At 38.6% G+C, this 129,179-nt stretch overlaps 3 protein-coding genes across 8 annotated transcripts; 2 read left to right on the top strand and 1 right to left on the bottom strand.

Annotated features, from left to right (window-relative positions):
• Window positions 1–21,840: 21,840 nt before the first annotated feature.
• On the bottom strand, window positions 21,841–68,513 carry GALK2 (galactokinase 2). 4 transcript variants are annotated; one of them, XM_041418972.1, is made up of 12 exons: window positions 68,384–68,513; window positions 66,336–66,424; window positions 65,084–65,207; window positions 60,061–60,151; window positions 57,066–57,212; window positions 44,459–44,557; window positions 41,606–41,758; window positions 36,573–36,783; window positions 29,112–29,313; window positions 23,375–23,419; window positions 23,219–23,290; window positions 21,841–22,318 (listed from the first exon to the last, which is right to left on the bottom strand). In XM_041418972.1, exons 1-12 carry the CDS (start codon window positions 68,434–68,436, stop codon window positions 22,111–22,113), a joined length of 1,494 nt encoding a protein of 497 aa, XP_041274906.1. In that variant the 5' UTR covers window positions 68,437–68,513; the 3' UTR covers window positions 21,841–22,110. The 4 variants fall into 4 exon arrangements, with proteins under 4 accessions (XP_041274906.1, XP_041274907.1, XP_041274909.1 ...); XM_041418973.1 differs by lacking the exon at window positions 23,375–23,419; XM_041418975.1 differs by lacking the exon at window positions 41,606–41,758.
• A 1,750-nt stretch (window positions 68,514–70,263) lies between these two features.
• COPS2 (COP9 signalosome subunit 2) lies at window positions 70,264–92,055 on the top strand. Of its 2 annotated transcripts, none has more exons than XM_041418633.1 (13): window positions 70,264–70,460; window positions 79,474–79,587; window positions 80,638–80,715; window positions 81,309–81,434; window positions 82,713–82,823; window positions 82,940–83,017; window positions 83,860–84,034; window positions 85,037–85,215; window positions 85,360–85,412; window positions 87,780–87,877; window positions 89,294–89,376; window positions 90,463–90,521; window positions 91,300–92,055. In XM_041418633.1, exons 1-13 carry the CDS (start codon window positions 70,407–70,409, stop codon window positions 91,442–91,444), a joined length of 1,353 nt encoding a protein of 450 aa, XP_041274567.1. In that variant the 5' UTR covers window positions 70,264–70,406; the 3' UTR covers window positions 91,445–92,055. The 2 variants fall into 2 exon arrangements, with proteins under 2 accessions (XP_041274567.1, XP_041274568.1); XM_041418634.1 differs by having other exon boundaries at window positions 70,267–70,460; window positions 82,734–82,823.
• A 7,063-nt stretch (window positions 92,056–99,118) lies between these two features.
• SECISBP2L (SECIS binding protein 2 like) lies at window positions 99,119–127,058 on the top strand. 2 transcript variants are annotated; one of them, XM_041418409.1, is made up of 18 exons: window positions 99,119–99,285; window positions 108,445–108,623; window positions 109,184–109,508; window positions 109,625–109,760; window positions 110,151–110,380; window positions 110,467–110,491; window positions 111,245–111,360; window positions 113,001–113,132; window positions 113,652–113,735; window positions 114,548–114,715; window positions 114,865–115,006; window positions 116,602–116,771; window positions 117,854–117,986; window positions 118,933–119,095; window positions 119,783–120,003; window positions 120,649–120,803; window positions 121,292–121,511; window positions 122,494–127,058. In XM_041418409.1, the coding sequence occupies exons 1-18, from the start codon at window positions 99,268–99,270 to the stop codon at window positions 123,165–123,167; spliced, it is 3,291 nt and encodes a 1,096-aa protein (XP_041274343.1). In that variant the 5' UTR covers window positions 99,119–99,267; the 3' UTR covers window positions 123,168–127,058. The 2 variants fall into 2 exon arrangements, with proteins under 2 accessions (XP_041274343.1, XP_041274345.1); XM_041418411.1 differs by having other exon boundaries at window positions 99,125–99,285; window positions 109,628–109,760.
• The last annotated feature ends 2,121 nt before the right edge of the window (window positions 127,059–129,179 follow it).

The following is a 129,179-nucleotide window of genomic DNA, read 5'->3' as shown; positions in this document are numbered from 1 at the left end:
TCTGTATTTTAAAAAACATTCTCATTTTAGAATGTTTTATTTTGAAAGGACTTTCTTGAATCAAAAAAAAATTTTTGTTTCTGCAGAAGGAGGGGGAGTACAGAATCACTGTACTGTCCCTTTGGTACATTTAGATTTCCCTAGTAGCCCATTTCAAGCTGTGGATATGGAAACAAATTTCCAGTCTGGGTTGCTCTTCAAGTTGTAGATGGTATTCATTGTTTCTGATGTTGAAATTGTATCCTGAATACGAATCAAATTTGTCTTTCTAGATCCTTGGATTAATTTCTTGTGGTCTCCTGTGTGTCCTTCCTCTAGTATGTTTCTCATATGTATCACAATTTAAGTTCTATATAAATGCTTTCAGGATACTTGAGAATAGCTGTAAATAATGAAAGGGAAATAAAGCTTCCTATATCTAGATATATGATTTCTGATATTTAGTGGTTTTCTTCAGAAAAAGAGTTTCCTGCATACCAAGAGGCATATGCAAGCAGCAGGCATTCTGAAGAGATGACAGAGAAGGTCCTTGTAACTTGGTATCATAGCTGGGGAAAGTGAGGTACAGGGAGGAGATGTACATTTTCCATGGCTATGAAGTGACGTAGCCATAGATCTTGGACTTAAGTGCAGGTGGCCTCACTGCAGGAGGTTTTAGAATGAGATCAACTGCTTGGGCTGTATCTCAAGTGTGCACTTTGCTTTCTGGTTTTCCCCTCTTGTCATCATATTTTTCCTTTTCTTGATACTATTTACAGAAGAATGTATCTGTTCAATTTTCTATGTACATGTACTTAGGAACAGCATATGAATTGTTAAATAAAACACTTTTCTAGAATGGGATAAAGGCTCAGAAACTTATGAAGTTGTGGAACTTTGCAACTTTTAAGAACTACTTTTATGTCCCACCTTACCCCCAATATATTGCTCCGCTGGTTGCAGCTCAAGCATGTAATTTTTCATAATTATGTTCTTGACTTCATTGTCAGAGCAGATGTTCTTTTTGCCAGATTTTTTCAGAATACTTCCCCTCCTTTTCTCCCCCATGAAAATAATTAGCTCCACCTATTTTGAAAGATGCTACTGTCTTGTTTATGGAAGCCAGTTCAATTTTTCCTTTGGCTCAAGAGGTGTTTGGTTTCTTAAAATTGTTCTTTCTGTGTGCATGGTGCCAATTTGGAGTTTTGCTGAATAAATGAGTGAATAAGTTGTGTGGTAAGTAGAAGACACTAAAAGAAGTATTTGGTGTATACTCATTTTTTCCAAGTAGATACCATGAAATCTGAATTTAGGGTTAGTTTATAAAGCAAAATTTTGCATTTTCTTAATGGGCAATCTATTCATAAATCAGTGGCATAATACAGCCTTTTCTGTTTTGCTGATTTTCTTTCACTTTCTCACTATAAGTAAGAAGACAGTGGATCACATAATTCCTCTCTTCTGAAACAGAAAACCCACCGGACTTCAGTGATTTTCCTTAAAAACTGATGATGTGATAAAGTCACTCTATTTAACATCTAATATTATAAGATAAGAATATTAAGAGCAGCTTTATTGTACAAAATGAAAGCAGATAAATTATCTCTGCTTTATCAAAGCTTTACACGTTCTAGAAACAGATGCCTTTTTAAACCAATACAAAATTCCTAGATATTAACTTTTCAAACAATAACAGCTGTTAGAAATCAATCCCTTTTGATTAACTACTCTTGGAATAGGCCAGATATGTTTTAAAATTAAACACTATCACAGAAAGACTTTCTAAAATCACAGTGTTGTTTTCATACTCAGTCCAAGGAAATTCATGGTAATTCAGAATTCATTGTATATTTAGCCCATAGTTCATAATAAGGGAAATCTTTTGTAACCTAAGTTAAAATGTTACTTTTGCATTTTCTCATCATTTAAAGGCTGTGTAATGCAGATTTCCTATTTAATTTTTTATGGCTGTTTTATTCTATTCACAAGAGTGACAAGGGAATTAGGGCTGGTATGGATCCAGTCAGTTGTATTCCTTGATAATATAAAGTTTTCTGTCATCTTCTTGAAGAAATAATCAGTTTAGACGTTTAACTTGGACTTTCTTTTTAATTATTCTTTTTGATTACAAACAGATAAATGTGTAAATTAAATATTTGGAAATAAAGTTTCAAGTTGTAGGAGAGTGTCTGGTGTCCCAGAGCTGGACTCTGGCCTTATTCTCTGCCACATGCCAGTGTACACATGCAATTCCCTGGCCCTCTGCACCTGTTCCAGCTTTCTGCTATTCTGAGAATACATTTGTGTGTGTGGCAAGGAAGCTGCTCTTTAAATGGAGATGGATTTCTGGTGCCTCTGGGCAAGAGTAACCAGTGTATTCAGAGACTGGGACAGCATCATGCTTTCCCAGTCATAATTCATTTTAAAGGAAAAAAGTTAATGATTCTTTCTTTCTTCCCTTCTCTGATGTTACTGCAATTTTAGACTAAAAGGTTTGGGGAATTTGGATGTTCTAATCTATAAATTAATGGTACAGTTTAGTGACCCATTTAGAGATAAGGAGCAAAGCTGAAATTATATTCTATTCATAACCCTTGTGCAAGACAGTGATTTCTATTAACCAAAACCAGCTTCCTGCATTTCAGGTGATCAAAAGCAAGGTCCAGATTTACATAGAAAAGAGGAGGATCTGTGCTTTATTATCCATCTTGGGGAGTAAAGTTCTAACTTTCCCCTCCACTTAGAAGCAGCAATAGCTGCATGACAGCACTAATGAAGTTGATAATTGTCACTGCCAGAGATACTATCATTTGCAGGGATGTAAATCTTTGCTGATTATCTTTATTGCAATGCTTTTCTTTTACTTGGACACTGAAGACAAGTACAATCCATATTTTATTTGATACCTCATACTAGATTCAAGAATGGGAGCCAGTACCTACAGAAGTACATGCTGTCTTTGCTCAGATGTTCAGTCTGTAACCAGAAAATAATTCTGTGTGAACAAAAGTGTCAGACCCTCAAAATAATATAGTCAAGTATGATTAAATTTGTATTCAACTTGGATGCTTCCTAAGAGAGCATATCTGTAGTAAACTTCTAAAAAAGACTCAGATTGTGGCAATAATTGTTAATGAAGGATTAAGAGCTATAAATTATCTGCTGGCATTCAAGCAGACAGGGAGAAAAAAAGCAGACTTCCCATTACTGTGCAAGAAATACAGAAGTGTGGAAAATCTGGTATTATATGTTGGCAATTTCAGGAAAGAAGCATTAAATAGTTTTAGGTACTCGCTCTAAGAAAAATAGATCTCAGTAAGATTTGAGTTCCAGCTACTGCACCAGTTCTTTACTGATTCCATCTTCAAAAATCAGGGAATGTATTAAAGTGTTACCAGGTTCTCATCACCTGATAGTTGTTCATTCAAAATTACTGTAATAATTAGAAACAGAATTTTAGCTCCTTCCTTTTTCTAAGTCTTAAATAGCCTCAGAGAATAGAAAGGTCTTGGAGTGTTTTAATGAAAAAATGGAAGCAAGATGAATTCCTAAAGCCTCTTGGAAGTTGCTCTTTCACTCAAAAGTCTCTTGAAATCTGAGTGGCAGTAATTGGGAGCAGAATTTCTGTACCTGTTTTTGAGGTGTGGTTTTTTTGATGTATGCATATTTGAATGACCAAGGTATCACTCCCCACTTTCCAGGACTCCCATATAAAAACTTCTGTCACCATGTTAAAAATTCATCAGCTTTCTCTTACCAGTACTGTTCCTGATGTTAGTCAGAGGATTACATGCAGTATTACATGAGGATTACATGAGTATTACAGAGGATTACATGCAGTATTTAATCAGAAAGAAATAAACAATACACATATATTCTACTTCTTTTATTCTTCTATCATGCAAAAATATGCAAAGTACTTTATGTTACTTTATGGCCAGTAAGAGAGCAAATTTATTTTCTAAATTTTTTATTTGGACTTAGCCCATTTCTGTACCCTAAAATTGCTGCTCTAGATGGTTGGAATATTTTGTTAGTACCTCCCAGGCTGAAAACAAAGAGAGATTTTTTTTTTCCTGCCAGCATGCAAGTGCTGCTTGGAAAGGTTCTGGAAGCATTCATCCACCGTGTAATCTCTGACAGTGCACACAGTGCTGGTGGAATTTCCTAGATAGGCATGCAACCCTCGTTTGCCTCATCTCATCAAAGGAGCAGGGGAACTTGACCCATCAAAATTGTCATACTTTTTTGACTAGGTAATTATAAATAAACCCTCACTTTCAGTTGTTAATTATTCCTCATTTCTTACTTTCATTTGTGGTTATTTCATGGCATGCTGCAATAACTAACGACAGCCTAGGTACTCTGGTTTTTAAATCAAAAACATTTTTAAGAGTTAAATGTTTTCATTTAAGTTGGAAAAATCCCAGCAGAGTAAAAGCTTTTATAGGACAATTTGTGCATGATACTAGAGTAGACTCAGAGTTCATTTTAAGTTTCTGCATGCTAAGCATCTACTGAAATCAATGACAGCTGCATATGAAGAGATATTGCAGAACCTATCCACAGCCTAATGATAAATAAATAGTAAGTATGAGATAATCTGACTCAACTTCATTTTAATTAGAAAATTTTGGTTTCGAATTTAGGGTGAAATTGTACCTAGACTTCCATATGACTTTCTAAGGTATGAATTTACTTCTGAATATGTCCTGTACAGCAGGTACTCATCTCGAGCAGTTTGCTCATGTGGCTTTTCCTCTGCACCTTCAGTTTATAAGTCTGTTTTTGAAATCAGCTCTTTGTACATATGAGATATTTTCAACAAATTCCTCTGAAAATTTATTACAGCAAAAGTGATATTGTTTCCAGCTGTTTCTATCCAGAACTGATATTAAATACTGGAAGATAACACAACCAGACCACTTTCTGTATCAGACTTTGACACTAGGTCATGGAAATTAATAATGTTCAAAATGTATCTCAGATTGAAGCTGGAAAGGCCAGTCAGAGATATCAACCAGCAGCAGATGTTAAAGCCACACTCTGATCCAATTACTACCTTGCACTGCAAAGGAGGCAAAATCTTCTGGAGGGCAGTCACAAGGTCTGGTCTGTCTGGGTGGCCTGCATGTCTTCTCTGCAGCTGATCTAGTCCTAACATCACTCAAGACGCTTTCAGGTCATTCAGACAGGAGCACACAATTTCATTCCTTCCCACCACACATTGGGATATTGGTGAGATAAGATGTGGGTAAGATGTCAACAAAGACACTGTCTGAGTTAATAGCGTCAGATTTGTTTCAAGTTGTTACTCTTACTGCCATATTTTGTTAGGCCGCCACATAGCTGTAGGTCAAGTTTCCATACTGTTTCCCAGTTGTGTGTGGGAGATAACCCTAAGGGTGAAATATAAGTAACAGTGTTGAAAGAACAAGAGCTCCCAATTGGTTGTTCACTGAAAGTAGCCAATTCAAAGTTATTAATATTAAGCTGATAACCTCTAGTTATTGCTGATACTTCTGGTGGGATGAAAATACCAACAGCCACTAATATGTGTCTGCTTAGACATTTGATCATGAAATAAGGAGTAGGTTTTGCTCATATGCAACAGATAATTTGCAGTGCTCTGTGAAGGCTTCAAACTTCAAGAACCCTGTTCCTAAAACCACTCTGGAATTAAGGGCAGTGCAGTAGCTGTGCCATTGAATGAAGCATACCTAAAGCAGCCTGGTCTGAAAGATTCCCCATACTTGCTGGGAGGCAGAATTTCTTTTTTCAAGGATCAAGGTGATCACTGAATCCAGGTGTTTTTTTTAACTTATTATATGCTGTACAGTAAAATTTGGCTTCTAAGAAACAAAGCAACTGAGGGGAGAATGAATCCTTCTGTTGATAGCAGCAATATTTGGTCTGTAGAGGCAGAAGTCTAGGCAGCAGTGGTAGCAGCAGGAAGATATTAAACTGCTGGCTTGCACAGAACACTCTAATGGTATTGGATTACTTTTGGATTGAATATACCTGAATGCCAGGTAACACATTGACCTGTCTAGAATAGGTGACTTTTGTCTGGCTAAAAGATGTAAAATCATCTCTCAGAAAAGTATAATCTAACACCAAATATTTGATAAAAGTGCTAATAAAAGTTTTGTTTATACTATAAGAACTCAGAAATATTGACTCCAGAAAATGGAAATTCTTCTGTATTAGTTTGGGAGTATAAAATGAGCAGAATCAGGAAAAGGAACGGGTACTGAGAGATCAGCAAGCTTTTGTTTGCAAGACATCTTAATATACAAAAGTCTTCAGCTGTCTATAGCAAGATTTTATTTGTTACAAGAAGTCCTCTGATTATTCCCTAGTTTTCAAACAAGCAAGACTACCCAGAATATCAGATTAAACTAAAGTAAAAGAAAAATGGGTCTTTATACAATGTTATTAAGCACCAAAGGACACTGTAGATATTAAATTTTTAAAAGTTCCACGGATTACTGAAGTAGTTTGAAGAAACTTGTACAGAGCTGTCAAATAGAGTCACTACCTCTGGTTCCTGAGCCACAAAATGCTTGTGGCCATGAGAGATTTCTGTGGAAATATCACTGTGTGCTTGCCATGTTCTTTGTCTTCCTTAGGCATCCGATGTTGGTCAGAGCTGGAAACTGGATCTTGCGCTCTGTGTACCTTTGGTTTGACCGAGTACAGCTATTCTTGTATTCTGTTGTAACAGGAAACAACCCAGATATGTTTTATTTTTTGTTCTGCTAAGGGAAGTCAGATTTTCAAGTAGAGTAAAGCAGATGCAGCATTAAGATATCTGGTGACACTTAGTCATACAAACTCTCAATTTGTTAATTTTGATTTTTAATGTCTTCTCATCTGCTGATAAGCAGACTTACTAATAAATAGACTCTACATTTTAATATGAAGGAACTGATAGCAAATTTTATTGATTTTTAAATTATCTAGTTCTACTCTTACTCAGAACCTGCATGATTTGGCTCTGTAGGCTTGTTTAGAAAGCCATCTTTCTCTCTCTCTCTTTTTTTTCCTTAAGGGTTTGAGAAGATTCAGAGTGGTATCCAATGGTTGACCAAGTTCTTCTTTTGCATTAGAACTGTGTTAGAATGGTGTGTTAGTTATGTTGCAAAATATCCCTCTATCACTGATCTCTTCTTGCACATCAAATTTTGAATGTTCAGCCCATTTGATGCTTTGTAGTTTACCTATCTTGCACTTATTCTTCAGTACTGAACATCTTTCCTTTTAATATTCCTGGGCTCACTAGTTCTTACTTCTTTTAACAAATCATTGTTTCTCTAAGACTCATAAAAGCTGCAGTGCAAATAATTTCAAGTAGGAGAAGCAGGTGATACAATACAGTGTGTTACAGCATATATCACAGTTGAGATGGTCAGGATACACAGAGTATCACCATACAATTTCAGAAGACTTGAACCCATACAGAGCAACACCTTACCACTCCAGAAGGCTTCAAGCCTCAGCCCTTCTTGTTCTTTAGCCCAGCCTTTTACCCCCTCACGTTGATGCACTGCCCCTGTGTGCCCTCTGCTCCCTTTGTGGTTGGTCAGTGCCCCTGGGCACTCCATGGCTCATTGCTGTCAGTGCTGCTCACCTGCTGCTCACAGCTGTGCCCACGGGGGATGAGGCTGGGCCAGCCCCACTGCCAATCACCAAAACTGTGTGCCTGCAGCACAGCCCCACTGCCAGTCACCAAAACTGTGTGCCTGCAGCACAGCCCCACTGCCAGTCACCAAAACTGTGTGTCTACAGCAATGTTTGCATTATATAGAATTTTGTGTCCCTTACACAGTGAGGAAAGGTAAGGTACCCTTACATAGTGAGAATAAGCTCTTCAGCGTTTTTTGATGACAAAATAAAAGATTGTGCATCTTAACGTAGTAAAGCAGGCTCTCATCTATAGAACCTTTAACACTTGTTTAATTCTATTTATGTAAATTATTTAATTAGCCCATCAATAATGAGCCCATCAATACTACTGTTTTCAAATTAATTATTTTTCTGTGGGAAAGTAAGGAGTTAAAAAAGGTGTATCTCCAAGCCTAGCCTGACGGTAGACTATGGCGAGTTGTGATGCAGAAAACCAGATTACAATTTCATTTACAAGACTGTCATGCAAAAGAAGCCATTTGGTTTGTGATGCCAAAAGGGTGTTGATACTTCCTGTGAAAGAGTGGTTTAAAACTTCCAAAGCTGCTTTTAAAACCGCTTTTTAAAAATTTTTTTTTTTTTTTTTTTTTTGATTTGTAAGAAAAGATCTTGTGAGAAGTTGTGGCTGCCTTTGGTTCTTTTGAGTCTGTTCCATAATGGGCTGCGTGAATGAGGTGTCTGTATGAGCAGTTGTTGCAGCTCACTTTAAAGCTGACCTTTAAAGTAAAGTTTTTTACTTTCTTTTCAGAATGAATTTTGTCATCCTAAAGAGGACTTTGTAACCTTTTCACTAAGCAAACCAAATTTTTCTTCTCCTTTCATTCCACTTCTTTTCCCTTGTTAGGAACTGAGTCCCATTGAAAAGAAGGCAGTAATTCCTTACCAGTAAGGGAGAAATCGGATAAAATGAAAGCCTGTGAGGCTTTTCTCTGTAGGATGACAAGTTGTAAAAATACAACTGTATGCTGAAAAGTGACTGTAGAGATGGCATCTTGGGAGTGAGTGGGGGAAGGTTATGTTTATTATCTGTTAATGACTTCCAGATCAAGTTTGCTCAGTTTGTGAGTATTAAAAAAACTCACCCTTTTTTAACGGCCTTTTCTGCAGCCTCAATTTGGGATTTAAAAATCATGCTGTGCTAATTTTAATCCAAGTATTACTGTCAGTAATAAAAAGGTTCTTCAGGGTATATTGTGCCTTTAGTTAAACTGTCCATCACTGTACTGTAAGTGAATGTTAATGCTGTTGATGAGGAGCTTATCAAAATCAGGATTTGTCTTGTCCTGATTAAGTCTTCCTTAATTAAGTCTTATTAACCTTTTTAAACACTTGTCTGTTCTATTGGTTTCTGAGCTTGTCTACTGTGGAGGAATGTAAAAATAACACCAATAAACCTCAGAGCTATTTTGCCTTGCACGTAAAGATTGTTGGGTGAGGTCACAGGCATTATAAGTCCCACTGACATGCTGGCCATCTTGTTAAGTTTAAATTTCTCAAGGATTTGAGTATCTAGTGCTTGTATATAGCACAAATGAGAAATTCGTGGGAAGAGTCAGTATTTAAATAAATCAAGTGATGTAATTTGAAAAATGTCAGCTTTCAGACATGTAGGTCCTTCTTTAAATCCAATTGGAATAATAATAATCATAATTGGAATCATGTTATCAGGTAAAGAGCCAGCAATCTGGAAAATGTTGGGGTGCATTTAAGTGTGGCTTTGAGGGTGCTTTGATGGCAGCACCACTGAGCTTGATGGTTACAGTAAAGGAAAAAAAGGATACCAGTGGTGATCTTGAACTCCTTCCTCTCTCTGACAGATATTCAGGGATCCAAATTGTACCCAAATCTTGTCAACAAAGACCTTGTAACTGACTTGTGAGGCTGCAGGGCTCAGCCATGCTCTGAGATGTGACTTTTCCAGTGCTCTGCTCGCTAGAGTGGCAAACTGGGCTGGATTCTGCCTCTGTCTGTCTCTCTTAGCCTGGGATTCTTTCAGGATCAAGGGAGGAGGAGAAAGTGTTCATCTTCTTTGTCATGCTTTTCTCGATTTGCTTCTGTCAGATCATCTTGCACTCCGTGATGGCAGTGGCTTTTCTTTAGCCTCCTGTTGGTACTGATCCTGTTCTAGTCTGTCCACTTTTTTCTTTCCAGGGAAAACACTGCTGCACAGCAGCAGAGCACTGCAAGGATTTGAGATCACTCCTGGCTTTAAGAGGCAGTAAAACTTCTGTCCTCAGCACTCTGTCAAAGGGGTCCTCAATGGTTCTGGTAGGAGGGTGTTTCTCCTGAGCTGAACCCTGCACCTGTAACTTCTCCATTTGTTCCTCCTGTTGATCAGCCTTTCAGGCCCTTGTCTGCCTGCTTGCTGCTGCACCTTTCCATGCAATTGTGTATTTTGTGCATGTCACTTCTGCACGCAGTGGGAGATTTTCGTGGAGCACACAGATTCCAGATAGTGTGTCTCCAAACCCAAATTGTAAGGTTAGATTATAATTCAGTTTAAATCAGGACATTACTTTATCCCTTTTCTTTCCCAAGCTCTCATTTTGGAGCTAAAGAGTTTCTATGCTTATGGGTTTCAAAAAGTCCTGGGCTAGATCTGGAAACTCAGGCCTTTTCTAAGATCTTTTTAAGAATTCAAATTAACTGATTTGGAAGTGCTTGGTACCTCCTTCCCCCTCTTGCTAATTTTCAGCAATCTGGAACATTGTTCTCACACGTATTCTTCTTGTGAATATATAAATTGTTTTGAAGCCCTATGGGATAATTGTCATTGCTGGAAAACTTTTATTGAATGGTGTTTGTCTGCCAGCATCAGAACTTGAGGAGGTTATTTCATCTTGGCTTTCATTTCAGTTCTATTTTAGCAGTTCTTTGTCTTCAACTCCATCATCTTCTCTGTGCACTGAGCTGCTGTGTTCAAAGACATTTTTTGAAATAAAATTCTTCATTTTGTGGTTCTTTTTCAATGATGTTATTTCTCATTTTAGGAGCTTTTGTATTTCTTTAAGGCAAATGAGACATGTTAGTGGTTATTTGTAATTCTTTTTTGTTCAGTGGATTTCCTGTTATGCAAAAATGTAAAGCTTTTCTCACTGTTCTTCCAAACTTTTGTTTTCTTGTCTTGATAGTTTTGTACATCTGTATCTGCTTTATAACCTGTGGCTAAGATGTATTTGCCCATTTAAGATCTGGCTTTGTCCTCATGGATGTCTGACAACTTACTGTAAAACTGCAAGTTAGAACTCCTGCTTGCTTGTTTCAAGGTCTTCAAGAAGTGAACAACTCTGCTTTTCTTTAACAGCTTTTCTGAATGGATATGAGGGCACTGAAGATCTACATAAAATGATCAGCATGTTGTGCTTGCATACCATAGTTCCAGTAATAATTTTATTCCTTTGTTACTGTAAAAAGAATCCCAGGGGAAGCTTTAAAGCAAAGTGCCACGTTTGTTTGTGGAGCACAGGACAAATCACAGTCACTGAATGGTTTGGGTGGGAAGCAACCTGAAAGGTCATCCCTTGGGCAGGGACACCTCCCACCTGCTCAAAGCCCCATCCAGCCTGGCCTTGAACACTTCTGGGGTGGGGCATCCACAACCTCTCTGGGCAGCCCGTTCCAGTGCCTCACCACCCTCACAGGAAAGAATTTATGCCTGTCATCTAATCTAAACCTGCCCTCTCTCAGTTTTAAGCCATTGCCTCTTGTCCTGTCACTTTGTTTCTTTCTAAAAGGTTCATCCCCCGCTCTCCTGGAGCCCCTTTGCTCACACCTCTGCTTTACAGTTATTTTTCCCTTCATGGGCAGGTGGGGTGGGGACAGACAGACAGACAGACAGAAAGACATGCACCTTGTGAGACTGGATAAATACTCCCCTTTACCACCACAGAAATCCAGGATTATTAATGCCAGTCTGTCCAGACACAGTCTTTAAAAAACATCTGAGACAGATCTAAGTATTTGTATTTTATTGCTAGTGTATTAGTGGATCAAATAACCTTCTTAGCACCATTTTTCATTAACCAATTCATTATGTGTAGAGAAATCTCTTTGCATAGCATTTTGTCTGGGAAGAAAAAAGTGTGGAAAATGTACTAAGGAGAAATTTAGTCTATTAACAGTTCACTGGAAGGTTGATGTGCATCCTAAAGTACCAAGAAAATGCTATGTATGATTTTTATATTTTTGTTAGAAGAGGATTCAATTTGCAAAAATCTGCCTAAAGATAGGAAATATATGGTAGATGAAGAAATAAGTGAATATTGTGAACATATAAATATTGTGCCAAAGGAATCCAAAGCCATAACAGAGGTTTCCTTTACATACTTCTGATTTTAAAAGGATCGTGCCATGGGTAACATGCTAACAAAAGCCATGATTCTGTCAATATTTATAAACTTTAAGTTATATAATTATATTCTGTCAAGTTATAAAATGCTTGACAGAATACAGAGGATTATGGGGGGAAAACAATAATGCATGTATCTGAAGAAAAACTCAGCGATGAAGTGTTTCTTTTCTCTACTCATCTGGCAGTTTCAGTAATATTAGGTGTGATATATTAAAAAAACTAGGTAGAAAAGCCAGAGGTGAACATCATAGTAAAGTTTGTTGTGTAGGTTAAACCATCAGAGGCTTTGAACAGCGCTGCATGTGTGTTGGACTTTTCCTTTTATAACTGGTATTTGTACTGTTTTGGGTTTTTTTAACATGTTTTTTCCCCCAGTCCTCCTTTCTAACATATTTTAATGCTTTCAATGTTCACAAAAGGAAAATCCTTTTGCCAGAGATAAGAATCAATTAGATTAAGGTAAGGGCATGATTGTAGGAAACGACAGCTTAAAATGTGATACACTAGTTTAATTCTTGATAAAACTTTATCACACACCTTGATTCTTCTTAAATAGAACACAAGTCAGCATTAATTTTTAAAATAACTCAGGCTTGCAGGTGTTCATGTTCCATGCCTATTGTCATCTGCAGTTTTTCTGCTTGAAATGGAGAATGGTCTCCTGTAGCATACCAGATCAGTGCCATCAATCTTTACCAGAAATTCTGACCCCTTCATATACTGGTACCACCATTAAATAGTACCGTACTTCATTTTGGTGAAAAAAAAAAATCTTACTTAAAAAAAAAAAATCTCAATAGAAATATTTTGTAATATGAGTGTAGAATTTCTTAGTCCCTTCTGCTAGTCTTCTCAGTTTGATAGTATCCTTTATTGAGATTTCTCCTATTTTTACAGCCCTCTTGTATCGGCTCAGAGTTGAATGCACCTCTGTGCTCCTCAGAATTCAGTGGCCAAAGTCCTTTATTTCCTCCTTTCTTCATGCCCACAATATTGATAATGCTGTGTCATACCCCTGGACTTGAAGAGTCATTGTCCTCTAGTTTACAAACAGCGATATCCTTTTGGACTCCCCAACCAACCTGTATTGTGTTTAAAAACCTTTCTTCAGAAGTTCTTGCCAAGGTGGTTTAAACCAGCTGGGGCAGGGAGGAGAAGAATGCATTACTCAAGTCTCACCCATTTATTTTGTTTCCTTTTTCTGCTATGATCCACAATAGCTGGGACAGTTTTCTCTTTTCTAGACTGAGACAGACCACAGTAATGCAGACAATCTCAGCAAGTGGTTTGCCTAAAAGACAGAAACTTAAAAATACAGAAAAAAGGTTTGATTCGTTCCTCATCTTGTTATCCTTTAACCTAACATATGATTTTAAATGTCTGAAGTGAGACTGCACTTCAGCTTACTTACTTTATTTCTGTTAGATTTTGGGGAATAAGGCTGAATGAGAAACATAAATCAAACCTCCCAGATTGTAATGAAGCTCTTCTCATATCTGGATTCTAGCTTTATATATGGACTTGGTTCTATTAAGGCCCTGAATTGTACCCTTTGGATCCAAATATCTATAAATCTTGAGGAGGCTTAGAGTATTTTCTGAATTTGGACATATTTCTATCTGGCACGTATCCTTCTGAATAAAGAAAGGACATATCTCTTGTGTTATATAGATATTCAGAACCCTTTGTTCTTTTTATCTTAAAACAAAGAGGTTTCACAAGCAAAGATTTACTAATTAATTAAATTCTGTCCCTGACACACATAGAACTTCTTTAATTACAATGTTTTTGGAGGATTTAATGAAGACTTACTTGAGTTTCTCTGAAACCTTTTCTCAGGGGATTCTTAGCATTTCAGTTTTCTGTATATTGAAGAATTTGCACTCAACACATTAAAGGAAAACCAGTTTGCCACGGCTTTTCAGCATATTCAGCATAGGGACGCCTCAGCTTGCTTGTAAAACCTCAGCAGCTTCTGTTACAGCAGGCCAGCCCTTATTCAGTGAATTCAGAGGTCAGTTTGTGTTATGGTACTTTAACTGCACTGACTTCAACAAATTTCGCAACATCATATAGAAGAGTGGAAAACTTTTTTTTTCTCAACTTTCAGTGTGGCATTTTTATATTTGTCATTGTTTTTATGAACTTCACAAGGACAAATTGTAAAACTTGTTATTAGGCTGACTAATGGGATAAAAAGAAAATTTTAGACTTCTTGTGAAACTGATTATGTTTTTCTCAGCAGATTTTAGGTGACTATTCACATTATGAGCACAATTCTGTCTAAAAATAAGTTCTATCCACTTTTTTATGGGTTTATTGAGAACAGAAATTTCCACACCATTCTCCCTTTAATGTGACCACAATGGGCAGTCATAATTTGTCCATTTATAAAAAAGAATAAAGTAGCAAATTGGCCACCATAAACTGTTAGTATATCCACTTTTGCTGACATGTTTATTGTAGTTTGCAATATGCATGATGTTGATTTTCAAAAATGTTCCATTTTCTTTTTTGAGAGTATTAATTATAAATTCATGAATCACAAAAATCAAGACTGCTCAGGAGTTGGAAACACTACATAGCACTCATCTAGGTCATCCTCAAAAAAATGGCAATGTTGAAATTTTTCATAGTTTGAATAAAAGCCTAAAACCTTCTATTCATCATACAGCTGAAGCTGAGCAGGTCAGATAGTTTTTTATGCATTTATGTAATGAGCAAAAGGCAGCTAATGAACACATCAGAAAATGTTTAGAGAAAACCTAGAAAGGGACAAATATGTGAATTTCAGTGCCCCGCCTGAAACCTTATATAGCATAGAATCTCATAAAATAAACATAAAACTTTGCCTAAAGTCTGAAAATATTTTTAACGTTTTTTGTCATGGTATGTTTCAAAGGAAATGAACTTGATTCCAAAAAACACATCTAGGAATTAAAGATGGCCCCTAATGAACAGACAAAGGAATGAAAAAAGCAGAAGACTTTGCAGCCTTAAAAGTAGAGTTCAAAATATCATCCCTCTTACAAAATATTTCCTGAAAATAGGCTTGTGGAGCACAAAAGTCAATTCTGGAAACGCGAGAACTATGAAAGCAAGTCCAGTAGTCGGCACTTTCAAAAATAAATAAAACCATCAGGCAACAACTGTATGTTAATTGCATTTAAGAAATAAAAGACCACCTACATAGAAATAGAATAAATCTCATTAGTGGAGCAAAAACAGATAGTTGAGATTCAAACTCTGCTAACCAAAACCTTTAGGCTCACCAGAAGGAGCTTGTGAAGTCCCTACCATTTTTCTTGGGATGGGGAGAGCCCTGCAAGCCCCTGTGTGCCCCTCTGTCAGCTCTGGAGGCTGGTGTGCATTTCACAGCTGTGTCCTCGCTTCCAGGCTGCTTGTTCTTGCTGGATGAACACAGCTAAGGCAGGGAGAAAGGGCATCCAGGGCAGTCATGGGCCAGGGGCTGATAGCTGAGGGTGGTACTAAGAAATCCCACAAATCTTGACAGTGTTGTTCTGCCCAAAAAATTTTATTTATTTAACCATTTAATTTGTTTTAGGAAAAATCAGCTTAGGAAGGCATACCACTGCAATCATATAATCAAGAAAGTTAAACATTTTATGACTTTTAGGCAGCACAATAAATTTTGAAGGTTTTCAGTAACAATTGCAAGAGGCCTGTAGGTCCAGCTCCTGAAGCAGCTCCCAGAAACCATCCTATTCCCTCTAGAGGAAGTATTGAAAATCATTTGCAGCCAGTGACCCCTCTCTCCCCGCTGGCCATCATCGGGTTATAGATCTTTAGAAACAAAAGCTACCCAGGCCTTCACTCACTCTCTCAAATGGTCTTCTGAAAATAAATGAAAAAAAACAAAATAATTTTTAAAATCAAGGCTATTCAGAGCTCCTCATCTATTTTGCTGCTGACATAGTTAGATTGGCTGTGGAAAGATTGCAGAGGAATTTGACAGGATATATTTGTAGAGCCAAGGCCTGACCATAACCAACTTGGAAAAAAGCCCAATAGGTATTTTTTCCTTGACCTTTAACCCTTTGTTCCCAAATTTTTTCATTCATAGATACTATTTGGCTCTGACTAAGTTTATGATTCAGCTGTGGAGCTTCAACTTAATCTGACAGAAGTTCTGTAAATCCTTGCTAGATGTTTTTGGTTCTGGTTTTAGCTTCTGGTTTCAGTTAGACTTTTTAATTCAGCTATGAAAGTTAGAGCTTTATGTTCCTAAATAAAATTAGGTTCAGCCCTTCATAAAAAACTTCTTACTCTTGGAGCTGCTATAGATGTTTAAAAGTGGTGCTCTGATTTTTAAATTTTTTCCCCTCATATACAGGGTCTTGTCTGAATTCTTTTCTAGATAGAAGGCTGAAAAGGAAAAAGAAAGAATGTTCCCAGGGAGAAAGTCAGTAGAAAGTGCCTCACCATTTAATCAGAACAATTTAATTCTGTTGATAATTGATCAGTAGAACACAATTAAAAAATCCTGCTCAATGTCAAAACAGCTCAGCCAAAAAAAACCCAAAAAGCATGTATTTGTCACATGAGGGACAGATAAGAAACCAGAAAACGTAGAACAGCATGAATAAAACCTTCCACCACATGGAATTTGGCAAAAAAATAAGGTATTTAATAATATTCCTGAGGAATTGCTGTAAGAGCTTCATACAAACCTGCTTCAGTATCCCTTGAAAAATTAATTTGTATTTTAAAAAAAGAACCCCACACATCTGGCTTGATCATTGACTGATAAAATATATTTTTATTCCCACCTCAAATCACACACAGCTTGGCTGAAAAGAAGACAGCTGCTTGGGCACTAGTTGTGTTTCAGTCTGAAGTACATCTAATCTTTACTGATTTATTTGATTCTCATGTGCCAAGTGCAGAAAGTTGTGCTTCAGTGGGAAGAGAATTTTTTTTGTTTTAATATTAATGTGTAATTTTGGCCAACAAAGAAAATGTTTAGAAGATGATAGCAGTTCTCAAAATGTATTAGACTTAAAATCCAATAAGTATAGCCAGTGCTTTTGTATGAATCTTCCTCAGTTTGTTGCTTGTAGAGGAAGCATTGCTATTGGAAATCAATCTCAAGCATTTTAATGATCAATTAATTCTGAAAGCTCCTTAATTTCTTCTCATCTGAAGCTTAAACATTTTCTACTTGTCTACAGTTTTTCCATTGTTAGGTCTGATGCCTATGATGAATTTGGTCTGAGTGCCTTAAATTACTCGTGAGATTTGGGCACGTTAGCTCTATGTGCAAACTCTCCCTGTTACTGTATTGCTTGAACTGTTTGCAGGGAGTATGGGATGGGTAAATCCACCTTATGCTGAAATCAGTGACCAAACCTGCAGAGGCCTCAGGAGCTCCAGAAAACATTCACCCACAGGTTTCACTGGTCAAACAGTCATAGGTGACCAGAGGAAAAACACGTGCTGAAGGAGCAGTGGCTGCAGTGTAGCAGCTCCAGCCGTGCAAGGCAGGGCAGCACTGCAGCCCAGGGCACTGCCCACCCTGGGCACAGTGACAGCTGTCTCTGTGAACCCAGAGCTGTCACAAGAGGCTGTGGTCTGTCGTGTGTAAGAGAATCTCAGTTACTTGTGACACAAGTCCAAAAACACAGGGCAGAGTATGAGAGATAAGATCAGTACCAGAATTAATCTCTTGTCTCTGTTTTATGAGATATTGAATCTCAGAAGAGCATTTGATGAAAGAACTGGCTGAACTGCAGAGCTGAGAGAGGACAGATGGGTCGGCAGCATTGCTTGCCATTGCTTCCTCTGCCAGTTCTCTGTGCACTGGGAAAATCTGTCAAACAGGGCTGTATCACAGCGAGCAATTTGCAGTTAGTTTTACATTCCCCACTGTAGTCCTTTCTGCATTGTAAACTAGTCTCTTATCAATACCTAGCCTTCAATCTCAATTCAGTGTGCTGCATGATTCACAGCACAGGTTTCATGACATTGTCTTACCAGTCCAGTTTTCATGCTACTGGTACTTTTTAGTATAAGTTCTTTTAGAGAGGTCATTTTATGTTGATGAACCTTATAATGACAAGAATCGGGGAGCACTATGTCAGTCCTGCCCAGAACAGCTATAATTTGCAAGGTATCTTTTTTTAGAACAGGATACTCTTGTGAATGTTGTGTATCTTTAACTAGATCTAGTTGGGATTTAGCACACAAATAAGCTTCGTAGTTAGCTGAAAATACAAATCTTTCATTTGACTGAAGCTGTAGTGAAGCAGTTGCTCCAACACATCAAGATGTTATTAAAGAGACACATGGACTCAGAGAGGAATTTCAGAAGGATTATACTAAATAAGTACTCAGCAGTTGCTAAAATAAAAGTTGGCATTCAGATCATATTAACTAGAAACCAATATTCCCGAAAATGTTATGTAAGTAATTATTATATATTAGGTTGCCATATGTCCGTGTGTGTGCTGTGTCCAAGACAGCAAACATCAAATGCACTGTTGTGATCCCCTCCCATCGAGTGAATGGTAAAATTGCTCTCGTGCTATTTCAGAGGATGAGCGTGTTCCTGTGTAAGAGACACAGTCAGCAAATGCAGTGATGAAGACATACATGTCAGTGGGATTACCCTAATACAGGGTATTAATATGGCACCAGGCAATGATGCTGCACCCGGATGTCTAACAGTGTCTCCATTCCAGATCCTTTTTGGAAATGTTTAGAGCCCATTTACTGCATGCTAAGATTAAACTCCTGATTGAATGAATTACAGTCAGGCCTTAAGATAAAATTACACTCCCTGGATAATCATAGCTTGTGCTAACCTTTATTGGGTGCAGGGACATAGACACAAAGGATGAGGAAATGCCAGAGGCACTTAAAGACTGAGGCAGAGAAGGCATTAATAGTAAGAGCAGTTGTTCTCTGGGTACCAAACCCCCTGAGCTGGAGGAGAGGGCCAGGGATCAGAATGAAACACCTGTAATCCAGGGGGAGATTGTCAGTGATTTCACTGCCACTTGACTTCAACACTCACAAGTGTCTGGGGCCGGATGGATCCACTCAAGAGAACCAAGAGACCTGGCGGAAGTGCTCACTGAGCCATTGCTCACTGAGCCATTCCATCATTGATCAGCAGTTTCACCAGAGGGGGTTTAGATTGGATATTCGGAAAAAGTTCCTCATGGCAAGGATTGTCAAGCACTGGAACAGCCTGCCCAGGGCAGTGATGGTGATCCCTGGAGGGATTTAAAAGATGTGTAGATGTGGCACTTGGGGACAGGGTTTGTGGTGCACTTGTCAGTGCTGGCTCAGTGGTTGGACTTGATGGTCTTAGAGGTCATTTCCAACCTAAACAATTCTGTGATCTGATTTACCAATCAGTGTTACTCTAGCTATAGAAGAGATTTTTAAAAGGTAGTCAGGAAAAGCTACTAAAAATACAGACCTGGAAAGTCTTGCTTAGGCAATATGCTCGTGGGCTTCTGCTCTAGACTTAGACATTTTCATCAAAATTTTCTTCCTTTATTGTTAGAGATACTTCTAATATCTTTGCCCCTTATCATTCTCATGATCTGATCATTGGGGAGTTTTACTATTATGTAGAAACATGTCTTTAAAGGTTTAAAAAACAAGCAAAAAAACCACCCCAAAACATATTTTTTTTTCTGTTTAAAAAGAAATATTTACTTCCTATATATAGTCAGAAAATAAAAATGCCCGAGTGCCCTTTTTATGTAAATAGTTTGAATTCTGTAGGTTTTTCCATGGAAGTTAGGTCTAAATTTTACTGGGCAAGAGATTAATCAGAAGTTTAGAACTTTTGGGTTTATTCTTTTGTGCTGTTTTCTTTTATATTTGGTTTCCTTTTCTTTGTTTATGAGAATATAATTTATAAGATTCATTGTCAGAAGATTTTTGAAATGTACTGCAGCCTGCGTGTTGTGGGGAAGATTCTATGACCTTGTGTGTCATGCTCGACTTAAAAAAGAAGAAGGAAAAAACCCCATACTATATTTTTATTCTGCTCATATGCTGATTACTGTTTCCATTAATCCAGCTGAACTAAAGTTATATGCAAATATCTTAATGAAAGGCCTAGTATTTACTGTATTCTACTCCATTTTTATGACAGGCTAATAAATTGGAATTCACTGGAGTAAGCTCCAGATTGTATTTCATTAGGAAGTTGGTAACAAAGCAATAGAAATATTTTCTTAAAAATATCTGTGGTTATCTTACACATTATTGAAGATACTTACCTGATTTTTTTTACTTTTTGGGGTCCTATAATTACAGGTTTATTTGAATGCACAGTATATCTACTACATTAGAAATGGGTTACAAGATATTAAGTTTCAAAGATGGCAATAGGGAATGTTGTAAGATTAGCCCATTCTGTAATTCTGCAAATTGTTCAGAACTCTTTCCCCTCGCCCTTGCTGTCCTCTTCTCACATGCATCCTTATAACTGTCCTCCCTCCAAAATGTCTTTTCATCTCCCCCTGTGCCTAGAGCCCATCCTTTTCCTCTTCAGTGTTTGATTTACTTGACCCAAGTACTCTGTTCCACTTTTCCTGGTTGTCAGAAGTAAGAGATCTTCTCTACTGATATTACTGCTACGACATTCCCCTCTGAGGTTCCTGAAAAGATCTGGTAGTTTGCATTGGCTGTTGTTCATCTGCTGTGCTCAGGTTTGGCAGAGCCTTCTCACAGAATTAGGAGCTTCTGAGAATTTGGGTTTGGCCTGGTTTAGCAGGAGTAATGTACAGAAAATCTGAGAGATCTCTAATTTGATGCAGACTTCTGGACATTAACTTGTGCTTAGCATCACAAAAACGTGCCCAGGGCCAACTCTTGCTGTGTCTTTTATGGCTGCAAGGGCTGTGACACAACCAAATCTTCTCTTTGGTTTTCTTTGGAGAGAGCAGAGAAGTGGAAGTTTGTGCAAGAGAGAGGCCACAGGAGCCTGACTTTCCCTTTGGGAGCAGGGTTAGGACATCTTTGGGGGATCCTGATGTACAGTCCCCTTTCTGCAATCACAACTATTTCTCCTGCTGAGGAGGCAGGTTATGAACTGTAGGTCGGTACTGCCAGAGCAGTTAAAGGAGATGGCAGGAGCAGACATGGTAGCAAGGTCAGAATTTGTCAGTAATGTCAATGACATTTTCCCTTGGTCCTACTTAGAACTTACTCTTGCTTAGTACAACTCAGTAAATTCTCTCATTAATTATTTCTTCTACATTTTAATTGTTCTTTTACATGGTCAGCAGATCATATTTAGTCCTTTATAACAGTTTTGCATAAAATGAAAATGTTCTGTGACGTAGATGCACAGCTGGGACTCAAGTATGAGAGTATGGTGTCTGGATAACTCAAAATCCATTTACTTCATTATTTGCTCATTCACTTAAGCTGTCACATCATACAGCTCATGAACAGCATTCATTTTTGTTGAAACTTTCATACCTCCACAAAGATACCTAAGAAATATCATTAGGAGAAAAGTTGTCCTACTTAACATAATGTATTCCTAATGCTTTACTTGGCCTGCAGGTGCTCCTCCGATATTATAATTAATTACAACAGTAATTAACCTACTTGTGGAGAATAGGAAACTTCAAATGTCTAGCAAGTTTTTGAATGCTTCAGTTTAATCTTCCTTTTTCACAGAACACTCCAAACAAAACAATGTCCAGGATGCGAAGAGGAAAAGCACTGAACAGCCCTGCAAACACCTCAAGGTGCCCTCCCTCTGCTGAGGCAGCTCACTGCACACCTCATCTTTCTTTTAATACAGTAAAGGGAAGAGAAAGACACTGTAACAAATCATCATCTTTATTTCAATTGCAGTTTTCCCTGTCAGTAGGTTTTAGTAAATCAGTATTTATACTGAAAGATATATTAAATATGGGGAAAAAAAGACTTTTATAATCAAAGTGCTTTCTTTTAATTGCTTCTTCAGAAATACATTTTGATAATAGCAACTGCTCATTACAATACAAACCAGAAAAAGCGTTCATGTACTGTGGCACGGGAAGTACTGCCAGTTCTACATGCCCTGCATAGTTTCTTTAAAATTTTTACGTTCTTTAGGCCTCAGCAAAAACCAAAGCTCCTCTTCCAGGTTTGGTAGCAAACAGACTGTTATTATCCACTGCTAACCTTTGGCCATCCGTTTGGTAATAAGCTTTTTTTACATTTTTTAGGAAAGTGTTCAGCTTGTCAGTAGGCACCATTGACACAGTGCAGCCACCCCATCCAGCTCCAGTCAGACGTGACCCAATGGCCCCAAATTGCCTAAAAGAAAATAACAGGGGAAAAAATAATGTAAAATAAACCAAAAAGAGATACTCTGTCATATATAAAATTTTTATAGAAAACTCAGATGTGTTTTGAGTATTCCCACGTCATCAAGCTTTTCTGATGTTCACTTGCTTGTATGTAACACTACAGGAATTTGCAGTTACCCTTTTGGACCAAAGAAAAGTGCTGATGCCTTAAACTGCAATATAGTAATTTCTGTCAATTCCAAAAGTCCCCCTGTTTTCTAAAGCTTCAGTATCAGCTGTTTTTAGGATCACAGCACAGCTGAGATGAAGAAAGCAGGAGAAGAAAGGAATTGTGTTAGCAAGATTCATAAGACATCAGAAGTGAAAACAGAAATACATGACAAAAATAACAAAAGAGGGTTCATAAACTAATTGCACAGGATGTAGGCATGCAAGCCATTTTCTAATGTGGCAAAGACAAATAGCTCTATTCTTCCAGGACAGATCTAAACCATGCTGAAGATTCACAGGCTTCTGCAGGACTGCTGAGCGTGCCAGTCAAGAAAAGGAGAGTTCAGAGACTCTCAAAAAGTCATAGAGTCACTGCACTCTGTATAAATAAACTCACATAACTTCTGTTTATATTGAATGGACATAGTTGGGTATCTCTCTTTAGAGGAACCTCATGAACTTAAGACTGACAGTAGAGGTAAAGTATGAATGTAGTCCCAAAAGAAAAAAATGCTTTTAATAAGGAGTGTGAACAGAAAGAACAATGACAAATAAATGACATGCAAAATATAAACCATTCCCAGCCTCAAGATACTGGCCTGCTAGAAATGTCCTAGAGCAAATCCCATGCTGTTACACAGCAAGACTCAGATGCCATCTCATTAGAATTTAGAATTGTTTTCAATAGTTTGCTTACCTGTGTTCCTGATCTCTACTTGGAAAAAGTAGGAAAAGACCATGTAATAAGTTACTCTGGGGCTTTTCTAACCTAGTGAGAACAGAACGAGTCAGATTTAGAAAACTCATCTGAAATATTATTCTTGTGGGAGATCTAATCTGACTTACAACTTACTTTTGATGTGTTTCCACTAGCCATGCACAGAGAAATTCACCAGCCCTAGAATATGTTAGAGGGAGAGACAAGATCATGTGAATAGCACTGGAAAATGACAGCTCATTTGGAGTGGGCTGTTGTAATTCTTCATGTGTGCATTTTATGTTAAACGAATCTGGTGTAGTGCTGGGTTAGTAGAGGTTTAGGTCATATTTCAAGCAAGTACTTGCATATGTGTTTGATTCTAAACACACATCTCTTCTTGAACAGAAACACTTTCTTCAGTGTGTCTGTGTGGTGCCACCCTTCATATTGACTCGATTTTATGTTCATTCTGCATTTCCTGTTGATGTTTTTTTTTACTTATTGTTATTCCTGTAAGCCACTCACTCTCTGATGCAATTTTGGTAGTTTCTAGTCCATGGAGCAACCTCCTAAAATGAGCAGGATCCAATCCAGTATCAGTTGCAATCAATAAGGATATTCCCATTGACTTTATAAGGCCCAATCCACTTTTCAGACTCTGTTAAATGAACTGTCTGTACTCATTTTGTCTGTTACCTCAGACAGAACTTCGTATTTCAGATGGTGTCTGGCTTTTATTTTGGTAGGCAACCGAAATCCCTTCAGAATTGTTCTGAACCTTTCATTGATTTCATAATTCTCTGTGGTCATGCTCATGCCTCATTTTTACTGAGTCATTTTCGAATACTTAGTTGAAATAAAGCATAAAGTAGACAGAAAATATGCCTGTTGCAGAGCTGAAGTCACTGTGTTTCAAAATACTGTGGCTTAACAGTGTCAAATGTGGTGGCAGCAGCCACCTGGGGCTGCTGAGGAACTGATGGGCACTGATGCACCATCTGAAAAAGGTACCTGGTACTACATGGATCCAGGAAGGAGCACCTAATTCTGTGTCTGCAGGAGATGTGGTGCCTGGGAGGTTCCTAGGTCAAACACAAGGAAGTTGTCTTTGGAACAGGTCTGAAACAGCCTCATTAAAGTTTTAATCAGTTCAGTACTAAGCTGGACCCCTCTGGTAAAGTGGGATTCCTGGCCAGACACTCCTCTTGTGCACTGGGATCTTTTTGGAGAGGAGTCTGAGCAGACAATCTTGTGGATGGGGAGCTGACCCCACGCCGTGGGAGGTGTGGATTTCATGTGTGGGAAGGCCCCGCGTGCTGCTGGGCTGTGCTGCAGCGCGGGGCAGGGAAGGCAGGGAGCAGGATCATGTGTCTGGAGTCCAGGGCTGGGGCACTCAGCTCCCAGCCCCAGGTTCTGGCCTTTGCTTCTGCCCATGTTTATGTTGTTCCAGCCTTCACTGGACACTAAGAGAATTAGCTTATGGGGGTGTAAATGAGTAAAAATATGAACAGTGCAGCAAAGGAAAGAAGAATAAAAGAATAAAAAGAGGGAGTAAAAATGGAAATCTCATAGTTTGGTATATGAAAACAGTAGGCAAGACATGGTAGTAGTCCATTTTAAAAATAACTGTGCTTTTAAGATGTAAAAAAACCCCAGAGCAATATTGTTAATTTGAAATACTTAAAATTATGAAGTCGCTTTTCAGAAAGCATGGAGTTAACATGGTAATATTTAAATCTATAAATGGGGAGGATTGTGCTTATTCTGCTTTGTAATTTAGTTTGCATTGAATAGCATCTTTAACTGTTTCTGGCTTTGTTGAAATTTCAAATTATGCCATGATTGCAGGCTCTGCAGCTTTAAGAAAATAATCAGTGGAAATGGTAAGAGTCTTGATAAAATGCAGAATAGTGCTGGCTACCGTAATGAGCTGGATGCAAGGTACAATCTGTATCTTTTTAAAGTGGTCAGAGAGGATTCATCTGTCTGTCATGTAAGAGGCATGGCTGGGAACACAAAAATTACCAGGATTTATAGCACCAAAAGATGGAGAATAAGAAAATGAAAGTAAATTATGTGCAACACTAAGGACTGAGATATTTTCAACAGTACCTAACTTACTCAGGAGCTCACATCCTATTCTCTTCCTCTTAATTGTTTAGTAAATCTGCTGTGTTACCTGCTTTAGAAGACTAACAGGTAAACCAGTTACTAAGAGCATGAGGAGGGTTAGAGAAAGCACAAGTCTTCAATCTTTGCAAAATGAAAAAAACAACTGACCAACTCGTGGTTACTGTTTTCAGCACTACAAACCACAGCAAGTATGGATCCCTTTCTTTCTTGGCAGTGGTTATACAGTAAAGCATAAAGATCTAGGCAAAAGAGAAAACATCTGGATATGCAGATTATTCTTCACAGTTTAAACCTTGTAAGGAGAGAGCAGCAGTAGACTCAGGCAATTCTGTGGAATGTATTTTTGGAAAAGCTTTTGAAAGTTACAGGGCGGCTGTATATTATCGTGAGTAAAGAATGTAATTTATGTAGTTCCTGACCATTTCTATAATCACATCAGCCAAGTCTTCCTGGAGTGACTAGTGATTTTATGTTCTTTAGGTTTTTTAATGTACAACTTAAGAAAAGTTAACACTTTTTTTCCAAAAATTAGATGCTGGCTTAAGCTGCATTCGTCTAGAGGAGCTATACACTTTTAGACATCTAATTACTGAATTAGAAAAAGATTTAATATTAAACTTCTAGAGAAGAAAGATGCATTTCTTAGGAAATATTCTTGATGGGACAAGACTGTAAAGAATAATGAAAAAACAATTTACTTTTTTCTGTGCAAACAATATGATAAAAAAAAAACAGATGAAATAATTTTAATACATAAATTTGAAATCATTCCATGTGAATGACACTCCACTGTGGTACTTAGCTCTGCCCATCATATACTGTGGGCTCTTCTGCTGGTAGATCAGAAATCTGATGTAACATGGGCACACACATCACTTTTTTCCTTTATATTTTATATTTTGCTCCCTGGAACTGAAATGCTCCGATGAATTTTAATTTAATTTAGAAAAAATCCTAACTGCTGCTTTCCTTTTGGTGCTGTGGCTGTGCTCCTGCCTGCCAGCCAGTGTCCCCCTGCCTGAGCTGGCTGGAGCTGTGTCACCATGGAAGCACAGAGCTCAGCACAAATGGGGAACACAATTTCCATTCCCCTGCTGAGCTTCCTGCTGCCAGAGGCTGTCATTGCCATGCTTGCTGCTTTACTGGAACATGGCACAGGTAACTCTGTGTTAACTGGAATGTGGCACAGGTAACTGTGTTCACTGGAACATGGCACAGGTAACTCTGTGTTAACTGGAATGTGGCACAGGTAACTCCACACTGCAGAGCACATCTGGCTAGGCTTGTATTCCTAAGCATACACCTGCTTGTATTCCCCTGTCCAGGGCAGGACAGTTTCCTCCCAGCTTTTCTGAGAACGGGCCCTGTCAGAATGAGTTCCTCAGGTCTGCCAAGTGCATTCATTGGATGGCACTGACCAGCTCTGGGCAGTACAAAGCAATGCAGATGTCAATTTAAAGCTCCTGCCCTGCCAGTGCAGAACAAGCAGTGCCAATGCCTTGCACGGGATCAAGACTTCATTGCCCAAGATCTTTGATAAATCAGTAGAGCTCAGTCTCTGTCTTCAGCTGACCCTGGAGATGGTTCTCCCCTCTCACACTCAGATCAGCAGTTCCCTTTGAGCAGCTGGGATAACTCTGGTGGAACTGCCCTGCTGAGTGACTGTCACAGCTTATTGTATGATGTGGTCACTATGTGATACAATAAACTGAACACAACCTCAGAGTTACACCCTGGACTGGGTCCCAAGAGAAGAATCAAAACTTGTTCTGCTCAGTTGCTGTCAGTCTGTCCAGTGGCTATCAGGCTGCTTTGTGTTTTAGCAAAAAAGTGCACGTGTATCCCACATGCAAAAGAATCTGTCAATGTCCAGAAATCTTCTGTTCAGTTTTTAGCTTTGTAGCTTTTTGCCTCAGAGGCCATTCCATCTTGTCTGCAAAAGAAATCAGACCCACCTAAATAATCACGTTTTGTACTCTACTGATTTACAAACCTGATAAATGGGTACTGCAACTTAAAAAATCCATGAGTGCAAAAGAAAGTGCACATGGTAAATTGCATGCTTGGAAAATTCGTATTTGCATTCTAAGACGGACTAATTTCTGTCTGAGTTAATTTAAAAAAAAAAAAAAAAGCTGGTAAAGGTGGTAAGGTATTAATTATTTAATTTTTTAAACTTCAAATTGAAATTTCAAGACTGAAAAGACGTAGGGAGAGTATGGGATATCTGCTTCTAAAAGAGAGTGAAACAACATTTCTTGACCCAGGCCTGCAAACCCTTGTGTCACCCCACATTTCCCTTCTAGCAGGCCAGTAATGCTCTGGCTTAGGGGAGTTTCCCAAACTAAGCACATCCTTCTCCAAGTAGAAGAAGGAACAATTAGGGGCACAAGTTAGGAGGGTGGCATCACCAGGGAGCCATTGTGGGAGTAGAGGTAGGACAGCCCAGCTGGGCAAGTGTTTATTTCCCCCAGCCATTGTTAAAATGGTCACCAACCACTAAATTCCTTCTATAGGCACTGGATTTAGATGAAAAGTAGCATCAGGTGTCTGTTCTGTGATTAAATATACCAGAAAAAGAGAAATAAGGAAGGACTGAAATATGTCCATTGTTTGATGGTGACCCTGTGGGAGGGATGAAGTGCTGTGTAGGATGTGAGTACTGAGTGCTTGTTTTCACTTTGTGGATTAACACTCGATTGTACCAGGTCCCATTGTCCCCTGCAGCTGAGCCATGGAAACAACAGCCTGATACCACAACAACCTGTATGTGAGACAAGAGAAGGGACAAAATGGCACTCAGAGAATGTGCTTTGAATTGAAACTTCCTCATGACCAAACTGAGTTGGGAAGGGATCACAGCTGAAAGATTAATGCTGGGGCAGAGATGAGGACTTAATTAGATGTGGAAAGCTCAGACAGCACAGAGAGAAGCAGAGTGTCAACCCCTGTAACAGCACACTTATTTCTTAAACAGTGAAATGCTGTCCAACCTAACACTCTGGACAACTTATTTCTTAATTGAAAAAATGCAAATGGCATTTCATTACATTTCATTATACTTTCAAGACAACCTAAGATTGCAGAACAGCTTGTTTATGCCCTGGAACTCCTGTGGCAGCAGTACTGAAATGGTCAAGAAACATGAAAAAGGTAGATTTAGATTAGATATTGGAAAGAAATTCTTTCATATGAGAGTTGTGAGGCACTGGAATAGGTTGCCCAGAGAAACTATGGATGCCCCATCCCTGGAAGTGTTCAAGGCCAGTCTGGATGGCTCTGAGCAGCCTGGTTTGGTGCAAGGTGTCCCTGCCCATGGCAGGGGAGCTGGAACACAATGATCTTTAATGTCCCTGCCAACCCAAATCGTTCTATGGCACTATAATTCTAAGAAACAAAGAAAAAGTAACAGTTCAGATAGAACAAGTAAGATGATGTTTTAAGAAAACCACTTATGACTTCTTCTGCAACTTAAAAAAAAGTAGCCAACAGTCTAACGTAACACTTGTGACGATGAGTCAGTCCAAAAGCAAAATCTGTAATAAAGCCATAAACCGTAGCTTTCATCTGAAAGTATTACACAGATGTCAGCAGGGAAACAATTGACCGTGTAATGTCCCTGCAGGAGATTAATTTTGTAAGAAGAGACAAGAATACTTTCATTTTAAGATTGCAATAGCCAAGGATGTCATGTTTTCTCCTCAATTCGAACCGTATTCTCCACAGACGATTACTCTTCCTTGTGGTCAGAACTTACAGGCAGATGTCGACCAGGCGGTCCAGTTCAGGACAGCTGCACTCATACATCTCCCTGCAGCTGATATGGCTCTGCTTCATTAATTCTCCCAGCAGCTGGAGTGCGTTGGCAGGTGCTTCACAGCAAATCTTCTGAAATTCCAGCACTCTGGCAGCCTCACTGTACACGTGCTTTGCACGCTGGTATAACTTAAAGGTGGAAACTACACAAAAAGAAAACTGCATCATTATTTACTATAAAAGCAAAATACAAAAATACAACAGAATTGTGGTTTTTTAGCAATTTATCCTTTATATGAGAACTCTCTAGGCTGAAAGTCTTCTGCAAAAGTTCACCTACATCTTCTTTAAAAGCCCTAATAAAACATAATGTTTAGAGGTTATCAAAATGCAATGTACACATCTTTTTTCATTTTGACAGCTTCATACACATGCTCTGGTTACTTCCTGTACTACTGAACAGGCTCAGTCTCTCTTAGTTTGCAGAGGCAAGGCAGAAGCTTAAGGGTTGGCAGTGACAGCATTAGGGCATTAATCTAAAGCTTTCAGGTTTTCAAATAGCAGCAGAACAGAGGCAGAACAGCAGCAGAACACCTGGAGGGTCCCCAGTGCCCTGCAGGCAGCTGTCAGCCAGCACCTGCTGGCCCAGGGCCTTGTGTGTGGCTGCTCCAGGCCAAATCTGCAGCAATTATGGAACTGTGCAGATGGACCTTTCCTTGAAAAAAAAACCCACCAAACCACAAAAAACACCACCCAATTTTTTTTTTCTTTTCTCAACAATGCAGGCTCACTGTGACTATAGTTAATACTGGATTAAAGGTACAGTGAAGAGAACAGGCGCTTTCACTTTGGTTTTCAGGGTTTCTTTTTGGTACAGGTTACTTGTCAAAGTGTTAGTGCTGCCTGTGTGGATGTACAGAGATGCCAAGCCCAGACAGGTTAGTAGTGACCTACTAAGATCAAGGACTAGTGCAAGGATTTTGGCTAAATTTTTTCTATTGTGCCATAAAAAAGCAGTTCTGCTGGGAATGGTCAGGGGTGTGTCCAAACCTGTGTGGCCATCAGTGTAGAGACCTCCATCAAGCCTGAATAATGGGGCATAAAAAGGAAGGAGATGGCTGTGGTTAAAGACACCACAAGCCACCCATACTCACAGGAAGGTTTGGTTTGCAACTAATATCTGAGAATTGATCTGCTGTTCCCAAGCTTGTGCTGTAGTTCATTGTTTTCCTCTCCCAATATAGTTCTGTTTGCTTTAATACCATGGCTACTATTTAGGAAGTATTGTTCACCAGAAGCATGCATGACATAATTTAATTTATGACTAAATTGGTTTGTGTGAGCTGTTTGGGTGGTAAATATTAATGGACTTTAACCTCCATATGGAGCACCTACTGCACTGTTTCCTTATTTTAGCACAGCAAAGCCTTGCTAGAGCACTTCAGAACATCCTTCATCTTCTTTTTTTTCTACATGTAAATTCTTCTTTAGATGAAGTTTCTCTCTCAATTCAACTCCCGGTCTCTCTTGCTTTCTAAAATGGCTGATAAAACACTCAAATAGAGGTAAAAGGAGAAGCAAGACCAGCTCTGTATTTAAAATAGAACTTGCTGTCTGACCCAGTCCCACAGAGTTTCTACTTGGCTGTTCTGTGGAGACTGCCAACTTCTGGAACCACTTCTGACACTTTCAGTAATCTAGATTTGCAAATACATGTAGAAATCTTCCTTGAAAGACTGGAAATAAAATTAGGTCCAGTATGAAGTCTCTCGTGTTGTACACTCCAGGCAGCAACCCTCACAGACTAAAACTCATCAGCACCTCTATAATGCCTTTTTTTTTTTCCTCCAGAGTATTTCACAACTGTAAATGCTGAAAATAGTGCTGAGACACAACTAGTCTAAAATGAGACAGAAACATTTAACATAGCAGTGTTCTGCTACTGCTGATATTGCTTCTGCTCCTATTTATTTTGTAATTCAATACAGCCTGCTACTGAGAAACCCTGTGCTGTTTGTCTTGTGAACAGGCCTTCTGAAAGCGTTTCAAACTAGGACAGAAATGAGAAAATTGAGTGCCCCCCAGAACCATGAACTTGAGAGTATCACACAGGAAGAGCATATTTTAGTTTCTGATTTTGTTGCTGCTGGAGTTAGTTGCACTGTGTTTTGCAAAGTGGTGCCTCTATTTCTGAATGCTGAAGAAAGGCAGCTTGGCCTATTTTTAAGGATGGTTTCTCTTTAAATATTCTTTTCTTATGAGGCATTGTTTTAGAGCAAGGAGATTTCTAAATGTGCATTCGTTTAGGGAATATCTAAAGTTGCGTGAGAGATTGCCATAGCTCACACTCTCTTGTAAATCACCATCGAACAGTAGTAACCCAAAGAATGAACTGAAAACATGTCTGGTTTCAATTGTCAGGCCACAGACTTGCCAAAGGCTGTGATTGATTCGGAGACCACCCTTTGGTAGAGCAATGCTCTACTGGCCAGATTACCTTAAAATCTCTGGGGCTGTGTTGTGCTCGTCATGTCAGGAATTGGCAACCACGATGGGCGCTGGGCTCTGGCTGCCAGCCAGGGGACCTGAGCTGTGTCCTGGGCAGTGCTGGCTCTGAGAGAGCCTCTCAGTGGAGGGGGAATTTGCTACCTTGACACAGCTTCCTCTGGCTGGGAACACGCTCCTTCCAGGCAGCAGAGAGTGGCTGTGTGTTATTTGCAGAGTCCTTTGCAGACGTTTACCACATGAGTACCGGTTAAAGGCTGGGATCCTGGCATCAGCTGTTGCTCTGTTACACGCAGCATTTTATTTCAGAAAAGATATGTTTGTGTTTAAAAATTTTTGTTATAGCTTGCTTTTCTTCTCAGGCAGTTTTCTTTTCAAGCAAAATTATCTTCAGGACAGCAAACAGCTCGATACTCTCTAAGCCTTATTCCAAAATAATGAAATGATTCACGTATTTTCAGCTTTCAACACCAAATGCCTCTGATAATACAGAAACCTTCTTCTATCTCTTCTGTTTGGATGGGTAGTCCAAACAAACCCTCTCTACCTAACAGAGGATAGAGTACAGATGATATTTCTAAAAGTCACATTTATACTGGAATCTGTTTGCTACATCACAGCTTGTATATTGGCTCCACTGATTTCCTGAGCCATACTCACTCATTTCCTAAGCCAGTCACAGTTAAAAGAAACAAAACCAGAGGGCCCACACCTGATTGGTTTATATCTGAGCCAAGGCTGGAGTGATTTGAAAGAGGAACAACTGAAGCCCTCAAAGAAACCCTTGCAGGACTGCACAGAACTGGGTTATATGGTCTCACTTTCTGTGGTGCTCAAAGGAGAGCATAAAAAGCAGAGTTAGGGAACTAATGCCAGATTCTTAAAAGCATATGGATCCTTTAGGCTACTATGATGGAATTAGGTACTTAATTAGACCAAAAATGTAAATATACTTTTGTAATCCACTCAACTAATAATAAAGGCCTGGTTTCTTCCACTTCAGGTTCTGAGTTCTCTAAGATTTGCTCCTGCACAGGATTTCTGTCAGGTCACCCATGAGCAGGTAAATTCAGTTCACTTACAAACCACCAAATGCCCTTGAAAGAATGGTGCCATTTTCCAGGGCACTAACAGATAACACTGCATCAAGAACCTTCCAAGTTGCTGTGACCCAGCAGACTAATGTTAATGAAACCTTGTCCAAAATCCATATAAAATCCCTTAACAGACAAAAATCTGGGCTATTAGACCCAAATAATTGTGGGTTAACTAAATATAACAGAAATGTTTACTGTGGATTTTCAACTGTATGGTCATATTTATAATTTTAGCTTCACAAAAATTGTGCAAACCTGTCCAGTTCATTTAAAGGAATTTTTTTTATTGTATAAGTAAATGTTGTGGCTTCTCGGCAACTCATATTATTTGTTACAACTTCAACTTCAGCAGATTCCTTTCTTTAGAGGCTTCCTGTACAATTCTATCTGACCTTTAGCTAAAGACCAACCTCTCCAGGCTATATGTTTTTTTCTAGTTGCTTTGGCAGCTTCTAAAGATACATTTCACTGGAGATTAATGAGCTACACATGGCTGATGGGACTGTCAGAGATTTACAACCGGAAAAACTCACGGACACGCAGTTGTGCAGGGGACAGTTTCTAGCACCATTACTCACGTGGAATTGTACCCTTCTCTGTTAGGCATCCTGCTGATTGAACATGATGAGGGTGAAGGTTTCTGGCTCATAATGTATATAAGAAAATGCTGCCAGATGGCTTTAATTTGAGCCAGATTGTGAACCCCCTACTTGAAGTGGGGAACAGTTACTCTCCTGGGACTGCTCAAGTAACTGTTTGCAATCCAGCTTTCTGAAAATAAACCAGGGGCGAGTCATCGCTGGATTCGGTGACACATTTAGCAGACACCTGTTTTGAGATTATGATAACTACTGGTTTAAAGTGATTTTTCCTCCAGAGGAATGATGGCTTTACAAGGCTTTTGCAACTAACCTGGACTATTCAGTTCCTGTGCCTAACCTGTGGCACACCCCAAAAGCCCCGTCCTCTAGGTACGGGATCTGCCTGGAGCAGCCACATCTCTGTTTCGGTAGTATGTCCCAAAATTTCTCCATGACATTTGTCAGGGTGAGGCTGAACTAGGCACTTGGACCCTTAAACTGGAAAGTGCTCTGAAGTCTGTCAGTTTGGAGGTGTAACTTCTGGTCATGCAGGACATCTGATGCACAGAGAGAACTTTTTGTGCCCCGAGCTGCCTGAGAGAACACTCGAGACCCCCTCACCTACACCCGTCAGTGCAGGGAGTGTGAAACTGTTCCTGCACGCAGGTCACCATCAATGCCCAGGAATGGCTGTTCAAGCACCAGTGGAATTTACAGCACAGATTTAGAATTGTCTTTCCAGGGGACAAATAAGAGTTAAACAATCAAATCCGCACAGCAAATGGATGCCTCCTCCTCCCATGGTGTTTTCATTCTCTGGTTTAAATGTCAGAATTAGATTAATTTTTTTTTTTAATATGAAAAGGAAAAATGGGTTTAAAAAATACCTCATTTAAGAAGAAAAAACATTTCATGGTTAAAGGAATACAGTGTTTTACAGGAGAATATCCTTTTGTGGCCAAGCTTATAAATACTTAATGTCCCACAATCACCACACACTATGTGTTCTGTGAAGCAGTCGAGTCCAAGCCAAAATTATGGCACAGTGCACCTTAGAAAGTAATAAATATTATTTTTCTAGAGATGTTCAGAAGCCACAAGTGCAATCCATGTGTAAACATTTGCAAGGGAGCTTTAAACTCAGGATTTTGAGTTGACCAAAGAACAACTGCAAGAAGTTTAGAGAGGCTTTATACACCATCTGTACTTCTCCAAACGTGGGCAACGAATGGGCTGTACAGTGGGGAACTGTAGAAATCCTTGAATACTTGCTGTAAAAGGGATGCAGAGTTGCTGTGGGCTTCCAGACCTGGCCTGGGACTTGACCAAAGGCTGTCCATAGAATGTTCCTTTGAGACATGGAGTTTTTATCTGGTCACCCTTACATAGTGATAAAACTTTATGTAAGTATACAGTACTATCACTGGAGGAGTACAGGAGGGGAAGCTGGACTTAAGGCTAAGTTAGTATGTACAGAGCACTTTTAGATCCTTAAACATGAGACATAATGCCAATACAAAACAGTACTTGTAACAAGCCCTGGGCATGAAAAGATATAAACCTAAATATTATGGTTTGTTCTTCATGTTGAAAAAAGAAATTCAATGACACTCTGAAATCCTCTGAAGAGGTTACTTATTTGACAGTATGTTTTCTCTCTCACATGAAGAAGCCAGGCATTGTCATTAAAATAGAGTGGGAAAGTGGACAGGAAGTAAGAAAAATGTTTTCTTCAAACAGCCTCTGGTGTTCCAAAGCCAACATAATGTGTAATCTGTACAGTGTGTAACAAACACAGCAGATTCTTTCTAGGTCTGTCTTGTTTCTTCTGCATGTTTTACAGAAATCTGTTATTTAATTTTATATTGTGCATGCAAAAACGCTTTCAGCATAATCCTTTTTAATTGGTCTTATCAAATGAAATCATGGTCATGCAAGTTTAAGAGATTCTGTTCAGCAAACATCTGCAAATGGTATTCAGAGCTACAGTATAAAATTTCCTTTGAGTTTCTTCTATGGCTTTTATGTCTAAATTTTTCATCTAGACTATGTTTTTTGAAAAAAAAAATCAAGATAACTTGTATAAGCAACTCAATTTTGTAGAACTGTAGAATTTTGTTTTATAAACCAGGTATAAGGAGTATAAACATCTGTAAGTGAATAGTCTTGCATTGCTTCATAAAGGGGAGAGTGCAAGGACAGTGTAAGATTTACAACCTTGCAGTTTCCCAGGCAAATGCTGCAGAGTGCAGGTACATGGTTCATATATTCCTCATGAACAGACAGCACAAAGTTATCCAAACTCTTTCTATGGAGATAAAGAGCTGGCTTAAGATATCTTATTCCATCCTGGTGTCTTCTGGCAGTGTAATTAGACAATAAGACAGTTTCATGCTGTCTGATACCACTGGGGTGCCAAAAGGTTGAAGATTCAGGACCTGGTCCTCGGTTAATATATAAAATTTACAATCACTCCAGATGAATGGATTATTTAAGTAAGTGTCAGTATAGATAGGTATGTTACAGATCTATATACATCCAATGTACATATTCCTGAAAGCAGTCTTGGGAAGGACTGATAAGTGATGATGATTTTTGGAGTCATTTGACTCCAAAAGAATACAGGTATTAATGCTACAGAATGGAAACAAGGAAGAAGGATTCTGTATAGTTCTTACAGAAAGATTATGATCTCAATTGGAAACCTGTTATGAAAATCAACAAATATTTCATAAATTCTCTATTATTTGGTATTATTAGCAACCCTACTGTATGAATCCAGGATACATTTAATGTATGACAATGCTCATGACTGCGTGGTATAATCCTAAACAATAACACATGGGAAACACTTTAGATAGTAAATTGTTCATCTCCACCAACATCTTCCTGGAAGAAAAAGAAATAGTAATAGTGACAGAAACTTTCTCAGGAAAGATTGAGACTTGCTGCCCAGTGACTGTTTTAGGAAGTGATCATGTATTTATCAGTTAAGAACAGAAGCACAAGCCCATCCATGCTGGCCTTGAACACCAGTTAAATGATCTGCTATTTTCATCACTTTGTGAACAGTTCAATCAAAATCAAAGTTTGCTCTATTTTAAGTTAGAAGTTAGAATGAAAATATCAGTTGATGATGGTATCAATTCTTTCACTTCCCAACCAAGATTCCAGCCAAGTATTCTGGCAAGACTTCCACTTGAACTACTTATTAATGCATAAAACTTTTATATAATACAAACATTGTGCAGTAAACCCCACCATTTCATATATGCTTACCATCTTGCATGTTTTGACTAAGGATCTGAGAGTGGAGCTCCTCCAGGCTAATTCCCAGGCATTTACAAATTTCCTCTGCGCTGTAAGGCTCAGGATGTAATACCTCCTCCACAATGGTCAGCATTTCCTCTAGGCTAACTCCTAGCTTGGTTTGCACATCATGGAGTCTCAACATTTTTCTCCACTCCAAGCCTTTTGACTTTGAGAGAAGCTAAAATTAAAAAAAAAAAAAACAAAACAAAGAAAAGAGAAAAACATTGTGCTTTCCTGTTTAAAACTTTTATTGTCCATAAATATCTTTAAGGCCCATTTTCTGTTTTCACTTCTTAATTGAGAACCATCAGAACCTACTTACTATCAGTACAGAGTAGTCAATACATATATTTATTATTAAAGGTCTGTGAATGACAGGTATTCTTCCCACAAATCAGATACTGTCTGTAAAGCCCTACTGGCATTATTTGTGTGACATCACATCAGTGATTTATCCTCTTCCATGGACTTTGTTACTTCAAGCACTTACTAACCTTTTACAATCCCATCTGGACAACTGTTTATACAAATGCTATGATGTTATATCACTAGAAGTCCTTAAAAAGTTTATTTCCATACTATTAGTATTTGCTCTAACATTTTAGTTTGACATTTCCAATACGCTCCTGGAATTTTCTGATGAACTTTTGAGATTGTCATTACAACCTTTTCTCATAATAGCCTTAAAAATATGAAAGTGGTCGTAAGATTTGTGGGGAGAATAACCATAACCTTTCTCGATCTCTGGAGTTTTAAGTAAAATTTAAGTACCTTCTTAAACATCTAATTTAAAGGAATTTTTGAGCCGTTACAGGAATGGTACAATGTAGGACTGAATATGTTCCATTCCTACATGGTTGCTGTGATATTCATTAATTATAGTTGGATCTGCTTTCCCCACTCCTGGCAATGATGCCATGCTTTGTGTATCTTTGTGATGTTTATGAAGTTGACAGTCGTTACTACAACACACCAGAATCCTGAAAGACAGAATGTCCAACAGGCTTTTCTCTGGAAGGCTGAAATATGTGTCGATGCTCCCATGTGTCTAATAAAAATGGTAAAGCAGCTTGCCTCATAAGGTGAAATATTTTGATGATATGAATTATAGAAGAATAGTCAGTGGTCATTGACATAGCACCTGCAATTTCAACAGATTACAAAGTAAAACAAAGATTAGCAGGTACACAGCATTGTTATTTTACTGTGTTCATAGGCACATGGCGTATGTCCAGTGCTGCACCATTTAAATTGAGTTTAAAACTTCTAGATCAAGCTGTATGTCAGGAAAGAGTTTAAACCAGTACAGAAAAGCCAGGGAATGAAATCCTTTTTCTATACAAATCAGCATTCAAACCTTTTATCAACAAGGCCAGGATTTCACCCAGCGTGTTTTATTCTTTTCAATAAGCACGGGTTTGGACTGAGATTGGTTTGAAATCATTTGTCTTGATTCAGCTAAGCCATTTAATTTTCTGGGTTAAAAAAGTCGTAGGATTTACATAAATATCTGAAAAATATTTGATTTACTTTCTGCAAAGTTACAACATGACATTTAAGCAGATCTGCTGCCCAGCTATCCGGTGTAGATTCTTACTGTCCCCCAACAGTGCTTTTTTTGCAGGGGCTCTTCCAGTTTTGCTTTATTACAGTATCTAAAAATTAACTACTTTTGGTGCCATCTAGTGACTTGCTGAGATTTATGTGAGGCTCAGCAGAGCAAAACAAACAAAATCCTAATCATATAACTTTGTTTCCATTAAAACACAATTTTACAAGTTCAGTGGTAGAGAAAGAAACAGAACTGTTTAGTGCCTAACGCAGAAATCAGCATGAGACAATTTTTTCTGTAATAGACTGGTTAAGTCACTTCTGGCCTCCTTTTTAAAGGCTCTGAATACCTACAACTCTACAGTCTTTATGTAATTTTTATTTTAGCTTACTTACTGTTAAGTTAGAATAAAAATTACTGCTTCATTTTACTTAAATATATGTTGGTGCATATGCATCTTCTTCAAAGTGCTAAATGAATGGAAATTATTTTCCTGATGCTTTAATCCCAATATTCAGAATCCCCTGGACTTTATTACAAGGAGTTAAACAGAATTTACAAACAATAGTATTCTATAAGGCAATAAAATTTTTTGTACTTCCTTTTTTAATAAATAATCCCCTGCAGAAATATGCCACATGCATTGTCACATCTGTTCCCATTTCTTCAAGGGAGATGCTGTATTTCAGGCAAGCCAGCTACAGTGGGGTTTTACAGGTCAAATGTTCCAAAAGGAAACTGACCCCGGTGGGCCAGCGGGCACAGCTTTGCTGGAAAAGTCTGTCCTGCTTATAGCAAAGTTTTGACTCTAACAGCACTGGGAAAAGTATTATGGGCAAACAGAAATGGTTTTTGAAAACAGTCTAGCTGCAGCAGCATGAATTTTAATGGACATGGAACAGAAATGGGAAAAAAAACCCATCTCTTTAATGTACAAAAACTAATCCAAATATTTCTCCCACAGCTGGATATTTTCTTGATGATCTCTGACTGGACTGATTAAAGATATGGACATCAAGCAGCTCTTAACTGCCTGGATGTAGAATCTTTGGGCTTTGTTTTTCTTTATTGTTCAACATAGGCACACTGGAGAACTCTAAGTAACTGAGAGGAAAACATACTTGGTAAATGATGGGACAAATATAAATACAAGAAAGTCTGACTAGGGGTAATTCCAGGAATACTTTTACAGCAGCATCACTTCCTTAGACATAACATTTCTATAACACCACCTGAGCACTGTGCCCAGGAGCTGAGGGTGGCTGTGCAGACACTGCTGGCCCCACACCACGCGGAGGGCGAAGCAGGGGGAGCGCGGCGTCCCAGCCCTGCTCTCGCCAGCCGGGGAGGGACAGGAAACTCACTGTGACAGAGTGCAGGACAGCACTCAGGGCCTGCTACAAAAACTGAGAAAGGGGAAGAGAAAGGCAAAAGAACGATCCTCTGGATGAAAAGGAAAGAAACAGAATCTAAGAAAGATAATTTGCCAGAATGATCAAGAACTTGCTGTAGAACAGACTGATAGCAAAGTGTTCCACACTAATGCTAGGAGGGATATGTCCTGTTGGCATCTTTACCTATGCAGTAAAGCAGGATGAAATTCTAGAATGACCTAAAGCAGAAAAGGGGGGAAAAAGCCTATCCTAAGGCACTTAGAATGAGAATTTCTTTTAAAGCATGATTGCAAGGCCCAGCACGTTAGTTCATAGTTCCATTAGCTTAATGGTGCTTAAAAGACTTCGCTGTTTCCACTTACATACCTGCCCTCCTTCACCCCACTGTGACCTCTTCCCTAAAGACAGTCTTTTCCTGGCTCAATGTATTTTTATAGTGTGTGCAGCTTTCCATCTGGGTAGCATATGTTTAAAAACAGACAGGTGTATGTTGTTAGTCTCCTTACAATTGAGCATCTGCTAAAAGTACATTTTTAGAGATTGCATCATAGCTAACAGGAATGTAAAAGAAAAGATGTTTCCTTACTACCTCTTCAGTATACTGTACAGGACTAGTAATTTAAAGCCATTTAGAAAACTGTGATTCAATTCACAAAATCTAGTATATGGAACAATAACTTCAAAAGCTCACACAACTTAATGCACTCGTTGTACAGTGCCTTTTAGAATAGATAATCTGTGAAGGCTCTCTATTGCTTATGCAAAAAAAAAAAAAAGAATCTACAAAAGAAATAAGCTCCTCTTAAAAACGTATATTTTGTCCATTAGCAATCCCAAATTAGAGATTTATCTGTTATAACAGAACTTAAAAATAGACAGGTCCTTATCTTCATTTTCTTAATGGCTTAAAAACCTTATTAACTTCAGTGACAACATCTTTAACTATGGTCATTGGTGCTATTTCTTTTACCATGTCTTAGATACAACTGAAATGCAACTATTCCTTTGATACTTGAGTTTAAAGCCCATTTAAAAAGTCATCTGAAGTCTAGCTTCCCTCCTCAGAAAATATCTCAGCACATTATTTTATAATACATTTTGTCAACGTCTGATCAGATCTTCAACTATTTTTTTAGCACTAACTAAAACTTGTAAAAAATTATTCTTTAATGGAATCACGATGACAACAGATGTTCAAAGTACTTTTGAATAATGATCAGATATTGGTCTAATGTTCTGTGGCAAGGAGTTCCACACTGCATTTTTCAAAGCTTTCTTCTAGACTTTGTGACCCACATTCTGTTCCTTCCCACCCTGTATTGGGTACACTGCAGTGAATCTTCATGCTTACTCCTCATTTACTCTTATCAAAGAAAAATGTACTGTCTTCCCATAAAGAACTCAAATCAAACCCTGTATCTACATACTCCTAAACATACAAAATCCAGAATTAAAGCAGATTTCCCCTGTTCAATTTCCACACATTTTAGAGATCATTTCAAGCTGTAAACTGGCAGTACATCCTAAATGTTGGGGTTTCATTCAAGCCTGTTTTTAAACTTTACACTGAGATACATGCTGCTATTCAGCATTTCTAATATTACTTCCAGGCCTTCAACTATTAGCTTGGATGCTCTCTAAATCCTAGAAAATACACATCTATTGCCATATATACATATAAACATATAAACGCATGACCATACTGGTTGCTTTCCATTATTTGTCATTAATCACCTTTAATTAGAACCAGTCTATCTTATTAACTGGGAATATTTTTTATTCTGAAATAGACTTATTTCCTCCACTGAAATATAATAAAAATGAATTTAATACAACTAAATCACATAATTTTCTATATAAGGACACAGTCCTTGCACTTCCATTAAGCTCAGCAGGAGTTCTGCTCCTGCATATGGAAGTGTCTGGTTCTGGAAAGAAAAATTATACTAAGAGTAGCACCTAGCCAGGTGTGAAAGACACAACTGGTCAGAATTGGAAAAAAGCACATATTTAGATGAAGGTTTCATTAGAGTTTGACATAAGCCATGTGTTACCTTTGTAGCCAGCCGACACTCCATTACCCTAATATTGTAATGAGAAGTTGCTGCTTTATTCATTTCAACACAACTGTTAGCAATAACAAACGTTGCTCCACTTGGAAGTCTAACATCAGTTGCCCTCAGTGGACTGAACTCTATCAACTTGGCCTATTGAAAGAAAAATGAATGGTTAGTTTTCATTTACTACTGGCTAACAGTGCACTTAGTTCTATAAATCAAATGCAAATTTGCATGTTTTTTCTCTTGAAAATCCAGGCACAGTTGAGGAAAGAAAACTGACATGAAACAGCCAGAAAAGAGATTTAACCTCATTGGTCAAGTTACACATACATTTCAAACCCTTCCCTGTAGCTGGATTTTAAAATGTTTCCATTAAGTCTTTGGGTTTTTTCAGCATTTTACAGAACCCCACCCAACCTATTTTTCTTGCCTGTTTTAAGACAACAGTTTCACTTTGATCTGCAGAGAAGTACCAGGCCTGGCTGAAGCTAATGTGCATGCCACTAGAAACAAGGGTCTTTGCATTCCCTACCCCTTCATCAATGTCCATCTCCCCCTCAGTCTTCTCATTTTGCACCACAGTGACAGAGGTACAATGTGGTACCAATTTTAGGACTGATTTGAGGCAGTGATCATGGTACATACAGACAATCAAACCAAGCAACTAAATAAAACTATGTGTAAGAATGTAGTTACTGTTTCTTCCTTTCTGACATAAGAGACTGTCTTGCCTCACACATGCTTACACAAGCTGTGTAAGATGTTCCCAACATTTGTGACCTTTTCATGGAATAAGTTAGGCATCCATTAATTAAATAATTCAGGATGTAATGTAATCAAGAGATTAAATTCACATCTGGTTTTTCACTGGGTTAAGTTGTAAATCATGTGCCCTGTTTTGGCTTCTTAGAATAGACTGTAACTGTGCAAGCAGGGACATCTTACTGGTTTTGGCATTGTTCACTCCCAGAGAGTCCCTTGAGCAGCTAGAGTGCTAAATAAACAATGACAAATCTGCTTGTACATTATGTACAGCATATGTGTTACTCCCTGCCATTGAGATTCTGGACCCCATCACAGAATTACTATCAAGACAGACAGACTTGCTTACATTTAAATATACCCTTTAGGATCTGCTACATTAGACCAGAATGTACCACTAAGCTGGTCTAGTGTCCTGATTCTGACAGTAGCCATAAATGGCTATTTAGGGGGAATATAAAAATAGAACATATACAAAGCAATCTTTTCTAGGGAAATGTTTTTCCAGATTCCCATAAGCAAAGATTACAATGGTTATACTTACACTGGAAGAAATATCTGACTATTATGTTAAATAGCTGCATATAGTTTAATACTCTCTTAGTGTATCCACAAAGGTCTTTTTTGAATCCTTTTAAAACTTCTGCCTTCCACAATGTATGGTATTTCTCAATTTAACATGAATGTTTTGGGAAAAAAACCCAAACTTCCTTGTTTGTTTCTTACAAGCTGCTTGCTAATGTCACTGTGTTTCTATTAGTTCTTCAGTGATGAAAAACATTGAATCCTCCATTTACCTTCTCTTTACTTGTTTAGGGAATTTACAAAGTATCACCCTCAAAGCTTCTTCTTTTCCAAGCTGAAAAGTTCTTAATTGCTCAGTCAATGCTCATATTTAAAAAAACAACTTTGATAATCCTCAGTGTCCTTTTCTTGGTTTTTTAAGATGGGAGGCTAAAGCTGCATTCAGCTGCAAGTACACTGAAGCAAGAATATTTTTCTGGTTTGTTCACAATTCTTTTCTCATCCGTTCTAACGTTTTCTTTGTCTTTTTGGTCGCCACTGCTATATATCAGAAAAGCTTCCACTTACATAATCATCTCTGTGTATGGCAGGATAATATGCTGCTTCCTTCTTTCATTATTCATGCCCTGTGTTTTTAGCACTAACAGTAAAAACATGAAGGAAAGGTGTAGAGTAGGTACAGGTGATGTGAAATTGAAAATACATGTGTCTCATGATGGCATTAAATGTTTGGTGTAATTCTAGGAAATAGGTTTTTTTCTGTGTAAGCCCATCCAAGACATGTCATTAAGGAACAAAAGCTGCAGAGATATAATGCCACAATCATAAGGAAAGTAAAGGTTGTTATGAAACACTACATTAATTCCAATAAAAGTATTCTGACAGGTCTGAGGTTTGAACAGTTGCAGTCCTGTGCACCTTCTGGGACAGCAGATGAACCTCACTGTAAATTCCACTGCAAGCACTCATGCATAACTTGGCAGGTCCTGTTTACCACAGCTAGTTCACCTTCTGTCACCACGTTTAAGACTGCTGAATGCCTTCTGCATCAAAATCCAGCCACAGAATTGTCTGGAATTAGCAAAACTGGTGAAAAAAAAGTCTCCATTGTCTTTGTAACTGAACCTGGCAAAACTTCCTAGAACTGTTTGGTTATAAGAAGTTTCAAGAAAGCATTTTTGTAATAATTATCCCATTTGCACTGAATACAAGGCATGCCGACCATTCAGATTTCATTATATGGGAAACATTCTAAGTTCAGTATGAATTAGCCAAATAGTGGAACCTGGTGCCCTTCTAGAGTAGATCTTTCCCCACTTCTTTTCCTTCCTCCTTACCATTTCTGATTTTCCTCATCATATTAATTCAAACTTGTCGTACTTGACTGTACCCAAGTTTGTAAGTTTAATTCCTGATTCATCGTATACCAATGGTGCTTATACTGTTTATTAGGGTATTCCAGTTTCTAGTCTTGTCTTTCTTCCTGACACTAATGCAGGTTTATTTTGCTTACATAAATTAATATTACATTGTTAGTTTAGATTACAAAGGTAGACATACAGTTCCTTCTTCTGCCAGAAAAGAGATTGACTGGTCCATCCCTCCACCTTCTGTGCCAATGTAACGTTCACTCTTTGTGCAAATTTCTGCAAGTTCCACCTGAAAAAATATTAACATATGAACCTTCAGCCACAGTTAAGGATGATACTTTTATTCTGTTTACGTATTAATTAGTGAGAAAACAAAGGAACAATGTCAGAGTTCTGAAACTATTATCTCTTACAAGTCAAATAACATAAGCTGCTATCAACCAGGATGCCACATGGCCCCTTTTCCCTTTTTATTCTGAAGCAAAAAAGAAGCAACTACTCAGCCTCCAGAAGACCACCATAGCCAAATGCTTTTCAGAGTATCCTTGTTTAGACACTTAGCTCTTGTAGGTGTCCTCCTCCCACCTTCCTTGTGCACTTCAAATCCTTCCATCCCAATAGCCAATGTTTTGTTGATTTAATTAGATTAATCCATCTACATGTGAATCTCAGCTTAGCAAAAAATTGCAAGTTATTACTTCATATTGTTTTAATGTACTGACTCCATAATCAGAAATTACTCCAAAACTGTTTCTCACTGCAGATATTCAAGTCAGTGATGCTTGTTGTGTCTCCTTGAAATACTGTACTCTGCTTATCTGAACTAATTCACATATATGTGATGTGCATTCCTTTCCTTTGTGACATTTTAGGCATATCTTTGTGCATTCTAATACCTGCTGGTCAGAGGATACTATGGGAGGGTGGAATATCAATGTCGTAACTGTCAAAAATAATAATTAACAGTAAAGCTTTCAGACATCAGGCTAAGTCACATCGAAACACAAGAGAAACCTTGGGAAATGGTCAAAGAACACAGAGTAGTCAAAAATAAGTGGGTTAAAAGAAAAGGATTTGTGTCCACCTATTATGACCCCTACCAGTTTGTTTTCTAAGCACAAGGAAGATGGAAAAAGAACTTTAGAAAAGCCACAGGCCGTTTTCCAGTGGCAAAGTCAGATTCAGATTCCACAGTAAGGATGTAGCATTACAGGACTGAAAAAAGCTAAGCAGCAAGACAGGGACACTAGCCAGCACACAGCTGTAAAAGGCAGCAGATAGAGGCAGTAAATCACGATGCTGAGAGAGGTATGTGCAGGGTGCCTGCCCGCTTGCTTGCTCGAGTCCTCTAATGGCCCCACTGACACAGCTGTAAAATTGGTGCTTAGATGAATGTAATCAGGCTGAACTGTTTGCAAATGCACTAACAACCAATTTACTCAGCTCACAATGCAGTTATGGCCAATAAGCCTTAGGCTGATAAGCAGAAGTTATCAAAAAAACATTAATGAAGTTATTCTAAAACTATGCAGAGTCGATCTCTTTGAATCCAACACGGTAAACGACCTCTTACGAGAAAAAGACCATTAACAAGAGAACACTGAAAGTACAATCAGTAAAAATACTCTCCTTTTTGGCACTGCCTTTCCTTTGTGTATTTTAAAGATGAGCTGAAACAATGTTTCTTTTATTTTTCTTGAGAAACTATAGAAATTTAGTGCATTGTGGTGCTCTTTCTTTTTAACGAAAACCATTTCCCAGGTTCATGAAAATTCATTTTTCCTCCCTGTTCCATGTTCACTCAAGTCCCATTTCCAGTTTGAACCTCAGGTCTCTTCATCCCATCAATGAAAGTTTAACATCTAGTTACCATATCTCCCTGCTCCACTATGAGCTGAAAATAATTCTGAATGAAATGCTAATGAAGGCAATGATGCTTTTAATGCTAAAATACTGAGCAACAGCTGCACAGAAAATAACAAACCTACACACACAGCATCTCTAGATGCTCCCTCCTTTCTACATATGACGGTGTACTTATTTACAAACAACTGTTGCTGTGACTTAGGAATACCTGCATGTTTCAGTCAGTTTCTGCTGAACCTGCCTTTTGTCTCCCTGAGACCACAGCAATACCACATCCCTAATTTTTGTTGCCACTGGCAGGAGCTTTCAGGCTGGAGCTTATGAGTATTACTCACTGTGTGAGAAGAACCACGCTGGCAGACGAGCCATGCGCACTCAAGTAGGAGCTGTGGCTTGCAAACCTGGCCTGAAGTACAGCTCCTGAGGTACTCCCAGCATAAATTCTGTTCTTGGGCACAGCTGCCTGAGCTATTACTTCATCTGCAACTGCCAGATAAAGCTTGGCAAAGTCAGAAATTAGGCATTTCACTCTTCGCTTAGTCTGGCTGCATCTCTATCTCCACATACACATCAGCTACCACTTGATTGCCTAAATTGTTTAGACTTCATGAGCCCAGGCTTATTAAATGAGTATCAGGAGAAGTCTTGCAGAGGAGGAATGTTAACAATTAGGACAGTGCCACTCCCCTGTCCCTTTACAAGGTCTGGTGAACTGTGCCTGGTTGAGCACCAGGCCTCGCTGGGTCCCGGCTCTCCAGCTGTCCAGCTGCGTATGCCGGGCAAGCAGCGCTGCTCCAGCTTGAGCAACTTCTGTTTTGAAACTTAGCAAGGATTGGCAGGACCACCAAGTAGTAACTGGCAAGGGTTGCAAAGAACCCTCTCCACAAGACAGCCCAAGGCATCCCTGAAATATTATTTGGTTTCTAATTTAAACGGGCCGTTGCTGACACAGGCTGGCTTTAATACGAGGATGAGAAGCATGTGAATGGAGAGGAAATTGTCATCTGTATAGAGAGCAGTTTCTACTTACTATTGAGACAAATGGGCAAATGTTTGCCTTTTTGCTGAAATGAGTGAAAGGGCAAAGTTTCATTGGAAACTAATGTGAAGACTAAACTGGAGAGCCTTGTGTACATATTTGATACTTGGAAAAGGATGGTCATATGACTGAAACAGTGAACTGAATTTCAGGAGGTCTGGGCTCAATTTCTAGCTCCACATTAAGTTTCTTGTGAGTCAGGGAAAGTCCCTTTAATTCATCACGGCTCCATTTCCTCAGTAAAATGAGGAGTATCTTCCCCCTCTTTCTAATTAGTAATGGTTACTTGGGCTTCTTACATGATAATGCTATAAATATGTGTGACTTCATTACTAGAAAGTGAAAAAATCCCCATTTTACTACACAAGTTCTTAGAGTTTAGGCTTCCACGGAAAATATCTCTAAGGAAATAAGTCTGTGAGAGCCATGTAATAAAAGGAAATAGCTTTTGCCTATCTTACAGCAATGCCTTATTTCCATTCAACTTGCAACACCCAGAAGCTCTTTAGGGCAGGAACTGTTTGGATCAGCTGCTATTTATATCTTTTCAGTGTATGTCTGATCTGTAAAAATACAGAGCTTTTCAGATCCCAGATTTCACTGCATAACTTGGCAATATCTCAAATGAATACCTGGGCACGGAACTTCCCTCTTGGATGCGCTGCAGTTTCTACAGAGAAGTAACTCAGAGCATTCTCACAGTCACATTTAGGGGAACTACAACCCAGGCTGCACCACAGCATCACCTGTCAGGCTGGTAGGTTAGAGGGGGCTTGGCACGTCCAGATACAATTGTTATGTGTATAAAATAAACAATGTTAGCATATGGAGTTCTGCAGAAGTCCTAGAACAGGCTTTCTCACTGAACTAGATGAAGGCAGATATTTGTTCCTCATGAGCACCACGAGAAATACAGAGAACGAATAAACCCCATCTGCACATAGACTCCACTTGCATCCCACACATTCTGATTCATATGACAGACCACTTTGAGCCAGCCATAAAACATAACTTGTTCTATGCACTCAAGGTTCATTAGCATGCTTTTCCATCCCTAAAACAGTATTTCAAAAATACTAGTAAATCACAATTTAAATCTTCATAGAATTTTACATAGTTTACTTTAAAAGCATTCCCATAAGGCTGCTGTTATCTTCAACTTAGAGACAGCACAGATACTTACATGATTTGTTCAAAGTCATGTGAATCAGTCACAAAGCTGAAATGAGAATTCAGAAACCTCCCTATTTCCAGCATTGTGGCTTATTCTGTAAAGAATACTGTCTCATGGAAACAGTTGCAGGGTAGATTTAAAATCTTATTCATATGATGGTAATGAGAAGTGGAACAGAGAGATACTAAAATCGTAGTTAAAATGGGTCTGAATAGTAACATTATGACTCTGCAAAAAAACTACTTAGATAAATTAAAAATTTCCTTAGCTCACCTATTGTGAGGTCTACATATGTTACTGCCCTCTGAATTTCTGTAGTATTGTTTCAGGAAGTTGTTCCAACAGGACTAACTAGACCATGTAAACTACATCATGCAGACAGTAAGTCCTAAGCTGTCATCTAACAAGCAACGTGATATATTTGATATAGTAATTGAAAAAGCTCAAACATCAGGAGATGTTTCCTTTGATCTCACCCCTCTGCAAAAGCCCCCGAAGAGCCCAACAACCTAGCCGAGAAGGGAAGTGCGTATAAGCACAGAATATCCTGATGCGGAAGGAACTTCCCAAGGATCTTCAAGTCCCTCTCCTGGCCCTGCCCAGGACAAGCCCCAGAATCCCATCATGTGCCTGAGCATGTGCCTGTAAGTAAGTAAGGTCTTGTCAGCTGGATAAAATCCAATAAAAGACTTGAGCCAGAATAAAAATATAGACTATATGAAGATAAAAGCAGCCTCTGCAGATCAAACCAATACCACTTCTAGTCCTGTATCTTGTACCTGAAAGTGGGTTCTTAGTATGAACCAAAGGCCAAGTAAAGATCTTATTTCCCCAGGACTTGATATTTTGATCAGGAGTTCCCTAGGCTGAATGCCAGTTCTGCACCCTTAGTTACCAACAGATTTTTATACGTGAACTTATCCAGACTCCCTTTTAACTCATACATAACTTTAACATGTAGATCATCCAGGAACAAGGACTTCTACACCTTGTCAGGTGAAGAACTGTCTCCTTTTGTTAATTATTAATGTGTACCTGATTAGCTTTATTTCACACCTGCTGGCTCTAAACCCTTGAAGGAGCAACAAACAATGACTCCCATCCATTCCATGAATTATATTCATCACTTGATGAATCTCTGACCTTTCTTCCTTTAAGTGACTTTTTCCAGAGTCCTAACATGCTTTTAATGGTGGTCATTCTGTACCTTTAATTGTTCCATGTGACTTTTTCCTAAATCTTTTTCAGTTTAACTATCTTGGTTGGTAAGAAAGGAGAAAGGCAGACTTACAGCTCTTCCTAGACACCTTAGGGAAAATGTCACTGTATCATTTGCAATTTTAGTGTGACAAATGAGCCACATAAAATGTGTGTTAATTGTGTTAACATAAGCACATTGTAATGCAACCTCAAGCAGTTCAGCATTACTATTCCACCCCTTTCCCTGAGGTTGGAGTACCAGAGTCATCAGGAGGATTGTGTGACCACATCTCCCCCTCCCGTGCAAAGTCCCTTTGTTTAAACCTGGCAGTGACATAGCTGAAGCAAACTGTTCCCTTCTGCTGACTGTAGGGAGGTCGGTGAGTGGGGTAGCTGGGATGGAGACTGAAAATACCCGCAGTTATTCTAGCAGTACCCCGAGCTGTGTCACACACTGGCTGGGTCCAGCCTCTGAACACCGGGAAGGGATGCGCGTAATGTGGCAGCAGCAGTAGCTGGCAGGTGAGTAAAACCTTGAAGTCTCCCTGGTGATCTGTCAAGAAGCACTAAATATTGCAGCTTTTGAATGCCAGACCAAATATCGTCCACGCAAACACTACTTTTATAGCTGTTGGCAAGTACACGTGCCAGGTTGGCTGTGCTTCCATGGGAGACGTTTAGAATCAATGGGTTTCACGATACATTAACATCGGGCGTTTTGCTGTTTATCCAACAAAAAAAAGATACAGCACAATAAATTTGAATATCCATAATTAAAACAATATAAAGCCACATCACTAGGAGAAGAATCTCAGTACATACAATTCACTAACAAACACTTAAGCATTAAGAAATTGATGTAAATTAATTACTTAAGGAAGCTGCTCTCAGGTTTTAGACAATGTTAGCTGGAGCACTAGGAAATATCTAAAACTAACAGTCTTCAAAATGTATTTCTTAGTCTGTTTGTTTGAGAAGCTTGATTCTGTCCAGAATGTATTCTACTGCAGAAAGTAACACCCATTTGTCTAGCAGGCAACTGCCCCCACTGTGCAGACCTAGGCTAGCTTTTGATCTAAGACTCTACTAACTACCCCTGCTTTTTGTTTGAAACAATTTAAGGTTCTCCCTGATAAGGAGCAAGTCAGTCTTGGGTTACGAAGGAAGAAATTACTACCACTTAAATCCGTTTTATCTTTGAGTCACGAGATTTCCTATCCAGCATGCAGCAAGTTTCATCTGGGAAATCATATCAGTGGAGATTTAATTTAGTCTGACTAAGAAAGGTTGTGATTTTTTATTATTATTTGCCTTATGTGTAGTTACTCTAGATGGAGAGATTTCTTCTAATAAGAATTCATCAGTAGCTCTGCATCATGTTACCTTGTTTTGGATTTTTAATGGAAAAAGTGAGTTTTCAGTAAAATGACACTTTTCACTAATATGTGCTTTTCTCTACTTATATTTCAATATGAAACACCTCAAATTCAGGTTTAGATTTACAACTGAGTCTTTTTGGTCTTTCAAATCAAAGAACTGATAAATTGTAACCCACCCCATACAGCTCACTTAATTCTCTGTTGCCCTATCATTTAATTCACTTTCTATCAGTTTGATGTTAGTGATAATGAGCTTGAAGACCTAAATGGAATAATGAAAGTGAACAGATGATCACTTCATTATAAAAAAATTCCTAAAAATAGAAACCTAAAGAATTATCAGAATGAGGACAGATAAGGGAGTTTCACCTTTAGTAGTCCTCTTGCTCACAAAGAGGCCAAAGGCCAACTGCTCTGATTCTGACTCATGCAATAATGGGTCTGGACAGTGTGTAAACTGTGACAGAATTTGTCCCTATATAACTGTCACTGTTAATATGTTCCAAATCAGTGATCAATCCCTTTCAATCTCCCACAGCCCTTCAAAGAAGTAAACTTGTGTAAGAGTAAACCCCTTAAAAGAGTAAGACAATTAGTGAGTAGGAGACAGGCAAATATTTGTTAGTAAAACAGAATTAGTGTTGCTTAGTATTTTTTTGGAACAGCTCACCCTACATTACACAGAAACTTGATATACACAAATCCAGAACGACAGCAGCCAAAATAAAGCAATCTTCTCCATAAAATGATAGTATTAAATTACATCTGCCTCAGTGGTTTAATGTAGTTCATTTTGGCCCAAGTTAAGTGTGCTAGATGTTGTATGTTCTACAGTGCAACAGTAATGGTAACTAATCTTTAAAATTAAAAAAAAAAAATCCATTTTTCTTCTTGTTTTAAATTTTATTGTTTGTGAATGGAAACTCCATGAAGAAAATGAATTTGTTAATATAAGTTATTTTTAGCACTGTCATTTTCAGTGCTCCAGAATTCTCTTCATCATGCAAATTTAAGTAACTGGAGTATTTAAATATCAATTCAGTCAAAAGTGCTGTGCGTATGTTTACTTCTTCTATGGAAATAGAGTAATGGTCCCCCAAAGAACATTCCTTAACATTTCAGCAAGTTCATCTGAAAAGTCAGACTCAGCCTGCTGCTTTCCTTTACAACAAATTATTTTGGTAATTTAATGGCAAATTTAGTGTAGATTTTCTATTAAATTCTACAGAGTTTGGTTCACAATACTGAAAATGAAGAAGAGACATTTATAGGTAAAGATAAGTGTTTCACAGTAAGAAGAATACATTCTCCATTATATAATATATTTCAGCTCTAGTTAGACTGTCATTTTTTTCCAATCTGTGCACATTTTATATATATATGCATATTGGTATAAAAATAATTTCTGAAATATAAAATACTATGTTTCATTTAGTAAGGTATAAAATGATGCTCAAATTTTTGAGGTTATTTTTACCACCAGGAATGCCTTTATTTTTAATAGCTCATTTTGACTAGGAATAGGTTGCTGAAAGTTACCATCTGCTTCCAGTTTGCACATAAAATTCCAATTAGCTGAACTTCATATATGTTTTGCAAGGTAATTATGCTTACTTTTTTTCCAGAATGGGAATATATTTGTCAGATAGTATCTGGATGTCCTCATAAGCACAGCAATCTTAGCTTGACTTTGTCTGCCCCCTAACATGCTCAAATAGAAGGTTATCAATTAGGTTGATGAGAGATTATGGCCTTTGATTACCACTGCTCTAAAGTACTCTGTTTCCCCTTGATTACAAACATACAGTCAAGCTTAACAAGAACCCTGTTTTTCAATTCCACAGAGAGAAAGGAACTTTAGCATTTCTCTGTATTAACAGTACTTTAAAATGCAGTATCTATGTGACATTTTTTGTGTAAACAATTTGGTTCCTCATATTATTAACCTGAACATGCATCTATCAAAGATTTTTGATAGATCAATAAAATAAATTATAAAAAGAAATCTTCTAAAAATAAAATCAATTATAATCCAATCCTAAAGAGTATTATCAGCACAAGTTACTTATCTCGAAGTCACACACTATCAGTGTGGATACTCACAGGTTTTCTTGCCAGACAGCTATGGATTAGGAATGGTAAAGGGCTCAACTCAAGCACTTTCATTATTATACAGAGCCTTCAGAAACCAAGTAGAAAGGATTCCAGATGGCCTATCTATTCTCCCACTGAAACCAGTGACAGCAGCAAGTATAGTAACTGCTGAAATACAGTTTAAAAATGGTTAACACCCACACTTAAATTTAGCTGAGCCATAGTTTGGGAAAAGTGAAACCAATGGACACTGTGCCGTTACAGGTTAGGTTTAGGTCCTTTATTTACTCTGTCTGACTTAGCTTTTTCTCAGTCCAGATAAAGCCAAATATGATTCCCCTTCCTATGCTCAACATTTCAAATTAGATAAACCCTATTCAGTTTTCATCTCTTCTGCCCAAAAAGTATGTGCACAGATACCCAGCCTTGATGTAACAGAATAAATGTTGAGGTGGCTGAACAGACCTTACTTTCACAAGCCCTAACATTTGGACAACAACATTATCATCACATCTTTGAAGTAAATCTAGTTACTCAGTTCTAAGTGATTTTCTGTACTCATTAATTCCTACCACAGAACACAAAGCTGGGACAGTTTAGAGCATTATTACGTTTCCTTTACAAAAAGTATCATCTCCTGATGAAAAGTTATACAAAAGATTGATTTTGTAACAGTGAAATAAAAATCACTTTAAAATCAAGAACTACTACTACTGAGCATTGCTGCTGTTTGAGTGATGCCAACACAGCCTTCAACTGGTATCCTGTTTGGAGGAGAAAAATGGATTCTTTTTAAAGATTGCATTCTGCATTTTCCATCTTGTTATTTGAATGCTATTGCACTGCTGCAACTGGTTAGCACTGCACATCTGGCTGAATTGTCTGAACTGGTATTTTCCTAACTATTGTGTATGTGTATGATGGTTTTTTAAAAAAATATTGTATGCACGCTGAAACAATGCCCTGTTTCAGACTGCTACACACAATTAGTGAGAGCATGTTTTTTTCTGATTTTGTTTTCAATGTCAAAAAACTGCTATTTTTAAAGTTAGCCACCATGAAATTCTAGCCATGCTTTTACAATGTTTTATAATTTGTGGGGTTTTGGCTCTTAATCTCCCAGGCCTGAACCTTACACTGGAAGTGTTATCTCATAAAAGCTCTGGATTTCAACAACTTCTACTCTACAGCAACTATTTTAAACTTACATTTATCAGGAAAAAGAGCATATAACTAAAATATTCTCATAAAAATAGTTTCACAGAAACAAAACAGATAAATGTTCCATTCAGTAAAAGGTCATTTTTTCATAACTTTGGCTACAGAAGCCCTACGATTAAGCCAAATTTGATTCCAAAGCCAAAATTTTCCTGTCTTCCTGCTACAAACCATCATACTAAGAATTTGCAAAGTCCATCAGACTAGTATGGGGCAAAAAGTCAATCTTTTCTCATAAAATTACCATAATAACCAAATATTTTACTTACAAATACTACAATTTACATGTTTCACAACTATAAAGCATTTGGGAAAAAAGGATGGATGGGAGGGGTAAAGTGATATTTCTTATTTAAAATAAACACATAAATATCCAGAGCCTTAAAAATGCACAGTCCTGGTTAGCTTTCTAGTAGAAAGGATCTGGAAAGCCCCTACTCGTGCTCAGCTAAGAATTTCCCTGCCACGGGGGAGCTCCCTGCTGACACAGAGCCAGCAGGACTGGATCCTGCACAGATCCCATTTGACACCAGCACAGGATGCATTAGGAGCTGGCAAGAAGTGGCCAGAGCACGTTTTATACTGCTGAGGACTCCCATGCCTAAATTGCTCTAATTTATACTCAGACTAGCCCTGCCTTTTACAAGGCAGTTCTGCAAGGCTAAGCATAAATCCAGTGCAACAGAGGCTCTGGATTTAGCTACATATAAGAAGTCTCTAATGGTAAATCATAAATTAACAAAAAACACTGAATGAGTTTTTACTGTCCTGTAAGATTTGGAGAAACTTGAAGCCTGGACAAAAGCAATCAGGCTTCAGAGCTGTCACCCTCTCTCCTAACCATGACAACCAGGTGCCTTGGTTTATGCAAGCATACAAAACCTTGGATATGTTCTTAACTGCTCCTATGGTGGCTATTGAGAAGCCTCATCTGTACATTAATTGCTCATTTTTCATCATAAGTGCAAAATATCTGGCTGCAAACAGCAGGGTTTCCTGACAAAAATGTGCAATTGTGTCTCTTGTGTTTGTCCAACTGTATTTCAGACACAAGCTTAACTTTCAGCACATTTTTCTACTATCAAGAAGAGGATTGAACAGGACACATGAGGAGAAGAAAAGACACTCAGTGGAGTCTCTGTCTTCCTTCTGTTCTTCCATAATTTTCTATGAAAATGACAGGAGTTTTGCACCTTTCTTTACAACAAGTCTGGCAGAATGCCGGCTGGTACTCCCAAGCCACGTGTAAATTCAGCTCAAGATACACACTGTATAATTTATTCTCTGAAGAACACTGTGCAGAATTGGAATAATGAAAACCTGGCTCCTGGTTTTCCAGATACAGATTTTTACTACCTAGTAAAATGTGGGCTTTCTGACCTCTGTCCATTTTATGCTTGTGAAGATACCCAATTTCTGAACACATGCCCTCCAGTGATTTTGATCAGCTGTTCCCAAACTTTGCTCTTGAGGTGACCACCATTAGAGACAGTCCTGACCTGTGGTAGGACCATCTCTGCAAAACCAGAAGCTTCTTGTCAGGCCAGGTACACATTCAGTCACCTCCAACCCTTTAGTTGCAGTCTCACTCATCCAAGAAGGATCCCCAATTCCATATTTTCATCTACCGCTGCTCTACGTGTCTCACCTCCCAAACCAGAGCCTCTCTTATGGTGTCCAATCCCTTACTGACCTTTGATCAGACACCAACACCAGTCAGGGTGACATTAGCCACATCCTCCTACACAAAAAGCTTCCCTGCCTCTCCAACCCTGCTCCCTTCTGCCTGAGCCCTGCCTGACGCCCCTGAAGCCAGCTGGGCAATGGAGCTGGGCAATGTCAGATTGTGGCCTCACTGCTGAGAGCACTCCTGCAACTGCAGCCTCATAGAGAAGAAAATCTCAACAGATCAGCAAAGACCTTCTGTGTGGATCTGTTCACCTCATGGCTCACAGAAATGCTTGTTACAAGCAGAGTTAACAGCTGCCATCATCATGTGCCACTTTCAGTTGGCTTTGTACCACGATTTGGGAATGTCTGTCTTAGACAATAGGCACAAATATGTGTAACAGTCACATTTAGATCTGTTCTTTTCTCTTCCTGACAATGTTCTAATTTAAGATCCTAGTTTCACTTAACCAGACATTTTTAATGGAGAGAATTTCATTCCCATATGGCACCTTCAAGGACCATGACTCCTCCAGAAATCTGTATTACACAAGCCAAACAGTGCTAACAGTTGTACTGCTAACAGGTCACATACTTGGGGTTTGTTTTTAGACTAATGTTTGTTTAAAAGTGAGGAATACATTTTGGATTGTAAATATGTGTTCCAAAAAAACTGTGAAGAGAATAAGGAGAGTCAGATGGAAGAATTTTACCTCTACTTTGTGCTGATTACATAATTTATCAAGAAATTGTTCCACAGGCCTCCAACAGATGCTCTGTTGTTAAAGCCATGAAAAGTCATTCAGGGAGAGAGTAAAGGCCTCGGGGGTGTGGTCCACATGCTTCAGCACATATATCCTCAGCCCTGGCCTGCAGATAGCACATCTGGTCCAGGCATGGACCTGATGGTTGGCCAAAATACAGGCTTACAATAATGCTCCTTTTTTCAGCTTTAATGTAAGCCTGTTTTCTTGCCAAATTCAAACCCTGCCAAAATTTGGCCGAAGATGTTTGCTCGATTGTGCAATATCTTAAGTTTATATCCAACAACTCTTTGCAAAAACAATTGTATCATGTTTTTAATGTTTACAGGCATTAACAATATTTAATTTTAAGTAGAATTTTACTGCTGACACTCTCGTGTTTTACAGTAAATTACCTTAGAGAGGGTTTTTCCATTAGCTCTGAGTGTCACGAGTCCTGCACAGCACACCAAAGCACTGGAGCTAGAGAGACCAGAACTTGGAGGGATGGTTCCATCTAGCAGACAATTCATTCCAGTTGGGTTATTGAGACCAAAATGTTCCTAACAATGAAAAAATAAACAATCTCAGTTTCAAGTACAGACAGGCTCAGGCTTGCAATTATCTGATACTTAGAAAGAGAATCCTTCTGCTGAGTTGCTGGAAGCAAGGACCTGCTTCTGGTATCTCCAAAATAAAGCAAAAGCAAAATTTTCATTCTATTCCTTAAGAACAAAGCCAATGGTGGGGCTTCAGCCAAAGGTATGTCTGCAATGGCTGTACACAAACACATAACTACCCCAAGCAGAACTCAGGATGGGCTGCACGCCCAAGAATTTACCAAGCTTCGTGGGTGGGTTTTGCAGCAACTGGCTCTGCTTTGAGCTGCTGTGGGGACAGTGCGAAGTTACCAATCCTTTTGTATCCTACTTTTGTCCTTTTCTTGACAGCTCTTCATTTAGGCACGCCAAAGAGCTCAAGGTCCACTTTATGCTTCACTTCCAAGGCTGGCACGTGGTATTTGGGAGCCACATGGCACTGAGGGGGAAGCAGTAGCCATGCAGCTGTTTTCAAAGCAGATCCTCGTGTCCTGAAGCACCCACAGGACTGACACTGGGAAAACCACAATGGTACTTAAGGGTCACAAAGACACACCTACCAGTGGGGACGGTCTCTGGCATGCTATTTTTTGAATGAAGTTTAAAATATTCTAACACACATGACAGATACCACAGATAATACATTTAATCAAGAAGTCATAAATCCTCATGTGCGTACTCTTTTAAATAGAGTTGTTTTGTCTTTTTATTTATAATCACTTTTATAAAATTTCTCTCTGCTATTAGTTTGAAACAAACATGCAGTACTTATTAAAAAATCATTGACTATATATGAGGGGTATATGAATAGCTAACTTCTGATGCAATTTACACGTCAATAAACTGTTACAGTGCCAATAATCAGAAAAAATAACAGTATTCTCATCAAGAAATGTCCACCTTGAAAAGATTTCTACTACTTCTCCTGAAACAGCTTCAAACATAAATACCAATGGTAGAAATCAGCAAACACAAAGAGCCTCCTTTAAAGTCTTCTACCATCACTTCAAATTATATTTTGAATTTCCTGTTTCACAAATAAAGGAAATTCATATCTAGAATACTGTTGCTGCCCATGCCCCTTCCTGAAGAACACTAGACAGGCTTGTTCATAAACAGAAAATGCCTGAGTAACCAGAAACTGATCCACAGTTTCTGGATCGTCTTGAATGTGAATCAGGCTTGCAGACTTATCACGCAATGTTTAAATAGAAAACGTACTTCAGTTTCAAAAATGAAAATGGACTTTGCCAAGTTCTGCAACAGTTCTGTCCCAAAAGGATAGCATGTTCAACCTAATATAAACAGATTATCCCGCTGGACCCCCTGAGTACTTGTATTTCAGAGTTTCTTAAGTCTGTAGCATTTATGCTTATTTTTTGCCAGTACTAGAGTCTGCAAACCTGCTTTGCAAATTAACCTTCAAATACAAAAGCTTATCCTTAGGAAACAGATCTCAGTAGCAGACTGCAAAATAAATAAAGGCAATTGGTCATGCAAGCTTTAATGTAAGAAAGGATATATTGTAAAGAAACCTATATCTCTACAGTCAGTGCAATTTAAATGCCTGTATTGCTAAGCAATGCAAAATTGAAAATACTCATGTTACTGCACACATAAGTAATTTATTTGGGTCTATGCATAGGAGCAGGGGGCGGTTTAGGACCTGTGAATTGTAATAAAGTGATTTGTGGCACTGATTGTTCTGAATATTGTTATTTTGAAGCCTCCAGTGGCAGGTCTGAGGTAGGCTTTTCAGCAGTCTGCAGTCCTCATCTATTGGATCATCCTGTGGGGTGACCTAGATGGCCTCTCCTGAGGCAAACTTCATGTGCTTTAAAAAGCGCATTTACCCATAATTTGGGCTGGCTGTGGTGACCTGTTCCTGACTTGCCATCACTGTTTATCCCATCTGCCGTTCCAGAAATATCATTAGATTAACATTGAGCAGAGAAGACACCTTTACTTCTCCCCTCAAAGGGCCGTGAATTCTGTGAATTCTGTGCCTCACCTGCAAACAGCAGGTGAGATTTGCAGGATCCTCGATGGTGAGTTGAGGCTGCCTCCCACGCAGCACTGATGACCAGCACTTGTTTTCACAAGAGCTGGGTCTTCAGGCCAGGCTGGAGAGGGGAGCTCAACCTCGAGTGGGCAGACAGGAAAAGGTCTGGGAGGCTGAGCTCCCGCCTTTTCCGTCAGTGTGCCCCCTCCTGCACAGCTGCACTTTGAACTCAGGACATTCTGAAAATCCCATTCAAATTCCAAACCCCGAAAACCGGGATGAGTAATGGTTCTTAATGGATTGTTTCTTCTGTATGCTGTTTACTTGGCTTTTGCATTTTCTTTTGCCTACTGCATGAGTCAGCTTCACTCAGCTGCTGTGCACAAATTACAGGTTTTCAACTTTAATGAAGGTCCGTGTTTTTTAAATGCTTCCATAGAAAGAAAAGGGTTAAGATATGATCTTTGTGTCCTGAAAAAAACAAACCTCCAAACCTTTTTCAAAGCAGATTTTAATTAAATAATTCCATTGGAAAACATTCCTTTTGACTTCAAAATACAGAAATGTCATCCTGATGATGTTTGATCACGACTTTCTGAAGCAATTATTTGCTATTGTATTTTGTTTTACAGAGATGAAAATAGTGCTCTGCCAGTATTTTAAAGAAAACCCACTCATATCTCCTCTTCAAGTTTTAACATAAAAATATTTGTTAAAAAAAAAGCTATATAATGCAGGGCAACATTTAGAGAGTAAATAGGTGTTCTTATATTTTACATTAATTTCATAAATTAAATGGATTTGGCTTACCTGAATACCCTTCAGTCCACACAGGAAGTAGTTATGCCACTGAGGTTTGGTTTTGTTAATCTGAATGTTATTAACACTAGTACTGAAATCCCTGCAAAAACAGAAAAACCTTAAGGCTTTGATTTGTATTAAATTTAGTTTGAAAAAACATGGCTTGTTACTGCCACCTGCTGATGGACAAAACTGGTGATGGTTTTCAGTGCAATGTTCTCTGGCTTGGTTTCTTGTTTGATCTTTTTACATATCTTCTTTATTAATCATTTCTATATGGTTATTTTAGATGAAAGCATAAGAACTCTTGAGTAAGTATAAAGAATATATTAAATAAATACAGAAATTAAGCTGCCTTTGACATCCTTAATTAAGGCAGGATGCCTTCCATCATGTATGTGTATGCTATCATGATTTCTTAGAAATGGAAATTCAAATAATCATATCTGTCAAACCATGACTAGAGGCAGACAAACTTCAGGCACTCTGGTAATTCCTGCTCAGGATTTCATCTTTATTACCTTTGCTTTGAATGGCACTTCACTAAAACAAGCCTAATGCTCCAGAATTATATTATGTATGTTACAAGACAAAAATATTTAGTTTAAATATTTTATCTGTTCCCTCCTGGATAATTCCTACTCCATCTTTCTTTCAAGTTAATAAAAATACTGAGCTTGGATGTTCCTAAAGAACAGCCAGGTGCTGTCAAAATGGGCATGGGTGACACACAGAGGCCTCAGAGAGGTGCAAGTTGTTTGGCAGTCTGTAGCCTTGAACACCCAGGAACTTCATCTGCTTGATGTTGTGACAGCAGGTGCCCAACACAGAAACAGCAAAGGCACTGAGAACAGCAAGAAATCAAATTTAAAATATTCAAAAGTTCCAAATTAAGGTGTGCTCTACAAGGCAAGGTCTGATAAAAAATATGAACAGAGGCAGCTGAATTCCTGGAAATATTTAACAGGAATAAAACCAGTTTCAAGAAATAATACTTCAGGGGACAGTCTGCAACTCCTAAAAGGATGGAATTTTTCCTTCTTACACTGGTGCTAGTAAACTACATAGATTATTGATTTCCTGGGTTTATTTTTGTCCAAAAGGACATCACTAATTAATACTTGTAATGGATATGAGTGAAAAGATGTTTTTATCCGTAAATTATCCTGTTACCTATGGATAAAAAGTTATACAACTATATATAACTGTATTCAAGCAATGTCTGAAAAGCTCACTTTATTCTGGTGCACTTAGAGGCTGCAATTGTTGTGTCATGCAGCCCCCAAAGCAACAAGCAGTGTTGCAGTGGCACCAGAATTCATCTGGTCTGTTGCTTGCCCGTCTGTAGAGAGATCTCCACTTGCACTCCCAGCCTGCAGCCCATTCCCAGCTCCATGGCACATGACACATCTGGCACTTGGACTATCAACTTAGAATTCTCATTTTGCCAGTTATACATTCAAGTTCAACCTTAATTACAGAGCAAACCCATCAGGCTGGTGTACAGTTTAATGTGTAAGCTGCTATTTTAGTGCCACAAACAGCATTTTATCAGCAGTGCAGCAGCAAAGAATTGCACAAAGCTACAGTAAGAAATTAATAGGTTTTGCTGAGGAACACAGAAGATATGAAAGGGAGTAGTGAGATTGGAGTACTAGGAAAGTTTGAGAATGGCTGTAAATTCTCCCAATTTGAGATTCATGTGTATTTAGAATGATCTCCAAGAAAATAAAACATCAACTTGCTTATGGTTTTTTAATAAAATAAACCCCCTATGAGGTATTTGTAAAATAGAAAAAACTTGTCATAAGTAATGAAGATTTTAAAATTCTGTGTTTATTTATGCTTGCTTCCTAAAATAATCCTAAATTACTGTTGTAAAAAACAAGGCTGGTGGAAAGCAATGTGTGAAAGTGATTAAGAGAAAAGGAATCTTAAGTCTTCTTTGCCTCAAAGAATTCTAAAATATTTTATCTTCATAATTCATTTTACCCTCTCAGAGAAAAATTTCAATGAACAAGAAGACACATATTATGACTATATATTTGCTGGTTCTCAAGATAAATTAAAATAATGACTTCTTAAAATGCATTTTGCTATTTTTTGCAATCTTCTTACATAGAAAATGGGAGAAAAAAATGGCTTTGATTTTGGCAGGTTTTATAAGGACATAATTCACACAAACACAGAATGTGGGACTGTCAAAATTCCCAGAATACTTAAGTCTTTTTTTTGTTATCACATTCAGTTTTTTGTTAAAAACAGTTCCTAAATATCCAAGCTTTATCTTAAATCAGTAAATCATCAGCTTGCTTTTGAACCTCCTACTGAAAATTAGGCATTTTAATATAAGAACTTTATAACAAAATAAAATAAACTATTGGGAAAAACATACCCATGAAATAAAAATACTCTGATGTTGTCTGTTCCAGCCTTTCTGTTTGGGGAAAAAATGCCAGTTCTCCATAACTAGACATAAAAATTTCAATTTCTCTGTATAATTAGAAGAGATAGGATTTTTAAGTAGTGTGACTGAGGTGGTTTTTACTGCTTGAAAAGTAAATAATCCTTATTTTTGGGAGATCAATTTGGCTCTTTCTTACAGAACCTTATTGTCTTTGTCAATCTGTTAGTTTATCCGTTTGAGTCTTCTGTACAAATACCCTGATTTAAAAATAAACAAACAAAACTTTCAGGTTTTGTTGTGAGATGGAAACTGATTGGTAATTACCATCCTCTGGTACTTCTGAAGGCACTTTGAGAAGTATAATGTCAGTTATTCTCTCTACACATACTTCTCCATTACAAAGATGCTTTGTGAAAGGGAGGTATTAAGAACTTCAAAAGAATGTAAGTTTTGAATACCTTTTTAGTCCCAATAACATAAAAGGCATCAGATCAGCTGAGATAATTTATGATAAAAAACAAACAGGTGTTTTTTCTATCAACCTGTTCTCTGTTCTATTTCTACTGAAAGTTAACGTGAACTATCAGGGTGGAAGAGTGCTACAGAACTGTTCCACAGTTTACCAGTTCACAAAATAAGAATGAAATAGGAAATAGTAATTCTACAGAGGATTCTGGTTAGTCCTTGTTCACCAAAGGCCTATAGATACACATTCACCACAGACATAAATCTACCAGTGCAACAGGCAGGGAAAAAAAGACATACTGTCATCAGTTTTGTTATGTGGTGTAACATTCAAAGTGTTGAAAAAGATTTCTTTGTTATGAAATTATGGACATGTTTTAGCTTTGTTTTTAAGCAACAGTGTCTCAACAAAACCAAGATGCTTAATGCTGTGTTCTGAGATCTTTTCTTGGTTTATGGTTTAAAGCATAAGATTTTAAACTGAAACCAGGGCAGATGTAAAAATATAGTGTCAGTGTGTGTGTGTGTGCAATTTAAATTCAAAGGCTGTATTTCTACATTTTGTGGAACTGTCCTGAGAAAGCCATTTCAATTGCAAGATAATGCAGCAAAGCTTGAAGACCAAGTGAAAATGTTTACCTTTTTATTACTGCTTTATTTAGTGTTCATTATAACAGCTTTTCCTAATCAAAACTATTGTAATTCTGAAGCTATTGTCTCTTGCAGAATGGTTCTGCAACACAGCTTAAGCCCTGGTGGGAGGTTGCTGTTGAAGAAAGGAAAGGTCCCACACACCTTCCATTTCCCTTCCCTGTTCACCACCACTGCTTGTTCCCACTGTTAACCCCAACTCAGCTTTAGTGCTGAGTGCAAGGCAGTTCACTAAAATGACAGAAAATTATCCAAGCAAAAAATGGGGGAATAGTGCACTTCAGCTTAAGATCAAACAAGTACTCTACACCTGCTAAAAGGCAGAGGCTGAGCTGATTTAGAAGCAGGTACAGGGAGACTAGGGGTAAAATAAGCCAAGCCATTGCCTTTTGGCAATGGCAAACATCTTAATTCAGCCCAGCTGTAATGTGAAAACATACTCCACAAAGTGAAAAATCTCTGGGTATTTATACTTAGCATGGAAGTACAAATTCTTTTCAACTGTCTTAGTCACAGGCAGCAGTTCAGAATGTGTTTATAACAAACTGAGCTTTAAGCAGGAATATGTGCTCAAGTATTTCCCACTTTTGTCAGTATGTTCCTGTCCCTGTGCTGCCACACACTGTGCTTTCAGGAACTAATTTACCAATTAAACCAATGGCTCAATAAAAATGGCTTAAACTAAGCTTTTGCTGATTCTGATTTTTGCAAAATGTCCGCAAAAGCTCATGTGGGTGAGTGACCTGATCTGAACTGCCATGCAACTACACAAATATCAGTCTGTTACAAAGAGGCAGAAAAACGTGCCTGAAGTTTAAAAGAGTGGCAGGATTATTTCCCTATGTTCAGCACTTGTGAGACCATAGTGGAATATTGCATCCAGTTTTGGGGTTTCCCAATACATGAAAGCCATTGGCAGGGAGTTCAGCAAAAGGCCAACAAGATTATTTACAAGGGATCTTTAAAGGTCCTTTCCAACCTAAATTGCCCTTTAATTCTGTGAACAACAGCTGTGGAAGAAGTGGAAGCAAGGGAATACAGATTTTTTTTGAGCCAGGATTGTTGCTAAAGCTGTTGTGCTGTGAAAACACAGGCCCAGGTTCTCCAGAGCAGGGGAGTGTTACCTTACTTTGGCAGTAATTGATTACAAAACATTCCACTCCCTTCTCCAGGGCACACGGAGCTGCTGCCAATTATGGGGATCATATCGAGAAAGATGAGATAAAAGAAGGAAGGACAGAATTGCAGAATTTTAGGATTGAAAAATCAGAGGCCTTACAGAGTAATATGAACAAACAGGTGGGGGACAGCAGCTGCAAAGCTATTGCTCTGAACTAACAGACATGGCATGGAGTCAGCCTGTGGGATTCCATCTGCTGATATAAATTGTTTTACACAATCAGACTCTCTATTGCAATGGAAGTCTGTCAGATCTCTGAAAAGGTAAACTGTATTGCAATGCATGAAGAGGTTCATAAAAAATAATGAATTAAAAAAGTCATTACGTACAAGTATGAAGAATTGGTATTTGCCAGTTGCACAACTTGAGTTTGTACAGGTTCTACTGCAATCAGGATATCTTGTTCTATAGCCATTGGGAGCACAGCATAACCACAGTAATCTATGTGTTCTCCTAGCAAAGAAACAAAGAAAATACTTTGCAATAATTCTTTCTAGAATAGCAATAACATGATTTCTACAGGGCTTCAGTGTTGTTTACTGGATGAGACAATCTCTTACTGTAGTTTCAACTCTTATTACCTAAACTTTGGGGTACGTTTCCTCCATTTCTTATTACTTCACAAAAAGTTTTTCTTTCTTTAGTGATTTTTATCTATTGCCGGTTTATAAATGGTCATATTTTAACACTGACTTACAAAAATTCTAAAAAACCTCCACCATGCTGATTACTGCCCAAGGATGAGAACTGTCATGTGCATACAATTTCTGGACCTTTTTCCAAGAAGATAACTACTATATTTAAATAATCATTAATACAGTTGCATACAACACATAAAGTAAAAACCAAATAGAAAATGTATGTAGTAAACATCCTCTCCCTGGATGGAATAATTCCCAGTTACCATATGCTATTTAGTCTATATGAGATGTTCACATAACACTGATATAAAAATTAACATTAACTGCATAATAAACTAATTGACCTTTACAGCTCTGTTTCTCAAGATCCTTTTACTACGTCTTCAAATGTGTAGGATTATTTTATGAACATATGCAAGAAACTCAGCTCCAGGGAGAACACAATCCTAACACAGACAGAGAAATCTAAAAAATAAGGCTGATACAGAAATAAAAGTAAGTCCTAAACACAAAACAATTGTGACTCTCCAGTCTGCCAGTGAATCACACCCACTATTTTAAGTTCTGTGGACACATCTCTATGGAAGAGTAAACAAAAGATGGTAGAATCATTTAATGCTTTATCATTTATATTGTTGTGGGGCTGGTTATATTTGAAAACTTTAATTAATTTTTAAAAAATAGTTGGCAAGTTACTCCAATTTTCAAAACCATCACTACTGTCTATAAATGTTTTTCTCCAAAACTGATATCCATGCAGAGTTGTTTATAACAAGATACTGTAAAATCTACCAAATTATATATGATTTTCCATTTATCACAAGAAACTTCTTTGAAAATATAAAATTAAGACCAGCATTTTCATTCTTTGTTTTAAACTACTAGATTTCCATTATGACAGATGAAGTAAAACAACAGAAGGTTAATTCTTCTCTTTTACCTATTAAGTTGACTCGTCCTGGTGCACGAGCATAAAACTTAGGAGCTGATCCAAACTTGGATATAAACATCTCCTTCAGTTTCTGCAATCTGAAAGACAGGTTAGAAACATTTAGAAGGACTATATTTGCATTAAAGACAGGAAGCTTCAATGCTTGTTGAAGAAAATTCAATTCAGCTTCCTGAAGTATGTGGCATTTTCTCTCTTACATCAGGACTAACATTAAACTGGTTATTTCTGCCCTTCATATACCATTGAAGACTATACTTACATTTTGATTTTTATCAATTTTCATATTTGGCATTACCCCATCTTTGTATAAATATATACACAGAGAACTAAAATTCCAAAAGTCAGATTATCCCCATGACTTATGACAGTACTTACTCCACAGGATTCCAGCAAAAGCACTTCAGGTTTTCCATTTAGAGGTGCCTGATGTGCTACTGAAAGTTCAAAGCAAATAAACTTTGTCATATTGCTTTACTTCCTGCAACTGTAAAGGTACCAACCTTCTGCTTGATGTTTGCAAAGTTGGAATACTTTAGTGTGTCATGCAGAACAGCAGGAAAACAAGGGCTGAGAACAGATGAAGCCATTTATTTTAGTGAAGCATAGGAAACTTGATAGTGATTCATTTTGAAACTACCTTAAAGCAAAATTTTAGTCTACTGACAAAAATCTAGTAACAGGAACCCTCATAAGGTTTCTACATTTAATCTAAATCTAGAACTGGAAGCCTACTTAATGCAAAGTGGAAGTAAGAAGACTGCAACGAGAAACAGATGTTAGAAAATTCCACAATTACTTAGTTTTTACATCTTTGTAAAGGCTGTGTTACTGTTCAGCTACATGCATGCAAATGTTTCTTAAGGTTTTTATAAATGCAAAGCTACAAAATGCATTTTGTTGTGATATTTTTAACAGATCTTTCAGTACCTTTCTATCTTTGTGCCCAGTTACAAAGCTGTATTAGGTCTATGATTTCTCCTTCTTATAATCTCCCCTAGTATTGACTGGTATATCGTTCATCCACCAATTAGCAAAAGCAATTTCTGCCATTTCATTGTTCAATCCCTTCTCTAGATCGCATTAATAATATTATAGTCCACGGGGGATTCTGTTGGCAGAATTCTAGGTGTTAACTTTATTCCATTTTGTGTCAGTTTTTAGAATGCTGCTTTGTTTCACAGATATTTTTATAGTAGTGTTGGTACCAAGAGACAACAAACAAAGCAGTCGTGAGGGCATGTTTATCTAAGTGCTGATTGATCTCTTTTTTTAATGTGGGTTTTACAAGCAGGCGTGATGAAAGGCTATTTACAGGCTTTGGCCTTGATGTTGCAAGACGCGCACTGCATTTCAAGCACCTACATCAAGAAGAAAATTGTCAGGAGCCTTAAAGCAAAGGCACTCCTCACAACTTCACACTTCCAAGTCTGGAAATGCCGGACTCGTCGTTTCCGTGGGATTTGCGGTGCAATCGCACGCAGTAACCGGCGTTTTAAGAAGTGCCCCTTGTGCAGCGCTGACGCGAGCAGGAAGGCTGGTCTGTGTGCGTGTTAACTGCACACACCGAGCGCAACTCCATGGGCGAGGAGCAGGCACAGGACGGGCCAGGCCAGCGCTGCTCCAGGGCCTTTTACAGTAAAAAGGACGAGAGAATCATCAGCATTCCCCAAAAAACTCTGGGGAAAAATGATGCAGGCGAAATGATGAATGAATAAATGAATGAATGAATGAACGATTCCGCCTGCTGCCCCAGCGCCACCCTGCGAGGGGCGCCGGGGCGGGCCGGGATGCTGTGAGTGGGAGACGGGGCCGGAGCCCCGGGCGCTGCCGGGCAGCGGGCGCTTCCCCAGCAGTCTTTGCTCGTGTCAGGGAAAAACCTACGGAGTGTAGACGCTACGTGTCCACACCTCCTCGCACCTCAGCCCGGAGCATGAGGACGGGCTTTCCCACCCATCATCCCACCTCTCCCGGCCGCCCACAGGCCGCCCACCCGCCCCGGGATAAGCGGCGGCGGGGTCGGGGAACAACCCACCCACCTGGGCTGCTCCACCAGCTGCACCGGGAGGGCGCTGGGGCTGTCCCCCGCCATGGCGGCTGCACCGCGGGCCCGGGTGAGGCGGCTCCGGCGGGGCCGCGGTCACGGGGCAGGCGAACGCCGCGTCCTTCCGGGCGGCAGCGCCGGCGGCCCGGCCCCGTCCCGCCCCGCCGGCGGTGCTCGGCCCTGGGCACCCGCGGCCCGCTCGGCCGCGGAGCCGCTCTGCCCTCGGCCCCGTGCCCGCCACAGCCCAGGTGGGACGGGAAAGCTGCTGCGACGTGGGAAAGAAATGTTTGGGGTTTTCCGGTATTCCTGCCGATGCTCCTGCAAAAGGCACGTGCAATGAAAATAACAAATTGACAGTCGCATCCCTCATGGCGTGGAGGGGTGGGTGTCTCTGTCCCCGTGTTTTTTGTGGTGTATGGTTCCTCCAGCTCCCCTCCCAACAGGCAGCCTCGTGGCTCCTGTTACCCTCGGATTAATGGGTACAGACACTTGCAAGGAGCTGAGCATTTCAAAAGTGATCATAGGCTGTTCACTCAGTGTTTTGGTGTATATCTTTGTCCATTTCGGTATCTGTCTTACTGTTCCTCATCCCATTCAGGGAGCTTTAAGTGCTCAGTCTGAAGGAAGCACAGTAACAAATCTCATTGTGGATTTTCTGAGATAAAATATTTAGTTCCCCCTTAGTACAGTTGCAGAATACAAACACAGCTTTTAAAAGACTTGTCAGTAGCTGCAGGGGAAAAAAAAACCAAACCAAAACCCCACTGTCAGAAACCATAACAGTATAAAATGACCAGTAACAGGAAAATCTGGAGACCTAGTAAATACTGCAGATGCATCTGGGCATCTGTGAGAGGCCCAGGCCTTGTGGAGATGGGAAGGCAGAGCTGGACTGTTGGGGGGTTTGCCTCACTCAGTTGAGGGCAGAAGCAGAAATTAGCATGTAAAAATCGTTATAAAATCATTGCTAACACTTAACAAGGCCTGTGACTTTAAAGGCCTTTAAAACTGCTGCTCTGGTAGTATTTATTTATGGGGAACGCAGCCCAGGTTCAGCGGCACTGAGTAAAGCAACATGGAGCTGAACACTGATGCTGGTCACAGAAACAGGCCGAGCTTTCACAGAATGGGTCGGGGTGGAAGGGACCACCGTGGGTCCTCCTCAGGCAGGGTCATCCCAGAGCACATGGACCAGGATTGTGTTCAGATGGTTCTGGAACATCTGCAGTCAGGGAGCCTCCACAACCTCTCTGGGCAATCTGTTCCAGTACATGGTCACTTGCACAGTAAAGTTCTTCCTCATGCTCAAGTTGGCCTTTCTGGGCATCAGTTTCCACCCATTCTTCCTTGTTCTATTGGATGGCACCACAAAGAACAGCCCAGTTGCATCCTCTTGACACCCACATTTTACAAAGGAGCCTCTCTCAGCTGCCTCTTCTTGAGGCTCAACAGGCCTAGCTCCCTTAGCCTTTCCTCATGACAGGTATGTCCAGACTCTTGGCCAACTTACTAGCTCTCTGCTGGACCTACTCTATGAGTTCCATATCTCTTTTCTACTGTAAAAGTCATAACTGCACACAGTACTCCAAATGCGGCCTCATCGGGGCTGAGCAGAGGGGAAGGATCACTTCCCTCGACCTTCCCAGAGAAGTGCCAGTCACCAGACTCGCAGCCTCCGTGGGGAATCCGGGCTGGCAGCGCCCACGCCGGACCCACGGCAGCGGCCCCGGCGCCAGCACGGCGCACTCCGGGCCGCGGCAGCGCCCGGCCCCGGAGGTTCCGGCGCGCAGTGGCCAGGCCCCGCCCGGCCGCCGTTGCCAAGGGCCGGTCGCTACCAGAGGGAGGGAGCCGGCGACGAGGCGACGCGGATTGGGCTCCGAGCGCCCCGGGCCGGGGGCGGGAGAGGCGCGGGCGGCAGCGGGTTCCGGGCGGAGCGGAGCCACATTGGGCAGCGCCGCGCGGGCTTGTGGGAGAAGGGGCCGTCCCCGCCGCCGCCCCCCGCCCGTCCTCCGGCCAAGATGTCTGACATGGAGGATGATTTCATGTGCGATGATGAGGAGGACTACGATCTGGTAGGGCGCGGGGCGGCGCGGGGGCTCAGCGGTACAGCCGGGGGTGCCGCCGGCGCTGCGGGCCGCTGCTGGTGCGGCGCACCCGCCGCAGCGGCCGCCCCGCCGGGTGCTGCCCCGGCAGGGAGCGCGGACATCCAGGATGAGTTTCCCTCCCGGGGAGGAGGATGCGGGCCAGGGGCTGCGAGGGGCGGGTGCTGCTGTCGGAGCGGCCGCTCGGCCGCCTCTCCGCGGAGGAGCAGGCCAGCTCCGGGCGGGCAGGTGGATAGGCCCGGGCTGTGCCCCGGCGCCGGGCTGGCCCCTGTGTGCCCCGCAGGGCTCACGCTGAGGGAGGGCTCCGGCGCGCTGCCTCCCCCCCCGCTCCTGCCCCGGCGCAAGTGTCGGGCACGAAGTGAAGTGATAAAGTTGCCCGCCTTTCTCCGCACCCGCGACTGCGAGAGGCCCTTGGGGGCAGATACCGTTCGTGTGCTTGTGTGAGCAACAAACTGAGGCAAAAGTAGGGGGAAGAGAAAGGGGAGTGAGGAGAAATGGCCTCACGGCCGGTTTCTGATCCAACGCGCCGAAGGGTGCACTTATTTCTAACTTTTTGTCTTTATAGTCTTTGTAACCTTTCTACCGCTTCCTTTTTGTTTTTATTTGCAAGGTTTGGGGGCTTTCATGTTACATTTAGTTAAAAGTTAACATCAAGTTTTGTTCAAAGCTTTTAAAGTTAAAAAATTGCTGCTTGTCTGATTAATTGTAATTATATTGCCCATACATTATTGGAGCTTGAGGTTTGCTTGGTTGGGTTTTTTGTTTGTTTGTTTGTTTTCTGAACTTTGATTGGATTTTTAGAACTAGACACTTTTTTTTTTTTTTAAAAAAAAAAAGCTATGTATGGTAGAAGCTTGAGAGTCTGTTTAATTCATTTCAGCTAAACCTGTGTTAGCAGTATTGCAGTTTCACTGAAGAACTCCAGACACTTGCTTCTGGAAGACTTGCTTTCTGTCACATTATTTGGTAGTCAGTGCCACTTAGGAATTCACTTAAAATGTTTACCTAATTTTATTTGGAATAGTTTCTGGGCAGTTTTTGTTTGGAACTGCTTAGAATGGTTGGATGACATTAGATATAGAATAAAAGCATCTGCTTTTGGTTTTGAGGGTTTTTTCCATTCATTAAGGAGTGCTTGTTTGACAGGCATCGTCATCAAAACCTTATGAGTTGCTTGTGTCACTATTCCAAAAACTGTTTGTGTTCCCCTTTCAGTCTGTGAATGAATTCACATACTGTAGAGACAGGGGGTTACTGAAGGAAATACACAGAAATCATTAAAAACATTTTGTTCCAAAGTTGATTTCCATTCATTTTTATTAACACTGAAATTTGTGTCCTGGTTTAAAATTCTTTGTTTTTTTTTTTTTTTCCATGTGATACAATCAGGAATATTAAAGACAGCAGAATTCATGTTCCATACCATTCCATAACATGAGAACTGGGCATGTAGAGAAACCACTGGAATTGCATTTTTCAAGATATACAGATATGAATAAAAGTGCAGTTCAAACTTGCACTGCTTTATGTCAGTTTTCTCCAAGAATAATTGGTCTAGTGCTTTTTCCTGTGTTTGTTTCTTCTGAAGTACTTTATTTCTCATTGGAAAAACCTTCCTGAAACACCTTGCTTGTGGCAGATTTCCACTTCTGACTGGAGTTACTTTTACTGGAACATTTTCATTCTCATTAATTACCCCTAGCTCAGACCTTTCAAAAAATTTTAAAATACTGCTTGTAATAATTAGGAGCACATTAGTTTTTTTCTTTTCAGTGTGTAACACCCATGTAAAGCATCAGTGAGTACCCAAGCTTCAGATTTTTAAAATTTAATTTCAGCTCATAATTGATGGGGAAAAAACCCAAAAATTGAAGTGTAAAAATATTCCAGCTAGATTAGTTTCAGCACTCTGGGACTAACAAACCATGATTGGCTGTTGTTTTCAAAAATGCTTGAGACTGTAATTGTAGTGTTCCACAGAACTGTTTCAGGAAAAAAAATTGAAGGGCCCTGAAGACAGGGCCTGATTTCTTCCTTTCATGTTGATAGCTCGTTAAATTAAGAGAAGACTGTGAGGGGATGCGTGATTCTCAAGCTGAACGTCAGTCACGGCTGCTGCAAGAGGCTTTGCAACAAAAGAATGAGTGCAAGACATAATACTCATATCAGTGCAGAATTGAAAGTAAAAGAGCACATGTGAGTGCTGTGAATACTCTTTTAAAGAACCAGAGGAAAGGCAGTGATTACAGAAACAGTCAATGAAAGAAGCAGCTATTTTGTCAAAATATGGTGAAACTAGGTTCAGGTCTCCCAGGATAGCTGCAATCATAACAATAGCAGTAAAGACTCCCCAAAAAATTAATTTTGTCAGCTTTTATTAGACTTGATTATGGCTGTTCCTCTTTAATGTGCACTTGACCTGCTGATTATGTAGAGCCAGTCAGTTAAATTTCCTTAACTATGCAAATGTTTCACACTTGAACTGAAATGTGAACAGATATTCCAAAGTCTCAGCTCTTTCCCAGCTTCATCACGGAATTTTATATAATTAGAGTAATTACTACATGTTAAACAATTGAAGACTACCCAGGTTGTAGTGGATTGTTTCTGTTTAGTTTTTCAGTAGGTAAAAAGTCAAAGTTTTACATGTAAATGACCTCAACCACTCCTACAGAAATGGAGTTTATTCACTGGCGTCTTGGTATAAGGAAGAAATTCCATTTATATTTGTGGGTAGATGAACCTAGATTCACAATTTGCTAGTAATGTGCTGTGACAGCTTTGATTATAACGTGAATTATTCCACTTTATGCTTCAATGAACAGAATAATGTTTACTGGTCATTATGAAAGCCACTCAGTTTTAATTTCTAGTTTGGTGCTCCTAGGTGCCTTACATGATATCAGTACAAGTTATTTTTACTAGATCCAGCTTGAGGGTGGAGAAGGACGAAGAGGGAAGGACCATTGTAAATTCCACTTTTGTTTTCAGTCTGGGACAAAGGACTATATTTAGAATTGACTTGGAGGCTAAACTCAGTCTTCCTCCAGAAATTGATTCTTCCAGGCACAATGACAACACATTGACAGTTGTTGTAGTACATCTACTGGTTTACTTGTTTTGTTTTAAATAAATAAGGGATCTACGGTGTTCTTAGTGAGTCATCTTACTGTGTTCTGAAATTCAACTTGAAAATTAATCTGAGGAAAGGTGGGACAAATATATTTGCCAAGCACCTTGTCTTTCTACCTTCCGAAGTTGTATTGTTCCAGTGACTTGTGGAAGATCTTTAACAATTCCAATGAACAGGCATCAGTTTGCACCCTGGTGAGTGGCTGCGGGTTCATGAGGACTGGCGTGACTCAAATACGGGGAGCATCCCTTCAGATTTCTGAGGATTTCCCGTTTCAGGATGTGGTGATATCAGGACATGGCCAGCCTTACTGCTCATTTCAAACTACATGAGTTGGCTCTGTCTTTCTTTCCAGCCGAGTGAAATACAGTCCATTGCAAAAGGAATTTTTGTTTGCTACCAAACTTGATAAGCAATCTCATCAGTAGACAGAGACATTATTCTGTCTTTTATTGCTGGATTTTAGTAGACACAGTTGAAATTTCATGTGGATGTTGTCCCCTCTTCCCAGTTGCTCATATTTCATATTATCATCATTCTATGGAATACATATATATGTTGCAAACAAGAACGTGGTAATGCTGCAAGAACAAGTACTCAGATCTAGGGAAGTACCAAATCAAGCATATCCACTTGGCCCTCTTCTGTTTCTTAGTGAAGTTTAATTACAGTATTATGTGATTTTAAAAAAAAGTGTACTTCACAGAGGACATAGGATGTACAGTTCTCTAAATTAGTTATTGTTTCATATTTTATATGGATTCAGCATGTGTTGTGATATTTTTTATGCATACTCTTCAGACTCGTCTTCAAACACAGAATTAATACATTTGAGGCTTATTTTGCTCATTGCCATAATGTCTCAGAAGGAAGTATTTAGGCAAAAAGCCTGAGAATAATTAGTCAGTAAATTCTTTCTATCTAAACATTGACAAGTGTTGCTAAGTTCTGGTTTTTATTGGCTTCTTTTGACAGTTATTTAGGGCTGTGTTTAGAACGGTGCTCTCCAGGATCTGATATGCAGTTGGGTGTTAAACAGACATAAATTAGATCTAAGTTATGCTGAAAACTGGACTTTCAGAAAAGGATGCACATAACTACAGGAGGGCTGCACAACAGAGGTAGAAAGAAAAGGCACTTTTTTTCTGTACTCTTTACATGTTGTAATACCAGGTTTTCCTTTCTGCAGTCTCCTGTCTCATTTCTGTGCATCTTCCAACTGAAAAAAAAATAAAACAAAGGCAGAGCGCTGTCTTTCATGGAACTCTTGTGACGCCATTGCAAATCGCTGGTTTCACAGATTTCTATTCCTGGTGTCAGCCCTGGTGTGAGCCAGCAGGCACTGGATGACTTGCAGAGTTAGGGAGTAGCAGCAGAAGAGAGACCTGGAATGTGAAGTAAAAGAAACCAGGACTCCCAGTGCATGGCTGAGCGGCTGCTGGCTTCTTACAAAAGTCGCGCTCTGGTTTTTACTCTCAGGGTTTGCCTCTGGTTTTTTCCTCTTTGCTCTTTTGCATTCCAGTCTGATTGCTTTCTTTATATTCATGTGCCTGGATAGCAACTGGCAAATGCCCATAGAACCTGGTAGTTGCTGCTTTTCCTGGTGCCTGCAGGTGAGGAAGAGCAAATGCAAAGAAAGTTGTGCTCAGTAGACCTCCTAATGCCATGGTTATGAAACAGAGTTAGCTGAAGCAAAATCAAATTTGTACCAGACTTCTTCTCAGAAACAATTGCACTTCATAAAAAGATTAATTGTTTGAGTCAGCCAAGTGGAAGGAATTTGGTAAAATCACCAGCAATTGACAATTGACAGTAATAAGTATTTCAGCAGTGTCCTTGAAAGATAATTTTTTTACAGAAATAGAACTCTTTATATTGTCTTTTTTTCTGGAAAGTTGCCCCTATATAGCTGCTTTCCCCGTACTCCTTTTTTTAAAAAAAGGTTTGCAAAGTAGGAATTCAGTTCCTGTTGTGGTGGTGAATGATAAACAGAGGAGCACAAGTTTAGGTAGTCACTCCAGTTTTGGTGTAGAAATTAGGGAAGTCCTTTAGGCAAGAGAGGAGACCAGAAAATTGGTAACAACAGTAGTTTTCACAAAGTACTTGTATCTTTGTTTTTGTTCATGTAGAAGTTTACCAGGTCTGTGTACTGCTCTAATAGATAGAGTGCCACACATCTACATTGAAATGTCACTGATACACTGTTACTCCGTGTCCCGTCCCTTACTCTGGCCCTGAGCACGGGGCCGTGCTTCAGGACCTGTAATCTCTGGAGGCCACATTGACAAGGCTCCTGCCACAGCTCTCAGAAACCAGCAAGGAGCCAGACAGCCCAAGCCCCTGGCCTGCTGCAGGGATGGGAAAGGGCAGGCTGGGAGCAGCCGGGGGGCTGGATGCTCTGACCGTGCTGGACAGACTGCAGATGGATCCGTGTGCTAAAAAGGATGGCTAAAGCTGACTCGGGTGAACTGACTTCTCTGTGTGCTCATTTTAGAAACTGAGGCTCAATGTTTTAAAGCTGTTTACTAGATAAAATTCTATGAAAACTTAATATGTAGCATAATAAAGACTTCTTAAATAAATTGGTTTCTTGATGCTAATTTAACTTTTATTAAAACTATTTGAAAGAACAATGTTCCAGGAAGAGTAAACGCCATCAGAGGTTTTATCTCTATTGCAATTGAGCTATGTAGTAATTTCTCTTCCTCCAAAAAGCAGTGGGATGGCTTAGGATTGAATATAGCTGATTACATTTAGAACATTCAGATTTTCAACATATCAGTGCTTAAATAATATCCTAACTTATGTAACTGCATTTTTTCAAGCTTTTACCAGGGCTTTCTAATTTCTTGAGTGATGATAAAATCCCCAATTGTTTGTTTTGATGATCCTCAGAGGAAGGAAGAATTCAGTGGGTTTCAAAGAGCAGTTCTGTGTACTCAGACTGCTCTTTTTTTTCATTTGTACTTATAATGTTGGTGTCCATTTGAAAAATATCAACAGAACCTTAGTTTTAAAAATTCCTAGGCCTTTACTTTTTTACATCAGCTAGAGATAAATTATATCATCCAGCTGCTTTTATATCTCAAAGTTCTAATTAAGGATGTTCATCACTATGTAAATTGTTAGGTCTGGATGCTGTAGTGGAAATTTTTAGAGTTATGTAGAAATCCCATTTGTAAACCATATATTTCTACCTAATTTGCAGCAAACTTCTTACCTAGAAGGTTTGAGCTGGGGAAGTTGTTCAGGCAGGAACCAGGGGTGCTGAAAATGAGGGTGAGGAAAGGCTAGGCTCTTGCAATGTGATTTTATTGTTAAAAGACTTTTCTGTTTTCAGAACTGAGAAGGAAATTAATCTTTTTCTTAATTGGAACTTTGAGGACACAGCTTTATACTTTCCTCCTTTTTTGCTTTTGGCAGAAGCTTAATGTTCTTGCATTTGTATCCTGCTGCACTAAGCCATCTCTGCATCAAAAGAAGACAGAGTGCTTGTCCTTCTGAATATCAGCACTGGCATAATTAGCATCAGTGCTTGAAATAAGATTCAGTATCTACATGGCTGATTTTTGGGGTTTTTTAACATTGTCTAAAGATTAATGGCATCAGCCGTACTTAGTTTGAGGTTTTAAAGTTTCCACAGCCATTAAGTGTAAATATGTCTTTTTTAAAATAAACCACCTTAACATTTTCTGGAAGTAGGAAAGCCTTATCTCCATTACAGCTTTGAGTCCATCCTAAGTCTGATGTGAGACAAATAGGCATTAAGTGAAGAAAAAATATAGCCATAAAAGCATAAACCAGTACCTTTGGTGCATTTCAATGCATTTCCATTGGGGGAAGAAATATCAATAGACTTAACACTTCTTTATTATGTATTAATATTATGAAATGATCTTTATGGGATATTTAAGTAGCATTGAGAAAAATTATCTGAAAAAAAGCTTCCTACATGAATCCACATCCAGAATCATTGCCAGAGCTAAGATGAAAGTTCAGATGTTTCTGGCTTGAGGCTACCGGAGCACGTTGTCTCCTAAAAGGAATTAATTTAGTTTGCTTTCCTTTTATCTTTGCAAATAGGCACTTCTGCCAAAAATATTCCCCATTGTCCAAGTTAAGCATAAACAAGACATCAGCTGATTACACATATCTTAAATGCTGTGTTGTTTATTTTTTGGCAGTCTGTATATATAAGGTGCCTGATACAGCTGTTGACATCGGGTGTGTGTACCCATAGCTGCTCATTGGAGTTGGATCAATAGGATAAGGAGTTTACAAAAACAAGCCAACCGAAATGAGAGCCTGCCCAATGAAATAAGACACTTGCTTCCTGTTTTCTTTGCTGTTTTCAGTATCACATTTTTATAGTTCTGTGGGAATTCAGAAAACAGGTTTGTGGAATTCGCAAGACTTTTCAGTCCATTCATTCTCACTAATGATAGTACTTTGTTGGGTGAAAATAAATACATACTTGGGCAGCTTGCCTACATGTTACAAATAGAAACATTAAAAGGTAGAAGGACAAATGTCTGAAGTACCGTGTTTATTGAAACTTGGTTTGACTGTGGGCTCCCATAATTAATTTTTGCTTTAGAACTTCAGCAAACTTAAACTTTGAGAGACTGCTTGCAGTGCAGGGAGGAGAGGCTAACTTAAAACCTTTCTTTTGTCTCATCTTTTTTTTTTTTGCTCCTTCCTATGGTTTTGGAGGAGTCCATTAATAGTAGGAATATACAAAAGAATAAATGTGCCTGATGAAATGCAGCAAGAGTAAAATCCACCCTAAAGGAGGGGACCCCATTATGCGTTCCTCATGCTGGTGCAAGGGAAAGTTACTCTGACAGCAGTAACTTTGAGATTTAAACAGATTGTTAGAACAGTTCATCTCCTTATAATAGCCAAAATCCTGTTCAGAGAAGTTAGCTTGAAAATACAGAGGTGTGAAGTCGTTTTGAATCATGTAGACATCAAATGAAATTATTATTTGAGCTTTATTAGTGTTTTGTAATTTGGACATGCAGCATTGTCCTTTAGCAAAAGAAGATAAAATATGCAGGGATTTTTCATCAGAAATAGTCTCACAGTACTTCTTAAAAAAATTAAGAATTAAGTAGCAATTGTTAGAAGTAAATACTCCAGTTTCTTTAGCTCTAGTGTACATGATGGATAATTATTTGATTAAATTATTGTGCTTATGCTGCACCCCAACATCTTTGGCAGCATTTTTAGCATTTTCATAATCATCTCCTGCTTCCCAGGGCAGAAGCAGCTGGTGTTATTGTCATTATTCTTTTTTTAAATTTCCTTAGACAAGGATGAATCGCTATGGCATAGAAAGGCAGATCATAGAGGGATTCATGGAAGCATTTGATACCCTCAGTAGCTGAATCATTACTTGTGTGGCAGCTCAGCCAGAGCCTTTTCTGCGGCTAGCAAAGGCTGGATCATCGAGTGCCTTCAGGACCAGTGGGCAGCATGTTCTCTCCCCTCCCAGAAATGACATGTGCTCTTGGGCCTCTGTGCTTAAACTCCAGCTTTGGCAGAATTTCAGTAATACAATCTGTACTTGTCATAAAGGTGAAGTTGGTGGAGCTATGAGTTCATTAACCTGCTGGCAAACCTGCTGGCAGGCAAATGTTGGTGGATGGTGAGTCTGGCCTAGGAGTGGGAGAGGGGGGAGGTCGTTGTATGGGCCCATACTGTTATGTGCTCTGAAACCAAACGCTGCCTCTTGATGCACCAGCAGTCCCTGCCAGTTGGACTGATACGTCTCACCATTTTTCAGCAGATTATTAGATGTTCTGAACTTTTTTTTTCTCTTATTGTTATTTTTTTCTTAAAATGTAGGAATATTCTGAGGACAGCAATTCTGAACCAAATGTGGATCTGGAAAATCAATACTACAATTCCAAAGCTTTGAAGGAAGATGACCCCAAAGCAGCATTAAGCAGTTTTCAGAAGGTTGTCTGTCTTTGTATTCTATCTCTTCTTTTTTATATTAATTCACATTTTAGAATATTTGGTACCATTTGAGTTATTTTCTGAAATCTTAAGAGTAGGATTTATCTTTTAAATTACTAATGTGCTGAGTTTATTATTGAGTATCTTAAACTCCTGGCTGACTGCCTTTCAGGATCATTCTTAGGGATAATAAATAGGACATGGTATAGTCTTATCACAGATCTGACTTTTTAATCTTCAGGATTTACTAAGTTAATTAAACAGTTCTAAATGTGTTTTCATGCATCAACAATAGAAACCAGATCCATCTGGGTTTTTTTAATGAAATGGTGTTTCCCCCAGTCTCGTATGTAACATTATATTTGCTTTGCTATCTGACTCCAAAGCTTTAAATGTATAAATACTAACTAACAGTTTATTTTCTTCATCTCAGTTTTAAATTTTAATGTTTGCATACTGTTTCGAGAAAACAGTATGTTAGATACAACGTTTTAAAGAAAAAATAATTTTTGCATCTCTTTGCTCATTTATAGTGTATAACAAAAGTATATACATGACTTTAAAAAAAAACTTTCTAAAGTTTTTACTTACAAAACATTTCCTTAACTATGTTGCATTAAAACCTAGAAGCATTTCTCCTGTGTGGAGGAACCGTAGTAGTTCAGGAGAGCTTTTTAACATAATTTGTTCAAAATTTAGTTGGCTCAGTTTTGCAGGAGGTGTTACAACTATTTTTGTGTACGTGTTCATGGAGTGGTGTTAAAATTTAGTGTTTGGCATTAAAGTGCTTGCTGTTAGACAACAACAACAGCAGCAACAATCATGTTCACCCTCCCTATGTCAGCTAAGTTGTGAAAACTGAGGAGATACATTCTCATTTTTTCAATAATACCAGGAAAGAATAAAATTGAAGAACAGGGCAGAGTCAAACATTACTTTGTAAGGAGCAGAGACAGGGGGAAAGGCCATGTGTGGGATATGTGTATTTTAAACAATTCCAGTTTGAATGAAGCTTTTATAAATATTGTTTTAAAAATTCTTCTTTTTCAGGTTTTGGAGCTCGAAGGCGAAAAGGGAGAATGGGGATTCAAAGCTCTGAAACAGATGATTAAAATAAACTTTAAATTGGTAGGAATTACAGCTATCACTTGGGAGTAAATAGCATAAATGTGTATTTGATCCAGAGACCTTAAGTTAGTATTCTAATTTATGGCTATGACAACTAAATCTAGCAGAACTTGCCTTTTGCAGCCTTTAATGGCTACTACAGATATGGCAGAGAAATTATGTGGTGTTTGCAAGTCAAAGGCAAAATGGATGCAAAAATAACTACTGTAGTTAGGTAGTACTCCATGGAAGTGTGAGGCTCAGTCCTTGCTGTGCTGAGGTGTCACACCACTGAAAGTGGTCATGTTTCTCTGGGTGTACTGCACCAGGACAAAACAGTGAAAAATTTATATGCCATGTATGCAGCCATTCCAAAGAATTGTCTGGCCAGCTCTGTTTTCTTTATTGAGATGAATGTTTTAAATGTGTGTTCTGTGCAGTCCTGAAGCTATTTCTGATTCTGCAGGTTATGAATAAAGTGGTGATATGAAAGTTTTAATAGTAACCACTACTGCATTGTCTTTATGCTTTTTTTTCCTGCATGTAAACTTGCAAGGTATCTCAGTTTTAATAATTAAAACAAAAATGATAATGTGATTTTGTTTTTCTTTTAGACTAACTTCCCTGAAATGATGAATAGGTATAAACAGCTATTGACCTACATACGGAGTGCAGTTACAAGGAATTACTCTGAAAAATCCATCAATTCTATTCTTGATTATATCTCTACTTCCAAGCAGGTTGGATCATCAGTTCTTTCATCTTCATAGTTTTCAGTTTTGCATTTTTAACTGTGGACATTTTTTATGTTTGGTTTGGGCTTTTTTGATCTTAATAGAGGAATTTTAAGTATTCATTAGCTGCCATATGTAAAAATATATTTCCCACATGTAGTTGATTCTATTAACACAGAAAAATCTTCATAAACTTGTCCTTTTTGGCAACATTTACCTGGAATTTCTATGTTAATAAATAGGAACTTTTTTTCAGCATAGCTACACAATATAAGTGCCCTCTCAAATATAATTTTTAATGAAATAATGTGGGTTTTTTTTTTATTTTGAGGGGAGAGGGGAATCTTTGCAGTGAAGTGTTGGTGTGCAACGCTGCCTGTCCAGTGCACTGTGCTAGTGAGGTGCATGTCCATAGGTACACAGCCCAGCTCCTTTTGTGTTGTTGTAGAAGCTTTACAAAGAGTAGGAAGCTCCCCTCACTGACTGCCTGAAAGTAGCACCTTCATATGGGGGATCATTGGTCTTTAGTGCTGAGTCCTTGGTCATTAGCACATCCTGCCACTCTTAGAAGTGGAAGTTGAATGCTGGGTTACTCCTAAGCTCTAAAGGATTGTCTTAGACTGTCCCTTCTTGGCACAGGTCATTGTCTCTGGTTTGTAGTTCAGCCAGACCTGGAGGGACAGTCTGGAAATCTTAACTTGATATCTAGTCACAGATTTGTTACCCCCAAAGCAACAGTGGCCATGAACAATACTAACACATTCTTTGTAACACTCAGCACTTTAATTTCCATTTCAGATGGGTTTTTTTTTGGTTTTATGCAAAGAAATAGTTTGATGCACTCAAGAGCTTTCTTCCACTCAGCATTGGTACTCCAGAAAGAAGAAGGCATCTTTCCTTTGACCATATTCCTCTTTTTTGTAAAGCATAATTTCTTTTTGATATGTAAATTATTTGTATTCTTTCAAGTGGGAACAATATTGCCTGTGTTTGTTACAAAACATCAGAGTTCTGTCCTTGGTTATATAAAATGGGTTTTATAAGGTGGCTTTCATTTTTCACAGATGGGTACAAATCTTAAAATGTGAATACTTTTTAATTATATCTGTTTCATATAAGAAAAGGTAATGTAGTTAGTTTGGTTATTTTAGAAGCTGTTTGCAGTTTAAATGCAAACATTAAGTAGATGCAGATACCTTTCTTATTTTGAAGATCAAGCATGCACTTTTAGTTTGTTCACATTGACTTTATTAACAGGTACAAATTTGCTGTTTACAATTATAGAATTCTGATTTTTTATGTCAGATGGATTTGCTTCAGGAATTCTATGAAACAACACTTGAAGCTCTGAAAGATGCTAAGAATGATAGATTGTGGTTTAAGACAAACACAAAGGTAAAATATATAACTTCCTATTTTTTGCTTTTCTTTGACACCTTCAGCTAATTCTTATAAATTATAATTGTGAAATTTTAATAGACCTCAGCACTTTAACTTTCGTTTTATTACAGCTTGGCAAATTATATTTAGAACGAGAAGAATATGGAAAGTTACAAAAGATTTTGCGTCAGCTGCATCAGTCATGCCAGGTACCTTTATATTCTAAATCACTGTGGCTTAGTAAACAACATTGAAGCTTTTTTTTTTTTTTAATGTATCTATTCTTGGCCTTTGAGGCAGTTTGCTGAGCTTTAGTACAGAGGGAAGAAATACTATGCCTGATTTTATTAGTTATCTGTTTGATAACATGAACAAAATATGCGAAGTGCTTTAATTCCTTCCTTAAAGATGATTTTTAAAAAATTAGAGGAATTTTAAGTATTCATTATTTGTGACTGCTGATTGGGTTTCTCTTCAGGTGCAAGGATGAGAAGCACATATCAATAATCTATAATGCATAGACATTCATTTTAAAATATAGCAAAGATTCTAAGTGAGCTTTATTCAAAACTGAAAGTGCAGTTGTTATTTTCCCATCTGGAAGGGGAAAAAATAAATTAGCCATGCAGTCTGCTGTGCTTGTTTCTGACACTTTTCCTCCTTCAGTATGGAAATAGGTTACAAATATCTAGGAAATGGTTGTGTTAGAGGCAGCAGAAGAGTCATATGTGTTACCTATATATATATATATATATGCGTTTGTGTCAGTCATTGTATTTATATACTAAGAGTGTGGCTTAAGGAAAGCGGAAAAGAATTAAAGCTTTGAGAAAAACATTTAATGGAAAATACTGATGTTTTAAATAAAGGGCTTCAAAATGTAGCCTGTAAGTAAGTTCTTTGAGTACATCAGAATTTCAGAGTTTCAGGAATATTCTTGTTTTTGACAGGAAATTACTGAGAGTATTTGGTTATCAGTGTTTTACTAGTGTAAAACTGAAATTGCTGTTCTCTTAAAATTTCACAGTATTTATTACTTAATCTGTCCTAGACTGATGATGGGGAAGATGATCTAAAAAAAGGTACTCAACTATTGGAAATCTATGCTTTGGAAATTCAAATGTATACAGCACAGAAAAATAACAAAAAACTTAAAGCACTATATGAACAGTCATTGCACATCAAGTCAGCCATTCCTCATCCACTGATCATGGGAGTTATCAGAGGCAAGTTCATCTTGAATTTTTCATTTGTCTTCTGTTGCGGAGATTTGTTCCATGAAAATCTGATAACCAGTGTTTTTTTCCAGTTCCACCTACAAAGACAGAGGCTTCTGTAGATTCAGTCTCATCATTTTCTTCTTGCAGGACTTCAGCTCTGCAGTTTTGGTGCCCAAGTACCAGAGGCACTGGTCAGAAGGGCAGGAGAGTTGGCTAAATAACTGTTAGGAGAGAAGCAACAGAAAGAGAAGAGGAAGACTTGCTGTTTGACACCATGGCAGGCAGCAAAAGATGAATGCAAAGGCATCTGCAGGGCATAAAAACAAAGGCTTGACAGGACTGCTGGCAGAAGGGACTGCTGTTCTGCAATCCTCTTTTATAAATTTGTATCTCACCTTGCTAAAACTCAGCAGGAGCCAAAGGGCTTTAAAATGTGTTTGAAAATATTATTTATTATCTGAAATAATGAACTGTAGTGGAAACAAGCCGTGTGTCTTGAAAAAAAACCATCTTCCCTCAGAACACTGTTGTGCCTTCCTCTTTTCCCTGGTGTAGATACTGCACAGACAATCAGGCAGCAGTGGGTACTTCAGAAATGAAAGGGTATAGAAAGTATTTCTCATTTTTTCTGTTTGGTTTTGCTCAACAGATAGGGAAAATTCCATAAATATACAAAGTCTGTTGCCACTGAAATGGAGATAAATTCTATCTCAGTTTTTGCAGTATTTTAACATAATGGTGATGTAATTATTGGCTATGAGGATTGGTGTTCTTCAAGTTCTATGGTGTAGGTTGGGTTTTGTTTTTTCTTCTTTGGAATGGGTTTATTCAAATGGCAGTGCTGTATGTTAAGGCCCTAATGCTTTTTTTTCCTAGTGATTTCAGAGAGCCAAATGACTTCTGAAAATGTTTCAGTAATCGATTTAGAAATAGCATGGAACTTGAGTACAGTTATTGTAGTCAGCAACAAGCACACAGTGTTCCTTTTCATGTGTGTTTTCTTTTCAGAATGTGGAGGCAAAATGCACTTAAGAGAAGGAGAGTTTGAAAAGGCACATACTGATTTTTTTGAAGCATTCAAGAATTATGATGAATCAGGGAGCCCCAGAAGAACCACTTGCTTAAAATATTTGGTCTTAGCAAACATGCTCATGAAGTCTGGAATAAATCCATTTGATTCTCAGGAGGTATTTTTTTTCTTTTTCGTTCACACACACACCCACCACCCCATCCCCTCACCCTTTTCTGAATATATAGAGAAATTACCCAAACGATGGAAATGGGAAAAAAAAAAATCTGAATTTGCATATTATGCTTTCTGTTCTGTGTAGGCTAAACCATACAAAAATGATCCAGAGATTCTAGCAATGACGAATTTAGTAAGGTAAGATTTTCATTTTTCTAGAGAAGGGAACAAAATGATAAAAAGAAAAAAGCTATGTTGTCCAAACTTGAAATGAAAGGGAACATTTTTAGAAATGGCTTTTCTCTGCACTGTTAACACAGTTATTCATAAATACGGGGCAAATATTCAAGGATTGTTTTTCTTTAGAAACTTACTGTGAGAGACCATAGTATAGATGCCACACTATGTAGGGGTATAGAAGCTGTGTACTTTTGCCACTTTATGGTGTGACAAAACCCTCATTTCTCCCTGTAAATAAAGTTGTCCCATCTTGTACTGCCACTGGTCTCTTTAGGCTGTGGCTGATTACATAAAATTACAGAAATTGACTTGAGTGACATCTCATACAAAGCCAGTAGAATAACTTGCTGCATGGATATGTCATGATTTCCTAAGTTGGGAAAATGAAACTTAACTCTCAGTGATCTCCCGTATCCTTCATACATGTGAAAATCAAAAGAAAGCCTCATTACCTCTTAGGCATCTCATTACCTCTACCTCACAGGCACCTCTGAGAATTTCTAGTGTATGAAGGTCATTAGGTCAGTGAACTGAGGCAGGTTTTGTACACTGCGTTTCAGAGCTCACCTGCTGTATCCTCTCTGGCCTGCTATGCTCCTTTTCCCATCTACATAAGAAGTAATGTCTGCTCACATTTTGAAACAGTTGATCCTGTGTTGTGCTGCTGTTGTGCTTTACCATTGTATACATACAAATTGTTTCTGAAAGTGAGGATACTCATTATTGACATGATGATTGAATAAATTACTTGGCAGTTTATTAAGGGACTATTTCCAGTAACTCATTCCACTTCAGAAGTGTTTTTTCTAATTCACTGTCATAGTTTCATGTGAATTTGAGGCAGAAGGAACTCCAGATGGCCTTACCCAATCTGATTTTATTCATATTTCTAATTTAGATCTTTTATCTTGACATTTGAGTATAACTCCTTCTTTAAAATTAATAACGTAGTTAAAGCAGTATTGATAAGAAATATGCAAAGATAAAATTAATTTCAAATACTGTAATTATGTTTTTAATCCTTCCTATACTCTACAGTGGGAACTTGCATGCTTTACATATAATAAAAAGACTTGTGAAATAATTTTAATTCAGTATATTTTATTGTTTTCTTTTATTATAAAGTACAATTTACTGGTTTCATATGATACAGTCCATGCTACTCACATAGCTATTTATAAGCTGCTCAAGTTCTGCCTTAAACTTAACAGGTCTTTTTCTTGGCCATTTTAATAACAGATTAATCTTTTTTGACCAGTTTCAAAACAATTTTAGAATGCAGAGAATATGAAGGACAAATAGATGTTGTTATTAAAATGTTTGATGTTAGTATTAAACAGAAATTGAAAGTTTTGTTTTGAAAGAATGTTTTTCAAGAAAAAGGCCTTTATTCAGAGGTTGTAGCTCTTGACCTTTAAATGATGCTGTGGTGGCACCTTCTTTTTGCAATATTTTCTCAGATGACAGGATTGACTCATGAAAGAATATATACACAAATAAGCTATAAACAAAAATCTAAAAAGTAATATTATTCCCAAATTACTGATCCTGAATAATCCTGGAAGTCTGCATTTCTTTCAATAAGCTATAAACAAAAATCTAAAAAGTAATATTATTCCCAAATTACTGATGAACAATCCTGGAAGTCTACATTTCTTTCTTTCAGTATTTTTAGCATTCAGCTTTAGCTGGACATTGTAGAGACAGCAACAGCCTTGTAGACTCTTTTTAGCTCTTATTTGTTCCATAAAGTATGACTTCATGAAGCCAAAATTCATGCAATGATACTTTTCAAAACAGGGTATTTAAGAATAGCTTCTTAAAGTACAAAAGTTTTGAAACTAGAGTGCACCTGTGGAACAACTAAATGTTCATACCAAACGTCAGTAAATGTTGCTAAAATTGAAACAGGAGAAAGGTAATTTCTGTTGCATTTCATCTAGAAATCAAGTTTTTTGCATATGAAGGTTCTGAATATAAATATTTTCCACCAGTGCTTAATACACCTTTTTTTTAGAAATTGTGGAACATAATCTTATGAGTCTGTTTTACTTTTAATAATTCAGTCCCTTGTACTAGAGTGCACCTGTGGAACAACTAAATGTTCATACCAAACGTCAGTAAATGTTGCTAAAATTGAAACAGGAGAAAGGTAATTTCTGTTGCATTTCATCTAGAAATCAAGTTTTTGCATATGAAGGTTCTGAATATAAATATTTTCCACCAGTGCTTAATACACGTTTTTTTAGAAATTGTGGAACATAATCTTATGAGTCTGTTTTACTTTTAAAATAAATAATTCAGTCCCTTGGTTTTTTTCTGAAGTGCCTATCAGAATAATGACATCACTGAATTTGAGAAGATTCTGAAAACAAATCACAGCAACATCATGGACGATCCCTTCATAAGGGAGCACATTGAAGGTATTTTAAAGGCTATTATAATCATTTTTGTTTTCACTACTTAGTAAGCTCCTTTTTTTTCCTTCCCCACCTTGGTTTATTTTTCTTTTTGGCACTAAGAGTTCCTTGTAATTACTTGTGGATTATTCCTTTGCAAGTTATTTAGAAGTTGGTCAGGGCTAACTTGCGTCCAGGCATGTGGCATGACTGCAAAGATATGCAAAACTGATGGAGAAAGTTCTAGAGGAGTGGATATTGTAAGATATCTATGGCGGTGTTAAGAAACTTGAATATTTTGAGTATTGTTTTTGGAATAGTGAAATGAGACCAACCCTCACCTGTAAAGATGGTTTGTATCAGTCTCATCCAGTTTCATGTTTGCTAGTTTATAAAGTTAATTTACTGCTTCAGATTACACAAAATACATAGACAATGTAGTGAAGGTTGCACTAATAAATATGTAGTAACATGTGAAAAGATACATGCTCTTCATTTATAACTTGTAGACAATAGTTGGAGTTATAGTACCTCTACTTAATAGAATGGGAGCACATTAACACATGCCTTTCTGCTCCATTCATGTGACAAAATAAAGTTACCTCATCCACTTTTCATGCATCTGAGAATTGAAGGGTCTCTTCACTTGAACACAGTGCTCAGTTCTTCAACTAACTACTGTTTTCAAGAGTGGGTCTGACTGTGGCAGTGCAAGATCATTTAGCTGGATAATTACATGAAACAAAAGAGTTAAATCCAGAGACCTGGTTTTCTTATGCTTGTTTGTAAAAGAGAACAGGGCAAACAGCAGGGGAAACTAAATATAACCCACTGCTGCTGTTCCATGTGGACTGCTGGTGAGCTGCAGTCTTGGAGGGAGACTTGGTAAGATTGGAGCTGGATGCTCATGGAGGGAGGTGTGACAGAACTGGAGAGCGAGAGCAGGAAGATGCATCAAGGCATTGAAGGGAATTGAGTGGCACTTCTTATATGCTACTGATGGCTCACCATGTTCACTCTCTAGTGATACACAGCATGTTCATGGTTATGTTTACATGCCTTGCCTCGTTTTAATCTCCACAGTTTATTGAGACACATAATCTGGTGCTCAGTGGTATATTATTATATGAACAGTTCTTGTTTAAACAGGTAAAAATGGACCAAGGGTTTTTTCCTCTGTTAATTTATAATTATTATTTATGCTTTCATTTTATCCAACTGTCTTTAATAATGCAAAAATTTATAAAACAATGACTGCACTATTTTATCTAAGCAAAATGAGCCTCTCCACGCAGACCATTTCATAAGACTTCAGTTCCTTATTGTAGTTACACCATTAGGCCCTGATCTTTGAAGGTAGCATCTTTCTGTATGGAGTGGTATTGCAGCTTTATTTCAATACTGTTGTTTTTACAGTGTTTATATTTTCTTCTCTTACAGAGCTTTTGCGAAACATCAGAACACAAGTGCTTATAAAATTAATTAAGCCTTACACAAGAATACATATTCCTTTTATTTCTAAGGTATGTGTCAGTAGCCTTGCATTTGTTTAAGTAAATGTGAATAAAAGCTTTTAAATAAATGTAGTGCTTCCAGAAATAGAACATCTAAAATACACTTAAACCATAAAGTACTAATGATGCACTGCTGGCAGCTTTGCAGTGCAAAAATGTAAATTTCAAGTGTCATCCAACTGCTTATTATAATATGTACTATGATATACTTCTAAAATACTCAACTACCATATTCTACTTGGTGTAGAAAAATCACATTTCTTAGGAAAAGTATAAAAAGTGAAATTTGTATAATAAAAAATGTTATTATGAACATGCATTTAATGGATGTAAAAATTAAAATTTTAACCCCTTTTGCTCATAAGCTGTCTTCACATGTTTGTGTTGTATGAGTTACAGAACTGTGGCAGTAGAACAAACCAAGTATTGCCATAGAATCCCTGACTTCACTGCCTAATCTGCAAAGAATGAAATAAAAACTCAGTACTTTTTATTATAAAAATATAACTACTATTTCCATCTCCTGTGGGTCTGTGATTTTGCCTGCAAAAATTCACAGCATTATAAAATACATCATGACATATTAGGGATGCCTGGTTTTTATGCTTAAATTCTCTTTAGAACTTGGTATGCCTTTTTTTTTAAGCTAGACTTAACACTTGCAGAACTTGCTTGAGCCAGAAGATGCAATTATGTCTCTAAGTGGTTTTGGGTGCAGATCCATTCTTTTCTGATAATTGTTGTTTTATTTTATTTCCTGGGTTTTTGTGGTTATGGTTTATTTTGTTGTTATTTGGTTTGGGATATTTTTTATCTGTTTCTTTTTTCAGTAAGTCAGCAAAGGAACTCATATCTGGAGCTTCTAAAATTTTGCTTTCGCCTCTTCAGCTTTTTCTGAGAGGTGACTGGTCTCTTGATTCTTGGCCATGTGTCCTTTGGATGGAGGTCTTTTGCTTAACAGATCATTACTGAATTGATACTTTTGAACAGTAAGAAGCAGAGGTTAAACCGAATTCTGTATATGAAAATAAAGATTGAAGGGTTTTAATGTTGCAGAACATAGTAGCTTCATAATGAGTTTTCTTTTTGTTTCAGGAGTTAAACATAGATGTAGCTGATGTGGAAAGCTTGCTTGTGCAGTGCATATTGGATAAGTATGTACCTGATTCTTGATTATTGATCGTTGATTACTTTAAAATAATCAAACTGTAGAAGAAGCAACAAAACAGTATTTTGGGGCATTGTGATAATAGTGGTTGATTGTAGAAGTGAACGGTAATGGTGTTTACTTTGGATTTGCTTGGTTTCTGAGCAGCAAAGTATGTTTGAAGGATGGGAGCCAAGAAAATTATACAGGGAGATTGAGTAGCATCATCTTATTTTAATTCTTAATTACATAATAAATTCCCTGAATTATTATGAAATTATGAAAGTTGTTATTATTATTAGTAATTGCTGCTTACACCCGTGTATATTTTTGAATGCATTTTCAAGTTGACACATTGGTAGTCTGCTCTCTTATCTAGAAAAAATTTAACTACAATTTGTAAAACCTATTTTCCTGGAGAGTAACTTGTTATAACTACTACAAATATATAATCTATACATGGGCTTGTATTGTTTGACTTCTCTTCATATAAATCTCCATTTTTCATGATTCTTTGACTTTCAAGAACTGTTTATGTCATATTGCTTCAGACTTTGTGTGGGGTCATACCCAAGCAGATAAAACATGCATTGCCCAATGAATTAGTTCATTTGATGGCAGCTTAACAGGCAGTACTGCCCAGGACAGTAATTATAAAAGTGCTGAATTCTGAAATGGACTTTGTGCCTCTCTTGTATAAGACCTCTTATTTTACCTCTGATTCATTGTTAGCTCCTATTTCCATGTCCATTAGCAATTTATAGTTTTTATTTATTTACTCCTAGCACTATACATGGCCGAATTGATCAAGTCAACCAGCTCCTAGAACTGGACCATCAGAAGAGAGGTGGTGCACGTTATACTGCGTTAGATAAATGGACCAACCAACTAAATTCTCTCAACCAGGCTGTAGTCAGCAAGCTGGCCTAACAGAAACCAAGCTTCTACAAACCTACTTAAGGCAACAGTGCAGTGATGTAAACCTTAAAAGAACTGGGAATGGCAAAACTACTGTCGGTTGGTGTGCCCTGAAATTATTGGAGTTATGGCAGAAGTGCTTTTTTGATCAGCTGGTTTGTGTTTTGCTGCTGCATTTATCCCAAGAAAAAAACAGCTTTAATCTCCAGAAGAAAACCAAAATGCCACGGGATTTATGCTGTATTGACATCTTGCCCTAAACATACAACATCCTAGTAATTTGTCAAGGGGCAATTAATGACCAGAGAGAAGATTTTTGTCATGATTTTAAGTACACTGACACGTTACTGTTGGTTAAATTTAAACATGTTTTACCTGCAGAAATTCTCTCACAGAAATAACCTGCAATAACTTGAAATGCATACCCTTTTGAACACTTCCTTTTCTCATGTATAAATTGAAATGTTTGCTGCATTTTGCAAAATGTCAGTTCTCCAGAAATGTGTCCATATATTTCTGTACCTGCAGTGTAGTAAAGGTTTAGAAGAAACCCCATAATTATAGTGGCATACTGTCACTTAGGTTTCAAGCAGCAAAATAAACAGTGCAGTTCAGAAATTGTACAGTTTGTTTCTTGATGTGCTTTCATTATACTTGAATTTTACTTGTGGTATTTTTAAAAGAAAATAGGTATTACTTGATCTCATCACAGTGAAGATTCTAAGTCTAAGATACGGAGATTCTAAGTGTGACCCCCTTGGTATGTGTGCTGTTGATTTATCTTTTTTTTTTTTTCCCTTGAAATAGTGAACCATAAATACTAAAGAGCTGACATTTAGCAGTCTTGTTAACTGACTTTTAGCTTCAAGATGCCAAACTGTCATCAGTCCTGTCTTGTTATGTTGGTGGGTATTTGGCATTTCTCAGGGATATGTTTGGTTTTTATTTTGCTACTTCAAGAATAGAGATTTGCCACGCAGCTCGGTGGGAATAGAGATGCAGACCCTGATTGTTCTCTCTCTTTGCCTAATCTGTGGTATTTTTGAGCAGATTCAGTGTACACAAAATGACACTGTGTGTATGGAGTGGGGACCAAGTGCAGTGACCTTGCTGGTAATGGAGTCTGTTCTGTCCCAGACGTTTGAATGCAATCCCTTCAGAGCTGCTGTTTCCTGCCGTAGTACAGCCAATGCCTTTTGTGGCCTAAGATTTTGGGGTCATCAGATCATTTTAAAATAAAGGCAGTGTTGACCATAGCAGATTTTATTCCTGTAGCAGATCAGAGCTGACAGAAAAATTCTCTTGTAGGTCTCAGAAATGTAGTAAAAGGGGTTACATTTTCCATAAATGCAAGTATTCCAGTTTAAAGCAGAGAGTAGTGGGTGATGGTACACAAGCAGTGCCACACAAACACATTGTAACAGAAGGAAAAATCTCTATGTAGAGTAATTAACAACACCTCAAAAATAATGAAAAAGTCTAATAAATCACAAATGTTCATCACATACATACAAGGCAGCGTGGTAAACTCAATGTTCTAGGGCAGGACTTAAATTGGTAACAGGGTATAATTAAATAGGATAAAATTAACTTCAATCTGAGGAATAGTTATGTCCCTTAGAAAATTATTTTGCTCTGCAGTTGTCAAAGCAAGTGATTTTTTTTTTCCTAGTGTTTACACCATAAAACTTAATGTGTACTATGAGTAGCATGATGTTGAATCTTGGGTGAGAATTTCTTCTTCACTCATGTATTTTTTTACCAATAGGTGTTTTTAGTTTATCCACTTACTTAAAATAATAGTAAAATTTAAATTTTTAAGCAAAGTTTTTTTTCTTTTGTAAAATCTGTATATAACATTTGACTAAAGCACTTTGTATTTTGTTTCCTTATAATGCTGTGATGTGTAATGTAGTTTTTACTTTAAAAAATCCAGTAATAGCTGGTGATGTGAATTTGAACTTAACAACAGTGCACAGTCATTGGGACCCTTACCTACAGATCCAGAAACTTTATATTGGATAGCAAATCTTGCAGGGTTCTTCCTCCCTTGGAGACAAGGATTGTCACAGCTCTGTCAAGGTTTTCCTTCCCATGGGGACAGGGGACAGTGTTTGAATATTTGTTTGAGTAGGTTTCCTTTCTGTGCCACTTCCCACCACCCTTGCTGTGGGAAGGAACAACTCTCTTCTAAAGGAGGGGGGAAAACAGAACTGTCCATAAACTTAAAATCACTGAAAATAAAAGTCTTCTTGACTTTGTCTGTTGTATCTCATGTAACCTTTTCCATCCCAGCTGTGTCTGCTGGGGAGGCACTTTGGCATTCTTGGATTTTTTTCAAGAAGGAAATGGGAATGCTGCAGTACATCTTGTCATGTCCATCTAGTTCCTTTGTTTTATCTTTTTCTTTGCGGGGCTAATTGTTGTAGGACTAGTCCAAGTAGTGAGGGACTGTCAGTCTGAACAGTGAGGGCTAGCAATGTTTTTAGACAGAAAAAGGGTCAGTCTACCTCTAAGAAATGGTTGTGTGTTTTGGCATACTTCAGGTCTTACTCGTGTGTACAGTGCCTCAGCATCTGTGCTCTAGGCACATAAGGAAGATTTATATAATCCCTAAGGGATTCTACCCCTTTTCTGAGTTCTCACAATTCTTGACCTGGAAGATGAAGATATTCTCTGGGGAAATACTGAGGAGCTCTGTTGCCATACAACAGCAGCAGAAATCACCAGTAGTTGCTGTAGCCCACCTACAGTCCCTGGTAGTTCTGGTTCTGGTGTCGTTTCTGTTTCCTCAGGAAAAGTGAACAAGCACTTGAAGGAAGAGAGTGAATGATTTTTTTTTTTTCCCAAGAAACACCATTGCACTGCAGGTTGTTTGAGATGTGGCAAGCAGCCTCACTGCATTCTCAGTCTCAGGTCCAGTCATTAAATGTCTGCAATTATTAATTGTCAGACCCACACTTGTCACAACTTCTTGGGTGATTTTATACCTCTCTTGTTGCTGCTGGTACAAGACAAACTGGCATTTTAGTTACCATAACACTGTTTGCAAAAGAACATTTTAATGGCTGTTGTAATCTTATGTAAGATTACAACAGTGATTAAGCTGTGTATATATAAACCCTTTTGAGTCGCTGGCAGCTTATGCATTAAAACTGAACAACAGGCAAATCTGGGAGGATGTGGGTGCTATGTCTGCATTTTAGATTTTTACTATTATTTTTAGTCAAACACACTTTGAAGGAATTCTTTGTGCATCTCAAAGTCCTATTCTAATGGATTGGATCTGAAACCAATTTCTTTTCATTTTCCTTTTAAACAGGCCTGTTGTTAAATGTAAAAAATACATTTAACAACAACAACAAATGCCAGAAAAATGGCAAGGCAGCTGAAATGCACCCAGCAGAATAATACAAGTTATTTGAATTTTAGTCTGTAAATAAACTCCTATTTTGTAATTACTCAGGAGTTGTCAGCTGTAAAACATTATGACTGTCATTGAAGATTGTATTTTCATATTTTTTTCTTTGAGAGGTAGTGAATGAATTTGAGTAGGAACTGTGTATGTATGGAGTAAAATTACATCACTTGGGACAGTACCCCTTGCTTTCTCAAAAATACAGCCTAAATACAGAACTAAATTTCTTTATATAGATGGTAATATGGAATTTAAATTTTAAAATGTAGCTGTTACTTTTATTATTTTCAAAGTGCCAAAAATATATTTTAGAACCAGGTTAGTGAACTAGGTAAACTACATTACAAGCTAATCAACTGTTTAAATGTTAATTAAGATATTAAGAAAGGATTATCACCATCTTAAATGCCTCTGTGTGGTAAGGTAGATTGCAAACTATCTGTGATAGAATAATTGCATATGTAGTGCTAAATTTGAGATGTAATAGGTGTTAGCATTACAGCAAGAGTGAAGGCTAATCCTCTCCTGGCCGTGTTAGGAGGAGTTGCATGGCAGCTCTGTCCTGGCTCTGCTGCCTGTCTGCAGCTGCTCTCGGTGGGAGAGCTGGGCTCCCTCTGCCTGCTGCCAGGCAGTAATCGCTGTTGGAATCGTGATTCTCAGTTCTGGAGCAGTTCCCAGCTCACCTTCCCTCTTTGGTTCCAGTTCTGTTCCCTGCTGTGGCTGCCGTGCAGGACACCACATGGCCCATCACCAGATACAGTTTTATTTGCCAAGATACACTTCATTTTGTGGACTTGTCTTTTTTAGTAATTATGCTGATGATTTTAGTCCCAGGCCAGTAAAACTGTTATTTGGGTGTCTGCTTTGTTCCTGCTGCCTTTTCCACTTGCTCACCCTGGCAGCCTCCAGCCCCACAGTGCTGCTGCAGTCCCTGTTCAGGTGGTGCTGCTGCCGTGGAGCTCAGTCTGAGCCTGCCGGGACGTCATGGGGAGGGTGTTACTGAGCAACCCTTCCTTCATGCTTCCATGCCAGTGCCACTAATCCCATACAAATGTTCAAGCTTTCCATATAAGAAGCTGCCTTGACTTCAGTGAGATGTGTGTAATCAGATCCTTGTGTTTCGAAGGACTTTGTACCCACTAGATGTAAACAGAGCCCATATAAGTAAGGGTGTGAGTAGCCACACATGTGCTGTTAGATTTGCTTGTAATCCTGATTTGAATTCTGAATACAGTCATTACCAAGTGCCTTTCCATATCTTGCTGAGATATGTTGGTTTAGTCTCCCATTTTTTATTTTTGTGTCGACCTAGATTTTCTTAATTTGATTTGTTTCCTCCATGGTGTTCAGGAAGGATATCTCCACTACCCTGCAGATGCAGCAATAAAGTCAAAAACTTAGTAGCAAAATTACAGTCAGCACCTGCTGAGTTCAACCATTTTTGCTTATGAACTATTCACTTACTCCATGTTGCAGCAAAGAAGTAGCAAAAATTGTTTACAAACTGCCAGATTTGAGAACTGGACCCTTATGATTGAGTATGAAAAATCAGCTGCCAAGGATGTTCAGATTTAATCATGTGCAGCTACCAAGTGTTTTAAAATTCAGCAGGGTTTGTAGAATTTTTTGATGGCTTCCTTAAGAATTTTGACACTGTCGAGTTCTCTTACACAACACTCGATCAAGATGATGTTGTAACCAGATACCCTGGCATATTTGTGATAGCTGTGGATAGAGGATCTAACATAACTGGTTCTGAGTGCTTTGGTTTGTTTTTCTTTTTGGTGATAACACAGTTACGTTTTATGGGAGACTTGAGTTTTTTTCTCACCTGAGTGGCCACTCAGGTCACCCAACATGATTTTCTGTATTCTGTATATTGTATAGATATTTATGTAGATCTCATGTCTATTTAATCACTGCCCAATTTAGATCTTAGACATTCCTGTTATTTGAGAGTGCATAACAGCCCTTTCAAGTGTGACCTTTCTGTTGGTATGTATCTTGGGAACAAAAGAAGAATTTCATAACGGACAGCTTGCCATAATGAGTCATTATTTTTAAAAAACACAGCAACTATCTTAAGCAAATGTCATAATATATATTCCATGGTCAGCATCAATTTGAACAAATTAAGCTGCATTCCACACTGAAACACTGGTGTGATAATACAAGAAGATGATTGTTCTAGTTGTTTCAGTGGGATTTTTTCACTGTTTTCTGTCCAGTCAGGCAAGTTCTCCCACATTACTTGGAGATGAGAAGTGATTAAGTTTGAAGTAAATCTACCAAATTTCACACAAATAAGCAAAACACATTCAACTACTGGGAATTAAATACAATTTCTCAGTAGAGATTTGTTGTTTAAGAGAGATGAAGTTTAGGTAGCTTATGTTTCATAATTATTTATCTGTAGATTTCCATCTCATATTTAAGTTCATCAATTACTGATGAAATGCTGTTCCATTGCATCAGCTGAAAGCTCTGTGTACAACCAGCTTAATACCCAGTTTTACTTTCATGACTTCTTGTGTTGAAATAACAAATCTCGTTGTGTAAAAGCCCCTGGGAACACAACCTCATAACCTCAAATTAGTTTGTCTTACCACCTTGAAATGGCTTCCCAGCATTATAAACACTTATGTGAGTTCTGCTGACCATTTAATCTTGTCAAGAAAAGTGCAGGGTTACAGAAGTGCATATAAAGCACACAACTGCTGCAGCTTCTCCCGCTCAGATGAGGTTTCTGTATCAGGACGCTGCAGCAGCTCTCCTCTCCACTGGTAGTAAAACACTGAAGTTAGTAGAAACCTGAAAGTTCAATTTAATTAGGATTACAACCTGGCCCACTCCCTTTCCCATATGCTCAATGGGACCTATGAATTTGTGTACTGTGACCTCATGAAAACTTAAATCACAGAACATACGTAATGTTGCAGACATCTAGGCAAAAGTTACACTTGGACGGTGATCCTGCTGATGTGGATGGAATAGCACAGAAGGCAGTGACAGTCTGCACAATTCTCTGTTCATCTCATCTGTTCACAAGATGAGATCTTGCTGTGCCATGCAATAGCCCTCTTCATAATCCCATATGTTACATATGAAGTTATAATGGTGAAGAGCAACTCCAAAAAAAAGTACAAAGAGATTATGTTGGTTTACCCAATAAATAGCATTTTTATAACACAGGAAAAATTGTTATGTGGTATCATAAATCTGGAAAGATTAATTATAAAATAAAGGTTCAATCTAGGAAGCTATAGCAAGATTAGTCTGTTAAGACATTCTTGACAGCTTCTACTGCTGTCAAATTCAGATACCGGCTTTTTTACTTGTTTCTTTAAAAAGCAAGCCATTTATTCCTCAAAAGAACCTCCTCAAGCATGAACCTGAGTCATGTATTAACATGTAATACTTTTACAATGTATTTCACCTGGAAGCGCTCCACAGTCTGATCTGGGATATCCTTTGTATGTTTCTTTCACAAAGGTACTTAGTCTAGTTCTTTTTTTTTTCCCTTGCCATGAATCAACCAAGTTGTAAATAAATCATGCCTCATTTCCATTAAACCCAAGGCAGCAGACCTATTAGCTAATGAAACGCGGGGACTTCCCCTGCAGAACACACGTACGGGATGTGTTGTTGTTATGCCGCACAGGCTCCTACGTGCGTTTCCCATGCTCCTGGCTCGGGCTGAACACGGTCCCACGGATTTCACTCGTAATTCACCACATGTTAAATGAAGCAGGGCAGCAAAATAAAGGAACGTCACACAAGCTGTGCCAAACCTCGCGTCTCAGCATCTCCCCGCTCTGCTGCCGCCCCAGTCCCTGCACACAGGGGACCCGCTCCGCAGCCCAGCCCTGCACTCCAGGCGCCGCTGCGACATTTTTAGATTTCTGCCTCTAAATAAATCACAGGGTTTCTTGGTTTTTTTCTTCCCTCGGTGTTCCAGATAATTTCAAGGACACCGTCGGCCTGAGCCTCCCCCGGCGCCGCCCGCGAGCATTCGGGCCCGCAGCGCACCTGCCGCCCTCGCTCGCCGCAGGCGAAACGGCCCCGGGCGGGGGCAACAACGCTCCCCGCGCTCATTCCCGCGGGTTTCCGCAACGCCCGTGTCACGGCCTCGCTTGTTTTCGGGCGGCCGCAACGCGGGAGGGGAACGCCCGCCGCGGCGGGGAGCGAAGGCGTTCCCAGCCTGAGCCCGCCCGGCTTCCGTCTCAGCTGGTCCCTCCCCGCCGCCCGTCCCGCCCCGGCCGTGGCGTAGCCGGTCCCGGTTCCCGTGATAACCGCGAGCGGGGCCGGCGCCGCTCCGGGCGTGTGCGGAGCGCGGCGGGGGAAGCAGCGCCATGGGGGAGGCGGCCCGGGCCCTCCGCCGCCCTCATTAGAGCCGCCGCCCGGCGCAGCTGGAGCCATGGACAAAGCGGACAAGGTACGAAGGGACCGCGAGCAGCCGCGGCGGGAGGGGGTCTAGTTCGGGCGGGGAGCGGAGCGGAGCGGAGCGGGCCCGGCCGTGTCAGCCCCGGCAGGGCCGTCAGCAGCGGCGAGCAGCGCACGGCAGGGCGGGGCGCGGCTCGCGGCCTGCGGGGGGGGGGGCGCTGGGGACCCCCGGGAGGGGCACCGGGACCGGCCCTGAGGAGCCGCCGCCCCGCCCCGGCGGAGAGCGGCCCTCGGGAGGTGCAGAAAGGGCGTTCTCCGGGCTGGAAGCGGGAGCTCGGTGTGTGTCTGCCGCCGCCGTCCCCTCCCTGGGCGGGAGGCGTCAGGCCGCGCCCGGCCCGGCTGTCCGGGGGAGCCGGGATCCCGGGAGCGGCTCCCCTGGGAATTCCGAGGGAATTCAAAACTCGGGTCTGTTCTTCGCCCCCCTGTTCCTTCAGGCTTTGTTTCAAGCTTAGGGAAGTATTGCAGTTAGTGACATTTAGTTTAAGCCTGCCTGGTCGGTGGTAGAGGCTCGGTTTCTTGAGGAAGAAACAGGTTTCTTTGAGAACTTAGCAACACAATCGAGGTGTCACTCTTGTTGATTTCTGTAAATGTCCCCGTCGGGTTGAAGCTTTCAGTGGTAGGGCACAGCTGATGGTCTCGTAGCTGAGTGGGTGTAGCTCACTACTTCTACAGGTCGCTATATTTTTTTCTTCCGTATTAAACTTGGCTTTGTGAGGTAAACAGTTTGCATTATTCTTAAGAGCTTTTATAAGTGGGTATGAAGAAACAGAAGCAGGGACTTAAGAATTTGTATGATTTGTTACATATGTGCAATAAAACATTTCATCATCAGGAGGTAGTTCTAAAACATGTATCTGAAATGAATGATGTCATCTGTTAGAGCCTGATATTACGTCTAAGCTTCTGTTTCAGCAGAATGTGGTGAAAATTGGTGATTTACAGTTCTTTGTTTCCTAGTTTTCAGCTTTGGTGTCTCCAGGGGTTCTAATCGTAGGGTTAAGGAATAAAATAACACAGGTTCCTGTAGCAAAGTAGATAATGACTAATAATGTACTCTGTAAAGATAACACTGCTTTTCATTCTGTACATGTACCTAAGGAAGTTTGTGAACAGTGTGTCTTATTACAGTCTGGCTCCCACTGTGGCTTTCTAGTGTGGTAATGATTTTTTTTTTTTTTAATACTTTTTATTTGCCTTCATGTAGAAAACCTGATCTTATTCTGTAAAATTTACATTTGTCCAATTCGTAGTACTTTTTGCTTTAAAATTTTGGATTTTGGTGTGGTGTTTTTTCCCCCCCTTTGTTTAATCTGCGATTAGTACTGCAGTGCACTTGTGAAATATTTATTCCTTATTGCTTGAGCTCTTCTGTACTGGAGGTTCACACGTGTCCTTATCAAACCACTCTCTTTTCATCTGTCAAATAGTTCATGAAAACGGAGAGATATGTTATTTACAGGATAAAATGTTGACTCTGAGTGTTAACTAAGTGCAGTATTTCAAGTTGAAGGTGTAGGTAAGCTCTGAAGCAGGAATCATCTTGTTTATTATGTTTGCAGCACATCAGGTCCTGTTGGTTCCTTATCCCCTAGTAAGGCTTCTAGGCAGACAAATAATTAATACCTGATGAGTTTCTAAAATGATTCAACAATCTTGTTGCTTTTGTCTGCTCATTATACAGTAGCATCTTGATTAGGAGACTCCTAGATGCTTTGGGTTTGACCCTTTTGTGCTGTAAGAATTGAATGTGATCATTTGTTACCAGTGTAAGTGTTTGGTAAGGTTGCATCAGTTTTGGGAGCCATTTCATTTTTTCTTTATTTGGGCTCCTTTCTGTGCCTTTACTGCATGACATCTGATAAATGAGTATTAAAGCCTACAAATGTGTTAGCAGTACTCATTCTCTCCTTCTTTTCCCTCAGAATGCTCTCTCAGGCATAGTATGGTAACTGTATGTGCTTATAGGAGTAACTACTGTGGAATTGGAGTATGAGCAGCTAGGACTATTGTGTTAGCATGGTAATTCAAGAGTAAAGGAAGATCACAAATGCTTTTGATGGGTAAACAGAGTTTTGTGGTGTTGGCTTAGTGATTCAGTATGAAATTTTTTGTTGCAAGATCATTTGGAGACCTAATTGATAAAAAATATGTTGCCTTTAAGGTTTCTGTTACTTTTTTGTTACCTAATTTCTGATATGACTTCTTATGATATGCTCAGTGATATTTTGGCAGCTGACATAGATAAAAATGGAGTAAAGCTGCTTAAACTCAATTATTTTATGATAGGAGTAGTTGTAATTTTTGTAGTGGGTGTGTAAGTTTACTTCTGTCTACACCAGAAAAAAAATTTTCCCATTAAAAAATGTATGGGTTTCAGCAGTTAAGTACAGGTTATTTTCCTACAAGAGAGAAAATTCAGCAGGTGATGCTCTTTCTGTTTAAGCAGAATATGACAGAAATCTGAAGAGAAACAACTTCCCCTTTCAAAGGTACTGCTGTGCTTTGATTTTTCTGTCTTATACTTTTGTCTTGCTCTGTGATTAAGACAGTTGGTTCCTTTGGTACAGTTGAGAAATCAGGTGAAGTTGCAAAATCAGTGACCTGTGTTTTGTTTTAGTATTGCTTAAAGACAGCCTGTTCTGCTTACCTCTGCTATTCGTGACCACTCCACAGGTGGCTTGATAATATGATTGTCAAAGGAGTAGATCTAGATCAATGCTTTGTGCTCTTTTATCCTGTCCAGTTTCCTTCAGTGTTTCTTACCTGACATGGCAGATTTTTCAACTGAGGAAAACTGGAAAATGCCTGGTTTCCTGTACATTGCTTTCTTTTGAATCTTGAAAGTGCAGAACAGTTTTGGATTTTGTGAGTTTAGTGTTGTCTTACTTTAGAATATGTTCTTTGGTGAATTTAAATGTTATTGATGTGATTCCATGAATATCTTAACTGTTTGAGAACAAAGTTATTTATCATTGACTAGTTTGTGGAGATCAGGAGACTGATTTGCATAAGTAGGTTGGATTAATCCTTTTAGTACACTGTCTACAAAGCACTCAAATATTACTACTTCATTTGGGTAGCATGAGTTTGGAAGTCTGTACTATTAAATGCTCTAAAGTAGGTAAGTGAAGAGGATCCTTTTGGTAGCTTTGTTATGTCTTTGAACAAGCTCTGTGTGAGTATTAAAATTTAGTTCCCCCCCTTTTTTCTTAGAATACCCTGGCTTTGAGTTTAACCATGCCACCTTGTTGTATTGTGCCACTTGCGTGTTTTCTATATATAGGTTAAAATGTTAAATATTTAGCTTTGTTATGTTCTGAACATGACACTTAATCCTGTGAAAGGGAAGAGAATTATGCACGATTCCCTTTTTATGAGCTGAGGGAGAAGGGAAAGACTCACTTAATAGTGTATTTGCTTTAAGTGCTGTGTCGAAATGACTATGTTAAATGTAAATAGGGAAGATTAAATTTTGTGCTTTGTTAAATGGCTTGCTGCTGGTGTTTCCAGTTGGACTGCATATTTACCATTCCCGACGTATCTGCCACTTAGAAGCAACTAATTATAGAAACAATGACTTCCATATTTGTAAAGTTTATCTTAAAATAGATGAACTGTGACTTGCCTTACTACTAACACAGCGTTTAAATGATGAAATCCAGAATTCAGAAGCAGGATTGTTTTTAAAAAAAAAACAAAACAAAAGTTTGAGCTATGTTTTTATTTTACTTTGGGATGGGACTTCTTGTTTCCAGACTTTGAGACAGTAAAACAGCTGATTTTATTATAGCCCTCTGAGATGTGGCATCTGTGTCTATTTTCTCACCCTGTAAATAGTGAGATTGATATCTAAGCGTTCTCCTCTGAGAGCAGGATGACAGAGGTCCTATTTAATGGAAAATGCTGAATGATATTAGGCTACAATGAACAAAAACTTTTCTGAGATGAAATGTACAGTGCTATAACTATAGAACAAAGTTTACCAGTCTGTTCCTGCTTGTGTCATCTTCTGTCTTTGCAGCTGTTGATGACTACAGTAGCTTTTATATAGGAAACAAAGGAGCTCTTCAGTATATGTGCTGTCTTGAAAGACTTGTAATTGTTGGACTGAAATATGTAATGAGCTACTGCAAAACGTTTTGTAAATTGAAACTAGGGATATCTACAAAAGAGGCTTCTGTCTAAATCTTGGTTTCTTTTGAAGGGGTGTGTTTCCATTAATAGGCGGCTGATTGAAAATCTGATGTTTCAGCATGACTTAAGTTTATACTTAGAATTGAGTTTGGTTATCAAAGGTTGATTTCAATAAAGCTTTGTTTGGTTTTGTGATGTGAAAGGTTGAACAAACATGAAGAAGTTGCGGTCAAAAATAAGTTTGGTGTTGCAGTATTTTCAGTGTTTGCTTTTAGATGGTGTGATCAAGCCACGTAGTATTTTGTACTATGGTCTGATCTTGCATTTACTGGTGGCAGTGGCAAAGCACTGATTTGTTTTAGAGGATGCAGACTAGAATAAATCTCAATACTGTGAGAGCAATTAAAGCATAAGCTTGTATCACAAGTGCTCTGTTGTAAGGATTAGGGAAGGTGTATCAGCCTTCTCCCAGATCTTTTTGTGTTTGACAAATCTTTCTTGTCTGTGGTTACAAACCAGTGGCATGATCAGTCCTGTTTGTGCTGTTCGTGTGCACTTGGCACTCCATTTGTACTGTGTGGGTGACATCTCTGAGGAATTGTGTTCACACATATTTGCATGCACTTTGTTTTGTGCATTTTCTTGTTTGCTTCTGAAACAAAAAGGAGCTTGTCTTGTGTTCTGGAGTTTACTTCATTTGTTATTGCTTGCATTTTCCCCCTGAGTCTTAAGCATGTCAGTATTTAAAAAACCAAACCCACCATCAAACTGCTTCTTTGCCATTTTTGTTTCTGTAGCTCACCAAAGGAGCCTTTCCTGTTAGAAGAAATTATAAGTTTCAGTAAGAGACACCTTCTGTTTGTCCAGTGCAATGAGAAATTAGCAGCACCTTTACTTGAGACTAAATTGCTTGATGGTTCTTCTTTTTGTTTCAATTTTTCTGCTTACACTATGAAGGAAGGAGGCCAATTATCAAAAAGAGGAGGTACTTTGCTGTCTGTCTTCACCGACATTTCCTCCTGGCTGAGAAATCTGTGGTCCTAAAAAGATCTGCCAAGATAGCTTTGGACAAATTACCTAGCGTTGCTTTTTTGTTTCCCTCACTTGTCCAGTGAAACCACTGGCCATCTGTGAAATGTGCTGAGATGTGGGGAGAATCGCCCTGCAGAGTTGATTCTGTTGATGGTTTGGTTTGGTTAGCAGTCTGACCTGACTTAGTACATTTGTTTCCCCTTTTTGCTTTAATTTTGGTAAGTTTACTGCCCTCATCTGAACACACAGGCTGTGTAACACAGAACTCTTGAAGTATTTTTGAAAGACTGGTAAAATGCTCTAAGGAAGCAATATGTTGAAGTTAATTTAGTTTAGTTGGTGATACACCTGAGCTGCCTTTGGTTTTTACCCCAAAGTGAAAATGGGGCCTTGTTGTTTAATGAAATGTATAAGTTATGTGAGAATTGGACGTATTATGCTTGCAGAATGATTTTGAAACACCTGTACTGAGGTTTCTGAGTTTTCAATTGCTGTTTTGATGAGTTGGCATATATATGTGTGTGCATTACAGAACAAAATGCAAAATTTGAAAACAGGAGTTTGCCCTAAATCCTTTGCCAAAACAAGTTTATTGAAAGGATTAAAAAAACCCAGCTGCCATAAACCAACCAAACCTGTAGGTGCAGACTAAACTGCGCAAGAGAAGTGTTTAAGGTATAATGCATGTGAGAGGTATGTGAAATACAGTTTTGATTCCTTTAAATAACAGACACTCCCCGAGTTCTGTAAGCAAAAAAAGGATTTAACTTTCAAATGCACCCATATGTGTTTATGATTACAAGATCTGCTGTATCTTTATTTTACCACTGCAGGTAAGCTAAACTTGTTTTGAGCTGCACAGAAAATGATAATTAAATATATCAGGTAATTGCTCTGTCATAGCAAACGTAATCATAACCTGTATAAGGGACTGGACAACAGGAAAGGAAGAATTAAAGTTGTCTTTCTAGTCTGGGCATCTCTGAATTGTTTGAACCTGATAAAACCAAGCAGAATAATGTGAATTATTTTCCTAAAATAATGAAATTACATGATAAAAGTGTTGAGTCTTGTGGAGGTTTTAAAATAAATTTAAAACAAACAAAAACCCCAACATACCCTCTTTTTGCTGGACAGATTTAAATAGGTCAAATTTTATCCAATCCACCTTGGATGTAAAAGTGAGGTAGGGATTCTCTTTGAGAATTGACAAGACATATTTTGCTGTGGCAGCCTTGCAGGTGGGAATCACTCGCTTCCTGCTTGGATCAGTTACAGCTCCGTTTCTAATATCTGATGTGAAAGACTGTTCTCTCACAATCCTAATAATGAGTGATGATATAGCACAATATCACATAAATCATTGTCATGTCATCATTCTGCAAGAGATTTGTCAATAAAGAATGAATTTTGTATTTTCACGTAAATCTCCCAAATAAGGGAAAGAGCAGACAGCCACATAAGAGAGATCCTTAAAATGGGAAATCTGGTCCCAATATGAATGACAAATAGAATGTTTTGACTATTTTCTGAGCCAGTACCAGCTTATTTTTAGTATCTTGGCTAAAGTTCACTTGGCATGTTGTGGTAGGGTAGTGACCAGCAGGTTAGGAATAGTTGTTTGACAGTTTCCAGTGTTTCCTTAGGAATACCACATTTATAAAACCCTCATCCTAGTTTTACTGCTGTGTGTTCTGTGGTGAAGCACCCTTGGTGTGTTCCTTTAACGTTTTGATTGCTCTCTCGGTTAGAGCAGGGTGCTAATGACGCTGAGATCGTGAGTTCAATCCCCCTATGGGCCACTCATTAAAGAGCTGGGCTCGGTGACCCTTGTGGGTCTCTTCCAATTCAGAATAATCTCTGATGTAGTTTTGTAGGCCAGCCCATAGGTGAATTTATTCTTAAGCAACTATTTTTGCCTCACAGCCTTGAAATAGCATAGAAAAAACCCTCTTAGCTTTCAGGGAGGGATTTCAGTGTTGGTATTTCTGGTACTTATTATGTGTTCACTGTACATAAACACTTTTTAAAAAAAATTATGAGAAGTTTTTCTCTTGTGCTGAGGAGAATGCCTTGGAGCTTTGCAGAGGGGTAGGCGAGTCACAAGGCAGCTGAGGGATGTGCCCGAGGCCAGAGGAAGCTCTGGGTAGAGCTGGGCTTGATTTGTGTTGCACAAGTTGGGTGCTGCAGCTGCCCCACAGCTTTTCCTCTGAATGGAGCTTCAGGAATTGGATGAGTTACTGTAGAGGAAAGGAGTGTTCACCCTCTACTAATGATAAAGAAATGCATTTAATTGATTTGAAGGTAATTGTTCTGCTGTAGCGCAGATCTTGTACAGCAGGAATGATACTTCTGTGTCTGTGCTTATAGAATCAGACTGCCCTGCAATGGAATGGACCTTAAAAATTGTTTGGTGCTAAACCCCTGCCATGGGCAGGGACACCTTCCATTACACCAGGTTGCTCAACTCCCATCCAAGCTGGCCTTAATGCTTCTAGGGATGGGACATCCCTTCATATATTATAATCCATCTATCTATCTATCTATCTATATATGTATATAAAAGTCCATAGTATGGCCATACGCTTTTTCAGAACAGTTATTAAAAAATACTTTCCTGCCAAGAACAGTGTATCTTGTCAGTTTGAAACACATTTTTCATCGGGACAACTGTATTTTCAAAAAAACTTTTGAACTTGCCCTTCCCACCTCTTCCACTCCGATGCTGCTAAACCAATATGGGATCTTATTTAAGTAGAAGTTTTGGGGGCTTGGAGATTCAGATATTGGGTGGGAAGGCTGTCTGAGGCTGTATTGTGGATGTGACACAGAGCATAGGCATGGAGTGAGAAGTGTGTGGTAGGTGTTGGGCTATTGCTATGATACTTCCAGAGCTCCCATTTAGCTGTTTCAGCTCCTGTGGATGTTCTGGAAGTGGTGGCAAGGATATAAGACTGTCCTCAGCAAACCTTTAGGATTTCATTTTTCTACTATGAGAGCATGTATTCATACAGGTTATGTGTCACCTTTGAGATTATTTTGTAGGCATATGAAAGGAAAAATGTCTGGAGTCCTTGTCTGCTTTAGAAAAAAAATCTTCTTAGGATTTGATACTCCATGAGGTACTAATCTGAAACACATATAATTAAGCTGAAATCTTTGTACAAAAAAAAAGATTATGTTCATCTGAATGTAAGTTATAGTGGAATACAGAACTTCAGGGTTCTTTGGTTCTGCAGTTGTCTTATTGAATACAGCATTTTTTGTTGTTGGCGTATAAGATGCAACTATGTTGTATAAAACCAAAAATGTGAGCAAAACCATCTTAAACTAAGGATACCTTCAGGATTGAGAGAGACCTTTTCTTTGAAGGCACAGTTTAAAACTTATGTCTAAGCCTTCTTCATGATGACCTTGAATCATAATGTTTTAAAGTACATTCAAGTTGAGCGGATAGAATGTGTGGGGAGGGTTCTTCTGTGGTGCATCATCTCTTAGCACTTAAAGTGCAGCTTAATTCTGAAAAGTCTTTTATAATTGCCCAGAAACATGGTCAGTTTTGTAGAGCAGGCCAGTTTTGTAGAGCATTACTACATATTCCATATGTTGGTTTTACTTCTGAAAGCCTACACAACTGTGCTCCACATACAGTGCTAATTTGGTTTCGTTCTGTGCTCCGACTCATATCCTCTGCAAGATCTGGGCTTCAGTCCCTTTTAAATTAATTAGTGTTTGCATTGTGGTTGTAAAGGTTAAAACAAATGCTAAATGTTAGTGATCTGTATTACACTCTGCATTGATTGGAAGGATGCAATAAGCACTTGCCAACTGTTTTTCAACTCTCTTGGTGTACTGCAGAAATCCTGTAGCCTTGTCATCCATTTGCCTGCTGTTCATGGTTCTTTGTGTACAACTTTATGAATCTAAATTTTCACAAGCAATTTATGATTGTAATTAATGAAGACGTTCTTTCTTTTCTCTTAAGAATGTCAAGCTGTCAGCTGAAGTAGAACCATTTATTCCTCAGAAGAAGGGTCCAGAAACACTAATGATCCCAATGGCGCTTCCTAACGATAGTGGAGGAATTAATGGCATGGAACCAACTCCAATCCCTAGCTACCTGATCACTTGCTATCCATTTGTACAGGAAAATCAATCCAACAGGTAATAAGTGATCTTCATGGAAGATGATCTGGTTTTAAATGTGTTTGAACTTGTAGGCTTGAGAGGAGTCAGTGATTGTGAGCTGTATATTAAGGTTTTTGTTCATCATATTTAACCCTTCATGTAGGAGGAGGAAATTTTTTTGCATTCAGTCTTTTATCTATATTCTTCCCTTTGCTTTTTTCCTGTCATATTCTTTGTTGCCTTTTTTTTTTTTCCTGGCTACAAAGGTCTGGTACAAATTCCTCCCAAAGTCACCTGCTGTGCTCTTGGATCATCTAGGGCAGTCAGGAGGGTTTTTTGTCTGAATCTCTGAATGAAGCAAAGCTTTGGTGTCCAGCTTGGGTCCTGCCATGGTGAAACAGGGCATGGTGCCATGTAGCTGATTCAGTATTGTGTGTAACTGTATCCAGTTTTCTTCACATAACTAGTGAAGAATATGTTGAGTTTAGGAACTTATTGTAATAGAACTGTTATTTTTGAAGGGGGGATCAAGGCTTAAATTTTCTTTGAGTGGGGGAAGACTTACTGAGCAGTTTTCTTTCCTTTTTTTTTAATAGGCAGTTTCCATTATATAACAATGACATCAGATGGCAACAGCCCAGCCCAAATCCTGCAGGACCATACCTTGCTTATCCTATAATATCTGCACAGCCACCTGTTTCTACAGAATATACTTACTATCAGCTGATGCCAGCACCATGTGCTCAGGTCATGGGTTTCTATCATCCTTTCCCTACGCCCTATCCTGCACCCTTTCAAACAGCAAATGCTGTAAGTACAGTTACTACAGAATGCACTGAGCGTCCCAGCCCGTCAGGCCAGGTCTTTCCATTGTCCACTCAGCGGAGCAGAAGCAGTAACAGGGGACCAGTCATGCAAAAAGTAAGTCTGCTTTTGAATAAGATAAGTAGAACTGTTTAAAGAAAATGTCTTTGCAGAGGAAGCACATATCTCATTTTTTAACAACTTTATTTTTTGTGTATGGCAATGTTTGAAAGCAGCAGCAGCTACAGATGCACATAAAAAGTAAACGTCCTCCAGTGAAAAATGTTGCCACTCAGAAGGAGACCAGTTCATCAGGTCCTGAGAACAGATCAAAGATTGTTTTGTTGGTTGATGCATCACAGCAAACAGGTAATTTTATTTTTAAGTTCTGGGTGTATGAAATAACTAGAACTACGTGTCAGTTGTCATCTTTTCTAAAAGAGGGTGGACCTGATTCAGATGCAGGTTTTAAGAGAAGTCTTTGCAGCTCAAAAGGATAATGAAGAAAAGGTGCTGATGGTTGCAGATACCTTCTCAGTATGTCACCTTATAATGTTGCAGTGACATGGTACTCCTGCAGAGACTTGCCAACTCTTGAAGGAGTTTGCTATCAATAACAGTTGGACCTAGACATAATTCAAATTCAGTGCTGGTTTAATGCAATGACTGGCTTTTTGTATTTGTTTTTATGATGCGTAGCTTTTTCGTGTCTCTTACCAATTCCTGCACAAGTAATTTTATTTTTGTTGTTTCTTGAAGACTTTCCTTCAGATATAGCCAACAAGTCACTTTCTGAGAGTGCCTCCACGATGCTTTGGAAGTCCAAAGGCAGGCGCAGGAGAACCTCTCACCCTGCTGCAGAGTCCTCCAGTGAACAGGGTGCAAGTGAGGCAGACATTGACAGTGACAGTGGCTATTGTAGTCCTAAGCATGGCAATAACCAGGCTGCAGCTATGGCTTCAAGAAATACAGATACATGTGCAATGAATGTATGTAAACATAACTGAGTAACTTAACTATATTTGTTGCCTACAGACGAATTAAGTTTACTAAATTGGCTTTTTTTCCTTTTCAGGTTGTAGAACCATCAATAAATACAAGTAAGCATTGCCTTGACTGGTGAGCTGTTTAAAATTTGGCTGGGTCACATTTGTATTTTTGTTTTACATACCTCTTGATCTGCTTCAGCATGCTGCTCTAACTGATCAGATACTTCTGGGGATGCATCTTTACAGATTTTGGTGATTTCCAACCACCTCCACTAAGACACCTGTTACTTGCTGAATGAACAAGTATATAGCTATCACTAATAATTTATTAACAGCTGCCTTTCTTTAATGGGTTAAAAAAAAGCTAGAGACTCCATTGGAAGCATTCAGACAAAGCTGTGCTCCTGTTTAGTTCGTCCTCAGGCTTCCTTACCCTTTTGGGCTGCAGTTCATACCTGGTTAGTAACAGAGCCAAGGAGTTCTCATTCTCTATTTCAGAAGCACTATCAGTGCTTTTTTAGAAGCTTTACATATACCATGGACAAATAGTTGGATTAGTCTGGTGGTAGTAGGTGATGCCAGGGACTGCTGTTTATGCCTGGACGGAAACTGGTGTGGACGTGAACCTGAGATTTCCTTTCTCAGTGCTTTGTGGTGATCAGTTCTTGGCAGCTGGAATGTTCCATAAAGGTAACTGCCAGCATCTGAGAATAGCTACGGAAGTCAGTGTTGTTGCAGGAGAATTAGACTTTCTCCAAGAACTTTATTTGTATCAGGATTGTGTTTCTGGCTCTGGTGGCATATGAATCATTGATATGTTCTGGATACTAATTCAGTTTTTCATATCTGGCACTTCTCTTTCAGCTGGTATAGGTTGGACTAATGTAAATTCCCAAGCAACTCAAAAAAAACCTTGGATAGAAAAAACTCCAGCCTTTTCTAGAGGTGGAAGACAAGCTGAGCAAAGAAATAATCCACAGGTATGCTGCCAGTGGTTCTCAATTCAAGTATTCGGGGCTTTTTATAATATGGGAAAATAAGGAATTTGGAGGGAATTATAAAATTAGCATACAAAAACAATTTAATGAAAACAGTATAGAAACTTAACTTTCAAGTCTAGTTGCTCGTTTGCACATTTCTAACTGGTGTGTTAAGTTAGCTCTATATCATATATATATAATTTAATGTCCTTGACAGTTCTGCCTGTAGCCTGTGCTTTATCAGTATCTACCTAGGAAGAACATGGCATATATAAAGCAACCTGTGAAATGACGATAGTGTGGGTGTAAAAAAGTTCAGTTTTTGACCCACCTATTCACACTTCAGAAGAAAAAAAATTCTCAAACTTTCTAAAAGATTCTGATGTGTTGGTGAACTAGAATCCTGTGTTCTCACTCCTGTTGTCTTCAAAACTTCTTAAAATTTACATTAGCATACCATTTTTTAAACATTTTTTATTATTTCTTAATGGCTTAGAATTATTTTATGCTGAAGCTTGAATATCTTTCTGTGAGATTTCCTTCTGTTAGGACAGGGTTTCTGTTATTAGTATGTGAGGAGAAAGGAGAAGATGGCCTTCCTAATTTTGAGAGGTTTTATTGGGGCAGGTGATCCAGAGGGGTACAAAGAAAGCTGAGATATGTATCTTTGTTTAAAAGTAGGTTTTGCTTGAACGCTGTTATTGCAGACAAGAAATCTAAGTTCCAAGTGGGATCTTTGTATAAACATGCCTGTTTGTGCAAACATATGTGAGCCAGCTTGGTCTGTTTAGGTTTTTAGATGGAATTGTTAAATTGTCTCAAATCCTCCTGTTTGGTAACTGTGGGTTTATTATAGAAAGTTTGTGGATGCTTGTATCTGGCAGTGTAGCAGTTCTGAATCTTTTTATAACCTGCTGTCAAATCAGAGGCTTTGGAACCACTATTGTTAGCTTATGGCATTGGGAGAGCAGGAAGAACCAGACTTTCTTTCATCCAGTCACAGTTTAGACTCTAAATCTGGCAGTTTTTTAGATATTTAAAAACAAAGCTGGCACTGAAAGTTTTAAATGAGGTTGCCTCAGCCAAATTCACTGTACCTCAAGGCAGAATTGCCCTAGAAACTATTTTCTGTTGAAACTAAATTGGTATGAGGTCTGTAGGAAATTTTCTTGACAAATAGGTAAGTATAAATATGATATTCAAGTCATCCACTGGTTTTTGCCAACTACTCACACATGGGTTTGCACCAACCTGTCACATAATAAACAGAAGAATGCTTATACTATTATGCTGCTGTGTCTGGCCTTTAGAGAATTGTGTGCATGGGCATTGTCATAAAAAATGTGTTGAAAATTTGGCCAAAAGAAACCTTCTATTTAAATTACAAATTTAAAGATGAACTGTCTTGAGGGGAAGGAATAATCTGGTACTGTCTATAGAATTTTTGTGCAGGTTTTAAAGAAAAAGACAACCAAAAACCACACCAGAAAGCACACCCTCCCCCCCCCCAAAAAAAAAAAACAAAAACAAAACAAAGTACAATTTATCCTGTAAAAATTGTACCTAGTTGCTAATTAGCAGGGATGAGAAGGCTTGAAATATTGAAATTTCGAAGTGCCAATCACATGTGTGTTTTTCAGCCTGGTTTCAGATGCAGAGACCACAGCACATCTTCAGAAAGAATGCAGGGTTTGCAGAAACGACACGAAAAACCTTTAGCTACAAGCCAGACGAGCAGAGCAGAGCAAAGTCCTGAACCTCTGTATTTTGAGGTACTGTTGTATGAAAACTCTTTCCACATAGTAGCAGTGCCCGTTGTAGGTGGAATAAGTGATGTTCTCAATGGGAAGTTACAAAACATCTGGCTCCAAGAGGTGTACAGTCACAGTCACTAATTTATTAGATGATCCCTGCATCGTGTACAGAAAGAGACTTGTATTTGGGTGTTGTGGTAAGTGTAGTAATTTAGCACACTGTGGTTGACAATTAAATTAAATAAGCAGCCTTCAAGTAACTTTTTCTGTTCACTTGTGTTTGCTGGCTTATCCCTTCTAATTGTAATAGGATTTTTTATTTTGGTGTAAAAAAAGAAAATTTTTCTTAAAAAAATACTATTTGGATGCAGAAATGCTTTCCTAATTCTTTATTTTCTGTTAGTGTCACATAATCCCTTCTAGTTTATGTGGGACTTAGAGATTCAATTTTGTTTTTCTACCTTAAGCAATTTCAGTTGATGTTTCTCAGGTGACTTGGGTTCCATCCTTTTTATTCTTAATTTCTGTATTGTTTAGGATGAAGATGAGTTTCCAGAGCTAAATAGTGACAATGGCAGCAGCAAAAGTAGTAGCATCCAGCAAAAGATTTCACCCAAAGTAGTAAGTAATTATTTTCTTTTGCAAAGCATTGTCTTTTGAGACTATTCAGTTTGTGTAATTTTTTAATGAATCCCTGCTACAAGACCTACATTGCGGTAATTGTGATGATCTTGGGGTGTTTGTGTTACCAGCCTTGGATGCTAAAAAAATGCCAATTAAAATAAGTGGTGAAGGGAACCCATCTTAAAAAAAAAAATTAAAAACTTGAGGATTTTTCTCTTTTAAGGAGATTGTAAGATACATGTCACAGACACTCAGTGTCACAGACTGTCCCAGGCTGGACTGCTGCATCATGATGCTTTCATGCAGGCATCTCATAAAACTGTTAAATCTGCAGATGTCAGTTTTTCAAAATAATTACAGTTTGTGTAGTTTCTTTAATTTCATACAGCTTTAAGGCTGTGGGAGCAGTTGTTGGAAAGGTACTGTTTTTCAGTATGTGATCTGCTTAAATATTTTGTTGCAGAACTGTGCCTGTAGAGTGCTTAATCGGTTTGGCTGCTTTCCAGGAAAGTCAAATCCTATGTGAAATCTTGGGGAGGGAAAATTCTTTATTTAGTAATCAAGTTGTAAAACCTTCATTGTAAAGCCATCATTGGAGCTGAATACAATAGCTTTCCCATACAAAAATTAAATATAAAGAAGTTCTATTAACTTGCTTATTAACTTGTGTCATCTAGCTGTAATTAATTAGAATGTCATACTGGTGATCAAAACCTTGGGTGATTTGATTTCTGAAATGCCCCATACTTGGTGGTCTGTAGAGAAAGGTCTTTTAATTGTGGGTTTTTGCATTTTGTTTAAAATTCTAGTTGGATGACTTACCAGAGAATTCTCCAATCAATATAGTCCAAACTCCAATTCCCATTACAACCTCTGTACCAAAGCGTGCAAAAAGTCAGAAGAAGAAGGCCTTGGCTGCAGCACTTGCAACAGCTCAAGAGTATTCAGAGATAAGCATGGAACAGAAAAAGCTTCAAGTGTGTAGCACTGCCCTCCCCCAGCACTTGCTCAAGAGGAGGATTATTTACCTTTTGCTCCTCTTACTCTCTAATAGCAGTAATCCTTTGTAAAGAATGTTGCAGGCACCATTTCTTTGTATTTATTCTATGTGATGTTCCTGTTGTAGGAGGCTTTATCAAAAGCAGCTGGAAAGAAGAGCAAGACCCCTGTTCAATTAGATTTGGGTGACATGTTAGCAGCTCTTGAAAAGCAGCAGCAAGCAATGAAAGCTCGTCAGATCACCAACACCAGGCCTCTCTCATACACAGGTATTTCTAATGTGCCTGGCAATGCCTAAATACGTTTTGTGCCAACATGAATGTGGTAGATCTGAGCATCTTCAATGTTTTTGTTTCTGTCAAGTTTTAGCTTTTGAATATAAGCGTGGTAAAAACCTGAGAAGATTATTTTTAATACATTTCTCAATAAATTACCTGTGCTATCATCCTCTGAGCTGCAGTACACAATGGTGAAAATCCAAAGCCAAATGTCTTTTAAGAAGATCTGCTATTCAAAACTCAATTGTGTCCTGAGAGTAATTCAGTGCTGAAATAAATATGTGAAAGGAGCCTCTCTACTAAAGATGTTATAAAATACTCCATGAAAGAGAGGATACCTTTGACTGTGATATGGTGGGATATATCACTAGGATGTTCTTCCCATTTCTGCTGTTTATAGTTCAAGGTCTCCTGACCCAAGGCTTACTCAAATCAAATGTTTCTTAAACTGTCTATTGTTTCTACCATATTTTTACCATCCATAATGTCCAGTGGCAAGGAATTGTAACCTTACTACATCCTGTGTAGAGAAGCTTTGCTTTCTGCTGTGTTTTTTGGGGATGGAGATCAGTATTGTGTTTTTTTGTGGTGCAACTCAAAATTTTGTTAGCTTTCACAGCCTTTGTGTTACAAAGACTGAGCAGTTATTCCCTTCTTTCCTCTTCTGATTCTTAGATGTCTGTCAGGTCTCTGAAGAGTCCTAGTCTATATTCCTATTTAATCTGGAAATATCTTTTCTGAGAATCCATATTTCTTTTTCTGTACCTTTGTGTAGTTCTACTGTATCCTTTTAAAAATAAGATCAGACATACACAGATTAGGTTATAGTTCCATCATTAATGTATACAGTGGCTTAATTATGCTTTTTTGCTATGTCTGTATCAACACAACATTAAATTAGCTTTTTTAATACTTGCTGCCAAATGCAGAATTGACATTTTTGTAATTACTTATTATAACCCTGCCAATCTGATTCCTAAGCTCTTGTATGTAGCCTGGAGTCCATCATTATGCACATAGTTACCATTTTCTTTCTGGTGTGTTGGTTCCTTTACCTGCTTTGAGTTTCAGCAGTGTTCAAACATTAATTCAAGTTGGCAAGGTTATATCAAACAAAGCTCAGCAAAGAACTGTTGGCATTTCCATTGGAGACAGCACTTGTTTTATTCTTCCTGGCAAAAGATCCACTTAACTACATGCTGCACTCTCTCATCTGTTTTGTCCTGTCAGCTATTCAAGTCTTTTAACAACTGGAAATCAACATTTGGATAAATATTTGCAATTTATCTTACCATAGTTATCTAACTAATAAAGCTGAATGTAGTCTTTTGAGAGAGACCCCTTACCATTTATTTAAATAATTCCTGGAATCCACAGTTTCCCAAAACATGAGGCAAAGTTGAAGAAAGCTTAAAACCATCTGGAAGCAACAATGTCTGATGATGTAATTTTCCTGTCATTATGAACTGCTTTTTTTCCAAGGAAGGAAAATCTACTTAGAGAATTCATCAGTGGAAATTCTGAAAACAGTGTTGAAATAAAGCTGACATGTCTTTTGGTGAAACTAATATCTATCTTGTATTTAGTTGGCAGTGCTGCTCCCTTTCATACCAAAGAATCTGCCAGCAGAAAGTCCTTAACAAAGGGACAGCCCTCTATGGGTTGCCTTAATCCTTTGGATTCGACTGCCCCAAAAGTGAAAAGAGGAAAAGAGAGAGAGATTGCAAAACTGAAACGCCCTACAGCACTTAAAAAGGTAAACGTGCCAACCTTGGAGTGTTTTGACCCACACTCATACTTCAAAAATAATATTAAAAAAATCTGTTATCTTCTTAGTTGAGGACTAGTTGCCATGAGCACAGGGCAAGGGAATTATGAGCTTCTGCCTCTAGTTCTGCTGATCTGATGCCCTCTCCTTTGGATCTAGACATGTAACATAACTTGTATATCCACATAATCAGTTGAAGTTAATAAAAATGTATCTCGATACAGATTGCAAGTGTTTTCTTTTTTTAACTGCAGGCAGTAGGGACACATGGAAAAGCTTCCATAGTGTTTTCATGTGGCTGATTCCTAGTCTGTAGTGCAATTTAGTATGCTAACCTTAGTTTTTCTTACTCCTTTTTATAGAGATGGGAAAAGAACTTGAAGCAAACCCAAAATTTTTGAGTAAGCTTAGAAATAATTAATTGCTTGTATATATCTATATTCATGCAGTTATAAATTAGGTATGTGCAGAAGGCACAGAGTATATATGTGGAGATCAGAAGGTAAAATATTAAAAAGTAAGCCCTAAAAATGCAGGCCTTTTTCTGACCTGCCTGTCATCTGAGTTATAGGAATTCACCTGTTCAGAAAAGTTTTCTAAACTCTTTGTTTTCAAGGCTTTTATGTTGTTGTTATTAAAAATGATAGTAATACCAGTATATCCATGGCTACTTACCTTTGCACTTTCCCTTCTTTTATAGAAAGGGTTGTCTTTATTGAGATGCTCATAAAGATGAGCAGTATGCCTGCATAAGGTATTCTTTTACAGGCATGGGGATGAGGAATTGTTAATAAGTGAATGTTATGTATCAGATAGGAAGCTGTACTATTATAAGTACTATTTATGTAGAAGTGTGTGAGTATTGAGTATACCATCTATAAAAATGCTGCAGTGAAATGCTCCTTGTGATCAAAGAGGAAACTGAAATGATTTCCAGGGTTTCTGTCCTGGCATGATAGGAAGGTTCAAAACAACTTGCTTAAGTTTGTGTTATGTTCAGTGAAAGGGATGGTTTTATTTACAGGTATGTCTGATTTTCAGATGCTGACAGCTGTTGGTTTTGTTTCTAGATTATCTTGAAAGAGAGAGAAGAGAAGAAAGGCCGTTTATCAGCTGACCACAGCCTTCTGGGTTCTGATGAACAGAAGGAGGCTCATTTAAACTTGACTGCTGACCAGTCTCAGGAGCTGGCCTCTCAGGAAGGTTGGTCTCTGTCTAGAGACAGCTCCCCCTGTCATATTTTGTATTTCTCTTCTTATGCCACACAATTTATAGATGTTATCTCTTAGCTTTTTTTGACTTTATGAAATACTAGCAATTTAAACCCTCTTCTAAAATGCTTTGTCTGTCCCTCAGTTGTGGAAGGTTCAATACACTGTGGGTTCTCAGTACATGATCTCCATACAGCATTTTGATTATCATCTGAAGTGGATGTTCCCACCACATGTCAGAGTTGATAGTATTTTTGATAAGCAAGCAAAATGTGACTCTTGCCAACCATGCTATGTTGATCACAGTACTTCTTAACGATGAATATACTGAAAGTTTTCCAGATACAGAAGTTGCAAACTGTAAAGAGGATTTTCCAGTTTGTTGAACATGTCAATCAGCTGCAATTTCCGAGTTGTCAATTTGCAGCAGCAGCCCTGTACAACTGAGAAACTCCAGAGAATTTTCAATGTCTTTAACTTGTTTGGGGAAATGGGAGAAAGAGGTGTCTGTCAGGATTCTGCATGTACTGCTTTGTAATTTTTTCTTCTGAATGACCTGTCTGTCTAGAGTGGGAAAATCCTAGACATTCTAGGAATAATTTAGTTGAGTGTTTTATATATATAAATAGTAAGGAATTATTGGAAGAAGTAATGGCATTTATACAAGTTTTTTCTTCTGCTTCATTAATTTCCCAAAGTAAGCTCAAGATATTAAAATATTTCTTATTTATCCAGTCTGTGCTGTAAGGGGTGGATATGTGTTCAGTTTGTTTTCTCCCCTTTCCCCTACCCCTTCAGAAGGGGAGGGAAGAATCATGCTTAGTGTTTTCAAAATGGAATTTGGACATAGTAAGGGAGTGATAACACAATGTGTGGTTCTGTTTCTTTCACATAAAAAATGTATTTTTATTTTGTAATGTTTAAAAATTGCCTTTCAGAAACTGGTCTGAGTATGCCTAGTGATACTTCACTTTCTCCAGCAAGTCAGAATTCTCCATACTGCATGACCCCAGTGTCACAGGGTTCACCTGCTAGTTCTGGAATAGGCAGTCCAATGGCATCTTCTGCAATAACCAAAATTCACAGCAAGAGATTCAGAGAGTAAGAGTTTTGCTTTATTATGAAAAATTTAAGGCTTGCATTTCAGTCACCTGTGGGTAGATTTAGTAGACTTAAGAGCTTAATGAACATAAGCTTCCCTTTCAGGAATAGAAGGTTCTGCAAGTATTTTCTTTTTTTGCCCCTAAATGGATGGCTTGTGTTTGCACACAAATGTGTGTATATATGAACAAACCCTCACTTGAGACTTTCTTTCATTGCCACAGCAAATAAGCAAGGTGGGAGTCTTCTCTGAAAAATATTCTTTGAAGGAAGGCTGTGTATGCTTTGAATGGGAAAGGAAGGACTACTTAGGAATGCTTAAAAGACTGTAATAGTACCTCTTAATGTGTTAGGGCTGTTTTATTAATGTATCTTTGTAATGTACTAAATTAGTAGAAAACAATTGCTTTCAGCACTTATTGCAGTATTTGTTTGTATTTTTAATATTTTTTGTTGGCTTTTTGAAGTAAAGGATTTTACTACAAGTACAAATGTTTTATGGATGCGTTTTTAACTTAGTTTGCAGTCTGATTTCTAAATCCTTTTAATGACTTTAGTAAAAAAGAATAACTGTTCTGAGGAAGTAAAATTATTTTCATTTGCAAAAAGGCTGGGTGAAACATTGGTTATGCTAATATTTGTGAAGTAGCAATGCTGACACTTGTCAATGTTGTTTTGAATTGACAGATACTGTAACCAAGTTCTAAGTAAAGAAATAGATGAGTGCGTGACTCTGCTATTGCAAGAGCTTGTCAGCTTCCAGGAACGGATTTACCAAAAGGATCCCACGAGAGCTAAAGCGAGGAGGAGACTCGTTATGGGGTTACGTGAGGTTACAAAACACATGAAGCTAAACAAGATCAAGTGTGTAATCATATCCCCCAACTGTGAAAAAATTCAGTCGAAAGGTACAAATGATAGAAACAAGTGGTGCACTTGGCTCTTTTCAGTTTTCTTGTGCTGATTAAATGTGTTAATTAGCGAGCTTAGAAGCATTTGTTACTATGTGTGATGTAACATTCCTGACTCCAACTGGGTAATTGCCATTCCACATTTATTCTTTTCTGCTCTGTTCTGGAAGAAACTTGTTCATGAGGGTGAAAAGCTTAAAGAAAAATAGATATTGTAGAATTGAAATTGACTGCATGTTACTTCATTCTGTGTTCAATGCACCTTTCAGAGAGTCCTGAGCTCTGGGTGCTTTTTAGTAAGATTCCTTAAGAGGAATGTGAATTATTAGTTAGTCAACTAAAGCGTTTTGCCACAACCAGAGGCTTCCTGAGATAGGAGAATAGCAAAGCTCTGCTTAAGAAAAGACCTGTGAAGCTCTGGTTTGTGTGCAGGACTAATAGAAAATACAGAATATCACCTTCATCTGTACTCATTCACTACCCTTGAAACGTATTGTGTGTTATCCTCTGGGACATAGGAGCTGCTGATGTCTGTATTGAAGTTTTACTGGCTAATTGCAGTTAAAGTGGATTAGAGAGTTGTATCATGCCATGTGATGACTTCAAGTGACTAGATATCTATTTAAAATTGCTTTCTTCAAGGTGGACTAGATGAGGCTCTCTATAATGTAATAGCCATGGCACGGGAACAAGAAATTCCATTTGTCTTTGCTCTGGGCCGCAAGGCTCTTGGCCGCTGTGTGAACAAGCTGGTTCCTGTTAGTGTTGTGGGTATCTTCAACTACTCGGGTGCTGAGGTGAGTAATTCCAATCATAGAAGTGGCTTGAGTAAACAGTTATGTAGTAAAGAGTTGGTTTGGCATTGGAGCACACCTCATACACCTTTGATAATAGCCCTGACCTGATCTATATTACGGTGTCTTTTTTTTTGAAATTTTTTTTTCCTCTCAGTTTTATGGTACTGAGAGACTGTGCTGAAACACTTTGGTCACAACATTTCATTGTAGATTTTAAACAGACTTAAACTGTAATCTGAAATTCTCTGGAAAGCTTAAGAATGTAAGAAAAACAGTATCCTAAAGTATGTCCATCTCCTCAAAGTTGCATAAACCTGGAGTGGTGTTTTTCATTATTTAATACAGAGAAGAAATAATTCTCTAATAAAGTTGAGGTATTTGGTGTTAATCTTGAGGCTGATATGTAGTGTACCTTGGACTGAAAGGAGTAAGGTAAAGTGAAAGCTATTAGTAAGAATTACTGCTGATAAAACTTTGTTTGTACTTAGGATCTGTTTAATAAGCTGGTATCCCTAACTGAAGAGGCCAGGAAAGCCTACAGGGACATGGTGGCTGCAATGGAGCAGGAGCAGGCAGAAGAAGCCTTGAAGAATGTCAAGAAGGCCCCGCATCACATGGGTCATTCTCGTAACCCTTCTGCAGCAAGTGCTATCTCATTCTGTAGTGTTATTTCTGAACCCATATCTGAGGTCAATGAGAAGGAATATGGTAAGTAGCTTAAAGTTACCTTTGTAAATAGAAGCTGAGGTTTTCCAGATGTTTGTTGTGAAATGTAGCTAAAGATGCAACCCTTCTTCCTAATTCACAGTATTCTACAATATCCAGGGGTAAGAAAAGATCAGTTAGTTTTCAGTTAATTTCATAAGTATTTTTTTTCCTGAAAAAGTATAGAAAATAGTAATTTCTAATGCTCAGAAGTGTTATAGGTATCTAACATCAGTGGAGGTGGCTTCTCCAGTTTTATTGAAGTGTTTCAAAACTGATAGCACAGAATTGATCATGTGACTGAGGAAGATCTGATGACAGCAGGAACTAAAATATGAGGTCTCTGAAGACTGGACATTTTTAATGTAGCTTACATTTTTAAACTTGAGGTGGCAGTGAGGGATTCTACTGTGAGCAAAGGAGAGTTCATTTATCCAGTTGCTTAAGCCCAGATGAAAAGGAATATAAAAGGGAGACTACTTGTTAGAAGTCAAAAGCCTTCTCTTTTATTTCTGCTCTGAGAATGAATTAAAGAGAATGCTGTCTTCTTAGTGAATTCTTTTGGCTATCTTAAATTGATTTCAGGAGTTAAATATTTTATATTTAAATCCTTAAATGAGAAATCCTTAAATGAATGACTTAAGATGGTGGCAATTTTCTTTTAATTTATACTTTAGAGTAATCTCTTTGACTAGTCTTAGTGCTACATTTGGTGTTTACACAGGAAACTAAGTGGCACAAACTCTCAACTTTGTAATGTCTGCTTTAGGGTACTGTAAAAACCCAAAGTTATTCACAGCTCTTTCTATTGTCTCTCCTTTTCCCTTCTTCCCCTTTTTTTCTAGTAGAAATTTTTCTAGTAAGCATAGAATAATATTAATATTAGCTCATTTTGCTGTTTAGGCTGTTGTTGCATGCTCAGGAGAAATATTTTTATGTGCAAGGAATTAATGTTTCCTACTTCAACTTCTTTCAAAATTTGTAGAAACAAACTGGAGAAATATGGTGGAAACATCTGATGGGTTAGAGACCTCTGAAAATGAGAGAGAATCTGTGTGCAAGGCTGCAGTACCAGAAAAAGCTGGTAATGGCCAAATGGAAAAAACCACTCTTAATAAGCAACCACCTCTGGCTACAACTGGCACTACCTCAGCAACAAATCACGGAAAATCCACCCCAGGTGACAAAGATGAGGTGAAACCAGATGACAATCTGGAGTGGGCCTCACAGCAGAGTACAGAAACAGGATCCCTGGATGGCAGCTGCCGAGATCTTTTGAATTCCTCCATGACCAGTACCACCAGTACTCTTGTGCCAGGAATGCTGGAAGAGGAGGAGGAAGAGGAAGATGACGATGATGAGGATTATGCCCATGAACCAATTTCTGTAGAAGTTCAGCTTAATAGCAGAATTGAGTCTTGGGTTTCAGAGACCCAGAGAACTATGGAGACGCTGCAGCTCGGGAAGACCCTTAGTGGTGCTGAAGAAGACAATGCTGAACAAAGTGAAGAGGAAGAAATGGAGACCTCAGAGCAGGCTGACCCCATCACTGATGGGGAGGAATGGACAAATGATAAGCACGCAAGTAACACTCAACATAAACCCACCATCTGCAGTTCTTTGAATAAAGAACACACAGATTCCATCTATATGCCCTAAAAATAAGCAGGAACTCAGGAACTTTTTAGAAACTATATTAAAACTAACTGTTGTAAAGGTTGCAGCCATTATTCCATATGCTTCATCTCAACATTTTGCACTGTTAAACATTTAATACTTGTATTTAATTCACAACAATATTTTTGTAGCTGTCTGTTACTTTTTTGATTTAAAAACTATCTTAGCTCTTAATCAGTATTGATTTCCCAGATTAGAAACTGTGTGGTAAAGTTGTCAGTAAGCATTCATTTGATGTTTTGTAAAAGGAAACATCTTGTAACTGACCAGTTCTAAGAAAAATTCTTTCAAGTTGTGACTTCTAAGCTTATTTTCAAACAGGTAACCTACATTAACACTGACCAAGTACCAACAATTCATGCTGGTGGTGTAGTGTTATACTAGGCCTGTCAGTGTATTTGGCCATGACTTTCTCATTCTATCTAGAAATAAAATGAAAATTTTGATTCTCTTTCATGAAAAGCTAGAAAAAGCCATTTGCAATCTTAATGAGAATTAAATAGTAGAGAAATTGTGTGTGATTCTTATGCTAAGATAGATGCAGCTTTTTAGTTGATCTTGGTGAATGCATCATTAAAAAGCTGCTGATAGCTGAAATGGTTACAATAAGCTATAATAACTTTGATTCCAGAAAAACTTTAAACCAGAGGGATGTAATTAATGTTTTGCAGGTTTTCTTTACAAGGTAGAAATATTGCATTAAAAAGAAAAAAAAACAACAAACAAAACAGGAAAGAAAACAAAAATTCCCCATTCTCTCTGCAGTTGCTGTCTGCCAAACCACACTAAGTGACTCATTAACCATACTCCCTATTCAGGGCTTTTAGTAAACTGATGACTTCCTCTCTCTCCTGTCACTTACCTCAGGAATGCTGTTTGGCATTTTGTATTCTGCATAACACTGCAAAAAGCAAGAATAATCCTTTAACAGCAAGTGTGAATGATGTGGTGGCTAGCTCTGCATTCGCCTGCACGCTGTGATCCTGGCCAGGATGTATCTTGAGAACTACTGCTGAAAACTTGACCTCTTTGGCTCTTCTTGCAGTTGTAAGAGCTTTAGGAGTTGACCTCTAGATAGAGAAGAAAGTAGTTATTCCAGGAAATGAGGAAGTGCCCTGTAGTTTGGGGAAGTATTTCAGTGGTCCTGAGGTAAAAGAAACAAAAATACTCCCTCCCTGAAATGTACGTGTGCTAGAGAATTGTTCTGTGTTCTGTCCTGAATACTGAAGTGAAATGCATTAGCTGGTGATGAATTTGTTTCAGACTGAGGATGGAGTGTGTCTAAACCTGGCACATCAGGAGTCTGTTTTCCATCTTTGGTATTGGCAAGGGATATACTGAAACTGCCAGCAGCAGGAGCTTCATCACACGGGTAGCCAAAGAGTAACTCATGTGAATAACACTTTCATAGCAAACATGTTTCTGTTAATTTCACTTCGTTTTTCTTGATCACTTGTATCAAAATGCATGAAAAGCCTCTGGGTAGGCTGAAAACCACAGGAAACTGAAATTAGCTGAGTTGGGTGTTCAGTCCACACTTAGGAACATGGGACCAATGTTTATAGTAGTAGTGATGCTGGTGTTTTAAGTTGCCCTGGGAAAATAAGACTCCAGGTTTAGAAGTCATCTAGCCCTGGGATTTTGGATGCTAATGACAATAATAGAAACTGTGTATTATGTAAATAATGCTTTGATAGCTATAGGCATAGCAAATGCTATGTAGATAAGCAGTGTAGAGAGCTGCTGTGACAACTGGCTGTTCTGTCACGTTCTTAGCTCCTTAGTGTAATCTTCCTAGGTGTTAGAACAGGCCTTTCCTATTTCACAGGAAAACAAGGACTAAGGAATGATGCCTCCTGAATGTTAAACCTTTCACTGCCCCCATGGCAGATTTCTACTGTCTGTATGTTTTAAGAGTTTTTGCTTTAGGACATGACAGGTGTTTGAACTGCTGACAGGCAAAACTTGCCCTTGGATGTGTAAGCACATCTCGGCACAGGTGAGATCAGTGCATACACTGAGGGCAAAACTTAGCCAGAACATCAAAAAACAAAGGTGTTTGTAGTTTCTCCTTTAGCTTTTTCAGTGCCAGTGATTCAAATAACTTTTGATCTTGAAGTATTAACATCAGAGGCGCATCTTTTTATATGTCTTTCTGAACTTGGACTGTCATTTTAAAATTTTCTGACATTTCTATCAAAGAAGTCTTGTAATATTCAGCCCGCTATTTAACTGCAATTTTGCTACAACTTTAATAGAGTTCTTGAAAGTGGTACAGCACTTATAATTATCTCTCAATTTGCCAGCAAATAAGGAACTAGTTTCTTTTTAAAATGTGGCAGATCACCCTTAGGGGAGCAAACTGAAACTGAGTAAAGAAAACTGGGTTTAGTGCTTCCTTTTTGATAAGCTGGGAATAAGCAATAACTGTAAGAATGAAATTGCAATTGCTTTGGGAGTGATCCATTTGCGTCGGAAATTAGGGAAGTTCCTTGCCACTTGAAGCACTTAAGGAGAGTATCTCACTGTGGTAATTTTGGTTCTATTATCAGCAGAATTTAAGAAGAAAGCATACAAATGTTCTACAATACCATGATTTTTTTTAAAAAGTAGTTGAATTTCTATTTCAGTGTAAAAGTGTGCAGTTTATACAGGTTGTTACTGTCCCCATGAAAAGATGTTTCTGTAGTTATAGGTGTATAGATATTTTTGTTGTGAAAATAATTATTCGGGAAACAAATCTACTTTTCTTAAGGCATTGTTTATAGAAATGATTTCACCACTTCCTTTATCTGGTAAAATCAAAAATAATGTATCTGTGGTAGGGGTAGGGATCTTTAAAACTGATAGAGGTGGCTATGTATACAACCTATTTATATAAATACTCTTATGTATCTCTGTCAATAATAAAACATGGATTATAAATCTGTAAAAGGGAAAAATTCTGAAGAACTTCAGTCCTTACTTGGACCAAGTAGCAATGTCTGATTAAGGCAAAGGCCCTGATCCTGCTCACACATACTTTAGAGTGTTAGCGCCACTGGCTTAAATTGGTGGCCTGTTTATCTGCTTAAGTTGTGTGCAGGCTGTTGTGGGATTGAAGCTAAACGGTGACAGAGAGTATTGACCTGTGTTTTAAAAATTCATATAGAAAATGTTCAGTAATGCACTTGTTGGTGTTCTTCTGGTAAAGCTAAGAGGTGTCTTTATGGGTGGGTGGGAGCTTACACAATGTGGTGGTGTCCAGTTCTTTAACACAAGCTTAAATTTTAATAATGTTACTTTAAATATGTATGTAAAAAAGTATTATTGTTTGAAAAGCTGCTGTTGCTGAAACTGTCATTTAGTATTTCTTGTGAAGTTGTGCCAACTAATGAAACTGTTCAGTTGATTTCAGTGTCAGCCATTTAAAAATTAGACATGGCAATTTGTTAATAGAACAAAACCCAGCAGAAACAAGCCATAGAAACCAGGAACTGGGGGGTTCACCCTGCCACACACAAGGAAACATGAGAATGTCTAACCCAAAACTTCCTCACCAATGAATGGTAATGCTGAAAGTAGAAACCCAGTTGGCACAGCCCACGTTCTAAATGTTCATCAATAGTTCATATAATTTACTTTTAAAATAGACTCTAATAAGGAAAGCTGTTTAATCTTTAATGTCTTAAAATTTATAGTAATATTTAGGTTAAAGTAGTAGAAAAACCATTATAAAATACAATATGAAGGGGTTTGTTCCATTTCTTTTTTGCTGTATGAAGGATAACTGTTCTGTCTACCGTACTTTTTGGAGTAATAACAGCTTTTTTGCACTATGTAAATACTAGTGGGGATTCTTCCATAACTAATAAAAATGATTGTAGAAATTTATGGCTGTATTACAGTGCTGTGTTTGTTCACGACTCTCGGATGCTGAGTTGCCTGGCAAGGGCTGCCCTGGCGCTGCAGGTGCTGGGACAGGTCTGTGTCACCCTGCGGCCACACGGTGGAGGAGCTGTGCGGTGGCACTCGGGTGGCAGCCCATGCAGAGCGCTGAGCCCCTCAGCCACAGCAGGGGAGTGGCTGAAGCAAAAAGCAGGATTAGCAGAGGGCTTTTCACATGGATCCCAGCCCTCTGTTGTCACCCACTATGTCACTGACCAGAAAAATATTAGATAGAGAAACCCACCCTTCTGCAGAGACCCTGGGACTGAAGCAGCTCCTGAATTGGAAATAATGTTTTACTTAAGGGAAAATGAGCAAGGATAAGCACAGGTACTTCCAAAAGCTGGGCTTTCTCTCATACTCTACTGGATGAGAACTTCAGCTGACCTGCCCTTATTGGTGGAGTGGTGCATGAAGTCACATTTGGAAAATAACGTGAAGTTCCCTGTATGTTGTCCCCTCTTGAACTTCTCACACCTCTGTGTCAGTAACAGTGACCTGTAACAGTGTCATTAACTGGTTTTGCACTTCCCACATGTGAAAATATCTATAGCAGTTCAAAAAGGATAAAGCTTTGTCCTGTAATTCTGATGTTTCTGTTTATGTACCTTAACTTCATGTTTCAGTTCTGCTGTTGCAGTTGTCTTCTGGTGGAAGTGCTTCTGTTACAAACCTCCCTTTGGAGGTTCTATGACTTGCAGTCAGAATTACTCCATCAGTTACTTCTCGTGTCTGGGTTCAGCCTCTGTCTTCTCAACCTGATAAGAGTTTTGGAAAGTACAAGTGGGTGGCACAGTGTGACCTGTGCTATGGAAATGACAAAAAATTAGTTACCCTTATGCCTTTACAAACTGATTTTTTTCTCCCTCTTCATTTCTTCGCCATTTAAGAAACACTGACACTGAGCAAATTTCCTTGCCTCTGGTGAGTTTTTAAGTGGTGCTTTGCACTTCTGCACATACCAAAAGAGGCACCACAAGGAAATAATTGCTCCTGCTAAATTCCTTCAGGCAGCACTGCCCTGCCTGCACTCCCACAGCAGCATGGGCTCTCCAATACCAGGGTTCTAGGGATGGGGCTGGAATTTTCTGAACCTGTGTGTCCACAATGTGTGGAAAGACCTCAGTCACTCAAACTGCACTAAGCAAAAATGACAGCTCCTTGGACTTGCTTTTCGATTTTTAGGATCATTGTGAATAAACACATGGCTTTATTATTTTTTTGTTTGTTTATTGTTGTGGGGTTTTTTTTAAAGCGCACCCCACAGGAGCTGATGCCAGCTGCAGGCTCTTTACCTCAGGGCTCTTTTGTGAGTTAGCAGATGCAGGGGAAGCTCAGCTGGAATGCACTTCCTGGCCCCAGCTGCAGCCCCCGTGTGCTCCGAGCTGTTAAAGGACTTTTCCACGGAGCCTGGGGAGCTCCCACACGAGGCAGATGCGTGGGGGCTCTGTCTGGGCACCCTGAGAAGACCCAGCTCTGTCCTGTGGTGTTCTCCAGGGATACAGCCTCGGTGAGTGATGAGGAATTTAATCATCGTGTAAGGCAAATAACAGACTTGTTCCTCTGCAAAGGGAAATGGGAGAGGGGCCATGGGATGAACTGCATGGCCCACAGTTACCTGTGTGGAGCTGTGTCTCTCTTTGGCTTCCTCTGGAGGCTGCAGCAGCACGGCTCACACCCACGGAAATTCAGTCTGTGTTTAAGAGAAAGTAAATGTGTGCCCACACCAAATTTATAACAACTTTGTGCCTCTATAAAGCTTTGTACTGCTGTAGTAGGTTACTCATTTCTTGCAGAGTTATATAGCAATAATAAATGTTGTCACTCAAAACATTTGGGGGTTCTGTACAGTTTAAAAAAAATTGTAGCAAAAGTCTTCCTGTTAAGTGGCATCTCTCCCCTAAACATATGTTTAGGGCATTAATCTCCTTATAACACTTCTCCTGCAAGGGAAGGCTGCATTTTCAGATGCATTCTGCCCAAGAGTGCTGTTTCAAGCTCTTGGGGACTTCCTTTCTGCAGGTGTGATGGTAAGTGTCCCTTCTACCCCTGACTGTCTTGAGGAAT

Source organism: Onychostruthus taczanowskii, unplaced genomic scaffold (assembly GCF_017590055.1).
Source record: "Onychostruthus taczanowskii isolate IOZ18803 unplaced genomic scaffold, ASM1759005v1 scaffold6, whole genome shotgun sequence".
In the NCBI taxonomy this organism is placed as follows: domain Eukaryota; kingdom Metazoa; phylum Chordata; class Aves; order Passeriformes; family Passeridae; genus Onychostruthus; species Onychostruthus taczanowskii.
The sequence above is the reverse complement of the archived record's forward strand: the minus strand, read 5'-3'. Positions and strand labels throughout refer to the sequence as shown.

What these genes read in the sequence shown, in the direction of transcription:
- GALK2 (XM_041418972.1), bottom strand. Translation starts at nt 68,436, where the DNA reads ATGGCGGGGGACAGCCCCAGCGCCCTCCCGGTGCAGCTGGTGGAGCAG. An exon ending in CAGCTGGTGGAGCAGCCCAG is followed by an intron (nt 66,425 to 68,383) that starts GTGGGTGGGTTG and finishes CCTGTCTTTCAG; the next exon opens with ATTGCAGAAACTGAAGGAGA. An exon ending in CTAGTGGAAACACATCAAAA is followed by an intron (nt 23,291 to 23,374) that starts GTAAGTTGTAAG and finishes TGTTCTCACTAG; the next exon opens with GTTAGAAAAGCCCCAGAGTA.
- COPS2 (XM_041418633.1), top strand. Translation starts at nt 70,407, where the DNA reads ATGTCTGACATGGAGGATGATTTCATGTGCGATGATGAGGAGGACTAC. An exon ending in ATGAGGAGGACTACGATCTG is followed by an intron (nt 70,461 to 79,473) that starts GTAGGGCGCGGG and finishes CTTAAAATGTAG; the next exon opens with GAATATTCTGAGGACAGCAA. An exon ending in ATATTCCTTTTATTTCTAAG is followed by an intron (nt 89,377 to 90,462) that starts GTATGTGTCAGT and finishes TTTTTGTTTCAG; the next exon opens with GAGTTAAACATAGATGTAGC.
- SECISBP2L (XM_041418409.1), top strand. An exon ending in AAAAGATTTCACCCAAAGTA is followed by an intron (nt 113,736 to 114,547) that starts GTAAGTAATTAT and finishes TTAAAATTCTAG; the next exon opens with TTGGATGACTTACCAGAGAA. An exon ending in CACAGCAAGAGATTCAGAGA is followed by an intron (nt 119,096 to 119,782) that starts GTAAGAGTTTTG and finishes TTGAATTGACAG; the next exon opens with ATACTGTAACCAAGTTCTAA.